The following is a 144,179-nucleotide window of genomic DNA, read 5'->3' on the forward strand; positions in this document are numbered from 1 at the left end:
ATTGGGCATGTTGGAAAGATGCTTTCCCTTGGAAAAGTAAGAGGATCCTTCACCCTGTAATGCAGCTAGGGTCCTTTGCTGAACAGTAAATTCACAGAGAGGAGGCAGGCAAACATTGATTGCGCTTAAATATTGCCAGTTTGACCTTCGGTAACTGTATAAAAATCCCTGGGGATGCCCATGACTCCCTTCGTGCTGTGTAACAGAGTGTGTTGGCTCTTTAAAGTAGGAGGCAGGTAATATGAACCTAGTTTTCACTCAGAATACAGGTACTCTACAGGTTGTTTGATGATCGCAATGCATGAGATGGGTAGGCATCCTAGCTAAGCGTGCAGGGAAAGAAGGGATGGATAGAAATCTAAAAGGTTTATAAATTCCCTTTAATCCATCTGATGGAAATTGGGAGGACTCTGCAATCTCTCTGGATAAGACAGCATGGGGAGAAATAGACTGTCTACCCTTCCACGAAAGGGAACAAAAGGAAAAGGGCAATGAGGGACCAGAAAGGACCTCTGGTTGCTGCCACAATTGCCCTCCCACAAGTTGGTGCCCCAAGCGGTTGCCCCATTTGCTTCACCCTAATTATGCCACTGTGAAGGGCTCTGACTCTTTTTGTCAAAAAAAGCCTAGGAAAAACCTGAGATGGGCTTTACAATAAGCTGGGAGGGGCCTGGCAGAGGAAGTGGTAGACCAGTAAGTTGCCCAGTGGTAGGAGATGGATGGAAGGGATGGAATTTGAGTAAATTATCTTAGCAGCAGCCAAGGAGATGGCAGCCCCAACCACACCAAAGATAATAGACCTTGCCATATCTCATCCATGTGCCTGCCATAGGGAATACTCTGGATGCTGACCTTCTTTACTACTTCTGTTTGTGAATTTTCCCATGCAGAAAAATCCTATTGTAGAAATTTGTTTCAGTGAAAGTCCAATGAAACACTGCTTCTTGCTTTCCCACCTGACAGTTTGCTGAGAAACCCAGATATCCAGGATGTGTGGCATTATGGCACCGTTGCCAAACAGTCTGTGTCGAGGCCAAGGTGACCTCAGTGCTTCCAAAGTGTGGGGCTCTATTGCAGACCTGTTATCTGGATTGCCCTTGGCTCCAAGGTTTCTGGGTTCCTGCTGAAAAGCCGGGAGCTTGACGGCTGGGGATTCTGGCAGTTTGCAGACACCTTCCTTGCCAAAAAGCCCAAACCTTAGGAGTTCATTTCAGCCAGGACTCTAAGCTCTTTGTTCCCCATTCATTCACTAGGGCTGCTGAGAGGCAGGTCTTATTCAGAGCCTTTCTCCTTGGGCTCCTAGACTCAAGCTTGATTTGAAATTTTTGTGCCATATCTTCTCGCATACCACATGCCCCAGAACATAATGCACACCTCGTTTATGAAAGGCAGAATTAAGTAAAATATGTGTTTCCAGAGTTATGGCTACATAGAGCAATGACGAAGCCAAATCTTTAGCTGATTCACCCTCCCTTTCCTGCTTAACTAAAGCTGACACCTAGCTGTTGCTAAAGACTTGTCTCCGTGGGCAGTACAACTATTAAGGGGTAGTGCCAGTAGTGCAAGTCCATTTACAGGTAAAATTGGATGATCACTTTGGAATCAGAAAATCTAGGCCCCTGACATGTGTTACATTTTAGACATGATTAACAGGTTAATCATGCCTTAAATAGTAACCCAGCCACAATGTCAAACCAATTTAAAGTATGACCATACAGTAAATGAGCCACAAAATGATTCCACATATAATGTGTAACAACTTTCTGGCTTGTACCTACCAAGCCTTAAATTGAATGTGTTGACAGCTGGGGCTGGCCCATGAGAGATCCCGGCATTCAGCTGAGTGTCAGGATCCCTCATGGAGCACCCCCAGGGTCTGGCATACAGTCCCTGGCAGAACCAATCCCTGGACCCCATCTCGGCAGCACACATGGATTTATAGGTCCCAGTGTACGGAGACCTCAGGATCAGGCTGCTGCAGCCCAATCCTAGGATCGCCCTGTCCTGGGACCTGTAAAAACCATGTGCTCCCCATCTGGGATTTTGACAATCAGCTGATTGCTGGCTGGGACCAGGAACCAGATTGAGCCTAGTTCCAGATCCTGGTTTGATCACCAGCAACCAGGATGCAATTTGCTGGTGGAGGGAGAGCCCAGGATCATAATCCCCAGTTCCTCCTGTACTGACAAGTAAGGCACAATGGGCACATCTACAGAGATGCTACTGCACAGTTGTTACTGTACATTTATCAAGCACCTGTATTGGCAAGTACTAAATAAATGCACAGTAAGTGGAGTTATTGTGCAGTAGCAGTAGCACTAGCAAACATCTTTTAGTTTCGGCTACTGTGCAGTAGTGTATTAGCACTGTCTGTGTTGTGACTGCACAGCAGTGCAGTAGCGTATTAGCACTAATCCTACTGCACAGTAGCATATTAGCACTGTCTGTGTTGTGACATGCTACTGCACAGTATTTTTTGGCTACTGTGCAGTCAGCATCTCATGTAGACTTGGCCCACTTTGGATCTAATCCCTGATCCCAAAATTGTGCATGCTGCTATTCACATGTTGCATGGCAGAAAGTGTGATTGTTGGGAATGCAAATTAGATTCTATCATGCCTTAAAATGAATGTCTGCTAGGGGCCCTAGTAAGATGAAATTTCAGGCTAACTTGCAAGACCAGTTTGGAGAGTGACTGTATAAACTACAAATCTCCAGTGAAGACCAGGCTGAACATTGTGCTTATAAAATTTTAAAACAAACCACCTTATAAATGTGCATCCCATGTGGTTTTCTTTGTTTTACATTAATGCTTTGTACCAATTAAATAATCTGGGTTGTACAAAGTACATATTAAATAACCAATATGAGAATGTAAAACCTTACAATAACGCCGTTATTTTTCCCTCAAGACAATCAGTACAGGAACAGATTGCACAAATTTTTGCATGTATATTTTAATTCATTCCAAGGCCTCAAAACACATCCCTGTACTAGCAACTAGAATCAGCAGTAAGAGGCCCCAAAGAAAGGGAAATTTCTTCTTTATAGATTTAAGTCCTGAATTCAGGAAAACATTATGATTTACCAACACTTTGAAGACAGTGTGTTAATGCTTTGCTGAACTGAGACATAAGGTGAAGTTACATGTTTTACTTAAGAGCATGCTAAGGGCACTTAAAATGCAAGTGCCTGCACATTAAAGCGTGTTAACTTATACTAAGTGCCCTCTGAACATCTCAACATTATGCCACTTCATTTCATAGACATTAGGGGCTGGAAGGGACCTTGTGAGATCATCAAGTCCAGCCCCCCTGCCATAGGCAGGAAGTCAGCTGGGACTCAGTGATCCCAGCAAGAAGAATATCCAGATGTTTTTTTGAAAGAACCCAGAGTAGGTGTTTACACTACCTCTGGGGGAAGTTTGGTCCAGACCCTGGACACACACATTAAATAATGTTTTTCTAATGTCTAGTCCAAATCAGCCTTCCTGGAATTTATGGTCATTATATCTTGCTATCCATTGAGGAGCTCTGGTGAACAGCTGTTCTTCCAGGTCCTGATGTACCCCTCTTATATAATTGTAGGCTGCCACCAAGTCCCCCCGAGCCTTCTCTTTTCCAGACTGAAGAGTCCCAAGTCCCTCAATCGCTTCTCGTACGGCTTGCCCTCCAGGCCTTGGATCATATGAGTGGCTCTCCTTTGGACTTTCTCAAGCTTTTTCACATCCCTCCTGAAGTGGGGAGGATTCAAAACTGGATGCAGTACTTCAGCTGCGGTCTCACCAGGGCCGAGTAAAGCAGAAGGATGACATCCCTGGTTTTGCTTGAGATGCATCGGTAGATGCACACCAGAGTTTGGTTTGCTTTGCCAGCCAAAGCATCACATTCATGTCTCATATTCATCTTGTGGTCTATCAGGACCCCCAAGTCTCTTTCAGTCGTGGTGCTAGTGAGCGTAGCATTGCTGAGCTTGTAAGTGTGTTGAGGGCACTTCCTACTGAGGTGCAGCACCTTACACTTCCCTTCATGGAAGGCCATCAGGTTTTGGCCAGCCCATCTTGAAAGCATGTCCAAGTCAGTCTGAATCCCTAGCCTCTCCTGCGGTGTGACCACCCTCCCCCAAAATTTGGTGTCATCTGCAAGTTTTGCCAGTTAGCATCTGACTCCTGACCCCAGATCCTTAATGAAGATGTTAAAGAGTATCAGCCCAAGTACTGAGCCCTGAGGGACTCCACTAGTCACCCTGTGACATGTTGTTTTGTTCCCATCAACTAGTACTCTTTGGGTCCAACTCTGTAGCCAGTTACCTAGCCATCAGACCATAAGATGATCAGGCCATAGATCCCCAGCTTAGCCATGACGACATCATGGGGAACTAGGTCAAAGGCTTTTTTGAAATCCAGACAGATGATATCCACAGCATCTCTCTTGTCCAGGGCTCATGTCACCTGGTCATGAAGGAGACGAGGTTGGTCAGGCAAGACCTGCCAGTCACGAAGCCATGTTGGCTGGCATTCAGAAGTTTGCCTTCCGTTAGTCTGGTGTTGATGGATTCCTTGACAATTTTCTCCAGGATTTTTCCATGGATGGACATCAGGTGAAACTTCAAGTGAAGGTTTACTCTGGTCTGTGCTACCTAGCTTGTGTAGGGTAAATTTCAGTCTCATAAAAGGAGAAATTTGTAGTCCTCCAGGCGTTCAGTCTCTACCTGCCTGCTCTCCCCTGCTCGCTAGGTCTTCCCCACACCAGGGTGAGCTCAGTCCCCTCCCAGAGCTGTCTGAGAGGGAAGTGGAGCAATGGGCCAGAGCAGGGCAGAGAAGCAGCCTCTCCTTATTCCCCCACCCACCAATACCCGACTGGGGACCCAGACCAGGGAGCTGCTGGGGGTTTGCCTTACTATTCCTGTCCCCTCCTGAAGGATCTAGGAGGGGATTAAAGAAGCCACTGATGTTTTCTGCTCCTTTTTCTCTATATTCTTGTATTATCCTCTTTACTCTAGTGTCTGAGGATCTCACAGTCACTAATTATTTTGTTTTTTAGTACCTGTGTGATACCATGGTTCTCTATGTGCTGCCACTTGGGAGCTCAAACCTGGAACCTCCAGCACCAGACAATGCTTATCCCCATTTGAACTATAATTTCTACACAGCAGAATTTAAATTTGCTGGGACCAGCCACAATACGATGGGATTCTCTAGGCCAGTCTGACCCTAGCCAAGAAGCTGGGAAACAGTTTAGCTCCATATTTGATTGAGAATAAGGAATAACCCATGGGTAAATACGACCTGATGCTTCTAGATGGAGATGTGAATGAAACTATTAATAGCCAATTGGAAATCCTCACCTCCAACAGTGGTGAGGATTTTTTTATTAGGTTTGTCATGTCAATAGATGTCTCATTTTGTGATATGTTGGTTATCTGTATGGAATATGTATCTATCTTAATTTACAGGAGGAAGCTGAAATGGCCAGAGATAGAAAATTTGTAGAGCTCAGTCTTCTAAAAAAACCCCAAAGCTCTAGTAAAAGGATTAGTGGAATATTTTAAAGAAGTGAAAAATGATTTTGAAACATTATGTACATCCTGCTGTCACTGGAATCAAGCAAGGACAAATACTTTCTTATAGGAACCAAGGGGGAAAAAAAATCTACCTTAAAACAACAACAAAAAAATTCTGTCTAGCAATTACTTGCTCTAATCACAGGCAGAGGGACAATTCTTTCATTAAATGAAAAGCATCAGAAAAGCACAGGGTAAATGCACCACTCTTGCAATCAGATATGTATGCTCTTGCACCTAAGTGAACACTATGAATTCCTCCCTATGGTTTGAATGCAGAATCAGGCTCTAAATTTATAACAAGTACAAGCAAAATAGCAAATCACCAAAACCAGGAGCCAAGAAGCTGAGAAACAGTTTGGTTCCATCTTTAATTGAGAATAGGGAAATACATGATATATTCTTAGGCTGCACAATAACATACACTTGGTGTTAGGACATATTCTATGAGAGGCTGATAATACACTATGATACCGTGTGTTACAAGTATGATGAACAGTACATCCCACACCTCTTACACAGTGCACCACAGCAAGATATTCTGTAAACTTGTACCAAATAATGAATACGTGCTTTAGGGTTAGCACTTGTCATCCTTGCTGGATTACTGGTGGCTTCTACAAATTGGACTGATAAGACACACTCTGATAATCCTCACTTTCCAAAAGTAGTGGTTGTGTCTCTTCAGAGGTTCTCCTTTTCTTACTACACCCCCGAACAATCAGTCCTGTGATCAGGGCAGCAATTATACCACCCACCACAGCTGCTCCAACTAGCCATGCCCAGATCTGACGGGCTTGCTCGAGGTAGGGCATCAAATAGTCCTGGAAGAAGTTAACTGCAAAAAAAATAAAAAGAGAGAAAAGAAAAACACCAAAAAAACAAAATGAAACACTCATATTAGGTAATTCCCAGTGTCAGTGTGTAGAGGCCAGCAGTTCTATAGTGTTTGCTACTGGAAGTCTCTGACTAATGGAAGACCTTATGTCAGTACAATTTGCTGTTATCTGAAGATCACAAAGAGTATGTCTGCACATCAGACTGCAGTGGCATGCACAAATACCTGTGTTAGCTTTGAATGAGCTGGTATATCTGCACTGATACTCACTTGGGCTCTAGAACAAGGATAGCTCTGTTTGTGTGGCACGATACTTGAGCTAATTAACACTCCATCTCATTAACTTGGGCAGAGCACTGCACTGACACAGGTATGCTGTTTTGGGTGTGGAGTTAGCTTGGGAAATGCTATATAGTGTGGCATTGCTTTGGGTAGATACAGCCAAAGTATTTTAAAATTTTTAATAAATTGGATCCTCCATCATACCTTTGAGGAAATTAAGTATGGTCTGTAATATGTAAACAAGAATGGGGGCTACCAGGAAGATTTTCAAGGAGCAGTCACTGGGGAGACAGCATTTTATTTTTATAATTTTTTTTTAAGTTGATTTCACAGACAGTCCCAGATTTCCCGATTTCTGTGAAATCTGCAAAATTGTGAATTGAGTAGACCTCTGCTCACGGTGTGCGCTTTATTTTCTGGGTGGCCCAATGTGATAATCTTAGCTTGGAAGTTCTGAGCATTCAACGCTTCAAATGAGGTCACCAAACATGTAAAATTAACTATATCATCGTGACAGAGTGGCCTGTCCCCTTAAAAGAAAGCAGCCAGCCTGGTAGAGGGACTGCAGCCTGGGTGAAGGCTCATGAGGAAGTGGCTCAATGAGAGTTAAAAACTCCAGCCAGAAGGACCAGGAAGGGAGATGTGGGAAACTGCTGGCCATGGGGAGGGCAAGACTGCTGTGGGAAGGCTGAAGCCACAAGGGGCCCCTCCCCATATCCAGGACAACAAGTTTTGTTTTATGTGCTTTATTTGTTAAAAAGTTCTGTTTGTTACTGGGGCTCTCTAAGGAATGGCTTGGGGACCAAAAGTCTAGCTGAGGAAGCAGCAACCTACTGTAATCGTGCCACAGACAGAAAACACAGGTCACAATTGTGTCTTAAACTGTGCACCCATAATGAATGGACCTAGGTACATCTTTGTGCCTCAACAGCCCATCAGGAAAATAGGGTCAATACCACTCTCTCACAGGCATATTATGAATGGTAATTAATGTATAGGAAGCACTCCAATATGGTATTGTTGAGCATCATAGAAAAGCCAGTGGGGACAATGAATAATTCCATATTTAGAGGCGAGTTTGACTAATATACAGTAAATAAGGCATGGGACCAGACAGTGAATAATGAGAAGAAAATAAAACAATGAATGGTTGTTGAATTGCTTATTCTGTGAATGGGGCAGGGGTCCTATGGAAAAAAGAAATAATGTGTGACCGTACTATTAATGACCATATCATAATGCACATGCACAAGATGACTAAATTAAAATTGCCCAGACAATTTTAATTCTCACATTTACTAACTTGTGACCACTTGACTTTGCAATCTTAATAATGCTCCTTTAATGAAGCCTTTGTTTTTGCAAGTTATATATTACATGCATGACAGAACTTCAGCTCCTTAAATTTGGAGGAGGAATTTTATCATGGAAACTCTGGGGCCACCTTAATGGCATTGAGAATGAACATTGTCACACATGGGCAGATGTAGGATTTTGAAAAGGAGGTGCACATGGTGAGGTGCATCATTCCCAGGTACCTAGGTTTTCTGTTTCCTACAGAAGAATGGAGAAAACCATGGATTTTCTGCTTTGCCAGGGGAACCTGCAGATTTCTCATTTTGCTGGAGAAACCCATGGATTTTGCATTTCTGAAAAGAGCTCTCGGCAGGCTGGCAGAGTTCCAGCCTGCAGGGGGCTGGGAGGGAACGGGATGAGGGCAGTCAGGCAGGGGGTGCCACGTGCATGTGTATGCTTACACCTGCACAGGGCCACCAGGCAGCCTGGAGAGCAGCTCCCACAGGTAAGTGGGAGGGGAAAGGGGAACAGAGGGAGGGAGTTGGATAGGGCTGGGGATCCTGCCCAGCTGGGCAATACATGGGACTTGGGGACCCAGGCCATAATGTGTGGCTGCAAGGCCCTGGCAAGGAGTGGGACAGGCCTGCAAATGGTTCATCCAGGGGGTTGTGGGAGGTGGGACTGGCTCCCCACTACTACGCACACTCCCAGGGTCCAGGGGGAACACATGCCACTCAGCTCAGCGTGCGGGGTGGGGGAAGGCATGAGCACGGGCTGCCCACTGTGGGCTGGGTCTCCGACCCTGCTGCCGTCTCCCCACGGCCTCCGCAGCCCAGTGGGTGCGACCTGGAACTGCAGGGTAGAGTGGGGCTGCATAGGAAACCTACTTGCTGTTGCGAGCTCCATGCTGCCCGGGCAATGTGTCCCCAGTGCACACAGCAGCAGTGAGGGGCACAACTATGCACTGCAGCTCCTGCTGCTGCCGCATAGGCAGGGGAACCCACACCAGAGCAGCACAGAGCTCACAGCATCAAGGAGATACCTGCACGGTCTTGCTGTTCCCTGCAGTATCAGGTTGCACCTGCTTGTCTCTGGAGGCCCAGATGGAGGGCAGCAGGGCAGGGAGCCCAAGCCTGTAGTGGGCAGCTCTTCCCATCCCCGCCCCACACAGATCTGGGGGCACAGATCCCTCCTGCCCCCCCAGGAGTGTGCGCAGGGGTGGGGAGCCACTCCCTGCCCACCTGAGCCTACAGCAGGGGAGCTGGGCTCTGCTCTGCTACAGCAGCTGCTGCCTCCTACTAGGGGCAGCGGGCTGTGGTCCCGGGTCCCTGACCCTCTTGCCCTGACATCTGGGGCTGCCCTTCAGCAGGGATGGAAGGGGGGCAGGGGCCTGGGGCAGGTAATGGGCATAAGCATGGCCAGGAGGCTGTGGGGGGGAGTGAAAGGCATGAGCATGGCCAGCATGAGCATGGCCAGGGAGTTGTGGGGGGCAGGGAAATGAGGGGCACCAGTAGGCCCAGGGGGCTATAGGAAGGAGTGAGGGGCCTCCCATTTTAATCATGGATTTTGGGGGTATTGTCAGAGAATTTGCAATTTTTTTTATCAGGGAAAACCAGGATCCATGCTCATCTCATGTAACACAGCAGTTTTCTCCAAGTGAAAATAAACTAGGAGCTTTACTCACATCCTAGGAGCCTAGGGCTGTATTATTCAGTTTGAGTCATTCTAAAACAAATATAATTGTATTGGAATGAATTAAAAACAGTCTGAAAAGCTGTGAAATAGGAGCTACATGACCGGGGCAGCTAACGGACCACAGAATTGCACAACAAAGAATGTCGATTGGTGGAACATCAAGACCATTAAAAAGGAAAGAAGGTCATTAATACTTGTGGCATGAAGAATTTAGACGGCATCAGGTAGATTTTAAGGAGCCGTGAAGTCAAGTGACTCCCTCACTGTTGCCTGAATAGAAATACTGCTGTCACTGTCAAACAGTTGGTTTTAAACTTTGTGGGGAGCAGGAATCAAGGAGGTGCGACTGCATCACACCAGCTCCCTCCCCCCTCCCCCCGGATCTGCCACTGTTGTTACAAAGGCTTCTTCCTTGCAGAATAAGATGGGTAACTTTTTAAGTCCATAAACTATGCTGCAACCATCTCCGCATCCTTCCATCCGGCAGAAAGCAGGGTAGAGCTGCACCTTGTAGATTTAACTGGATTGGAGCTGCATCTCTGATTCAGTTTGTTTATAAGAGCCATCTCTACCCTGCCTTCTGCATGACTTTTGACTAACACAGCCAAATTAGTCTTCCCACATCCCATCGGCATTGCCTGGAGGAAAACTGGCAGATCAACATTACCCCTTGGTAAAATGTAATGCGACTTTGAGACCATTCAGTGACAGATCCTTCTAGAAGGGATTATTTTATGTCTTTTCATAGCCTTAAACCAGTTAAGCATGCCTCTGCCTAGCTTCGACCTCAGCCTGCATGCTTTTTCTCTAATTAGCTAGAAGCCTACAGCCACCTCTTGGCATCTACTGCCGGTTTGCAATTTCTTTTGCTGTACAAAAGATGTTTGGCATCCCTACCATGAAGTTACCATGGCAACTCATGGGTGCCCAAGCACAGAGAACCCTAGGATGCTCTATCATCTGTAGTTCGCGGCAGTCAACCGATGACTGTTCCTGGCATTGTTAATCTGCCTGGCTATTGGAACGCTGCGAACTAGAATTGCAAAGGACTAATTACAAGTTGTAATCCACAGCAGTGTGAGGCTGGTGAGCAGTACCGCTAGCTTCTCAAGGACTGTACAACTGCTAATAATGGGGAAAGTAGCCATTTTCTGGAACCAGCTAGGAATATGCTGGGCTTTCAAATTCATTTTGTTTTATTTATGCATTTTGATTTAATAAATATAACACAACACTGCCTATGAGCTCTTAGGTGTCATTGTCATCAATTAAAATATTCTTCATCGAGAAAACCATGGCAAAACAAAACCAGTCAAGCCCTCCTCCTCACAACATGCAACAATTAGCAGCAAACAGCAGCAAAGGATCCCTCAGGTTTCTAGAGGCAAATGATACTGTCTTTGAATTCAGTTCCTAAACTGTCTCTACTGCATTCATGGAACAATGTGGACTCTCCCTGCTGGCTGCTGGTGGAAGAAGGAACACAGCAATACCCCATGACTGAACTGGCAGTCTTCCTTGCACTGCCCCGAGCGCTTTTATGTACAAAACACGTCAGGGTACTAATGGTACAACTGACCACCAATAAAGACCAGAACCACCTTTTGGCTTTTAAGAGGACTTTAGCATATATACCTATTTTTAAACATTCCTTCAATTCCATGCCAGTCTGGCATAAAACTGTTGTACAGTCAGTTCTGAACATTGCAGAAATGCAACTCTTTTGGATGGCAAAAAAAACAAACAAAACCCATTCATTTTCATTTATTCATTCACCTACACCCCACTGACATACTGGCAGTGAATTGCTATTTCCCATCACATGCTTTTCTACCCCCTAATCTAGTTAGTTATAGAACACTGGCTTCTAAAGCAAGCCTTTAGACCACAAAAATGATATCTATCTAGCTCAGCCTTGCAGAAGTTTCCTCACCCTGGGTGAGTCATTCTGTTTGTTTTTCTTGTTCTTGATGGACAACGAGAATATCTCTCTGATTTTTATTATAATCTATTATAATAGGTAAGAGTAGGCAAGGAGATTTTTGGCCACATTTTTAGTATGCTTGGTCCACTATGGGTACTGGCTAGAGATGGTCCTGTTGGGGACAGGGAATGGCAGAGCACACTGGGATTTCACTGTGCCACGGCCCAGTGCTATAAATGAAAGCTGCTCCTTGACAACTCTAATGTCTGTGAAGGCCAGGTAGAAGAGGAGGCTATGGCTTGCTTCCTGGCACCCTGGTTTCACTGTGTCCAACTCTGCTTAGATACCATGAAAATCAAAATCCGCCCCTTTGTGCATAGGATAGTTAAAAATGTTCTGAGCACTCTTCAAGGCTGACAGTTGTTAGGCTTTTATGCTTTGCTCCAATACCCTTGCAGTAGGCTCCCACTCACAGGCCTATAACTGATGGCACAAACATAAGCACAAAATGGATTGTCTTTGTGTTTAAATGAGCAAAAGTATTCCTCACTGCATCTGGAGTACCACAGAACACATTTTTATGGTTACCTATAATTAATGCCATCAGTGACATGATTGCTTTTTCTTTTTGAAGTTTTCTCATCTGTACTGCAAGAGAGCAGGTTGGGTATAGCTATATAACATCTGAGATTCTCCCAGTATGTGTTTCCTAATCTGTTCCTAGCTCCCCAAAGGGTAGTTTATTACTGTAAAATTGCTTGTAAGTATGAAGTGGGGATAACTTTTAGAAACATGTAAGTATTGTTCTTTATTAAATCACTTCAGGGTGAGATTACACATTAGAATTAGACTGTGTTAAGAGCACTTAAAATTTGAATGATCACATAGTAAGGCTTGCTAACAAGTGCTAAGTATCTTTTCATCACCTTAAATTTACACCGCTTTGAGAAAGGATTACCTTTGAGCTGTGCTACTTAGCTTGAGTTAAATTAACTTCTGGGTGTTCATCTGAGATGAAACCACCAATTTGCAGTCCTCCATTTTCCCATGAGGTAATGCTCTCAGGTGGACTAGCTATCATCCAAGACTCCATGGCCCTGGATTGACAGCTGGGAATAGTTTGGCAACAGGTGGGTGGAGATGGGGTGAATGTGAAGGGAGGGAAAAGGGGTGAAGAGGGATGGGGGGGCATGGGGAAGAGGAAAAGGGAGGTAAAGGGGTTCAGTGGGAACTGGATTTGGGGGTGTTGTGGGCAACAGAGAGCCTGGGAGCAGGCAGGGAGGGGAAGTCTCTTTAATTCACTTCCTGCCACCACCACCGCTGCTCTTGGGCTGATTGGGGTAGCAGGATAGTGATGAACAGGTGGGGGCCAACCCAGGGCACGATGGGGGCAGCAGGGTGGTTTTGGAAGTGGAGGGGGAGCATGCCCTTCCCTACTCCCTCTCCTCCCCAGCCTGTGCTTTGGTGAGACAACTGGTGAGTGGGGTAAGCATGGAGCAGCTTTGCAACCTCTAGCCTAAATCCTGCTTCCTAGCCCCCCAGTGGCAGGTCTGAGCAGTGCACATTAAGGCATTAGCTCTGATAGCGTGACTGATCACTAGCACTTGTTAACCTTAACACAGACTACCTTTCCTTAGAATTAGCACCTGTTAACTAACATATAATCTCATCCTTGAGATTATTACAAGGGTGCCACAGAGTGTCATGCAATCTTAACACGATTCACAGGATAAACACCGAGATTTCATATAGGAATTCATAGTGTGAAAAACACTCTGACCTGCTGTGGTCTTTCTGAGTTCTCTGAAACAAGAATTTCTCTATTTTTTTTCTGCAGTCAAAAAATAAGTGAAAGCTAAAAGATGGAATTTTTGAGGGGTGTCCCGAGTCTAATGAGGAGTATCCTGAGTCTAATAAGAGTAAAACACACTGTTTTATATAAATCAAATGTCAACTCACATTCTCTTTCCAAGTCCCATGTTTTTCCATATGCGTTTCCCTCCTTGTTTCAATTAACTTTATTATTCCCCTCCCACCAGCCTGAAGGAAATATAGTAACTGGGAATCTCTTTTCCTCTTCTCACCTTTTACTTTGATATTCTAATTCTTTTTTTTTCAGACATGAAATTGAGGTATTCATACTATGTCCCAAGAGGGCATCTACCATGCACTTTCAGTTTAATTACAACCTGCCATCCAAGCATTTGCATTTTATCTCATCTTGACATCCCTATGTTATCATCAGCTCTTTAGTTTAATGCTGAGTCCTTTTGTAGTCTAGTCAATAGTATGTGCTATCTCAGAGATGAGATCAGTCAGGTCTCCTTTGTCAGGATGGCATGGGCAATATGACCACTCATCCCAGCTCGCCACCCTGTGGCTGGCTCCTCAGACTGATCCAGGCTCTTGCTCCTAGTCTTCACTCTCTGTTTGATCTCCCACCTTCTTGACTTGGCTTGTTCCTACACTATGCTCTCACATTGATCTTCTGGTTGCCTGACCTAGGTCAACCTCAGGTTCTGCTCCCCTATCCTGATCTTGGCCAGTGCCTTGATTCCCTGAGTGGCCTCAGAGCTGGCTGCATACTTCCTGGAGTGACATCCTTGTGCCACTACAAGACTGTCTGGTTTCTATTGTGCTGCCTATCAGTTGGTCACCAGCTGGCTGAGGCTTTTTGAATGGAGGTCTGACTCTAGTTAGGGACTTCCCCATAGTCTCACATAAGATTAGGCTTTCTGGAGCATACTGAATACTCTCAGCTGATTAATATTTTTATAACACTGTTAATATTTCTCAGTGTGCCTGGGGCCCAGCATCATGTTCACATCACCCACTGAACCAAAGAGATTGATCCTGTTGTGTATGGTTTTCAAAACAGGACCCTGTAGTTAGGCTCTTAGGTTTATACTTAAGCACATGTCTACCTATTCAAAAGTGACTCATTCAGCATCATGTACTGAGGTCATCGAAATTCCTACAGAGATTAAAAAAGAGTTGCTGGAAAGTCAAACACATACTTAAACACGGAGTTGCCAGGTCATATTTCTGGAAAAATGTAGCTGGGCCTCAAATACAAGTGCTTACCTTACAATTTGCACTATTGTATTTTTTCAAAAGCCATCACTTGGAAAAACTTGTTACACTCTTCCAAACTTGTTCATGAACATGTAAACAAATGTTCAGTTTTGGGAAGGCAAGCAACATGGGTTGTTAGTTTATTATGCAAAGCTCCAGTCAGGAGAAAGAGAGCTGGCTCTGCCTCATTTTCTAAGCAGAGTCAATTCTAGGGGTAAAGTTGCTTCCTTAGTAATTAATTGTGGTGTGAAGAGATTGCCTGGGTGCTATTTGTAACCAACTCTGCTTCAGGACTAGTCTATGAAAGGTCATAAAGGAAAGTGCACTTAAAATATATACAGATTCTTACTTGCTTATTTCTCATCTGCGGGGAAGGCTACACACATCTGCCTCTCCTCAGAAGGACCATATAAACACACTGGATTGTGTTTGTTCATTGTCTCCTACGTGCCTTCTTGTGCTCCTTTTTAAATAACACAACTGGTCTCTTCAGGTCAACTGAATCTCTGCCATTCTCACTCAAAAGTTCTGCCTTCTCTCCTCCAATTTCCAGTTGTCCCTTCCCCACTCTATACTTCTCCTCCTTCGCCTCTAATTTCTGGACACTAATTCCTGCAGAAGGTGTCGTGTCTTCTAAAACCATGTCCTTTGATACAATCTTTACTGGTATTTTTTTTTCCTACCTTGAACGTATTAACTGTACCTATAATGCTAATGAGGAGCAGCTCTTTCATGGTATCATAGAAAAATAGGGCTGGAAGGGACCTCCAGAAGTCATCTACTCCAACCCCCTGCATGAGGCAAAACATCCTATACAATTAGGGACCTACAAAATTCAAGGCAGGAGTGGGGTATACAGTGGCTCCCTTAATCCTGCAGGTTCCCCTGTGTGTTCCCCCACTGTTAATTGGAGGAGGGGCCCTACTACTCACTGCTCCCTCCTGGTCAGCAGGGAGGCAAAAACCATGATTTAAAATACGGTGCTATTTTCACATCCTGGATAGTCAACAATGAACAGCATGGGCCCCTTGGCCAATCAGCAGTGAGCAGCAAAATCAGCACCATATTTAAAACTGTGTTTTTTGCCTCCCCACCAATCAGGAGTGAGCAGCAAGCAGTGGGGCCCCTCCGCCAATCAATGGTGGGGGAGTACACAGGGGAACCTGCAAAATTTAAGGAGTCACTGCTCAGCCCACTCCCTCTGTGAATTTGGTAGGTCCCTATATACAATCTATAATCTAAACCCTACATAAGACTACTCTCAACACTGACACAACACAGACCTAACACCCTAATCTGTCACAGGTAAAGAAGGGGAACCACAGCAGCCAATGTCCTTCTCTGAAATGTTGTCAATATATGCCTAAGAGATCTTGGGTAGAAGTCCACAGCCCTCACTACAGAAGAGGCAAACCCCACAGTCCATACCAATCTGATCATACCAATCTGATCATGGGGCAAAACTCCTCCCTGGCCCCAAATATGGTGATCAGTCTAATCCTGCCTTTGATCACCAATCTAGTTCTATTGGAATACATTGCATAGGTTGGGATAATTTAACCTACAATAGTTCTTGAGATCCTGAAGGAGGAGGACCATATGTTTCTCCCTTAATATGAACCTAACACTTCTAAATAAGAAAAAAATTGTGGTCAAAACATACGCAAAGCTTGGGAGTTTCAAAATACAAATCTACATTTTGTGGCTTTTGACCATTGTTCATTTTAAACCATTATTTCTTTCTAATACAGGATGGAAAAGACACCTGAGTGCATATTCAGCTTATATAGATTTTCTGATCAGGAATTAATTCCATTCTTAGTGCTGCTCTTCCTACAGAATTAAAGAATCACCTTAACTTACCTCTCTCTACTAACTTAATGGACACAAGGATTAGAAACACCTACATCTTTTTTTTTAAATACCAGATTATTCCTGTGTCTGAATCTTTTTATATATATAAAGTTTTGCCATGTCAGTGTATTATGCAGTATTTTCAACTCATGATAGTTATTAGTTTTAGAATGAACTCCCAGAGCCATGTGATTATAGGACTCAACTGTCCTTTAGGCCTCCTAAATTTAAATCTGAATTTAAATTTGAATTAGGTTTAAACCATTCTTATCTTATCTCCCCTGCCTGTACCTATTTATGCTGGTCAGATAAGACAGCTACAGGGTTTTGATAATCAGCTGATTATCAGCCCTGGTTCAGACAACTGCCATGGCAGGGGGTCGGATTTGATGATCTGCTCGGGTCCCTTCCAACCCTACCAACTATGAAACTATGAAACTCTAGGTTCAAAAGTTGTGGCTTTCCAGGTGAGGTCCACAATCAGATCATTGTTTGCTCAGACACTCCTGGGTGAACCAGATCCAGGACTGGTCCTGTGTGTGGGGCTGTGGCCCCTGGCTTTCAGTTTGCTGGTGCAGAGGGAGACTAGGATCAAAATCTTGAGCTCCCTTTGCACTGACAAGTAGTAATGGCACGGTTGGAATTGGATCCCAAAATCACTCTTCCTGCCATGCACATGTGGCATGGCACAAAGTACGATTGTTGGGATTAGGGATCAGATCCCATAGCGCCATTCAATGATTGTGAGCTAGAAGCCTTAAGAGACTTTCCAGCCCTCAGGATTGTGAAGAAAAGAAGTCTTGACACTGAGAAAATAAAAGAAAGAAGAGCTGTAACCACGATCATTATTTATTTTGGCTTAAAAATCTGTTTTTATTACTTTGAGGCCTGATTTCATTTTTGAATGGCTGAAATTGGTCCTGCTGATTATAATGGGTTAAGATTAAAACTTACGCTTGCCTCTACACAGTTATATTGAAATTTTTTTTATGCTTAGCAAGGACAATAATAGATTCTTTTTTCCTATGTGTGAAATTAATTAGCCATAAAAATTTGCTTGCTTGATGGCACTGACGGTATTTAAAAGAATTGAATGAACAAACTACATGCCTTCTGGGGATATTTACCAAGTCCCATAGAAGTCATGCACCCCATCAGGAAGCAAAATCTTTCAGGGGGGCAGAGTTACCCAATGTACTATATTATTGTTCAGACAAAGTGAAAAAAGCTATTAGGATAAATGTTAGTCTTGCTAAAATGTCTCTGCTGCCCTTGATATACACTTATCAGACTCCTGGCTCTCACTTGCCTTTTCTACTGAATACCACATTTACAAAAGGTTTTCCAGCAGAACTAGAAAAACGGAATATGCACGTTTTCCTGCTCTCACTTATTTACTGCTTCTCTATGAAGAAAGCTTGGTCCTATCGCAGGGGTGTAGGTTGTATGTATCTCATGCTGAAGGCTTGAGTCCTTGATTCACATGTCCCTCAACTTAGTAGAGTTCTGAGCAGCCTAATCATTCCAGTGACCTGCTTTTGTAATGGGTGGGACCAAAGTCCAGAGCACTCCTGAGCACTTCTCAACTCCGTCAAAGTTTAGATCCTTAACAGAATTTGACCTTGGTCCAGTCAAATTGAAGCCTGCCTTGTTAGTGTGCCAGATCCTTCCAGTCAATGCCATTTCTAAGAAGTAGAAAACTAATCTACTTTATGTATAAAACACTAGAACCTTTATTGGCGTTCTGTGCACTGCAAATGGTTTTGTGGTAGTTGCAGTGAATGTCACCAAGATGCACAACTCTGCAGAAACCCAGCCCAAGATCACCGAATCACACAAGTGCCACTTTGCTTTACTTTGCTTGGGCAGTGCATATGCTTTGTGCTAAGCTGTTGATACAGGGAGACATTTCATCCTTTGGTAAGTAAAAAATCTGATTTATTAAATTTGTAAATGAAAAATAGAAAAGATTGCTTTCTAACCCTGCACTTTGAAAAGTAGCCTACAACTTGAAAAATACAGGAGCTTCCTTTCTTTTTCTCATGTTATTAGCAGTAGTATGGTCTAAATAATGGATATTTTCAGGTAGAGGGAAGTGGGGTTATTGATTTAACCGAAATCCTGACTAGCATGAAACAAGTTGTATAATCCAAAATGTTTCCTCCCCACCTCCTTGGGTTAATCCTCTTTATACTTTTTTTTTTTTAATATATATATATAAATCCATTTTGAAACTAAAACAAAATGCTTTGAATTTACCAACATTTCCTCTCCTCTCCCCCCTTTTATTAAGGTAAAATTTCCACAGTTGCACTTTTGTTTTCCTCGGTAGCAGAAAGCATGGTTCTCTTCCTTACATCTCTCAAGCAGATTTTTTAAAAACTTCTTCCTGTCCCTTCAGCATCAGGACACTATCTCTTTCCTTTATCTACAGGACACTAAAAGGGGGTTTCTGATATTTATGGGGCATGTGCCTGGCAGTTGTGCCAAGAGGGTTGTTCATGCAGTTTTAAGAATAAGTTAGACGAACATTTGTATAGGATGATGTGAACAGTGATGTTCCTGCCTTTGGCAGAAGCTGGAGTAGGTCACCTCCTGAGCATCCTTCCTTCTATGAATTTGACTCAGCTTTGTGAATAGCTTCAGTACACCTAAAACTTAATTTTTGGGGGTGTACCAGAGAAATGAGGGGAAGGGGCGGAACCTTGAGCCTGATCTCTACTACTAAAGAGCCTGAAGACTGGCTTCTGCCTTGAGATATGCCTGTGCAGTTACATGGGGATAGATCCTTGGTCAGTGTACATTGGTATTGATTGATATTACACCAGCTGAGAATCTAATGGTCTTCAAAATAGACATTCAGTGAAACTTCACTCAGTTCAGCTGCATACACTGGATTTACAGATGTGTAACTGAAGGCAAAACATGGTCTTCATATCAGAACTACTTTGACAACTCTGTTGATAACAACACTTAACAAAGGATCTCAGTCCCAGCTCAGTCTCTCATAGGTAGCAATGCTCTGTAGCAATGACAGCAGATGTGTCTCTGAATATACCTATGGAGCAGACCTGAATCAGCCAGTAACATTTTTGCCTAGTTATTTGTCTATGAAATATTCCATAAGAAGACAACAGATTCAACATTGCTTGGAACATAACATTACCTGGGTCTGCTAGATATTCATAATCATAGCCCAGCTCCCTTGATGGGGTAAAGAATTCTCCATTTCTGTAGAGAGGAATAAATGGGACCATGTAATATTCACGATTGTGTCCAATGGGCGCATTGGCTGCAGGGTAAACTTCTTGGAGGGGTCTGTGTCTTCTAAGCCACTGCTCAAAAATACTGTAAAGGAAAAATGATGGGCATTATTGTGCATATTACAAATAGACAGTAATTCTCCTTGTTCAAAGCAAGTTGGAGGGTGTGTACCATCCTACCAAGGCAATAGGGTAAGCATTTTCCACTTAGTAGGTGTTCACTTACATCCATAAGTCCCCATACAAAATATAAGCTAGGGCAGAATCACAGTATGTAATGCTATACAGATACTGGTTATACTTTATAATTCAGGGACTATAATTACATTGCAATCATAGTGTAATTACACTGTGGTTGTGCTTTCTGATCAGTAATTACTACTAATTTGCTGAATGTTAACTACAGGACTGAATTAACTGTTTCATAGTTAATAGATGATGTGTTCTGTAGAATTGAAGCTCATTAGCTACTTTTGATGATGATATAGGCCCATCTGTCATTTCATTAACCATCCATTTCTGATAAGGAGGTGATAAGGTTGTAACTAGCATATTTTTAACAGCTTTTTTTTTTTCCTAAGTAATCCCCAGGCTGCCTCTGATTGTCTAAAAAATTGCTGAGTCTCACGAGAGCTTGGGGAAGGGTTACTGGTCCAAATAGGAGGTTGTTTCAGGAAGGGATTCTGAGGGGAGCACCTCATTAGAAATCATGTGATGTCAAGAGGTTGTGGTTATTATAGCTTCCCCCCTCTCTGCACACACACATACATACACATCTACACTCAAATTATGGTTCTGATTGTCTCCAAACCAAGAGTAGCTACTGAGGACTGATCTGAGCTACTGTTTGGAACTGCTTGCTCTCCTGGGAAAGCAGTTGTAGTTTGTTTGCTTTTAATATATTCAGGATGAAAGTTGTTTCTCTAATGTAGCTACAGCCAGGACATCAGTCCTGTGTGTGCAACTGAATATGATCCTAGTGCAAGCCTGGGTATTTTCAAGGCAGCCTGAGTCAGTGATAACCTGTAAGTGCTGACTGCAACCAGCACTTACAAAGGTTTGAGTTCAGCCTTTTACATATGTAACAACCACCTCCTGCTTTGCTGCCATCTCCTGCAAGATCTGCATTAAGACTGAACTATCATCTCCTAAACCAGCAGCAATGTATTCTAAAATACCTGTGCTCTGCATGCTCTGATTTTCTTGAGGAACAAGTGGCAGATGAAAACAGTGGGCAGTAATATTAGAATGCTGTAATCATGCTGCGTACTCCTCTCCTGTTGTTGAATAATAGGATTAGAGTAGTACAGTTTTGACTCTCATCAGCATTTACAAGATCAAAAAGCTTTTGCACATCAGGAACAGTGCTCATACTAGCTCTTTTCTAAGGACTGGCCTTGTAAGGACCAGTGTGCAGGCAGTCTGGCCTAGTGGGTCACCAAGCAGGGCCAGAGACAGGAGCTGCGGGGAACCCAGAGCTACCCAAACTAAGGTGGAGTTGCAGGATCAGAGTCCAATTTACAGACCAAGTCAGGACAAATTACCAAATCCAAAGGGGAAATCCAGGGGCAGAGTCCAAGTAACAGGCTGGGTCAGGATTCTGGAGTCAGGGACTGAGTTTACCAAAGCCAAGTTAGAATTTCCCAAGGCCACAGTCCATAAGTAGAGATGAGCAGGGTGAGAAATCAGAAAACCAAAAGCCATAGGATGCAGGGAGGCTTACCACAGCAGCCCTTCAAACAGAACTGTTGGCTAGCCTGCAGTCTGCTGCCAGAAGTGGATTTAAGTGGGGTGGTTGCTATGCTAAGCAGCAAATCGTGAGGCTGTAACAGGGTCAATTGGTTCATCACCTGGGGTGTGGATGCTGGTTAGAGCAGGGGTGGGCAAAATATGGCCTGTGGGCTGCATTTCAGCCTGCGAAGTCCCTAAAAAATTTAGAAAATTAATATTTATCTGCCCTTGGTTCCTGTAAAAAATGATAGGAACCAAGGGCAGTAGGACCCAGGGGAAGTCCGGTGGGCTCCCAGAACAACAGGACCCACTTAGCCCTGCCCCCCATCTGGAAGCCCCAGCAGGGGCTTCTGGCCTGGGAGCACATGGCTGCCCCAGCTGGAACTGCAGGTAAGGGGGAAGGGCAGGGGAGGACCTCAGGCAGGGAAAGAGCCCAGGGAAAAGTGTCCCAGGGAAAAGCTGAGTGCGGGCAGGAGGAAAGTGGTTCCTCACTTGCCCTGTGGCAAGCACCCTGCACTGCACAGGCAGCCCCAGGAAGGCTGCAAGCGGCTGCAGAGTGGGACTCCGGCCACAGGGCAGGCAAGGGGCCACTTTTTCCCTCCCCGTGCTCAGCACCACCTTGTAACCCAGTCCCACTGCCAGCCTAGGCCCCACACTGGCTCTGGCCTTGTCTGTCAGGGCTGTGTGTGGTGACAGCAGCTGCAGCCCCCCCCCGCTTGCTGCGCCGGGCAGTGTTTGTCACCGCTGCCTGTGGGCTGCCCAGTGCGTGAGCTGTGGCCAGGCAGCAGCAGCCTACACTGCCCAGCGCAGCAAGCAGGGCGGGGGCAGGGGGGGCTGCAGCTGCTGCCGCTGACAGGTGAGCCCGGAGCTGGCTTGGAGCCCAGGCTGGCAGCAGGGCTGGGTTACAAGCTGGTGCTGAGCATGGGGAAAAGTGGCCCCTCTCTCACCCCATGGCCAGCACCCCGTGCTGTAGCCACTTGCAGCCTGTGTGGGGCTGCCTTTGCCTGCTCCAGACAGCCCCCCATGGGCTGCAAGTGCCTGCAGCAGGGAGTGCCAGGCACGGGGTGTGTGAGGTGCCGCTTTTCCCTGTGCTCATCACCAGCTTCTTCCCTGCCAGTGAGCAGGGGGTCAGGGCTGTGCACTGCCCCCTGCCTGTACTGTGGGGCTGGGGAGCACTGGGTGTGAGTGGGCACGGGAGCCAGTGGGAACACGGGGCCCGCACCGGTGTCCTGGGGCCAGTGCTGGCAGGGCCCAGAGCAGGGCGGCAGGAGCATGAGATCCCAGCTGGCAGGGGCTCTATGGAGCCAGGCCAGCTCCCTCGCCTCCCTGCTGGTGCAGCCCAGCCTGGCTCCACAGACCCCTGCCAGCCTGTGCCCCACTTTGGGCCTCACCGGTGCTGACACTGGAACATTGGTCCCAAGACATTGGGACATTGGTTCCAAGATGATAACCAGGGGGCAGGGCACCTGTCAAGGGGCAGGACTACCCATGTGGCCCTCGACAGCCTGCCAAAACTGGGCAAGTGGCCCTCTGCCCGAAATAATTGCCCGCCCCTGGGTTAAAGCCTCTGGCTGGTTTGGCCAACTGGACAATTAATCCCAGTTAGGCTGCCTGTTAGGGCCCCTGAAAGGCATTAAATACACATTGGGCACACGTACATGAGTAGACTGCACAGTTGTTATTACACAGTCATTTAGTTATTGCTTAAGGAGGTACTAAATGACTGTGAAGTAACTGATGTTACTGTGCAGCCCCAACACTGCATGGGTCATTTCCGATGCTACTGTTCAGTAGCATTGGCATCATGGTTCATGCCCACTGACCCTACATCACCAATGCAATGAGCTATAGCAACATAGCTCATCACTACAGTGATGTAGCATCTTGTGTAGATGTCCCACTGTATGTTGCTATGTCAGGAGAGAAAAAGAAAGAGGTAACTTGCAACATGAAACATAGATATAGAAACCAATATTCAAGTTTCTCTTATAATTCAGGTCAAAACAAGGGATTGTGCTTACCCATTACACCCTCAAAGTGCTTGGGAAAGCATCTGAAAGCAAGATTAGATATGGGTGTTTTTAAAATAGTCCTAGGAAACAGCAAATTATAACCCTCCACATACAAATTTCTACTGAAAAATCAAGTTGTGCACAAATAAACATTTAAAAATTATGCTTTAACTCCAAAAGCAGAAGAAAGTATAACTGCAAAATTTACACGCACAACACTAGACACTGGTGTGCTGTATCAGCTGTGGTGGTGTTAATATAGAATCATAGAGAGTAGGGCTGGAAGGGACCTCCAAAGGTTAGTTCAGGGCAGGCAATTATTTCAGCTAGAGGGCTGCTTAGCGACTTTTGTTGAGCTGTTGAGGACCACAAGGGTAGTTCTGCCTCCTGACAGGTGCCCCACCCTGATCATTATTTTGGGACTAGAAGTCCTAACCCTAACCCCTAACATTTGCCACAGAAGTCCCTCCCCTTGCCCCCAGAAGTACTCCTTCTGGGATGGGTGTTTGCTATCTTGGAACTGGAAAAAAACCCAACAAATATACTAAAAATCAAACATCTACTATAACATATTTTAAATTTATTTAAAAAAATATTTTTGTCCTGATTTATGTATGTTTGCATAGTGTATGTGGATATATGTGTATATATAGAGAGAGATGACTGCATAATAGCTCAAAATAAAGTCTTACTTTTGTATATTGTGTGTGTGGGATTTGTGAGTTGGTGGGTGTGGGGTGTGTGGAGTTTGTGAGGGATCTTTGTATATGGCAGGGTGTGAAGTTTGTGGGTGGGTGTGGGGTTTGTGGTGGGGTATGTGGGGCTTGTGGGTATAGGTGTGGAAGTGTGGGGTTTGTGGGGGGAATGAGATTTGTGGGGGGCGTGGGTATGTGTGGGGCTTGTGCAGGGGTTTGTGAAGGGGTGTGGAAGGCTGTGGGTGGGTGTGGGAATGTGTAGGGTTTGTGGGAGCGTGTGGAGTTTGTGAGGAGATCTGTGACTGTGGGAGTATGTGAGGGGTGTGGGGTATGTGTAGGGTTTGTGGCAGGGTTTGTGGGGGGTGTCGGTTTGTGGATGGGGTCTGTGGGGGTGTGGAGTTTTTGGGGGGTGTGGGATTTGCGGGGGGTCTTGGAGTGTGTGCAGGTGAGTGTGAGGTGGCAGCAACAGCAGTAGGCAGCAGACCCTTGAGGTGCTTATGTCCCATGGCAGGTAGAGCCCTCCCAGCAATGGAAAGCTCCAGCTGAGTCCTGAAAGATACATGTGGCAGCATGGAGCTGGCCCAGTCTGCTGTTGTGTGCCTTTGAACCAGTCTGGGCTGGCTCCAACCAGCATGTGGGGCTTGCAGCACTGTAGGCAGGAGCCATACACCAGCCAGCCTGGCTCTGTGCCTCCATGTGGGACTTCAGGCACTGCAGCAGAAAGCCACAAGTGCTGGCATGGAGCCCATCCATATGACCCCCCACAGCTCCCAGTCCATACACCACAGAGGCTGGAGTGCCTGCTCAGTCCAATGGCATGTGACCTCTGAAAGTCCACCTTCTACCAGCTTTCAAAAGGCATTTGAGGGCTAGTAACAATTGTTTTTTGGAGAGGCCCCATGGGCTGGATAGAATGGCCTGGTGAGCCAAATCCAGCCCACAGGCAGTATTTTGCCTATCACTGGGTTAGTCCAACCCCCTGCCTAAGGCAGGATCATCCCTATCCAAGCCATACCATAAAATCCATAATTTAAACTTTACATAAGACTACTGTCAACCCTGACAAAACACAGACCTAACACCCTAACTTGTCACCAGTAAAGCAGGGGAACCACAACAGCCAATGTCCTTCTATGAAATGCTGTCAATATATGTTCAAGAGATCCTGTGTAGAGGGCCATATCCCATGGCACGGAGGAAGGCAAAACCCCTCACAGTCTGTACCAATCTGACCATGAGGTAAAATTTCTTCCTGACCCAAAATATGGCAATCAATCTGACCCTTAGCAGAGGGGCAAAATCCTCTAGCCCAAAACCTCCACTTTGTTCCCAGCAGAAGCATTGGCACATCCCAGTCAAACTCCCCAGCCTTGGCTGTAGCCAGCACTCAATGCCTCTAAGGAAGGATTAAAAACATCCTGACACATGTAGCAGAAAGAGGGGATGGGATGGGGGCAGCCAACAAAGCCCAGAAGCATTGGAATAGCCATAGTTGAACATGGGCAAAGTTACACCTAGGTCATCCCTAACCAATGGCTGTCCCAATTCTTCTTGAATACCTCTAGTGATTCCACAATTTCCCTAGGCAGTCTATTACACTGCCTCACTATGCTAACAGTGAAGATGCTTTTCCAGATATCCAATTTCAATTTCCTTTGCTGAAATGTCAAGCCATTAGTCCACATCCTCCCATCTGCACCAAGAGAGAAAAGGTGCTTTCCCTCTTCTTTATTACAGCCCTTCAAGTATAGAATCATAGGCTGTGTGTAGACAAAATGAGAGCCATGTGTGCATGACACTTTAAAGCAAGCAAAATGCTTTTGCACCTCTTTAATGGTGTTCGTGTTTGCATGCCTCAGCAGCATATTGCACGTTACTTCCAGCTGCTGTAGGAAATTTGGCAGTATAATGCACCTTAAATGACTTGAGGCACAGCAAACTAAAACTCCTTTGAGTAGTTTTAGTTTGCTACCCCTACAGCCACGAAGTGAAGCACCGGGCTTTGTGCAGCTCCACAGATCTGCAGGAAGCCCTGCACAGAGCCTGATAGCAGCCTGGGAAAGCAGCTTTGCCCAAGAAAAGCAGAAAGCCTGATTCCACTCTCCCCACCCCGGAGCCTGCCTGCCTGAGCTGCGTGGGGGCCCGGTGCTTCTCCCTGTGGCTGCGATGCCCCCCCGGACCACCTGAGCAACGTGCCTGTGGGCAGGTGCTGCCTGGGTGAGGAGGCCGCAGCTGCTGCAGAGGGAAGCACCAGCCCCTCCCCAGAACCCAGGGATCACTCCACCTGCCGGCAGCTCGCCCTCTGCTCCCTGCCAGAGAGGCAGGTAAGTCAGTGGGGTATGTGCACAACATGGGGGTTGAATCAGTCCTAAATTGAAGTGGTGTTTTTTAAAACCTACCGCTTCAATTTAGGCCTGTTTCATCTACCCATGCCCATAGAATTAAAGAAAATTAGAGTCGGAAGAGACTTGAGGAAGTCATCTAGTCCAACCCCCTGCTCAAAGCAGAACCAACCCCAACTAGATCATTCCAGTCAGGGCTTTGTCAAGCCGGACCTTAAACACCAAAAAGGATGGGAATTCCACCACCTCCCTAGGTAACCTGTTCCAGTGCTTCACCACCCTCCTAGTGAGAGTTTTTTCTAATATCCAAGCTAAACTTCCCTTCCTGCAACTTGATAACCTTTTTCCTTGTTCTGTCATCTGCCATCACTGAGAACAGTCCAGCTCCATCCTCTTTGGAACCACCATTCAGGGAGTTGAAGGCTGCTACCAAATCCCACCTCAGTCTTCTTTTCTGCAGACTAAATAAACCCAGTTCCCATTTTTGTTGCCCTCCACTGGACATAGGGACAGCTGCTAATGTGCCACTGATCTTCATTTCAGTTCCAGTATCTTTGCCTATGGCTTTGTAAAGCTGATGCTGTCACTGGGCACCATAATAAATTTTACATTTTAGTAACTTTGGTCCCAATTCCTACTGCTTGCATAAAAAACACTGTTGTACTACCTTCAAACTTACCAAACTCTCTAGTGCAAGTGTCTGTGTTGCAACCCTTCAGATTCTAACTCCACCACACTTCACTAGTTTATGGAGGCTCAGAGTACAGTTATTTTTTTAATGTTATTACCTAGTTCCTGAATGCTCAGTGTGAGGCACCTTATCAGAAACTCCAATTATCAGAAAGGGCTAAGCACCCTTCTTCTGAAAAAAACATCTTGTTAGGGCATCTTGGATTAAAACCCACAAATCAATATTCATCTGGAAAGCTTGTTCTAGCAAAAGTAGTTTCATAAACTGGAGCGGAGATTTTCAAAGGTACAAAAGCAGTCAGTTCGCCCCCCCTATCCTCATGTATGTTATCATGGAACTCTTCTAGAAGTTTGGAGACTCAAAATACCCAAATGTAACCTTTTCTGGTAGATATTTTCTCCAAGAAGTTATAATTTTCATTTGATTGAAAGGACTTAATGAATCAAGTATTATTTCTCTTCCTGAACTATCTGACCCTTGTTGTGTTTTGGACACAGTGTCTACTCTAGGAAGGACTTTTCAACTTCTACTCAGTTCTGACTATGAGGGTGTTTTAAACATTGGAAAACGATACTTAGAGGAATTGTGGAATCCCCCTCCTTGGATGTTTTAACAGCAAGTTAGACAAATATTTGACAGAGATGGTTTGATCTGAGATGATTCTGGTTTGAGCAGGGGGTTGGACTAGATGACCTCCTGAGGTCCCTTCCAACCCTACTTACTCATGATTCTATGACTATCAACAAGGAGGTTCAACTTTCACATTGATGCTGCTTTGTAAGCAGTTCAGATGCTCTTCTCAGGATCTTTCACTGCATCCTTTGCAACTTCCCAAGTTGCACAGAGTGGAAATGCTTTTCAGAAACAGCAAAGTTTCTATGAAGAGCCCATCTTGTATGACAGAAGGCACAGATGCCCAATAGTTCATATTTTATATCCTGAAATATAGCTTCTTATTTTGGTTGATTCTTTATTTTTATAATCTTGTAAAGAGTTTCAAGAGGCTCTTTTAAGGTAATGTTGTTTTTAACTCTCGCAGGACACTAAACGCATTCAATGCCCACTGACATAAGCATATGCAGCTAGTGGTTCCTGCTTTTTCTTTGTCATTGCTACCTTGGACATTTAGCCTTCCATATTACTTTAGTGGCATTGTTGTCCGTAACAGCTAATGAGGAAGTAGATTTTTAATTACTGGTATAATTAGCTTCAATTATGTGCAGGCACTATTGCAATGAATTCTCCATGAACCTTTGTGTCATCCACATACCACAGGTATAAAGTCACTTGCTCTTCCTGGGAGAGGTCTGTTGCTTCATCTATCATAACAGTATACCACTTCACAGAAATTTTCTCTGAAATGATCCCTCGGGATTTCAAAGGCCATGGTTTCCTTTATCCCATTTTGAATACATAAACCTGTGAATCTGTTGTGACTCTTTTTTAGCCACTTCGCAAAATATATTAGTGACATACTATGTTTTCAGTATTCTCAGTTAAGAAACCCCCAGAAAGATCTTAATGAAAATCCTGAGTATATACTTTATCTTTGCCAGACAAAGACTCACAGTGAGGCCATTAAAATGAAAAAGCTGCATATATGTCCTTATGTGGAAAGAATGATTGCATCTTTATTCAATTGCTTTGTTTGCAGGCAGAATATGATCACAGTATTTCAGTCTTTTGAAAACATCACCTGCTTTGTGATGACAAGAAACCTGGTGCCTTTCAAATTAAGGGTGATATTTTCTGAAATGTTAGACCCACAGAAACTCTTAGCAGCAAAAACTGTTTGTGGGTGATATCTTTTACTAAACCCATTATATAGTTGGGAGGCATATATGCAAGGTTTTGGGTATGAAGTATCCTTCCTCAGGTCTCTTCATTCCTGCATGGCTGTGTCTCCTGCTTTAAACTATACAGCTTATCCAATAAAAGACTTTACCCACTCTTATCCTGACCTTTCATATTTTTCTTGGACCAGCATGGCTACAACATTGCCCAACTCTACTACAGGAAATCTTAGCTTTAAGTTGAGACAGAGGTATCTATTTCAAAATGTAGATCCTCAAAACCACCCACTTAGCTGCCCCATTCAGAGCTACCTTGGGTATCTCTACATGACACTACACTGTGAAATGTATGCTTATCCCTAAAGCCCAGAGTTCCTAGAGCATGTCTCTGCATTAAACACAACACTGGCCACTTTCTTTCTCAAACTGAATGGAGGAAGAGGAAATGGGGTTGCTTGTTTTATTCAATGGATCAAAGCACTTCCACAAGGTATGGAAGAACCTCCTCAATTCCCTCTTCTGCCATTAGGAATACAGACCCACAGCTGCCACAAGAGGAAACTAATCACCAAGTGCCAATAAGTCAGTCTCAGGTGGAGAGGTACCCTTGATGCCTCCTATTGAACCTGTTTCATTTGTCATAGAGATTCACTGACCACAGAAAGAGAGAGAGAGAGAGATATTAAAACTAAGGGTGACCATGATTCATTATCCTAGTGGTTAGGACAGGGGTGGGCAATTATTTTGGGTGGAGGACTGCTTACTGAGTTTCAGCAAGCCATCCAGGGCCACATGACAGGCAGCCAGGGCCAGATATATATTAATTTCCTAAATTTATTTTACATTCATTACTCAAGGGATAAAACACAGAAGCAATCCTTGGAGCAGGAACAGACCCACCCACACCCCATGCACAAATCGGGGAGGCATGTATCCCACATGCCACTCCCAGGAGTGCATGCGGCAGCAGAGTCAGCCCCTTCCCGCCGCCCCCTGGACAAGACACCTGTGGCTCTGTTCTCCTCGCCTGGGTCCTGTGACCATGTATTCCAGCCCCCAGCCCCAAGCCCCATGAACCACTCCAACCTTACCCAACTTCCTACCTCCCTCACCTCTGGGCTTCAATCCCATCCTCCCCTGACACCAGACTCACCTGCAGGGAGCTGCTCTCCAGGCTGCCTGGTGGTTATATGCCTGCATATGTGCACACATGCACATGGTGCCTACTTCCTAACCATACTCCTTCTGCTCCCCCAGCCCCTTGCAGGCTGGGACTGCCAGCTGCAAGGGGAAACCCACCATTTCCCACATTTTTATCCTTTAAATGAGAAAATCTGGGATTTTTTCCTTAAAATAAGAAAATCCAGGTTTTACCATGCTTTTGCATGGTGAACAGAAAACCCGGATTGCAGCTTATGAGTAATGAGTGCAGAGCAGGGATGCTCAACTCCCACCCTGGGCCAGATCTAGCCCCCAGTGCTTTGTCAACTAGCTTGCAGGGTTCCCTCCAGGTCTGTGGGGAGCCCCACAGACTGTGACCTTGAGCGCTAGAACCAGCACGTAAGGCTGGATGGAGGCAGTGTGGGGGCCCAGGGGCCCAGTCCTGGCACAAAGGTCTGTGCAATTTAGATCTGGGCATGTGGGCCCAATCCTGGGGTGTGAGGTTTGATTCAGCCCATGGGCCAGCCCTGCACTGCTCATTTAGCTTGCAGGGCCAAAAGGTTAAGCACCAATGGTATAGAGCAGATTCATACACCGGAAACCATAGCAAGACACTTTAAATACTTTAAAACACCTCCAGAAGTAATTAAGCAAACTGAAGTGTTAATAGAAGGAGGTAACTGTAATTTTTCTAAACTTTAAGCAATTTCGACTTCTGTTAAACTACTTGAGACTGATTGTTTTGGTAATAAAGTATAAGGAAGGGCACAGGCCATGGGTGGTACTGCTTCCCTAGATGAGGCATATGCAATATTTACTTACAAAATGAGAATCTGAAATGAAAAGAGATTAGGTTGAAAAATAGAAACCAACTTCCAAATGGTCTAATGCAATTAGTATTCCATCATCTCCCAGCAAATGTATTTGGAAGGCATAAGATTTTATTTAAAAGGCATTGGGTAAGTTGAAAAAACGCTTAGGTCATGGACAGAGGCACTTTCATTTTAAAGCTCTCTCACATACTTTGAATGAAGTCATGCCTGACCAACTTGATTTCTTTCTATGACAAAATGACAGGCTTTGTGGATGGAGGGAGAACAGTAGATGTGGCATACCTTGACCTGGACTTTGACACTGTTTCCCATGACATTCTCATTAATAAGGAAATACAGACTAAGTGAAAGTACTGTCAAGTAGGTAATTAAGTGATTGGATCATCATGCTCAACAAGTAGTCATCAATAGCTCCACAGATATTGAGTGAGGTTCCCCAGGGTTTTGTCCTGGATACAGAATTTTTTAACATATGAATGATTTGGAGGGATTTGATAAGAGTCTTTAAATACCTGAAGGATGGTTATAAAGAGTATGAAGACAGGTTATTCTCTATGGTTGTAGGGGACTATAATAGGAGCAAAGGTATCAAATCGCAGCAGAAGAAATTTAGGCTGGATATTAGGAAGAATTTGATCACAATGTGAGGGTGATTACACATTGCAACAGTCTATCCAGAGAGGTTTTGAAATCCTTGGACATTTTCAAGAGCAAGTTAGATAAACACTTGATTGGGATGGTCTAGTCAGGAGACTGGACAAGATGACCTCCTTAGGTCCTTTCCAGACATACTTTTCTATGATTCCATGATTTTATCAAGTACAGCATGTCTGCATTTTGATTAAAAAAAGAATGTGGGAAAATTGGAAAGGATCCTGGATCAAATTGATTTAAAACAGTTGCATAGATTGCAGAGCTGTAGAAATGATTCCTAGATCATTAAAAGATGTCACATCTATCCCAAGATCCTTGCCTTCTAGATCTCAAGTAATGGAAAGTAAAGAAACTCAGTTTGTTCATGTTTTGCTTTCAGACCAGGGGTGCTGACAAAACTGGTTTTGAATAAAACAAGTATAGTAGTTCAAAGAAGTGACTTGATCGTGGCCCAAAAGAATGTACATGAGGAAACAAAAACTCTCATAGTAGAAAGATCTTTATCTAGCAGTGAAAGAGTTAATACAGTCCAGTGGTTGAAAAATCAAGCTAGAAAATAAGGTGCGCATTTTTATCATTGTGAGCAGCATCCATTGGAACAACTTCCTTAAGGACACAAGGGGTTCTTCATCACTGAATATTTTTAACCCAAGGACCTCCAAGATATCCTATAGCTATATCAGCAATAACAGGCTTGAAGCAGAAACTACTCTGTGAAGTTTTATGGCTTCTATTATACAAGTGGTCAAAAGACATGGTCATAACAGACCCTTGTTGCCTTCTTAAAACACTAATATGTATGGTAAATGTCATTCACCTCATTTTAGTGATGGAAAAACAAGGGAAGATGCCCAAGGTCAAGCAGAAGATTCAACAGGAGAGTAGTGAACAGACCCCCTAACTCAGGAGTGTGTAATGTATTGCCCGTGTCATGCTGCTCCCACCTTGGACTGGGAGGCAGGATTTCTTGGGTTTTTCCAGCTTTGCTGCTCACCCACTCTGTCACTTTTTGCAAGCTCACCAAACATCCAGATGTATCAGTATCACTAGGTGAACAAGTATTTAAATGGTGAAAGATTATATGACTTGAACCCGGTATGTTGATGCTTGCCCACTGTTGAAATGTACCTTGATTTCTGAAATAGCTTTAATGTAGTGAGGTGCTTTTACTGAGCAAATTAAACCCATCCATAAGTGGCATGCACATATCATTTTCATCTGAGTACCTACAAAATGGATTTGAATATTTTCCTTGTACCACTGTCCAATGCAGACTAGATTATACAAAATTAAAATGAAATGAGCCTTAGAAGAAAATTAATTTTAAAAGCTTAGTTTAAAGAAGTAAAGGGAAGCTACAGTGATTTTTGAGTGATCTACCAAAACAAACTGATGGATATCTATTGTTCCATGACTAATATATGCAACATAGATGATGCCTAATAAAAGGATGACTCAAGAAATGAATAAGTGTATGTTACCAATGAGAAACATCAAGAATATAGGAAGCCTCATTGCTCTATATTGCAATCATTCATATTGCAGTAGCTACTGTTGCAGTCTAACAGAACATATTATACACAATGAGAACAAGCAACGTAAAACAACAGGAGTACTGTACATAACCACATACAATATGTCTCAAAATAAAATCTGTACCTTGTTTTGAGGCAGCAGAATGAGGAAAATAAGACTTTTCTGGTGTCTTACCTGTCACAGCCTGGGCTCACCATGGCTGAATGCTGGCCACGTGGTGAAGGGGTAGAGTGTACTCTTCCGCATCACTCCCCCTCCTTTTGCTGTTCAGCTAAATGATAGAGGTGTTACCTTTTCCAGCCGTGGCTGTGAAAGAGATAGGGTAGGGGGAGCAATGCTGGCAAGTGGACTGTATCCCTCCTGCATGGGGCCAGAAGAGTATGGCTCTTGGCAGCCATTCAATACCCCCTGCCTCCATTTTACCAGAGAAATCAACTTCCTCACTTATGATGCATACCCCAATTTTGGATGGTTGATTTTTGAGGAAAGATGCATGTGGCTGCAAATAAATACAGTGTTTACTTTGTGACTGGGAAGTTTTACTTCTGACATAAGTTTCACAACAGCATAGATTGATAGGCAATGGTCCATTCGGTTGGGAATGGAACAACTGGTCTTAGAGAACTGGCAATAACTGGCAATAGAAAGTGAAATTCTTGATAAAGATTCATTCTAGGTACACAAAGAGATATAAACCAATTCGACTGGGCGGTGAATTTAACTCATGCCTACTGTGTCACCATAATGTGGTACTTCTAACCTCAATCATTCAAAATCATAAGTTAGGTTCCATGAATCGTCAAAGTGACTTGAAAAATCATGGGATTTCAATTACTTCTAAAAAAGACTTTAACATGGGATTCTTTATCTAATCATCTTTTAAGCTACCCACAAGGAACATTTTAAAGGTTTTTTTCTCTCAGTTTCTGAGGGCTAGAATAATACTTAAATAAAAGATGCCATTCCGATGAAATAGTTTCACTGGAAGAGGTGAGAGCTTAAGAAAACCACTAAATATGGTGGTTTGAAATCATGAGGCTTGACAACCCTGAGCATGCTGCAAGCAGCCAGAACATACCAGCAAATCTGATTCATTTTCATATTGACCAGTTATTTCCATTGAAAACCCCTAAGGGCTGGAACACCCATGTTTTGTTATGAAAAATGAATATTTTTTATTAAATCAATTGGATTTTCCCATTGTATTTTTCAGATAAAACCCATTTTTTATTATTATACTATTATTTATTTTAACATAAACTATATTTATGTTTGGCAGAATTCAATTTTTATTGGTAAATATTGACAAATGTCAATTTTACCTGACCCTCACAGACTGACAAAAAATATCTCCACTGTTAATAATGGAAAGGAAATGTAAGAAAAATTATGGCTGATGGTGTAGGTGCTGAGTACTTGGGGGCTCAAGGGCCCTGGCCCCCCTCAGAAAGAGTGCTGTCACCTAAAATGCGTAAAACTTTCCCCATATCCATCATCTTAGCTCCCTCCCCCCCCCCCCCAACAAAAATAAAAGTCAGCACCTATGACTGATGGAGTATGTAACGACACAGGAGAACAGTCCTATTGAACCATCCTCATTGTAGTTTGGATTGCAAGTCCCAGAAACACCAGGGGACTGGGAACAAAGAAGAGGAAGTGACAAAGCAGATGGGGGAGCAACAGGTGAGCAGAGCTGGGACTGATGCCAGCTTTGCCACTCAGCTAGTAGCAGTCCTACAGTAGTTACATTTGTCATTAATAAATTGTCTGCCTCCATACTCCTAATTACTGTCATAACCCAATGATTTTTAGTGCCTCGGCACATTGGAATTTTCCCGCCACATGGAGCTTTCTTTGCACGGTGGATTTCTCAGCTGCAGAGAGAAAACCCCGGTGCAAAAGAGCTCCCACCACACGTATGCAAATTCGTACCCCATTATTGGACAATTCTAAATTATTCCTACCTGGTGGCTAGTGATTGGTTTGCTAGCCGTATAAAAGGTCAGAGCAGTTTCCGCCCAAGCTGGAGGACTCCACAACCATCTCGTGGAGAACTCTAAGCACGCTGTGGAGCCTAGCAAACTCCGCGTGCGTCTTGGAGGAGAACTTAAAGGCCTGATCAGCCTACTCCCTGTCATCGTGGATATATTGACGTACCCCCGTGTTAAGCGCTCATGAAGTTGCATACCGATGACTCATCTCAGTTCGGTTTGAAGAGAGATCTCACCCCCGTGTGTCTGTGTGCAACTGTAATTCAAACAAGTTTTCTTCCTGCACTGCGACCATCGGCGGTGTAAGTAAAGTTTTCTTTATACAACCAATACGCTTCCGTGCCTAACTCTATTCCATCGTGCAAAATCCCCACCTGACGGTCCGAGCTCCTGGCCATAGCCTTAGACCGCCCTCGGCCGCCACAATTACATGCAATTCTGAAAATTTAAATAGATAAAAGTAAAAAAAAAAAATGCTTAAAAATAAATATCAATGTTATCTATCTAAATGACTAAAAAATACAAACTGAATTCTTCAATACTAGCTATATTGTAACTATTGGCTTATAAAAGGATATCGGTACTTATTTTCTATTCTGAATATACATCTATTCTGAATATACATCATCTTAAAATAACATACCTGATTTCATTTGTAAGGGCACACAATTTGAAATGTGTAACTATTCACTTTAGTGCATTTACTCATGATTTACAAATGTGTAAGTAAGATTAGAATAAGACCTAATGCTCTAGCACTCCTATTTAGTGATTTAAAAAAAAAAATGTCATCTGTAGAGGAGATTGGGCCAATGTGCTCCAAATTTTTATTTGGAAGTTACCACTGTTATTCTTTATAAAAGAAAAAGAAGGAATATGGAGGAGAGTTTAATCTACAGCCCAACCACTGAAATCATTCAGTAGTCACCAGTTGAGAAGTTAGCACTTGTCATTAGACGTCAGTCCCCTCATGTAATTTTTATGTTAAAGATTGAAGTGTTGCAATCAGTAGTGTAACCAAGGTGGTGGCAGTTGGGGGTGGGGGAGGATGATCAGGGCATCAGACCCAGGTGCTGCCTGCGAGAAGATGGGGGGGGGGGGGGGGGGCAAAAATAGCAGCTGCTGCCGCTGGTGGCTGGCCACACTGCCACCGCCACCGTCACTGCCAGTAGTGGAACATCTAGTACTAAACCATGTCTTGCTGCTGCCCAGACTGCAGAGCTGCCCTGTTATGACTCTGGTTGTAACTGCTGAATATGGCTGATGTTTTAAAGTGCATGCCAGTTTATGTGTTTGTATTGCAGTATTATTTTTAAATGTGGCTAAAGATACTGTGGGGGTCTCTCAGGCTGGTTGTAAATAGAGTACATAGAATGCAAAGCAAGTGTCTGATTAAAAATAAACATTGCCCCTAGTTATTGTGGAGTAACCAGCCAATGACTCCAAGATCCAATGTAAGATTTTTCTTTTAAAACCCTGAGAGTAGAGCTAGACCAAAAGTACCCAGATGAGGTACATCAGTTCACCAGAAGATCTCTCATACACAGTATTATCACCATAAACTCTGTGTTCAGTGCTTATCTCCACTTAGACTGATCAATTTTCCTTTTCTTTTACCATCTCTTCTCTATCAAGAAGGTGTTTTGTAAAGCACAGCAGACTGGTTTGGAAGGAAGGACTTTGACTTTTAACTACTTTATTCAGGGGGTTGGGGTACAAAAAGTTGGCCCCTCCAGGGTCCAGGTCCAATATACAAAGCAAAGACAAACAAATTACCATCAAACCAAGAGCAACATGTTGTACTTAACATGCTGTTATGCAGTAAGGACACTGGCCACACTGTTGTATAGACCAAAGTCCTCTATAAACAAATGATTCCTACCCTGCTCTATCCAATCATACATGTGACAGCACCTTCAACTTCCCACACAAAGAAAAAAAGCAAAAAGCAGCCTGGTGAGGGCCCAGGATGTGGCACAAGCTGGGAGTTGCAGTCCAACACCAAGCTTGCCCGGTTGTCCAAACCGGTCATGACATCAGAGCGTGTATTGAAGACGGCCATCCTCCACATGGCACAGCATTCCCTCAAGGGCCCTGTGTGCCTCAAAGGTGGGCACCACCCACCAGAGCACAGCGTGCTCAAACTCCAGCAAGCGGTGTGCCCGCACCAGGTGGCCGAAAAGCCACAGGGCATTATCTCAGCTGGTCCTGGCAAGCTGGTTGTGGTGGCTCTTGAGGACAGCCATCTTGGCCTGACCCAGTAGAAAGTTGGCCAGGTAGACAGCTCCCCACTCGGCAGTCCAGTACAGGTAGGAGTACACGTAGATGGTTTCCAAGAGGCTCCTGCCCAGTGCCCGCAGCAGTGGTTCAAGGGTGACAAAGAGTGGGCGCAGGTAGGGACAGTCGAGGAAGGCATGAAAGTGGTTCTCCTCAATGTCCCTGGGGCAGAAGAAGCAGGCTGTCCAGGCAGCTGGGTCAAAGTGGGATGCAAACATGCCAGTGGCTAGGATGCTGTGCAGCAACCGCCACTTCAGGTCACCAGTCTTCTTGGTGGTTGGCAGCTTATACAATGTGCGCCAAGCCAGGTGGGTCAGTGGGGAATCTAGTGGTCCCAGGCGCTGTCACCACAGTGTATCGGGGCAGCCTGCCAGCACCTGGGCATGGCAAATGTGAACCACCCAGGCATATAGGCTTCTATGCAACAGAAAAGCAAAGGGTCACTGTCAGGAGGCACAGAGAGTGTCAGCAGTGTGCCAGGCCTGACAGCCAGCTCACCACCATGGCTAGGGTGACTGGCCATGTGGGAAAATCCTTGCTTGGGGCATCTGCATTGTGGGAGACCTGGTATGCCTGGAGATGGTCATCGAGGGTGGCCTGGACATCATGCAGGAGATGGCCCATGCTGTGGATGGAGCGCATGCCTAGCTGGGTGGTCAGGGCCTTGGGCGAGAGCCAGGCTAACTGAGCAGGGTCAAGGAGATAGCTCAGGTGGAGGACACGTGGTTGGTTGAGACCAGCCATGAGGCTGGTGGAGTCCAGGTTTGGCACAGGCACCTCAGGGCTGGGTTGTGTACCAGAGGCTCCCTTAGTAGCTGCAGGAACTGCAGGTGCAAGGCCTGGGACTGGAGGCAGAAGGTGGCCTGCCAGGCTTGTACCATGCTGTGGTAGAAAGCCAGAAGCACTGCCCAGTTCAGGAGCATGAGGTCCAGCAGGAAGAGCTCCCGGTCGAAACCAAAGGCACCCACCCTCTGCAAGAACCAGCACACCAGTTGTTGCTAGGGTAGGCACTCCTCACTGTAGAGGAGTTGCTGAAGGGCTTGAAGGTGGAAGACAGCCACCTTGTTCGCCAGGTCGATCAGGCTCTGGCCCCCCTTGGTGACAGGTAGGTAAAGGACAGCTCATAAGAGACAGTGAGCTGTCCCATGAAAAATTCTACCAGAAGGCACTGGAACCTCTCAAGAAGGTATTGTGGTGGGTTGAGTATGGTGCACCAGTGCCACAGGGTAGCCACCACCAGCTGTTTGCGAGGAGGACATGTCCATGGTAGGAGAGGCTGGGTATGTGACAGTGCCACTGTTGTAGGTGGGCCTCCACCTCTTCCTCAAGGCCAGCCTAGTTGTGCATCATGAAGGTCAGTGGCCCCAGGAACATGCCCAGGACCTGGAGGCCCTCGCAGCACCAGGTGAGGCCCCATGGCAAATCTGGGGGGTCGCGCTGATCCACACACCAAGCAGCAGGGTATCACTCTTGGCTCAGTTGATACGGGCCAAGGAGGTGTATTCATAGGCTTGCTGGCAGTCTGTCAGGGCCAAAATATCTTCCTGGGTGTTAAGGAACATGGTCACGTTGTCTACATACACCAATAGCCAGAGTGGAGGGCCAATGGATGGGCATGTGTCCGATGGCAAGGCCACACCACTCAGGCAGTGCCACAGCGTGTGCAGTAGTGACTCAATGGCCACGGCATAGAGCATGCCCGACAGGGGCAGCCCTGACAGATGCTCCTGCATGCAGGGAATGGGGTGCAGAGCATGCCATTCACCTTGAGCAGGCTGGAGGTGTCTTGGTACAAGACCCGGAAGGCCTCAGTGAAGAGGGACCCAAAGCCAAAGGCCTCTAGGGTCTGGAAGAGGTTTGCATGGCCCACCCAATTCGAGGCCGTCCCCTAGTCCAGAAAGATGAGGCCAATGTGTAGGCTGAAGAGTTCACTGTCTGTGAGTAGGTCATGCAGCGGGAACAAGTTGTCTTGGATGGTCCTGCCTGGCATGCAGTAGCTCTGCTCAGGCCCAGTGACAGAGGCCATGATAGTGTGGAGGTGGGTTACCAGTGCTTTGGCCAGAACCTTGTAGTCCACACACTACACGGACACCGGCCACCAGTTCTTAATACAAGCAAGGTTTCCCTTCTTGGGCAGCAATGTGAGCACCGCTCAGCGGCAGCTGATTGGCAGGACTTTGTCGGCAAGACTCTCCTGGAAAATGTGCAGGAGGCAAGGACTGAGATGCCAGAAGGTCTTGTAGAACTCAGCAGGTAACCTGTTGAGTCCTGGGGCTTTGCTGGAGGCAAGGCCAGCTGTGGCAGCTACCAGCTTCACCAAAGAAAATTCCTGCTCAAGCTCACTGGCCTCTAGGGAACAGAGATGTGGCAGGCCTTCATGGAGTTCCCGCATGGCCTCAGGGCAGGACGGCTCAGCCACAAACAGATCATGATAGAAGGCGACGGTGTGCTCATGTACTTCACCTGGGTCCATGATTACCCGGCCCTCAGCGGTCTTGAGGTGATCTAAGACTTTGCTCACTGCCTGCCACCGCTCCAGGTTGAAGAAGTGGGTTGGGGTGTTGGTTTCTGCCAGCTCTTGGCAGTGGGCGTGGATCCATGTTCCATAGGTCACGCTCTCTGCCAAGTCAAACAGGCATTTTCTGCAGAATCGGAGGCTCTCACGCAGCACTGCATCACTGCCAACAGCCAGCAGGGCAGCCTCCAACTCTGCCACATCTTCCTCCAGCTCTCAGATACAGCAGCACAGTTCATTTGTGGCCAGCTAGGTGTACTGCTGACAAAAGGCCCGGATCTGTACCTTGCCCACATCCCACCATAGCCTCCAGGAGGAGTAGCTCAGTCTCGCGGTCTCCCAGCCCCTCCAAAAATGGGCAAAGCAGTCCTGAAAGTAGAATTCTTGAAGCATGCTGACGTTGAAGCACCAATAGGGCGCCCAAGTGCAGGTTCTCCCCAGCAGGCTCAGTTCACAGCAGGGCAGGCCATGATCTGACAGGCCCGAGGGAATGATGCCGCCACTGCTCAGGAGTGGCAGATGGTGCCTGGTGACATAAAGGTGGTCAAGGCAGGCCATGGTGAGACCACCAGCACTCATCCTGGCCCAGGTGTACTGGTGCATGCCAGGATGCAGGGCTCGCCAGACGTCAACTAGGCTTGCAGTCTCCAGAGCAGACTGCAGCTTGTGGCCTGAGGGAAGGTGAGGCTCAATCCCCATGTGGTTGAGCAAGGTGTCAGTGGTGCAATTAAAGTCCCCACCTATGAGGAGCAGGTCACCATGCTCACTGGTGTCATGTAAGAGGGTGACCAAGGTCTTGAAGAAAGTGACCCTCTCCTGGCCATCAGTGGATGTGCGGACTTTGACGTAGCAGGTGGTGTTGTGCTAGGGTGACACAAACAGTCAGCAGGTGGCCGGGGACAACCTCCTGCACCACCGCTGTATCATGCTGTAGTTGTGGCGATAGGAGAGTCATGACCCCAGCACTAAGGTTGGTGCCATGGCTCAGAAACAAGTGGCCTCATCAGGCAGTAAGCCACCTGGTTGACCCTGTCGGAATGTGTCTCCTGGAGGAAGGTGATGGCCAGCTGCTTCTGGTGCAGGAGCTCCAGGATGGCCTCCCATTTCACTGGATCTTGACAGCCATTGATATTAAAAGTGCCAATGGTCATAGCTGCCATGGGTGTGGGTATGGGAGAGGAAGAGCGAGGTAAGGTGTACATGGAAGAGCAAGCACCCAAGAGTAAAGCAAAATAGCAAAGACAGGTCAGAGAAGGTCTATGATGCCCAACTCTACTCCAGCGACCTCCCCACCCTCAGGCCCTACTCATCTCTCACCCACTGTGCAAGCTTCTCCAGATGGTAAGCCACCTGCCAAGTACCTAGATCCTGTTGCATAAGTTTGGCTGCAGCTCTGGCAGCCTTGACAAAGAGTTTAGGTTCTGCGCACCACTGAGTGATGCACCCTGCTACATTCTTCTGTCCTTTGGTCTGCTCCAAAAAGGCCAGGGGACTCCCACAGTCAGGGCTGACCTGGTGGGGTCTGCCAACATGGGCTGGACATTTCCAACAGAAGCATGGTAAGGTGGCACCTCAGGTGGGAGCTCACCCACAAATGCAGTGTCTACACCCTCAATGTCTAGACACATCAACCTCCTCTCATCGTCCAGGTCGAGTACTGGCTACAAGGGAGCAATCCTTGCCTTCTTTTGGGGAGAGAGGCCATCCTGCTGTCAAGGTCACTTGCAACATTCAGAAAGCTGGATCTCCATCTCTTTAGCTTCCTCATCCAATTCAGTAGGCTGGGACGTGACCAAGAGGTTAGCACACTCCTCTGCTGCCCCCTGGGTCAGGTCTCCAGAAGAGAGACATTCTGTGTAACTTTTACTGCCACCCAACTCCAGAAGCTGGGAGACAGGCAAGGGGTTGGTGACTCCTGCCATTGCCTCCCCTGTCTCCAAGTCATCCCCATCCACAGTCACGTGCAACAGGGTCACTGGTGTAACAGCTGGAATGGGGTCAGGCTCCCCTGCAGGGCCCCCCCTGGCACCGGCCGAAGAGTGTCACGGTGGGGATAGGGTGTCCTAAGAGGTTCCCTTCACCTTCCTCTCTTTGTTCTTCTTCTTCCTAGTGGCAGGTGGCACACCCTTCGTAGGGGATGGGCCGGACTGCTCCTGGCCCACCTCCCTCGGGCCAGCCACCTCAGATAAGGCTGTGGTGGAGAGCAGCCAGGAGGAGGCCTGAGCCACATCTTCTGAGAGGGCCTTGGTGCCATAGTCAGCGGCCACCCCAGCCGCCTTGGCCGGGGCAGGGGGCAAGTGGAGGCATCAGCCCCTCTACCTGGTAAGGCCACTGCACTGGCGTGGGGTGGGCACCATAGGTGGAATGGGTGGGGGAGAGGGCTGGGGAGTAGTCCCAGCCCCTCCCCTGGATGGTGCTCTCACACCAGAGACCCCATCCTCCTCAGATGGAACAGGGGTGAAAGGACGTCGGAAAGAGTTCCTGGCCTCACTGGGCAGGGCCTTTGTCCCAGAAGTGGATGCACCATCTGTTGGCACTGCTGCAGTCTCTGATATTCCAGTCGCTTTCCCCCATGGGCACTGGGCTGTTAGGTGGGAAGAGCTACCACACTGGAAACACATGGTCTCCCCCAAGGAAAAATAAATCACGAACCTCCACCCATCAAACGTGAGGTTCAAGGAACAAGGCAGAGGCTGTGGGCCCTCCTTGAGGAGCATGAAAAAAGACAGGACTTGCTTTAGCTTTGGGTCCTTGCTTCTGATCATCAGTCGGTGAAAGGGACTGGTAGGAGCCCCATAGGGCTTGAGTTTCTTGGCCAGATCCCAGTTGGTCACATTGGAAATCACCACCCTCACTGCCTGGGTGTCTAGGGGTGTGACAAAATAGTGTATGCCCACAATGTCCAGGCCCTCCATGCACACCCTGTTGACCATGTTAACACAACCCGCGTAATGTATGTTATGCTGTACCATAAGACCAGCTAGGGCACCTATGCAAACCTCAATCCCAACATAGGGAGTTGTGTGAACCCCCAAGCCATGGATAAGGGGGGGGGGGGGGTCTTGAGAGGCATCCCCATCCCAGCTGCTGGGTGTAGGAGCAGCCATTCCTGCTAGGACAGGATTAATTTCAAAAGCTAAAGCTAAGGGAATGAAAAAAAGTTGTATATATTAACTACAAAGATAAGTATCTGGGAATGCAGCCAAAAAGATGAAAATAAAAAGTTAAGTGTGTGGAAGGGAGGGGAGAGGGCGAGGGGTGGGGGGAAATGAAAGAGTCAGGGAAGGACTTATGGTGGTTAGGAATAAAGCAGAAACAGAAAAAAAAAGTGGGTTGGGATTGAGAGCACCCCTCAAAAGGCAAGATATAGAAAAAGATACCTCCCCACAAAAAAGAAAAAAAGAAAAAGAAACAGTAAGAAAAAAACTGTAAAGTAGCAACTCGCAGACAAAAAAACTGGAAGTAGAAGGGGAGGGGAGAGACAGCAGAGAAGAAGAAGAAAAAACACAGCAAAAATGCAAGAAAAAATCAGAAAGGGAAATAAACAGAAGCAAGAGACCTGTAGGCAGGTGGGAGTCAGAAAAGAAGAGAGATAGGAAGCCGGGGAGTTTTACGGTCAGGATCACCCCATGCAGCCGCAAACGAGCCTGGTCCGAAGCGTCCAAAGCGGAAGGAAGGAGTTCAGATCATACAATACTGGAGCATTGTTCTATGCAAGGAGAAAGGTTTTCAGGTAATACAGGGCAATTCACCTATCAAGGTGAATGATACTGGTAGCCAGCTGCATCCTAAAGGACCACCCTCTGGTTCTGGCATATAATCATGTCACCACCTGGACACCTGAATGCCTCCAACTTAGCTCCAACAGAGCCACAACCATAGCCATCTGGGGTCTCTGGCTATAGGTCAGTGGTTCTTAATCTTTTTAGACTAAAGGAACCCCTCCATAAGTTTAGTGAATAAAGCAGCACTCCATTTTTTAAAAATTATGTATTTATTATAGCGCTTACCTCCTTCTAGTGCAGTCAGGCCAGTGGGGAAAGGGACACAACCAGGCAGGGACTGAGCCTGAGCTTGTGCTTATCTGCTTATTTCCTCAGACTTGGCTTATTTTCTCACACATTGTGGCACCCTTCAAAGTATCTTGCAACACCTTGCAGAGAATCACTGCTCTGGGTACTCCATCAAACTTATTTGTGTTGCCCTCCTGTGCTACAAGCATCTGTTCTTCTGCTCACTGTGTCTGCATCACAGGTGTGCACTGCATTAAGGAAACCGTAGAACAGGAAGGGGAGAAAGGTGAGAGTAAGAGGAACAAGGAAAGTATGAGAGTGAATGGGGCAGTAAGAAAGAGAATGTGTGATGGGGAAAATGACTGGGGAGGGAGGGATGAGGAGGAGAATGGACAGAAGGGAATAGAGAAGTGAGCAACAGGGGAAAAATGGTATCTAAAGCATAGAAAATACTGTGTAGGGAGGAGCAATGAGCCCCATCCCATTTCCTATTCACTGGTATTGAAACTCCTGGGGTTTGTGACTTATTTTTACATAGAAAAGTGAAGTTGGACTCTTGGAGTCCTGGGATGGTTAGTTCTCAATAACTGGGTGCAATATTATCCTGTTTACATGCAAAGCAGGGTGAACTGCTAAGGTGTAGGAAAGGGAAGCAACCAGTGCCCTGAAAAAGATCCGTGTGGTGGTAATGCTAGTGTATCAAGAAAAGGAATGAATAAGTCCAATGGGTAGCATGTTCAACTTTCTGAAATCTCTTTTAACCAAGTTTCCATATAAAATATGTAAATTCATCCCTCCTCCCCTAAGAATTTCCTGGTGATTATTATTAGTTCATCCCACTTTTTATTTTCCTGTTTCTAGTATTTACTAGTAACTGGCCCTTTAAATCTGGGGGAGAAAAGTGCCTGCAACTGTAAAATGGTCCATTTGTCTCTGGCTGCAGGCTGTGACCCCCTAGCCAGTAAGTATTTAATTGTCTTTTATGTTTTCTCTTCTATTTACATTCCTGGAGCATCCTGACATAAAGATTTTTAAGGGTTTGTAACATCCTGACTTTTAAATGCAATTTGTGCTGCAGTTTGCTGCAATTTGTGTTTAGATGCAGGAGTGCTCAAACCAATAGCAATTTTCAAACAGCATTTGGCTCAATTGATCCTGGTTATTGTAAGTGAAAAATGGTACTTAGAAAGCCTGATTTTTTTTCTCCATAGGCTGTGACGACAGTTAAGTGTAACTCTTTCTGAAGGCCTAAGCATTACACCAGTGTGAATAAGATCTAAGATAGAGGAAAATCAGATTACTTTTAGCTGGCTGTGTGTGAATTTGAGCAAAAAACAAAATTCAGTTCAAGGAAGAAGAAAACCCCCAAAAGCTTTTCCGTCTAGCCTTGTTCCTAGGAACTATATCAAATTCAGCGTTTCAGTACTACCGTAGCTCTTTCTCATCGTCTGATATTGTTTTCATATTGTTGTGGCTTCTGGAGCAGATATAAGAAATGCAGGTCTCATAAGATTTCTAGCCTGTTTCTACACGCTGTTTGATATACTCTACCAGCGGTGCTTATCCTTATATTATCCAAAATAATATATCTTTATTTTAGTTTGTGAGGTGAACAGAACTGGCTGCATCTATACAAGACACTGACTGTGCAGTAGCTTATTACTACTGTGTAGTAGTGTTGCATGGCACAAAGCGTGATGCTAAAAGCCATTCAGTGATGCTACTGCGAAATAATCCCAGTACTTGTATACATGAGTACTAAATGACTTGTATACACAATTACTTGTATACACTAAATGACTTGTATACACAGTAACAACTGTGCAGGCAGCTTCTTGTGCAGACGTGGCCACTGAGAATGATATCAAGTACTTGTAAGTGTGTGTGTGTATTTGTGTGTGTGTATATGTACATACATATATATTTTGCTATAGGAATAGGTATTAAAGCCTCCCTTTTCCTGGAGGAAAAGGTGATGCCAGAGCCATGTCACACAGGACACATAGCAAATGTTAAATGCACTTAATATGCCAGCATGTTTGCATTCAACCCAGATGTGGTGAGTTAATACAGGATGGCTGCACAGAGATAATACGATCAATTGTTGTCCCACAGGCCGGGACCCACAATGCACTGGTTGGGTTTCAGCACCAAGGCCACACAGGATTCTCAAACTGGCTCCGGTGCAGTCCTGGGGCTGAGACCAAAAATCAGCTAATCATCAGTCCCAGCCTCTGTGCACCACACAGGATCCAGTTCACAGCCAGTGTAGTATGTGGGGCAGGGGCTAACGGTCCCGATGATAGCGAGCGTTACCGTGTATCTACTCAGAACATGTTCTTTTTCATTCAGCACAGAAATGCTTACTAAGTCTCCAATCAAACACATACTAAGTGTCCCCTGTGACAAGGCCCTCCTGTGTTCAGCTGAAGTGAATGTGTGACAACACCCTTGCGACAGTTGCACATCACTGGAAAGTTGTATTAAAGTTAGTACACGTTAGGGTTGTTTTACACATTCATTTGCAACAGTCCCAAACCATTGGGATATAGTGACCTATTAAACTACCGTGTTACACATTACTCTTAGATCTTACCAAGGGCACATTAAAGACTAGCGCCTGCTTGTTAAGTACCCTCTGAGAATCTCAGAGATACTTCTCTTTAGGTGAGGAGTATCTCCAGCTAGTGTTATGCAGCTGATGCTACAGTGAAGTCAGGCTGTTCTAGGAGCCCAATACCAGCATTTTGCAGTCCCCCAGTATCCCCGGATAGACCACTCCCAGCCCTCTCCCCATGTGGATGGTCTGTCTTCCCAAATTCTTCTACCCTAGAGGGACAAAAATCCAGGTTGCTGTTGGTGAGTGGGGAGCTGGGGCCAGGTGGGAATGGGAGGGGGAGGGGGGGAAGCAGGAGTCAAGGTAGCGGGCAGGGGAGCTGCTGGTAGTGTTGTGGGTGAGCTTCTGGGGGTTGTGGATGAGCAGGGAGCAGGTGTAAGTGTGTGACATTGAGCTTAATCCAGCGGGGTGGGGGGTGGTGCTTGTCTGAACTGAATGGGCAGGGGGTAGCAGGGGCCTGAGTCTGGAGCAAAAGAGCCTGTACTCCTGCTAGAGAGCTGGAGAAGTGGGCAGGCATGGAGAAGACTTGTAAGTCCTAGCCATGCCCTTGCTCACTATCCTTCTAGAGGCAAGTCAGAGCTGCACAAATTAGAGGGTGTTAAACGTTACGGTGTGACTGCTCCCAGCATGTGTTAACTTTAAAACCACCTACTATTCCTTAGAGTTAGCATGTGCTAACAGTAAAGTATAACTCAGCGCTAATAGTTGCTATGTGCAGTTAAAACTCAAGAAGATGCATGTTCCAAAAATTTAGCATGTTAAGTGCCTTTGAGAAATTGCAAAACTTTTCTTTATAAGGTGAGGGTTATCGCCTATCACAAACTCACATTTTAATACCATATTTACTCAATTCCAAGACAAGACCCTCACCACCCCAGTGACCTCAGAGTGGGGAACCCCCTCGTCTTGGGATCAAGTACAAGATGGGGGACAGGCAGTTGTGGCTCTGGCTCCAACCTGCTGCTTCTGCACCCACTGTCTCTCTTCCCACAGCTTCAGGCCCCTTCCCTCCCTACACACACCACTGCTGCCCACCACATATTCAAAACAGGCACTTAGTATCAATGGCCAGTTGGCATAAGTTAAGTATTATTCTGCTAACAAATAAAGTGATTTGAGTTCCTGTGATTAAAGCAAAGGGTGGGGTTATACAGTAGAGTTAGCAGTTGCCAATTGTAAGAAATGTGCTAAAATTAACAAATACTAGTGATCAGTTAGAGCAGTTCCCAAACTCTGACAGATTGTGCATCACCAATTTAAAAGGATACAATCTTAAATACCACCAGTGCATTTTTAGTTCAACGTTAAGTACCACCAGCAATTTTTTGTCATATAAAGTAATTATAATAAATCTGTTAACATGTACCGCTGACAGGTTGTCTTCATACCACTGGTAGTACTCATACCACAGATAGGGAATAGCCAGTTGTGGACATCGGACTTTTGCCTGTATAAGTGATCAGAAACCAGTTTATGCCTGTATAAACATGCCCAAGCATGGGCATGGCTAAGGACTGCAAGTCTGCTCCATGCCTGCCCTGCCTACCAGCTCCCTAGCCACAGATCAGAGAGGAAAGGGCCCCACTGTGTGGCTTGGATGTACTCCCCCCCACCCACACCCTGAATCACCCTGCCACCTCTCATCAGCTGCCAGATCACCACCTGCACCCCCTGCATTGCTCCCTCTGTCCCTCAGACCTGAGCCAGGTTCTTCTAGCCCATGGCTCCAAGAAGTGCCATCTGGTGTACTAGGCTACAGTAGGAGCAGCAACTGACTGAATAGCTAAATCCAAGCAGAAGTTTACCCTGCAGCTGTACTTGGAAAGGGCTAAGTTTGGCTTGGGCTTAGTTTAGTTGTGACACATTTGCTAGGGATGTCAATCACTTTTCCAAGTCTAGACAGCCATTCTCAGGCTGCTGAAAGGCAGCACCAGCTCCACTGAAGTGTAGGAAGAGATTCATGTTCTTTAATATATGTATCAGGGTGGGTTTGTTTCTCTTCCTGTTTTCAACATGGGGTAACTATTTGTTTATGTTTCAGCAATTACTCCTAACTCTCACTGGTGTTCCTGGCATCAGAATTATGTATTAATTTGCTTAAAAGCCTAATTATATATAAAAGACACTGACATTGTGCTTTCCACCAGAGGAACCATACAGCTTTGTAAATACAATGAAATGTTCATTACCAAAATTGTTAATTTATGAAACCCCCTCCAAAATGTATTTTCTCTATTTGGTTTATCAAAGCTGCAGTTTGCAGCTAGAAGAAAAAAAAATCACATGAAGTAAGAGATGGTACAAATGCCAACTGCTACAAAGTTTAATAACTAGTTTTCTCTGAAGAGAAAGATAACAAGCAGATTAAAATGGACTGCCATGGAGGTAGCTGGATTGCCTCCATGGATCACACTTCTCTGCTCTGTAATTCATTTCTTTTGAGATTGAGAGATTGTCATTATCGAGGTCCGCAAGGGCACGTAACATATAAAACACATCTAGGACAGCAGAGCGATAATTTCTTTTTGATGAATAGAAGCTACCTGCATGTGGGTGAGAAAAGTACCACATTTTCCTGTGATTTTTTACAATTTGAACAATTATGGCAGCTATTATTGCAAAGGTGCTGCAGGAAGGAAATTCAATGTCACCCTGGTTGTCTGCATCAAAGTTTGCCTTGCTCAATGGATTATGGAGGAAGTGTCTCCTACTCTCACAGTAAGTATAAAGATGAAGACTAACTAGATTTCTCCTGCCAAATACGTAAGCAAAGTAAACTTTCCTTTTAAAAATCACTCCTCGCCTGTATACTACCTAGCATATACAGCAATCTTCCTCTGTAATTGCTACAGCTGTGCTGGGATTTAGACAGGTTTTGTGCAGTAATGTTGTGGAACCTTGCTCCTGTTGAATGACTGGAACTACTCATGTGAGTAAGTGTTCACAAATGTGTGGATTTTTAAAGCTAGGAGGGACCATTACAATCCTCTAGTCAAACCTCCTGACTAACTGAGGTTATAAGATTAAACTCTGCCATTATTGCCATGATTTGTGATGAAAAGGAGGCAGTAAAGGTGCTAATTTATACCCTACTCTGGTACGGACTTTGTGTGTGCCCTTGGCCAACTTGCTTTGATCCTAAATACTCAAAATTACTTTGGTACTTTACTCCTACTCATTTTAATACCTGTAAAAATCTGACTTTCTGTCTCTTCAGCTAGGGACAGATATTCAACAAGCCTGAGCCTGAATTGATTCAATTTTTGCAGGTTAGTCTAATCTGGCTAGGCTGAACTAGTTTGTAATTGGACAGACATCCCAGAAATGCAGGCACATGTCTGCAGTGGCTCAGGCTACAAGCGGGGGGGGGGGGAGCGGGGGGGCGGGGGGGGAGGTGCTAGAGGAACCCTCCCTTCTTTTCACAGTGCTGATCTGAGGGGGGCATGGCCAGGCCCTGTCAGGACCCTCTGATTAGGAAGCCCCACCCCTTGTCCTGACCAGCTTAGCAGGGAATTGATAATACAGTGTTTATCACCCCTAACTCAGTGTTCATCACTCCATTAAGATAACAACAGAGGGACATTACCAGTTACCTGTTGATTCTGCCTTTGTCCCATCTGCCAAAGCACAGACCGTAGCCAGCATGTGGTCTGCTAGCTAATGCTGAGAGGTGCCTGTGTATGGCAGAGAGGAGGAGGAGGAACAGGGGGCAGCAGGAGAACGCCAGGCAGATGCCTGCTGTCTCTGCAGAAGCTGCAGCCAGGGAGCAGAGGGGAGGGGCCAGATCTGTTGTGGCACACAGAGCCCCACCCAGCCCAGAGAGCATGCCGGGATGCTGGGGGAGTCTGGTTTAACTTAAACCAGGAAGGGGTCTGGGACAGAAATTGCATAAACCAGTTTGACCCAAATCAGTTACATCTGATACTACATTCAACCAGGTTTATCTGAAATGGTCCAGCCATTTTCATACTGGTTTATGTGCACTGAAATGTCTGTTCTGTTACAGGTTTAAACCAGTTTCATAGAATCATAGACTCATAGAAGTAGGGTCGGAAGGGACCTTGTAGATCTTCAAGTCCGACCTGCTGCCTGGGCAGGAGGAAAACTGAGCTCAAATGACCCCAGCCAGGTAGGCATTGAGCTGCTTCTTAAAGACCCCCAGGGTAGGAGCCAGCACCACTTCCCTTGGAAGTTGGATCCAGATCCTAGCCGCCCTGACTGTGAAGTAGTTCTTACAGATGTCTAATCTAAACCTACTCTCCAACAACTTGTGGCTGTTATTCCTTGTTATACCGGGGGGCGCTAGGGGAAACAAGGTCTCCTCCCCCAAACCCTTCTGGCCCCCCCTAGTGAGTTTATAGACGGTCACCAGGTCCCCTCTCAGCCTTCTCTTGTGAAGGTTGAACAGGTTCAGGTCCTGTAGCCTCTCATTGTAGGGTCTGCCCTGCTGTCCCCAGATCATGCAGGTGGCCCTCCTCTGGACCCTCTCAATATTGTCCACATCCCCCTTGAAGTGGGGTGCCCAGAACTGGACACAGTACTCCAGCTGTGGCCTGACCAGTGTCGCGTAGAGGGGGAGGATCACCTTCTTGGCCCTACCTGAGATGCACCTGTGGATGCACGATAGGGTCTGGTTAGCCCTGCTGACCGTGACCTTGCATTGTTGGCCCATGTTGATCTTGGAGTCAATGATGACTCCAAGATCCCTTTCTGCCTCTGTGCTCTCAAGAAGGGAGTTTCCCATCTTATAAGTGTGCTGCTGGTTACTACTGCCCAAGTGCAGCACCCTGCACTTGTCCGTATTGAAACGCATCCTGTTTTTGTTAGCCCACCCTTGCAACCTATCCAGGTCTTTCTGCAGTCTTTCCCTCCCTATTAGCGTACCCACCTCACCCCAAATTTTGGTATCATCAACAAGTTTGAACAGGTTGCTTTTCACCCTGTTGTCCAAATCGCTAATAACAGTGTGGGCCCAAGGACCGAGCCCTGGGGGACTCCGCTGCCCACTTCTCCCCAGGTCGAATATGACCCGTCCACCACCACCCTCTGAGTATGACCCTTCAGCCAATTAGCAATCCATCTGACTGTGTAGGAATCAATGCCACAGTCGCCTAGTTTTTTAATGAGGATGGAGTGGGAGACAGTGTCAAAGGCCTTCCTGAAGTCTAGAAAGACTACATCCACAGCGACACCTGCATCTAGTGCTTTTATGACGTGTTCATAAAAGGCTATCAGCTTGGTCTGACATGACCTGCCCTTAATGAAACCATGCTGGTTGCCCTTGAGCATCATCCCCAATGCCGGTCCATCACAGATGTGCTCCTTGATGATCTTCTCAAAGAGTTTCCCCAGGATTGAGGTAAGACTGTTGGGGGTCACGTGATTGAGTTTCTGATCACTTAAGATGGTTTATGTGTAATGTCTGCACCTAGCCTTTGTGAAATGGAGGTCATGACCTTTTGCTCCCTCAGGGGATGTTGTGAGGTATAACAGGGAACACATTAGGTACATTAAATGGTATGAGGTGCACAGGTAATGATGAGGAGCCTCATGAGCTCCTTGTCTAGACAGATGTAATAGTCCCCAAATCTGAACCTTCAAGTATGGTTTATCTCTCAGGAGAGGTCTCTGGGAAGGCATCTTGAGGTGCAGTGTCCTCTCCCAGAGTCTCTGCAGTGTGTAGGCCAGCCCCCAAATCAGAACTATGTTGGAAAAGCACCAGCTCTACCCTCCTGGTTCAACTCAGACCACATACTCAGTTCTCTCTGAGTAACAAAATAAAGACAGTCCCTTCTAAAGTTTGCTGAGCCTGCGCTCCTTAGAACTCCTCTTCAGATGTAATCTCCTGTACAATGGGCATGTTTACATGTTCATTAATGTAATGACAGGTACTAAACTTAATATGCCATAATCTGCACTACTACGCATTAGTGCAGATGAATGCTTTTTTAGTCATGTTAATGCACATTAGACTAAATGTACTGTGCATTAGCACACTTTTTGCCCTAATGCAGAGTACAATTAGTTCAGTGCACATTTAACGTCTCTTATAGATGCACCCAGTAACTCCTTTCTACCTGCCCACAGGCAATTTAAAAGCCCATAAACAAACCCTCGCCTGGCCCAGCCTCCAATGAGATGCACTAACAGGGCATAGTTTGCTTTCTGTAATGTCCCACCTTGTAAAGTGATGCTGGGTTCTGTATCTTGGTGGCTTCCAGCACAGCAGCAGCTGGTAATAAAGCAATTTTGTTACTCATCTGGGATGTGCTAGAGCTGTGTCTTGCTGCCTCCCCGCTGCCCAGCACATTTCAGTGCGGCAAAGCCTGCAGGCAGGATGTACATTGTGCATGCTTGTCATGGTGCCCTTCTCAGCATGGGTTTTGTAATGTATGCAAGGCAGAGAGGAGCAGAACTCTGACAGGCAACTGCCACCATGAGAGCACTGTGACAAATGTAATTAATTTGCATGTGAGCTTTGAATATGGGGAAGTATGCTGTGACTGCCTTTCAGCCAGAGGTGTTTGTGTATTGAATCAGGTTTCATTATGTGTGGTTTTGACTGAGGTTTTAAAAAGATAAGTGGGTTCCAGATCACACTCCATGGAATCCTTCCTTGTTTTTATTCTGTGGGTACATCTACACATGCACTTTACTGTAGAGTTAACTAATGAGCTCTGCAGTAAAGCATTACCGTTTACACAGGGTGCAGTAAATTAATTAACTCTGCCACAAGGTAGTACTGCCAGAGACTGTCAGAGATGGTACTGTCTTACAGCACAGTTACTTACTCCACTGAAATGCATGTGTAGACAGAGACAGGGGCTCCCTGCCACTTAGCCCTGAACTTTAGCACCCTCATACCCCAGTCAGCCCCTACATTGTCTGCCACCACCATCCAGAGCCTAGGGCTGAGCCCCTGGCCTTTCTGCCAGCCAAGAGCTGCTGTACTTTGGCTCAAAGTGCTGCAGTCCTGGGTACATGTGTAGATGCTGTTGACTCTGGTGCAAACTGTGCTAGAGGTTATGGCTCCACTTTAATTGCACAAGTAGATGTACCCAGTGACTACCTAACGTCAAATACATTACCTAACTTTGAAGAAAGGGCTAGAACCCTTCCCTGGTATACCCAAGCTGCTAGAGTTGTGCTCTGTCTTACTTCCCTCTGGTCCAATGGATCTGTTCTATTCAATGTGGAACAACTTCAAGAAGGGCCATTGAAAGTGCACCCAGTTCTTTCTCTCCCTTCTCTCCCACCCCCTATAATTCAGTGGTTAGGACTTTAAGTTGGGAAGTGGGAGATGTGGATTTGAATTTTCTCAGGTCCAAGGCTCAGGGTCCTACAGCATAATTTGAGCTATCATAGAAAGGAGATGGGAGCCTATCTTGGCTAGCCAGACCTTAAAAAGAAAGGAATATCTTTCCCAACTCAGCTTTTAAAATCAGTTTGGATGCCTGCCTTCAGGTGGGGGAGGGTTCACCTCTGCTTATCTTGAAGTAGTGGGAGGTGCCTAAGCTCCAGTAAAAGGTAGAATTTAAGGGCAAAATTTAAGGACATGTAACACCCACATACACATACTTGGGTTGTATATTGTGTCCTTTTGTATTTGTGTGTTTTTATGTGGGCAAGATGGCCCCTATTGTTCTGGCCATGTACTCAGCACATGGCAAGCTGGGGCCGGTATCTGGGGAATACATAAAACCCTCTGGCTTCGTTGGACAGAGGAAGCAGAGGATGCTTCAGACAGATTGGTTGGGAGAAAGACTGAAAGGTGGCTCTCTCGGATTGGACAAGGCTTGTGTGATGTCACACTAGGTATATAAGAATGACTCACTAAGGTTCACTGTCACTCTTTCCCCTGGGACTGCTGAGAGCTACACAGCTGCATTGGGAACCAGAAAACCTGCTCCCCATGGAGGGATAAAAGATATCGCTTCTACCAAGAATTCTGACTGCTTTTGCCTGTAGACCAACATGGCTATAATCTGTATCCCTATGCCAGTAACAGCTCTCAGTGGCACCACCCTTCAGGACAACACAGTCTAGTGCAGGGAAGAGTACTAGTTCAAGGACTTGATTGTACCAGGCCTTTCTTCTGGGTACACCTAGGAGAGACTTCTTTGTGTTCATAACCTCACTAGTGCATTAATGCAGGGACTTGGAACAATCTCTTCTTAAGCCTGCCAGACATAGACAGATCAAAACCATGAGCTGACAAATCCTTGACATGCTGCAGAAAGAGTATGGGTTTATCGTAACCGTGGGTGGAGGTGCATTACTAATGGCTGCCTCCTGACTTGCCTTTGTCTAGTAGATTAATATGGCTCCAAGCTACAGTTCATGAAGTTCCAGAGAATATCGTTTGTAGCATATGTCATCATTTTTTGCCAATTTATCTGAGGAAACAACATGAGATTCGCAGTGTCTATACAGAGTGATAAATGTAATAAAACACACAGCACTTGCACAGGGACTTTTCAACATTGCGATGCTTTATAAGCTACCAAGCGATTCACATAGTAGTGCTTCAGTCCTGGCTTGACCACTGTCATTAAATGGCATATTCTTTCTGTGCCTCAGGTCCCAACCTGCATAATGTGATTAATACTTCCTTTGCCTCATCCTTTGCCTGTGTAGGTTCTTTAGATCAATGATACTCAGATCGCAGGTTCTTCAACTGATCACTTTTGGCTATTCCTAGAAAATGTTACATGGGTTTGGTTTTTTACTGCATGCACTGGGGGTGGGTGATTTTTTCAGCAATCATGAATAATGAAAACAGCTGGCTTTTAAAAAATTAAGCTGTTTTCCAAATTTTCATCCCGACATTTCCTGTGACTGATATTTGTTGTTGGAATTAATATTTTTGCACAAAATATAATTTTGGACAAACTACTGCCTTCTGGAGGGGAGGTTCGGGGGTGGGGGGAGTGGATAGGAGAAGGCACGGGGGAAGCTTCCTCTTAAAAAAAAAAAAATGAATGAGTAAAGTTCCCTGATTGTGGTTTGCTTCAGCTGTTCAAACAATGACATAGCTTACTAGTCAAAGTATCAAGTAGTATTTGCTATATGTCTTTTTTTTTCTTTTTCTTTTCCTAGTTAACTTTTCAGTTAACAGGCTGCTCTACATAGCTCACCAGATTTAATAATTCATAGGTGACAAACAAGGCTCTGCATTATTTTATCACCATGTTCTGGAAGCCCTGGAGGCTGAGAGCTGAATAGAGACCCTGATCCAGCCTGCCAGTGTTGTAGAAGGGGCTGCCTAAGTGTCCTGAGAAGACAAGAGGACAGGGCAAGGTGCAACTTGACTAGACAGAATTAGTAGAGGTTATACAGGCCTCAGAGGCTAGTATCTAGAATAGTGTCCCCTGCCCCTGACTAGGAGCATCACAAAGCACTTGCAGAAGCAGTAAAAAATTATGCTGATTTAGAATATATCAGTTTGCATCCAGCCCAGCATTTAGCCATTTGCTGCCTCAGCCCCTAGAGATAAGGCAGGATGTAGGTAGCAAATAACTACCTACTGGGCATGTCTACATATTTATTAATGTGCCGTAATTATGGCACGTCCAGTTTAGTACCTGTAATAATAGGGCTAAATCTAATGCATCGGAATTGGTGCTACTAGGCATTAGTGCAGATGAACACTTTTTGTGTGATGCTTAATGCCCTTTGGACTAATCTACTGCACATTTGCACATTAGCATGTTTCTTGCATGATGCACTAATGTGCAGTAGAATTATTCCAATGGCATTAGGCATCTCATGTAGACATACCCACATACCTATAGGCTGGGGAACACCCTTCTCAACATCACAGTGGCTGAAAGGGATCTTGGAGTCATTGTTAACTCCAGGATAAACATGAACAGCCAATGCAAGGAAGCGGTCAGTAAGGGTAACCGCACCTTGTCGTGCATCTACAGATGCATTACAAGTAGGTCCAGGGAGGTGATCCTTCCCCTCTATGCGGTGCTGGTCAGGCCACAGTTGGAGTACTGCATGTAATTCTGGGCGCTGCACTTCAAGAGGGATGTGGCTAACCTTGAGAGGGTCCAGAGGAGGGCCACTCGCATGGTCGGGGGCAGCAGGCCAGGCCCTACAAAGATACACTAAAGGGCCTGAATCTGTTCAGCCTCCACAAGTGAAGATTGAAAGGGGATCTGGTGGTCATCTATAAACTCACCAGGGGGAACCAGTGGAAAATAGGTGAGGCTTTGTTCCCCTGGGCACCACCTAGGATAACAAGGAATAACAGCCACAAATTGATAGAGAGTAGGTTCAGGCTTGATATCAGGAGGCATTACTTTATGGTTAGGGCTGCCAGGCTCTGGAATAGGCTCCCAAGAGAGGTGGTGCTCTCCCTTATCTTAGGGGGTCTCCAAGAGGAGGTTGGATAGATATCTCACTGGGGTATTATGAGCCTAGCACTTGTTCCTGCCCAGGACAAGTGGTCAGACTTGATGATCTGTTCAGGTCCCTTCTGACCTTAGAAACAATAAAACTATCAAACTGTGCGCTGCTATCCCAGGATAGCTGCTTGTCTGTCTCTTCCTTACCCTGACATAGTTTGTGTCAGTATACAACATACAGTTGTCATGTCTGTCATCAGTGGCTGAATCTGAGGGCTTCTCCTCAGATAATTGTATTATGGATGACTGACCTCTTCAGGCAGAACAGTGCCAGCTAATACCATATACCCGTAGGTCCTGTGCCTCTGTGTATATGTATGCGTGTATACATACAAACATACATAGTTTTGCCTCCTAGCACAAGAATCTAGCCTTGCATGGTACTAAACAAAATGATCATTCTGCAGCCAACAACAACATCAGTATATTGGTTGAAATTACATGAAACTGCAAGTAAGTATTGTCATTGTTTGTTTTGGGCTGTAATGTATTTTATTGTAGCACCTAAGAGCTCTAGCCATGGACCAGGGCAAGGCCCTATACAAATCAAAGCATGAATACAGCCCCTGCATCAAAGATCTTATAACCTAAGTTTAAGATGAGACAAGAGAGAGGGGCAGAATTGTGGGAGTATAAGCAAGCAATATGACAAGACAACGCTGGTTAGCCTAATAAGCAGAAGTTTCGTAGTTGATAGGGTCAGAAGAGACCTGAGTAGGTCATCAAGTCTGACCCCCTGCCACGGGTAGGAATGAATGCTGGGGTCAAATGACCCCGGCTAGGTGATTATCTAGCCTCCTTTTAAAGACCCCCAGGGTAGGAGTGAGCACCACTTCTCTTGGAAGTTGGTTCCAGATCCTAGCCGCCCTGACTGTGAAGAAGTGCCTCCTGCTGTCTTGCCTGAACCTACCCTCAATCAACTTGTGGCCGTTATTCCTAGTTAGTCCTGGTACTGCTTGGGGGAACAGGGACTCTCCCATTCCCCACTGGTCCCCCCTGGTAAGTTTGTAGACGGCCACCAGATACCCTCTCAGCCTTCTCTTGTGAAGGCTGAACAGGTTCAGGTCCCGTAGCCTCTCCTCATAGGGCCTTCCCTGCTGCCCCCTGATCATGCGGGTGGCCCTCCTCTGGACCCTCTCAATACTATCCACATCCCTCCTGAAGTGCAGCCATCAGCACTGGATGCAGTGCTCCAACTGGGGCCTGACCTATGTCGAATAGAGGGGGAGGATTACCTCCTTGGACCTGCTTGTGATGCATCTGTGGATGCATGACAAGGTGCGGTTTGCCTTACTGACCACATCCTCACATTGGCGGCCCATGTTTATTTTGGAATCAATAATGACACCAAGATCCTTTTCTGCCTCTGTGCTGATGAGAGGGGAGTTCCCCAGCCTGTAGGTATGCTGCTGGTTCTTCCTCCCCAGGTGCAGTACCCTGCACTTGTTAGTATCAAATCCCATCCTATTCTCATTCACCCATCCCTGTACCCTGTCCGGATCCAGTTGAAGCCTGTCCCGCCTTTCTAGCGTGTCCACCTCTCCCCACATCTTAGTGTCATCTGCGAATTTGAACAAGGTGCTTTTCCCCCCTTGTCTAAGTCGCTGATGAAGATGTTGAACAGTGCAGGCCTGAGGACCGAGCCCTGGGGGACTCCACTGCCCACATCCCTCCAAGTCAAAAATGACCCATCCACCACCACTTTCTGGGTGTGGCCCTCCAGCCAACTAGTGACCCATTTGACTGTGTAGGTGTCAACGCCACAGTCCCCTAGTTTTTTAATGAGAATGGGGTGAGAGACAGTGTCATAGGCCTTCCTAAAGTCCAGGAAGACTACGTCCACCGCGACACCTGCGTCCAGGGATTTTGTGACCTGATTGTAAAAGGCAACCAGGTTGGTCTGACAGAACCTGCCCCTAATGAACCCATGCTGGTTGCCCCTAAGCATAATCTCACCTGCTGGTCCCTCACAGATGTGCTCCTGAATAATTTTCTCAAAGAGCTTCCCCAGGACCGAGGTAAGACTAACGGGCCTATAGTTACCTGGGTCCTCCTTTCTCTCTTTTTTGAAAATGGAGACCACATTTGCCTTTTTTGAGTTCTCTGGCACTTCACCAGAGCACCATAAGTGCTTGTAAAGCCATGCCAGGGGTCCCACAATGACCTCCGCGAATTCCCTCAGCACCCAGGGGCAAAGATCATCTGGACCTACTGATTTAAACATGTTCAGCCCCACCAGAAGTTCCTTAACTAGGTCCTCCCTGACCCTAGGCCGGGTGGTACCTCTCCTGAGTCTGTCTGTAATCCTGGTGGTGGAGGAGATGTCCCAGTCCCTGCCCAGGAAAATGGAGGCAAAGACTTTGTTAAAGAGGTCAGCTTTGTCATCTGGTGCAACCACCACATTGCCAAGAGTGTCCTGCAGGGGCCCCACATTACCCAGTGCTTTCTTTTTACTCCCTATGTATTTAAAAAAGGACTTCTTGCTATCTTTGATCCTGGTCACTAGTCCTAGTTCTGTCTCTGCCTTAGCTTTCCTAACAGCCCCCCTACAGTCTCAGAACATCAGAGGCCTGATGAACGTTTTTGTAGGCACTATGGCAAAGGCAAGTTTTAAAGGAGGACTTGAGAGAGAACTATTTGTGGTGGTAGGAGAGGAGAGTATCTTCTTTCACATAGGAGGGGCAGCATAGGAGACAGCATGAAGGCATTTTCTTAAATATTTACACGTAGCTGGTGGAAGCTGGCATTATAGGACCATCAGAAGCGGGAGTCAGTCTTTTTATATGGAATGAGAAAGACAGTTAGGAAGGAGATAAGCCCTTTCAAGAACCCTCATGACCTATGTTGGCTGTGATGGAGACAGAGATGATAATGGACGAATGCAAAGAGAGGGGTGACATGCTCAACGCGCTGGTTTAGGGAAAAGATCTTTGTAGCATTTGATAGGATATGGCAAAATTACATTTGTTGAGGCTAGAGAGAAAGAAACTAAAGTAAACAATGTGCTTGAGAGTCTGTGTGGATGTTTATGAAAAGCCATTTTTTACAGATTCTTCCTGCATAGCAGATCTAAAACCTGAACACATAGCTTGGATATGAGGACCAAGCTTGGATGTGGGGACCAAGAGAGAGTTTTAAGATAAAGATGATATCCAGGATATGGGTCTGACTGAACAGAAGGGACTAAACAAGAATTAAGGAGAAAGGTCTGGATGAGGGGAATGAAATAAGTTTGGAGTAATGTTTTAATAAGGCTCTGACAATCAATCAGAGAGCCATTGGAAATCTAAGCATGTGTTCAAGCTCAAGGACCTTGATTTGATTCAAGTATATTAAACTCTGTTTGTGAAGTGTTTGCATTACCAGAAATGTTTAAATGAGCAGACATCTCCAATCCAAAAGGTGTTAACCAATCAGACCATGACAAAATTCAGTGAAGACTTCTTTTTGTTTCCATTTCTTGTTTCTTGAAATTTGAAGGGAATCTTTCAAAACAAAAAAAATGTGGAGGTTTTGGGTTATGAAAAAGGTTGAGATTTTCAGTTTTTCAGCCACTACCATACTCTCTTTTTTGGAGAAAAACAGGTATTTATTTATTAAATTTTTGCTTCTATTCTGACACGGGAGGAAACCCCCTCCCCAGCTTTTCAATGGATGATTTTGCTTACCTCTAACAAGCTGAGAGTGAAAAGGTCTTGGGTGTGCTATTGCTTATCTATTAATATCCCCTCACAGCTACACTAAAAGATAAAAAACAGATGCCAGTTTTATTTGAATTTGAGCCGAATTTGAGCATTTTTGTCTCAGAGCAAACCCCAGATTTTATAGAGGGATAAGTCCATTGCCCCACATTAAGTACCTGCAAAGTATCTGAATTAGCACTTTGTCATTGAACAATCCCTGCTAATTTGAGTTAATTGATATTTAAGCCTTTTGTTTGTTTGTTGTTGCTCTGGTCCTGAGTGGTGGGCAGTAAGAGTCTTGCCTAGAGCCCAGGCTGCTTGCAGCAGGCAGCCACAAGGCTGAATGCTGCTGCATCAGGGCCTGGAGCCCAGGCCCAGCTCATTGCCAGCAGTGGCTGGACAGGGGAGCATGGTGGGGAAGGGGCTGGGGCTGTGCTGCCACAACAAGGATTAGTCTCCTCAAGGCTCCCTGCTATCTGCCCCTGGCACACCAGCCATATTTCATATTAAGGTTGTGGGGGTTTTTAGCACTTGGCCCAAAAACATTGCCAAACTCTGGCCTAGAAAGTAACCTAGAGTGGGGTCCCAAAGGAAGGAATCCTGGGACTGGTCAATGGCATTTTTAAGTGCAGGCAGAAGTGCAGCTCCTGGATGTAACTTGTGGGGCTTCACAGAAAGTACCATAAGTTAGACTGATCTTCCTTACCCAACAGATATTAGCTCCAATTTGGAGCTGATCCAGGGACAGAGGCTGCAGCTCTGAATTGTCTTCCCCTAGCACCCCTGCCCCCCCCCCAGTTCCTGTTCTGTCTCAGAATTTGGAGGGGGGGGGGAGGGAGAAGGCCAGGGAAGGAGGTCCATTCTGGGGTTTCCCCAGCCATGCTGGAGTGGAGAAGTTGGGTGGATTGGTGTTCCCCACCTTGGGGGGCGGCTCCAATCCTCCCGCCCCACCCTCCAGTGCTGGCTGGGCAACCCCCAGAATGAGCTCCCTCCACTCCCTCCCGCCTCCCCCGCCAATTCTGAAAACAGCACAGGGAGCTGCGTTAGGGAATCCCTGCTTCAGGCGTGTGCAGACAGAAGTTAATGAAGGTGCTCTGCTTTGCAGCACCTTTATATGAACCCTCATTACAACCCTTCAGATTGTCACAAGCTAGGTCCCTTTTAAAGATCTCTGCAGCTATGCACTTGTGTTCGGTCATGGCTGTAGAGCACTTTCAGGGGCCAGATTGAGCAAAAACTGTCACTTCCATCTGTGCCTCTAGTTCCATTTCTTTTTTCTTTTTCAGGGCCTTGCAGGGCTGCTAGGGTATTGAATTAGAGGAAATAAGCACACTGTTAAGAGGAAGGAAGGGAGAGGGACAAATAAATCAGAGTGATGGAGGGAGGTGGTGGGGGACAGGTGTATTGCTGAAAAAGCTCTGAGGGACAGGACATGAGGGAATGATGTCAGCCCAAAGGCAAGAATTTCTATTAAAAATGGAAGGAAATCCTTTTCTGACCTCACTGTTGTTGTTGTAGTTTGTTTGTTTGTTTTTTAATTTAGGGTCTTAGGCCAAAGCAGCCAAATCAGTTCTGAACTGTATTGACTGAGCAGAGCTCAAGTGTTCAGGTCCATGTGGTGCTACCACCAGCAAGCATCCTACCTCCCAGACTCTTCAGCCTGGGGCTTCAGATATTCCCAAATCCATGGCAGATATCCTCCATGCAAGCCCCAAGCCTGAGGGCCTTGGAGTTCAAATGCCCCCTAGTATCACTTGCCCCTACTCAAAAGGCCAAAAGAGCAAGCTAGAGGGAAAGCCTGAGAGCAATCCCACATCACCATACCTTGTGTAGCCAAGATCCTCGTGTTTGGAGGCATTTGTAGACTCTCACATGGGTGCCTGCCAGCAGTGCAATGGACAGGTCTCCACCCTCTAGCCACAGCAAGTCATTCAAGGCCAAGAGGAAGGGTATCTCCCCTTTCAGGTAAGTAAAACCACCTAGGCTGAAAACCACCTCAAAGTGGCATCTCTCCTGTCTAAAGGCCTGGCTTTGGCTGCATATGCAGCTGCTCCTTGGAGCTTGAGTCCCTGGCTGGCTCCTCCCTCTTTATTCTCTTCTGCTGACTCAAGACTATATTTGAATAGTGAACAGATTAGCAATTAAGAGCACTGCTTTCCAAAGCTAAAATTCCTCAAATTGGCTGAATTTAGTACACTGTGAATGGTTTCCAAGCAGCTCCAATCAACAATTAATATCTATTTTTTTCTTGTTGCAGATTTGGTCATTGGCACTTGGCACTGACAAGAAGAGGTGAGGAACTTGATTCTGCACTGATGAGAGGGCTGCATGCTTTGAAAGAAGGGCATGATAATGAGACCCTTGCTCCCTATGAAAGATCATCCCTAGCACTTCACTTGCACCCAGCAGTAGATTTCACAGAGACTTGTGAGAGAACAGCAACCATCCTTCCCTGTGCATGGTGTGCTTCAATGTAAACTCAATTAAAATGGTCTATTGCCTTTTGGAAGTCTCTGAATGCTTCACATTTTAGTGTATTTTTCTGCACAGCATCCCTGTCAGGTAGGTGGCATTATGCTTACAGATGAGGAACAGAAGGGCAGAGACCCAGAGCTTCAGAAACATTTTTGAGGATTGACTTTTAACAGTTGCGAGGTATTTAAATATTAGGGAAGTTGAATGACGTACCCAGCATCCCACAGGGAACTGGTGAGGTAGAACTGAGCAATTAGGCACCTGAATCCTAGAGTAACCATCTGCATTGGGACACTCTCCCTCTCTGAACAATTAAAGACATTGAACTGTGCCCTGCTTTGCTGAGGGTCTGCAAGTCTACATCACAACAGAGATGTATTTGCCTGTATCATCGAGTGTGCACCCCCTCCCCTCGGTGTCAATCATCCCCTACCTCAGAGGTCTCCTGCTAGTTCCTGAGTCCTGCAGTGGATCCTGTTCTCCTATTGAAATCCTGAGGCAGAGGGGACTAGAAATAGAAGCCCACTGGCTTCAACACTGTAATTGCAATCAAAGCTCAAATGCACTCTGAGTGAAACACAAAAGTTGAGCTTCAGAAATATTTCCTCTGCAGCAGTTGCTATTGTTCTCCCCTTCTATGCTATTCTTTGTACGCCTGCCTGCTGCTCAGAAAATAAATCCTCCTCAGCCCTTCAGATTTAAAGTCTATGTAGGAGAGAATCAGCTTATTAAATGTACTGTACTTACCTATCAGTCACCTACTTATTAATTATAACTAAAAGCATGATTACTCTGTCACAGATAAGGCTGCTAAGTAACCCTAATCATACTAATGTATTTCTGTCACTTATACAAAAGGCAGCATTCTTACTGGTTTTTACATCAGTGTGTACAAAAACCCATGCACAGAGCAGCTGCAAGGTGATGGTAGCATTTCTTTTGCCATGGATAGATTGAGGTGGTATCATAGCTTTTGCAACTGTCCTCACAGTTGTGTGGTGATCTACCAGTAGGGTCTAATGACATTACTTCTGTAAAAAGAAAAAACCTTTTTTCCTTCTTCAAATGTATAAGGATTATAGTTATGGGACATTTTTTTCAGAGGTTCATAATAGCCAGGGATGTAATCCTTACACCCCCCCCCCCTCCCCCCAGGACAAAAACCACTTTAGATCTGTTCTGTGTACGGACTAAGTAGTGTGTAGGTCTTGTGCTGTGGTGAATTTCACTTTGAAAGTAATAAAACCAATGTTCATCTGTTTTTCTTTTTAAATGCCTATATGAATTTGAGGCAAGGATTTTTGTGTGTGGTATCTTTTATCGGCCTAACTGCATGGTTGGGATAGAGTTAGATAAGCTTTTGGGTAGCCAGGCTTCTTTCATAGAGATCTGAGGAAGGATACCATGAGTACATGAAAGCTTGACTAAGTCTATCCCCAGCATGCAGTGAATTCAATAAAAGATATCATTGAAAAGATACCACCCACAATAACTATTTTCTTGCATATTTCCTGGATTATCACAATTACAACATCACTTCGGTGCTACCATATACGAATTTCCCTTAGCTATGTATGCTTCCTTGTCAATGACCATTCAAATGATATGCATTTAATGGCACAAAAGTTCCTGGAAAGTGAATTTCCAATGTGTATATGCAAGTTTCATAGAAGCCAAATTTTTAGTTTTAAATGTACATCCATACTAGGAATTCTGTGCATTCAAGTTACATGGCAGAATACCACTGGGTGCATGTAATCAGTCCCACTCTAGTTGTTTTGATTTTAAATATTCTCAAAATATTTGTGGCAATGAGTTCAAAAAAGGTATATATCACTTATATATGAGCAAAATGGGGTTGGAATAAGGGCACATACTACAAAGAAAACTATTAAATGTAATGGCACATTACTGTTGTTAAATATACAAACATGGGTGGGGGGGAAGACTTAGATTTTGTCTGGTTTCTCTTAATTCTAATAGTCATAGGGTTTGTTTGTAGTAATTTTTTAACCTAACTAATATTTTATTATTTCCTGATGTAAACTGCTACAGCCTGAAGATCTATATTGCAACGCAAAGTTTGAGATTTATTCTACAGTTCCCTTGTGCTGTATGGCTGTGTGACCTACATAGAGGGAACATTTTCTTTTTCTCGTGAATAAGCTCCTTGCTAAAGGAAAGCATGAACTGACTCATTATGGCTCTAGGCAGGTAATAATTTCTGTAAGAGCTCAAAAAGGTAGTATCAGGTAACCCTGTTGCCCTGAGCAATGGCAGTGGTCTCATGGCATCCTTTCTGTTCAGTATGTAGCAGGGAGTTAGGGGGATCAGAGAGGGGTACGTGTTGCAATGACTTTGGCATACAGCCTCTTCCAATCCAGCTAGTTGACTCTGTAAGTCACTGAGCAGGGAGATACATGGGAAAAGGTCAGGGCTTGAAAAATCCACTCACTCCTGTAAGTAGGAACCTTTCCCTGGTGAGTGACATCAACTTTGGTAGAATCTGAACTTTTAATATATTTTTTTCAAATTACACTGTGTATAACAAGAGCAGATCCTTAGCTCGTACAACTCCGACCTGGTTCCATGGACTTCAGCAAAGCTCTGTCAGTTTATACCAGTAACATATAGTGAGTAGCTCAGGAGTCACCAGAACAAGCAGTGTTATCTAAAGAGCTACCAGAACCTAAAAAACCCTGTAGGGAGTTGTGGCAAATGCATTTCAACCCCCCCCAAAAAATAGACCACCTTGTTATCTGTGTGTACCATGAGAGAATGCTTGTGTTGCATTATTCAGGATTGCAGGAAAAAAACCAACCAATGTATGCCGGGGGGGGGGGGGAACCTCACCCAAAGCCCTCACTGATAAAATTTTCTGCAAAGAGCCATCAATAATTAGTGGAAGCATCAGTTGCAGCTGTGGTCTAAGTATCACTGGGCCCATCTACATGTGCATTAATGCGCTATAATTAATGTGCATTAAATCTAGTACCTCCATTATTAGCTACTAGGAGAATGCACATTAATGCACATTAACTAAAGAGCATGGTTTTTAAGTAATGCTTAATGCACATTAGGCTATTTTAATGCACATTAACTGAATAGCATGGGCACTTACACATATGTGGGGTGTCTACTCCAATGTGCTGGAAATCCAGCATGTCAGAGCATGTCAGATAAGACTTGATTAATCAAGTCTGCTGGAACACATAAATTGACATGCTCTGGGAGCCTTGCACATCACGTGTCTCAGTGGTGCAGTGCACCTCGGCACTGAGAAAATGATGGCTGTGCACTTTGAACTAAAACACGTTTAATGTGCTTTAGTTCAAAGGGCACTGCCGCCATTTTCTTAGCACGGAGGTGCACTGCGCTGCTGATACATGTGCTCCCAATGCAGCGCTGGGGCTTTCAGTTTCTGTGCCTCACTAATTGAAAGCACCCAGCACTGCATTGGGAGCATGTGTAAAAATGTCCATGTTTTCAGTGATGCTTTAATGTGAATTAAAATAGGATAGCGCACATTAAAGTGCACGTGACATACAATAGCTCATGCCTTTGTCTTTCTGGAAATTGAACTTTCTGCTATTTCTGCTGCTGCTCAGAACTTCCATGAATTCAGCAGAGAGAAGTGACCAGAAATATGGCATCCTGATTGTGGTTAGTCAGAGGTGCAGCAGAGCTGGCAAGAGTCTGGAAAATATTAGCTTGTTTTAAAATTCTTGATATTTATGATTTTTCAGTCTTTCATTTAATGGAGTCTTCTTTTCTTACTACTTGTGCTTATTTTTTAGTTATCGCAAATGATTTGCAATGCAGTAGTATAATTATTTATAGTCGTGTGTGCATATTCCAGTGGCAAATAGACTTTTCTTTACTTTTTTCTTTTTTTTTTACTGCTCTCTTGAAAATTCATTTTTTCTTGAGTGTTTTTTGTCTTCTTTTTGCTGAACCGATGGTGGGTTTGTTTGCTTGTTTGTTCTTTCTCCTATTTCTAATGCATACTTCTTCCTCTCCCTCCCTCTCACATTCCATCTCTTCCAGCAAATTGTTCTTGCAATTTTGTTTCTCATTTACATTCTGGGTGCTTATAATTTTATTTATGGGTGATGTATTAGAATTTTCTTCATGAAAGGTGAATTAAAATATATATTTGGAATATGGAAGATTTTTTCAATGTAGTCATAGCAATGTTGACATAAAGTCACATATTTTGGCCCAAACTCTTTAACACTACACATATGTGTATTTCTTATTCAGCATGGAATCATTGAATAATTTTATTTTTGGTAATACATATTAACACATTTCTTAGTTTTTAATACCACATTCAATCTAGTGAATGTTCAGACAAGCATAAAAAGGTGATATAATGTGTCATTTAAATTTACATTTTTCATGAAGTAATGGCAGAATTGACTGGTCTGTCTGAAAGTACCCTTCATTTAGGCATCAAAACAGCAGATCTGTTAGAGTATGGACACATGGAACCATTTCAAAAGGGGAACATTTCAAAAAGGAAGCAAAATGGTTAGGTGTGGAAAAGCCAGGAATGATAAAATGTAGCAAAACTGCTTCAAATGAAGATTCCAAATGAACAGCTCCAAATATACATGCATCAAAGAAAAGTAAAAGGAAGAATACCTTTATAAATACCCCGAATTAATCACTTTTACAAAGAGGAGTCACACTTACCTGTCAACAAAGGCATGATGAAGTATAAAGATGGGATCATTAGCAGATCCTTGCACTTGAGACATTGAGCCATTCATGTAGATGTGAAGTGCATTATGCAAGCTGCTTTGAGAGATGTTTGATATTGCAGTCCGTGGATCAGCAAAACCTGTATGTGAAGAGTAAATCATATAATGATATGAAGAGGTGCATATTCATTTTTCTACTACAACAGCAGATCAATATTTTATGCATATTCCACCCTAGTATAATGCTAACACTTGAAGAAAGAGCATTAGTACATTCAAAAGGCATAGCAGAGAGGAAATGAGAAGAAACCATATTAAAACTGTAACACCACTAATGCAGCATGTCACTATATGTACTGCTTAATTGAATTAAAATTGTGATTCTTTGTCCAATGTTTTCTACCCATTAAAAAACATCCTAAAATTCTACTGTTGTAAGTTTTTATTCATGGTTACTTATTCATATAGTTTCAGGTCAGTAGGACATACATATGTCAAACCATTTGAACCCTAATATACAAAAAGAAGATGTCTAACAAATGAACACTAGCTCTAACAAACCCCAAGTAGCTGGTAAAGCACTGAAATCTGAAGAAAAGTAAATGTATTACCAAAGGTGTAAAAGAGTAGTTCTGGGAATTAGTGGGTTTTTGGTCAAACCATAGGTGGTGAAAGGGGCGGGGGCAACAGTGAGGGGCCCTACTGCCTCCCCAAACATGGGGCAGCAGTAGGGCTGTAAGGCAGCCTGGCTGTGGGCTTCCAGTGGTTACAGCAGAGGTGGGGAGGGAGTGGGTCTCAGGCTGGGGCAGGCACTGCACAACCAGTGGGGTGCAGGACTGAGCCACAAGCAGCTCATCTGGGAGGGCTTGGCTCTTTCTGGCATGCACATCCCAGGAGGCATGGGGGCACATGCCTCAGATCTGCACGGTGCAGGGTGGGCTGCTGCTTGCTGTGGGCTGGTGCTGGGGTGGCACCAGGCTCTTCCCGGCAGGGCAAAGCTGAGCCAGGCTGTGCTCAAGGCATACAGCGGTGGCACTGGGAGCAGGGATATGGGGGAGGGCTACAACCACCCCAGAATTTACCATAGCCTCCACTCCCAGTGCCACTACCACCCAAGTGCAGCCCTAGCCCAGATCCTCACTGCTGGGAAGAGTGCAACACCACCCAGCCCCAGCCTGCAGCTGCAGCTGCAGCTCACCCTGCCCCATGCAGACTCGGAGGCACATGCCCCCCATGCCTCCTGGGGTGCACATAGCAGCAAGAGCCATGCCCCCCAGATGAGCTGCTTGTGGCTCAGTCCCACAGACTGCATGGGAAAGCAACAGCACCAGGGCTTAGAGGCATGGCCACAAGCCCCCTCCAGCACACTGCTGCTGCTCGCCCAAAACAGTCTGTGGCAGCTTTGCCGCTTTTGCCTCAGGAAACCATGCCAGCCAATGTCTGGCAATGCCCCCGCCCCTGCCACTGCAGCAGTAAGTCGGGAGTGCCAGGTGGACCCTGGCTCAGGTCTCTGCCGGTAGGACAGGGAGGGGGAAATTAAATCCCTCTCTGGCCAGTTCACTTGGGGCTACTGCTGGGGCTGGCCATGCTCCCACCGCTGGAGCAGCAAGCAAAGAAATGCCTAGCAGGTCAGTGCTGATGGCACAGAGTTGGGGGGGGGGGGAATAAAGCTCTTACCTACCCCCTTAGGAGGACCGGCATCTGGCCACGCCCCCTTCCCTGACCACCCTGCTTGGGCTAGGGAGCAGAGGGGCATGGCCAGATCTGCTCCAGTGGAGCAGAGAGCACAGCCCTGCCCAGGGCTGCAGAGCATGCTGGGATGCTGCGGGGTGTCTGGTTTAACTTAAACCAGGAAGGGGTCAGGGACAGAAGTTCCATAAACCAGTTTTATTTCAATCAGTTAAGTCTGATACTACATTCAAGCAGGGTTATCTCAAACTGGTTTCAGCCACTTTGAAACTGGTTTATGTGCATTGAACTTATGTTCTGTTACAGGTTTAAACCAGTTTCAGCTCACTTAAACCAGTTTATGTGTAACTTCTGTCCCTAGCCCAGAGTTTCAGGACCCTTCCTTTGATGAGTTTCATTCTGTTTTCCTAGTGCCCAGCTGTCCAGTATATCAAGACCCTTTTGAATTCTAATCCTATCTTGAAAATCTTTCAGTTTTGTGTCAAAAGAAGAAAAAAAACTTCTTTTGAGTAGGATTGGATGAATTAGGACATGTTTTCTTCCTCATATCACCTCAATTCCAATTAAATATTAGTATGAATAAGTGTGTATTATTGCTTAACTGTTATTAGCAAAAGTTCCACTTAATTGGGACACATTTCAACCAGTATCAAGGAGTTAGGCAATGTTTACTCATGTGTTTAAAAGCTGTGAAACTCTACACTGTCTTTTCAATAGGAAAAACAGACAATAAAAATTAAAGGCAGTGAAGGTCTATTGTTATTGATTTATTTCCACTGTTGTTGTGGGGTAAATTGGTAATCTTGAATTACAGTAAATCTCAATTGTCTTTGGAAGGGAAAGCTTATTGATCATGAAGAGCTAGAAATAACCATTAAGAGACAGCTCTTGTACCACTGAGGTCAATGGGAGTTTTGCCATTGATTTAAACGGGAGCAGAACCAAATGCTTCAGGGACCATGACTCTGACTCCATGGGCATGTCTACAAATGCATATTAATACGAAGCAATAAACTCCAGTGCTTCTTGCACTGGAGTTTATTGGTCTCAGATGCACATTTACACATGTACCCATGATTGAAGCTTGTTGAGCTGGATCAAAGAACCCCCAGCTGGTGCAGCATCTATCTGGAGGGTCACCTTGCCAGCCCAGAGCTGCTCCCCCCTGGCTTAATGTGCTGCAGAGGGGCTGGCTGGGGCGTGAGGGTGCTTCAGCATGGGACTAGCTGGCAGGCAGCCCTTGCACTAAAGTACCTTCATGCCCCTGCCAGCTGGGGCTGTATCTACACGTGAGCTTCTGTGGAGTTTTTTACTCTGCAGCAGGGCAGTTCTTGTATTTACAAGTACTATTGTACAGTGGAGTAAATTAGTTTACTCCAGCCTAACAGGGGCACACATGTAGATGCACAATGTTTACTGCTGGCATCTATATGAGATGTTGACTGCGCAGTAGCCCGTGATTACTGTGTAGTAGCATTGCATGGCAGGAAGCATGATGCGACGCTAGTGTGCAGTAATCATGAGCTACTGTATAGTCATCGTCACAAAAAAGCTGTTCCTTCGTGTGACTGTTCAGTAACTTTGGTCACTGAGCTGTCATTTAGTACTTGTCACCCAGCTGTCATTTAGACTGCACAGTAACGACGTGGCCACTGTGCAGCTAGTCTACTGCACGGTAAACATCTTATGTAGACGCACCCCATGGTCACTCATACCACTGTAAATCAAGGTCCATTTTCAGTGAGGTTGAATTGACTTAACTGGAGACATGCCAGCATACACTAACTGAGGATCTAGCCCCAAATTCATGGTGGCTGGAGCTGATAGTGCCAGCTATGGTTAAACTGGCCTGACACATTCTATTATCTTCTATATAATATTTCATCTTCATAAAACATTCAGCTGCATGAAGCATGTGTCGTTTAGTAAATGGTATTTAATTACATGAACTACAGGTTCCACAGTCTAGCAGAAGAGATCACAAAGCTTCATGCAACCAGTCAAGCACAGAGCTTTAAAAATTAAGTGCAAGTCAAGTAGTGTTTTCCTTCACTGCTTTCCATTTGCCACTGAATTGATTGCTCCAAGTGTATCTGCTAGATTTCAGGGAGAATTCAGAGTGTTGATAATATTATCAGCATTAATTACTGCAGTACTGGAGCAAATGCCCCATATCTCTGTATTGTTTTGGTGAATTGTTAAACATCTGTGACATCCTGTCACTTCATGTCAGTAATCTGTTTCACTGTTTTCTAATGTGGAACTGCAGTTATTAAATACAATTAATCTCACACCTTTTTTCGAGTCAAGCGTTATGGATAAGTTAAATGCTGACACTTGAAAGACCAAATGACACATTTTGTGCTGCATGCCTGTATCTCATTCACTATAATGGGAGCCGCATTCGTACATGTGGTGATGATTTTGGAAGTAAGAAGAATTCCTCACATTAGAGAATCCCACAACCAGATTTTCTTCTTTTTAAATGCATAGGAGTGTAGGTCTGGGTGGAACCTCTTGAACTATCAGAACCAGTATCCTGTATTCTCAAGCTATGATTTGTCCCAGCAATCCACAGAATTGTCCAATCCGCCTCTTCTTTGCACACACACCAAAGTCAGAAAACACTGTATTAAGAGGCACCCCATTCCCTGCCCACAGAATATGTTAAAATAAATAGATGCACAGAATATGTTAGATTAATTTGTGATCAAAGTGTCTGGGAAGAGGATCATATCCTACAGAGGAAGACAAAACAATCCATGGTCCATGCCATTCTACCTGAGGGAAAAAAATCGTCCTTCAATTCTGGCAGTCAGTTTGACCTTGAGTGTATAAGCAAGAACTTCCAGTCAGGTACCTGAAGGGGTCCTAACATGAATGCCGTGTGCCCCTGAAGGCTGGGGGGGCATGGTGAGCTCCCGCACGTGGTGGCAGCGATGTTGGCAGTGGGACCATGGCAGCAGCAAGTGGAGAGTTCCCACAGGTGGCCACGGCGCTGTCAGTGGTGGGGGGGGTGGAGGTGGCGAGTGCCGACCAGTGGTTGGCAACCACCTGCAGATGTTGCTGGCAGTGTTGGCAGCAGCCAATGGCGATTGTAGACCACTGTTTTCACAGGGGGTGCACCACCACACTCAGGGGGTGCACAGGGGGTACATGTGCATCTGCATGCACCCCCTACGTGTCACCAATGGGTCCTAAATATGGGTTAGGAGCAGCAGCACGTGCAAGCCACCTCTAGCTATGGTCAATGAGCATTGCTTAAGAGGAATGCAAAACAAAGAAGAAAAGAACTTCCTGCAGACACCTAGCAGAAGTCCAGAAGACAGGAATTATTGCACAAAATCGTAGCAATATCTTTAGAGTCATATTTTCAGCTGGTTATCAAAGTCTATGACTCTGTGTGAGTTTCAGTGATGAATCCTACATCATTTAAAGCTAATACACTAATGCTGGAATGAGAAGCTGCAACGACCACAGACCTATGGAACTACTGTCAAAGCGTCATGGTTGTCTACCTAACTTCCATAAAACTTCACTATGAGCCAGCAGTCTCTCTGTAATGTGCTTGAGAAATGACACTCCTGGGTGTGACAACAGGCTGTGATTGTACAGCCTGAACTCATCTCATCATTCTGAATTTGGCCCACCCTTGACCTGAGGAGGAGGCAAGAATGAAGTCTTTGTTAGAGCTGTCCAGAATTTTTTTGTCAGAACAATTATCTGTTGGAGGTTACAAGTAATTTTCTATGAAAAATTGTTTTGTTTTTCTATGAAAAATATTGGAAATTCATTTTTGGTGAAATTTGCAATTTGGAATTTTAAAATGTCATGTTTTATTTTCATTACCTTTTTTCTGACACTTGCATACTAGTAATTCATATGATGGCAGGTTAAGTTATGATACAACTTGTTCTGCCTTGATATGTTATGTCAGAAAATAATAATACAAAAAGAATAGAAGTAATATAAAATGACTTAGTACAAAATAAAACTTTCCACAATGGAATCTTTTTTGATTTATAATATTGGGGGAAGTTTTAGAAAAAATATTTTTATGAACTGGAATGGTTTCAAAGTGTTTCAGTTTCTCATAAAATGGAAATGTCAAGCTTCAGCGCTCTCTACTCTATAAAGTGTTGGATAAAAAGCACAGCAGCACGACCAAAGCCAGCATGTATATTGAACAAAGAGCTTTTAACCCTTATTCAGGTCTCATATGATGCTTAACAGGGAGGTTTTTATTCTATATCCTCTGTGTACAGACTTCTATATCTACTATAGTCCAGGGCATTTCCTCAGCAGAACCCATACGCACAAAATCTCTTTAAAGCTTTTGCCTGTTTCAAGAGGCACTATGCAACCTGCCAGTGACTGACTGTATTTTTTAACTCAAATGGATGGGCACTACGGGGGAAGAATGAACAATTTGTGTTCTTAGGTCCTTTAGGTTGTGGCTTTATTAAAGGTTGACCTTTGTTTTGTTTGTTTCTTTTGTGACCAGTTGGATTAGGCTACTCTTAACTAACAGAGATTTTTCTCACAGTCTTAGTAGGTTTCTTTTTTACTTGGTTAATAGAACGTAGCTTATGGAGCTAGTTACTGTATGGAATAGTGAAAATATAGCATTGGGATATTGAAAATATAGCATATAGCAAATATGCTCTAATATAGCATTTTCCAAAGAAGGGATGTTGGTGTTGTTCCTCCCATCTCATAGAAAAGGTAAGTGGAGCATGACAAAGCAAAGTAACTTGCCTAAAGTCACAATAAAAAGGATAGCAATAGAATCTTGGGCCCCTATGTCCCAGTCCCATATATGATCTATCTGACTACGTGAAGACAGGGTTCCTCTACAGCACCATTGGACTGGTATTTATCTCATGTTGGCATAAATCAAGAGTAGTTCCACTGGAGTTCATAATCTTGACCCTGCACTTCTACTCATATAAACCTGGAGTAACCCCACTGATCTTAACAGATTTACACAAATGGAAATCAGCATCTGGTCCTGTTATGCTGTAATAAATTGTTAAATATATTATACTGTTATATTTTACATACATTTAGAATCGGGCTTAAAGCACTTTGGCTCAGGGATGTCAGCAGATGTCATGAAGTTAAACGTGTATCCAGTAACACAATAGCAGTCATGACTGCTCAGTGTTATGCAGACTGGCAATTAGAGATTTGGTATCCGTACACAACTTAAAATTAATCCAGCCGGATTCTGACTGGGTGCAACAGCTTGCCAAACTCATGCACATACACATAGGGTGCATCTATATGTGCACACTTACTGTGCAGTAATTTAGGTTACTGTGGAATGCCTGAAAATTACTGTACAGTGCAGGTGCATGTCTATATGTGCATGCCTGTACCATGGCGTGCACAGTAACTATAGTGACTTATGCTGACTTGGGCATAAATTTGCTACCTGCATGATGCAGGTAGTAAATATACACTCAAGTGGTTACTGTAGTAATGCACATGTAGTTGCATTACTGTGCAGTAACACTGTGTGTATGGACTGACTTGGGAGTAACTTTACTGCCAAGTTGGTCCACATACAGCATTACTGCTCTGTAAAGCCTACACAGGTAGACACCATCTTAAAAACTGTTTACTGCGCAGTAAATGCTTATGTAGACATGCCCATAGACTTGCACAGTGATCAGCTATATCTATCATACATTAAAGGAAGAAGTTGCAGCAAAAGGCATCCAAAGTCCCATCCTTTGTGAAGCTACATGCCTACTGTGCTATATGAGAGCAGATGCTATCTCTTTCAAAAATATAAGCAGCCTCTTAGATCAAATGGACAAGGGTGAGTACAGAATCCAGCACATTAACTTGCAGAGTATAAATTGAAAGTAGATTAAATTACTGTGATGTTAACTGATATCACAGGAGAATAGGATCTAGTGACTTAGTGCTGGAGCATAATAGAGATCAGACCGATGCTTACATAGTATCCCTCAGGAATGTCAAGAAACTTGAAGCATGAAGAATCCTGTCTAATGACCTATGTGCATATACAGGGCATGCAGCATTTCTAATTAACAAACTATACACCCTTTTCTAAAAATCCAGCCTTTTATTTTGCTGATATTTATTTCTCTTAATGTTTTAACTTATGTTACAAAAAGAGAGCTTAAAAATCCCATTGAACAGAGGGAGGTAGTTAGCAATCTCTACTCTGTCTTTGCCTAACTGCTGAAGTTGACATTGAATCAGATCCATGGGTTTGAGACCAGATATGCTATAAATGCAATTATGGTATTGGCTTTATCTTTTCTCAATATTTGTTGAGTTTTTTTTATGTAATGCTAATGCTTATTTGTACCCACTATTTCTTCCCTTATACTGGAAGAATATTTTTAATGCATTAAAAATATACATGGAGATAGCAAAATAATATAAAAATAAGGTCTTTTGCTAATTAAATAAATAGCATTTTATGTGCAAGAAGATTAGGGATGTGGAGACATGTAGAAAGCCAGCAGGAAGAACTCATTGCTAGGATTTGTAGATGCATTGCATCTAACACCAAAGCATTTTTCAGAACTGTGGACAAGGATCTGCCAGAGGTTAACCTAATCTCTCTAAATTTTTTAAACATCTTGTTCTGACCATTTCAGGAGACAGCATATTGATATAGATGGACCTTTGATCTGATCCAATATGCCACTCAGGTGTTCTGAGAGAGGTACTTAACTATGGTATCTGAAGTCAGGCAAAAGGCAGGGTTACATATGCACCTGATAGACTAACTAAAGAAACTATATATAGAGCATAAGCTTTCATGAACTCAAGCTCACTTCATCAGATGTTGACCGATCCCTATGTTTTTTTTCATCAGCTCTGGAACAAATGTGCCTTCCAATTCCTTGAATTGGTTGCTTGGGAGCTCCCATCAACTGTTACGATATAACTGTTACATCTATGTGGTCCTGCAGCTATAAAAGTGAGCTAAATGCATTAACTTTTAACTCTGAATGAAAAAAGGTTGCAAAAGTTTTTTCTGCACTTGTATCAGCACAGAAGAATGTAGATGTAATAGTTGCCATGTAACAGCTTACATTGGTGCCCTATGATAATGATAAAATTGTTGTATCTGTACATACCTATCTTTAACAAAGTTGTAGCAAGATGATTGTACTTATCCTAGCAAAAAGTATGACATCATATTGTTTATCAATTCCACTCTAACAAATTGGTAAAAGGTACCTATAGTTTATACAGCTCTAGCGCTGAGAAATCTTATTCTCTATATAGAAATGTCATAGTAGAGGAAAACATGTTACCTTCCAACGTGTTTCTGAAGCTGAAATTGGCCAATTTATCCATGGACCCAGATTCGTACTGAGTCAGGCTTAAACAAAATTCAACTTCAGCTGAAGAAGGGAGCCTAGGAGTCCTTGTTTTATCATGGTTACCAGGATTTCGAAGTATAGGCCCTTCATTGGTGGCATTGCATAAAGCCCGCTGGCTGTTGTACTCTTCTGATTGGCTGCAGATTACCTGTGTAAAATATATTCTATTAGAACTGATGTCTTTGTTACAAAGATAAAATAAAAAGTGTTGTACCTTTAAGAATGGGTCCTTTGACCTGTTAAAACCAGTGCAGCAAAGGCAAATGTGGTAGGTCATGTTTAAGAAAAGATGTTGATGCTAATTTCATAATTGCAGAAATATGACATATGTTAATATGACACATGCATTTAACATACTTAATAGTGATGCATATTTAACAGGTATCCTTGTCACATGACTTGGGCAGAGATTCAGTCTTCACTTACCCCCATGCAATTTCAGTAGGCTAAATTCACCACTATGACCACAGAGCGCCCCAGTCCCAGAGACATGAATAGAGCTTTCTGTGCAAGCCATTCGTTTAGACCCTTGGTATTTCGGCAACTCTGTGACCCTTGGCAACTCTGTATTTCAGCACAGAGGGGTGATTGCAGCAACTGGCTTTAATTTGTAAGAGGTAAGTGGAAATGACTGGTTCTGTGTTTGGAATAGTTGTTTGAAGACATCTTCTCTGTGCTTGGAGCCCAAGGCTGCATCTCTTAGTTCTGACAAGTCCCTACAGCTAAGAGTTGAGAGAGCAGCACAAGTGGTCTGCAAATAAGGGAAAGAGCACCATCTTTCATCTGAAATGATCTCTGCTTTGGGTTCTGGTACACATGATGAGGGTTGCATTCTATGCTCACAGAATTGAAATGGTGAGTTTTTAATTGAAACTCACCCTTCAATTTAGGGGTTTCCGTCATTGTTATGGCAAGGATGTAGTTTAGTTTGCAACAATGCAAACTTACTTTAAACTCCCCAACCTCCTGCATGTGTACATTGTGACACCATTAAGCTGCACAAAGTGACATTTTCATCATGTGTACATGGTAATGGCATCACATGTACAAGCGCCCTATGTGCCCAAATGACACATAGCTGCGCAACTGTAAATTTTGGCCTTAAAGAAATCATTTTGCCCTTCTGGTTATGTCTATTCTGTCTCCCCTGGTTTTGACAGAGGGCATCTCTCAGGCATGCCTCATCTTACTTTTACACACCAAACCCTGGAATACACTGGCAAAGCCACTCTGGGGAAACTTCACGCATCTGGGGCATAGGACATTTAGGTTGGAGATTTGAAAGAACTTTCTATCTATGAGGATGGTCAAACATTGGGACAAGCTGCCAATACAGGCTGTGGAGTCTCCATCCTTTGAAATTTCAAGAGTAGGTTGGGCAGACACTAGGATGGGGTGGTTTAGTCAGGAATGATCCCGTCCTGAGCAGGGGGCTGAATTAGGTGATCACACGAGGTTCCTTCCAGCCCTACTCTCCTATGATTCTGTGATCCTAAAATACATCAGCGATGCAGATCTTAAAAGTGATTGGATAAGCTGTCCTATAACAGGTTTACCACTGCATTTCTGGATTTGGTAAGTGAACAGGAGCCCACAGGCAGGGAATGCTTGAGAGCCATCTTCCCTGGAAATGCTGCAGACACAGTATAGACATTGTATCTAATCTATTCTTCTCCAGCTAGTACATGAACTAGTAGCAGCACCTTACCTGACTGGGCTGTGGTGAGGGTGAGCATACTGGAGCTTGAGATATGCACCATGGCACACTGTGGGCTGGGTTTTTTTTTATAATTTATTTTTTTATAATTTGCTTTGTGACTAGTGTGTGAGGGGGTCAGAATGAATGATCTTGTGATCCCTCTGGACAATGGTTATTGGCAAATACAGGTTACTGGACTTGAGGGTCTAGAAAGCACTTTCCATTCCTATAGTCCTGTCTCCCTAAAGTGCTCTCTCTTTTTTTCTTCCAGCACCCAAATAAGCTGTCAGGATATAAGTTGTTACAGCACCTCCATTTTGCTTGCCTTCATTAAGACTGAAGGCAGGGTATGATCATCATGTTTATCTGGCATACCTTTCCTGCAGCAACATTTGCACATACTACTCTATAGATCGGGGTTGGCAACCTAGAGCCGCAGGCTTGATTCAGTCTGTGAATAGACTGGATCTGGCCTGCGGCAGCTTAGGAAATCAGCAGCATGCTCCAACCACAGCAACATAGGCCTATTGCTTTCTTGCTTCAGTGTATTCACTCTGCTGTGGCAGTGGAAGCATCCCCAGGGTCCAAGTGCCTGCTATTTTCAGGCTATTTCCTTTGCAGTAACTGTTGATTACTGGGAACCACAGGGGTGTGGCTGGCAAAGGGGGCTGGGTTGCAAGCAGTGGTCTAGGTACTAATAATTGGGATTTAGAATTTCCTGAGATCTCAGAAAAAATCCAGGCCTTTCAGAGGTAATCAAAGGTGGGATGGACTAGACAGCAGGGGCTTCTGGTGACTATGGGCATGTCTACACATACAAAAATGGTATGGTGGGTTTACTCCAGGCAGGCATCTACATGTTCAGGGATGCAGAAGCAGATTTGTTGCTCATGGCTTACCCCGGACAGCCTTGCACTAGCCCCCTGCCACTGTCAGGGGGAGCTGGAGGCTCTGGCTGCAGCAGCCTGTGGCTGATGGCCATCTCGAAAAGGCAGCCTCATGTAGTACTCCCAGGCCACCTGCTTTCCTGGCCTGAAGCAACATGTAGAGCACGGTGGCAGCACACAGTAGCTCTGTTGACTCACCCTGCCTGACGCAACATGGCTGCTCCAGCTCCAGGCACCAGAAGCAATGTCCACTGCCCCAGACTCCTGATTGCCAACCTGCTCACCCTGATGGCCTGACATGGGAACTGCCACCTGACCCAGGTCAGTCTTAGCCCTAGCAACACCCCTGCACAGTGCAGCCACCTGGCCTGGCCCATCACACTGTCCCAGGCCTCCTGACGCTGCTGCAGCCCAGGCCTCATGCTGCCACCTGGACCCCAGCAGAGATGCTAATGATGTGCTCCACAATCGGAGGCATCTATGTGCTCATGGGCCTCCAGACCCATTACCTCTGAGCCTGCTAGGCCAGCCAGGACTGGTGGCTGCATGTTGTCCAGACCACTTGGGATGATGAGCAGTGGCTGGAGCCCTTTCGCACAACCCAGGCCACCTTCCAGGACCTCCATGAGCAGCTCTGCCTGCACCTGGAGTTATGGGACACCACCATGTAGTGGCCGCTCCCCATGGACATCTGGCTGGCTATTGCCCTGGTCAAGCTGGCCACATCCACAAGCCTCTACTATGTCAGCCACCACTTCAGCATGGGCAAGGTGACCACAGGGGAGGACATCCTGGAGGTGTGCGGCATCCTCCAAGACATGCTGGGGTACATCATGCATGACCCCCCTGCAAATTTACTTGTCATTAGAGCAAATTACTGCGAGTAAGCATCTACACATGTAGATGGTGATAGTTACTGTATAGTAATTTGCTCTAATCATGAGTAAGCTGCCTGGTGTAGATGCGCCCTATGATAGTGCTCTAGCAGATCAGAATTGAGGTATGTGGTAAGCAGTGTGGAAAAAAATATGGGATCATTTTCCAGTATGTACAACCTGGAGAGAAAATTCTCAGCACAAGTTATTCCAAGAATTAGAAGGAATGAGTAAAGCCTTAAAAGAATAAATATCAGGAGCTACTACAAAAGTCCCCTGATTTGAAAAATGTAAGAAGTGACTCTTACGTATCAGGCCTAGGAGCCACTGCTCTTTCAATTAGGCAAGGTCCTTTTATTTAGGCTTTTAATCCTGTAGAATATATGAATCTGCTTGATGACAGAAAGGTCACATGCTGGTAGACAACAATAAGATCTAGTGGAGTCAGTAAATATAGGGGATGCTAAGAATATCTTCTTGACAAAATATAAAATGTAAAAAAAAAAAAAAAATGTTATTTAGGTCTTACCTAAGGAGTGAACAGGACACACAATGGGTGTGTCTACACGAGACACTTCTGTACAGTTGTTACTGTGCATATATTTACTATTTGTATTAGCAAGTACTAAATAGTACTTGTAGTAGCCTAACAATACTGTGCAGTAGAGAATTAACATTGTCTATGCTGTGATGTGCTACTGTGACATATTTTTGGCTACTACATAGTTAGTGTCTCATGTAGACATGACCAGTATATATTATCTTTAAAAAACAATTGTCATCCAAACCTGTTGACTATTCAGTCTTAATTATTACAATGCAGTCATGCATGATTGTATTTTTTTTCCCCACAGGACCCCTGACACTTTCAGGATACAAGAGGTTTCTAACACAAGCAAACAGATTTAAGGTTATGTGGTCAACTGCAAAGCAGGTATTTTCTGATTTTTTCAATTGCTTCACTTTGCAGATAAATAACATTGTTTGTAATATAGGGCAGTTGATTTTGGCTTTGGTCTTGGCATTTTATATAAAGTGTATGTATATGCACATGCATGTATACACACAATAAGCCCAGCACATAGAGGTCACCTTCATTTACATCAGCTAAAGACTGAGGAGCAGAATTAGTCTTCAGTTATTCCAATATGATATCACTAGGCCAAATTCAGTGCTACTTATGAAACTAGTCACAAGGCCATACATGTACATGGGATTTACCTTAGATTCTTACCTTCCACTTTTGCTTCTGGTGTCAAAAATAGGAAGTCCAACAAATACAATGTGTAAAAAAACCCCAATAGAAGTGAAGGCCCTGAATCTTCCAGTAAGGGACTGCATATACTGGGGACTCAAAATCAGGCTGATACACCTTTATGCTCCACATCTCAAAATGAGACATCTGGCCCTGGAGGATCCCTGATGGCAAAATACGCAGCTCTTAGACATTAGTGTTGCTGTTACCATTGTATCTAATGGTGCATTGCACCAATCATGATTTGGGCTCCATTATACAAAACTTTGTACAAATTTGTAATAAAAGTCCTTTACCCAAAGAACGTTCTATTTAAATAGACAGAATAAATAGAAAATGGGAATATTAACACCATCTTCCTCTGATTTTACTAACATGCAGAGAGATTAAAATGCCCTACCCACATTGAAAAGATGGTGGCAGTGTTAAGAATACCACCCCCATTTTTTGAGTCCCTATCCATGAACCATGAGACCATCCCTGTTTTGTTTTCAGCAAACAGCAAAACTCTGCTTTGTTTTTCAGGATCTAGCAAAGCAAGGTTCTTGTGGGTGATATCTTTTACTGGATAAACAAGATATCATCCACAAGACTTCTTGCCTTTCATATATTTCCTGGATCAACATTACTTCAATACTAGCAAAACTCCTCAGATAATTTCATCCTTGCCTGTCCCTTCCATTAATTGCAATTTGGCTTAGCAGTCTGTTAAGTTTTCTTGGGAGGCTATTGGAAAGAGAGAGATGTATTATCCTGCAATGAGCTCCAAGTAAGCAGAACCCGAGAGTTGGCTAGAATCCCAATGCAGGCAAGAAACTCTGCAGGAGACGGTTTGCACAGAGCATCCTTGAGAACCAGGATGGAGAAGGGTGAGAGGGAAACAGTCAATGAGATGCAGCGAATGCTGAAATGTAGAACATGGACATCTTCATTAGTGTTACCTCTTTTGACTGAGTGTTTAGATAAAAAAATTGGCCTCTTGCAGGTTGTTCCATTTATGAGGAGAGACTGGTGGTGGAGCCAAGGTTTTGATGCAGTTCTCTGTATTTACAAAGTCCCCATTTCCCCAATAAAGCAGTAATCAAGCAACCAAAAAATTGTTCCAAGCTCATTTTCTGATCAAAAGCAAGCTTTCACACTCTCTCTTTCTCTCTCTCTCTGTCTCAAGTGTTCTCAGGGCTACAATGTCAGTGTTTGTTTGGACTATGTCGGTGGGACCCTCTGCTTTTCTCACTTCTACAATTTGCTCTTTTTTGAGTAAAAAAGATTGATATATGCCCTACCCTCTTCCTAGACCTAATACCTACATTTGCTATATCAGTCCTCAGAATGACCTTTAGCCGGCATGTTGTTAGCTTCTGTTTGCCTGGCTACTTGGGGCTGGGATTTGCACAGAGATCCCTGCTGTTTTATCTCTTACAGAACAAAGGGGTATTTTACTGCTCGTTTAGTCTGACTGGATTGAACCCATTTTCAATTATCTATTTGTTAGTATTATAAATAGATAAAGTACCAAGTACTTCAACCTGCCTCTCGACCAAGCCGTCATTAATCGTCTGGTGATGTATCTGTATCACTTTAGAGATTAGACGATATAAGAAATTGGATGACTCTAGGTCAGTAAATTCTAATTTAAAAGAATGGAATGAAAATGGGCATCAGTTAATCTGGCTGTAATACTACACAGGGGGTGCATCTAAACAAGATGTTAACTGTACAGTAGCTTAATAACACTGCACAGTAGCGTGCCAGGCAAAAACCTGTGCTAATCCACTACTGCACAGTAGTATTAGGATAGTGTGCTGTTAACATCTGAAGAAACCCATATGCCAATGCTATTGTGCATTAGCACAAATTATTGCACATTGATTTAGTACTTGATTATCCAAGTACTAAATTTAATGTGCAGTAACTATGGTGCATTAATGAATGTGTACACACACCCAGGATGTGTTTCTTAAACGTTATGCTCTAGATCCGCGCTACTCAACCCCTTTTTAGAGTACATAAGCTTTTTAAAAATCTCTGGGATGATCTTGTGAATCATGTGTAGTTGTTGACACCTCTAACAGTGCAAATATTGCACAGCACCCTTTGGCACCCTTAAAAAGATCTCATAGCACCCCAAGGTACTGCAGGAGCCTGGGTGAGAGTCAGTGCTCTAGCCCAAACCACTTCATATATCTGATGCAATGTTACTGATTTTCTTCAGCTAACATTATTTAAGAGGTCAGGTCAGACTGACTGATCAGAATGGTTCCTTCTGACCTTAAAGTCCTGTTACCTCTCTCTCTTTTAATTCAGGACATGCCCTCTGTTAGACATCACACTATTAATGTCACTTTTGGAAAAAACCCTGCAATATCTTTATAGGTTTTCTTTGAAAAATACTTACTATTAGAACCAATCTGAGGACTTGAACTTCAGTGTGTGTAAATCGTGTAGCTCCACTGAAATTCTTCTGTGTGGCAATATTAATATAAGGAGTTTAAAGGTGAGCTGCCAGTAGATGGTGCCCAAGAACATGCAGCCTAGCTCCTGGGTTTCCTGGACCAATAAAACTGTGCGCCCTGTAAATGGGTTCCTTTGCCCAGCTCTACAACATCTGTCAACTCAATTCAGTTCAAGTTAGAAAGCAGTTTGTAAAATTTGTCAGCTTTCCTGCTGACTCGCCTTATTGCAAAGGTAGAAATCTTTGGCTTGTTTATTCTGCTGCTGGGCAGACTGACCCCTTTACCCAATAGCAGGAGAGGAGCCCTAGGCAAAATTCTGTCTTCTCTTAGGTTTTTGCAAATTGCTTATATTCTTAAATGCAACTGTTTCAATCTTTAATGCCAGCATTCCTCTTAATAATGCCTCAGTATAAAATCAATGTGAGTGGTGAGCATCTTGTGCTTATACAATCTTTGCTTTGATGTTTACGTTAAATGTGATGAATACTTTCTTTACTACTAGAGAAGCTGTCTAACTCCATTGTGATCCATATACCAAGGGGACAATAAATTAAAGTCCAAATTATATGCTCAGTGTACAGCTGAGACTCACAGTTCTTTCACTACCCCTCTCTTGTTCTCAGTGGATACTACTGTATGATGTTTCTCTATCAGATGTATATTGCTGCCTCTCCCCTCCAGGCCAGTAGCCATCGTGTTAGATGAAGGGAGCCAAGGACTCCATGTATAAAGGACAGCACCAAGGGCAAGCTAAGTGGCACTGAGTCATCACCACATGGATATATTTATATTATTCACAGGCTGGGTGGTACTATATGAAGCTGTGTGGTTGTTTGATGGAGCTATCACTGGGCACTGTAATTTTGGGTGTTAGACATAGTCTAACACACCAAACTCCCAACTTTACACTCCAAAATTTAGCTCCTCCAAGCCATCCTCTACAGCTACCTTTAAATCTGAGAAATTATTCTGGTGGGCATGTGTACAAACACTCAGATCCTGATACCACTCTCTAACATGAAAGATCTTTTATTTAGTGACTTATATCCTTATAAATCCATACCACTGTTTTATAGCTATTGCTGTTAACCTAGCAACAGTGGTCCAAACACTGCTTCCTGCTACACCAATGTAAGTGCAGAATAACTTCAATGAAACCAGTCGAATAACTTTGGGCTAACAACTGTTTAGCCAGGATGAGAATCTGGCTCCCTGTTGGCACTGTCTTTCTATGCAGTCGATCTTGCACATAGATCCTAATCTCCACAAAAGAATAGACATTGGCTCATTTCTGTATGGCATGCAGATTTTAATGTCTTTGTAACACACAATATTTTAAAATATTTTATTTTCATATTCTAAAATGTTGGCTAAGAAGGTAATAAGGGCACTAATTCTGGTGACCACCTCATTGTTAGATGCTTGCTCACACACAAAAATTAGCATAATCTTGTTAAGGTGTTTTTTTTTCTTTTTCTTTCGCAAATGAGCCCATAAAGCACATATTGCCATCAACTAACTCTGAGTTGCAAACTGAAAAGGAAACAATTTTTTGAGAGGTGGGTACCTGTGACCATATGGTGGCTGCTAAAGCTGTGTAGTGGAATGTGGGGCACATCTGATGAATTACCCAAGCCTCAGATGCTAAAGCCCATTCTCCTAAATAATTAAATAAAACCAAAAACCCTTTCAGCATTTGATGGAAGGGTTCCTCTCTCCTCTCTCTCTCCTGATTTGCATAAGATTGCATAACCTGGTATGGTATTCACAAGTGTCATTATTTAAGACAGATAAATTTGAATGTTGTACTAAAACCATTATACACAAATGTATTAATGTATAAGAAAGAGTCTAAGAAATAATAATCCTGACAGCTTGGGTAGTGACAACAGAAGCAGAAGGCAGAAGTTTCATTAAACGTGAGAAAAACGTGGACAGATCATTCACTCTATTAAGAGGTAAGAGCAGCCTGCTGAAGAAATAAGTAAAGGGGGGAGCTCAAATTTCACCATGTATTCATTGGTATCCATGTTGCCATAGCAACTTCTCAGCAGAATAAAGTATTTTCTCCTTTCTTTAGAAAAATAGATGCTGTACTACAAATAGGCACTTTGCATTTTTAAAACAAATCCATAATAACCCCTTGAGCCTGCCTCTGTGTCTGAATAGTCCCAGTGTAGCAGTCATTATATTCTATTTTGAAAGAGCATTTGGGATTTTAAAATAATAATTAAAAATACACTGTCCTTTTAAAGTAATTTTAAAACTATTTCTCTGATCCTTACTTCCATTTTGATTATCTTTTCCTTAATGGCTCCACTGTGCTCTAGCTATTCTCTCCCCCACTTCCATGTATTAGTATCTCCTTTCCTGTTTGGCTGGCAGTGCTTTGGCAATCAGCACACACTGCAGCAGATGTATGGCTGCCTTCTCGCTGAAGCTAAGACTATTGTGGTTACCTTTCAGTATTACAGAGCCGGTTTCCGATGTCTTCTTGTATCAGGTAAGTTGACTTCAGAGTTATTCCATTACAATCAGAAGTGAAATTTAGCTTAGAGGCTACTATAGGAATAACAGGCTGAGCTACACTGTCACCACATGCTCCAGAACTGGAAATGGAGTGTAAGGGGTATATCCAATAATGCATTCAAGCATGGAATCTAGAACCCAGATTGAGATGTCCCAGTTCCCTCCACACAGTCTGCAGTCATGTACCTCAGAAATGCAGTCCAAGAAAACTGCACACTGAGTAGGGAGCTGCCAAGAGCTAGCCAAGAGGAAATACTGATGTATCTGATGTGACATGGATGCGTCAGAAGTTCTGTCCTACTCCAGAGTGCCTGTTTCAGGGCTACAAGTGAGGCACATCCATTCATTTAGAAACCACAACTGAATTCCTCTCCTGTGGGCAGGTATCTTGAAAATGTATATTTGTTTTCAAGAATGATTCCAGGTTACTCTCTCCCGTAAAGAGCAGTCTGTTGAAAAAGGAGGCAGTAGTACCATATTTTGAACAATCATCACTCTGAGTATGTGCATTCGTGAAGTCATGCCTCCATAAAGGAAGAGATCCATAGGTCAAGATGCCAGAATGACATAAGGAGGAGGATGACCCTTTAGCTTTTTACTGAGGGCATTCATCTGGGAGAACTAGTCTTACATTGCAATCTCCTAGGACTATTTCTGTAGTTTCTATTAGACAGGCATTGGATAAAATCCAGAAACAACCTTGGGACAGGGACTACTTCCACATACCTAGGCAGTAGGTGTGCTGGACATTTTTCCTCCCTAGGTGCAGCACTTTGCATTTCTCCTTGTTAAATCGCATTCTATTGTTTTCTGCCCATTTGTCCAACCTGTCCAGGTCTGCCTGTAGTTGTTCCCTGCCCTCCGGTGTGTCCACTTCTCCCCAGTTTTGTATCATCCACAAACTTGGACAGAGTATACTTCACTCCTTCATCCAAGTCACTGATGATGACATTGAAGAGTATTGGTTCAAGGACCGAGCCCTGCGGGACCCCACTGCCCACACCCTTCCAGGTCGATACCGACCTATCCACCACCACTCTCTGGGTATGACCCTCTAGCCAATTTGCCACCCACCGGACTGTGTAATCATCCAAGTCACAGCCTCTTAATTTGTTCACCAGTATGGGGTGGAATACCATATCGAAGGCCTTCCTGAAGTCTAAGTAAACAATGTCTACCCCTATTCCTGTGTCCAGGTATTTTGTAACCTGGTCATAAAAAGAGACTAGATTAGTTTGGCATGATCTACCTTCTACAAACCCGTGCTGGTTTCCCCTCAGCACAATGTTTCCTGCTGGGCTCTCACATATATGAGCCTTAATAATCTTTTCAAAGTCTTTGCCAAGGATGGAGGTGAGACTGGCTGGCCTGTAGTTGCCTGGATCCACCTTCCTCCCCTTCTTGAAAACAGGGACCACGTTAGCCCTTTTCCAGTCCTCTGGGACCTGACCTGTGTGCCATGAGTGCTCAAATATTCTTGCCAGTGGCTGTGCAATGACATCAGCCAGTGCCTTCAGTACTCTCAGATGGAGCTCATCCAGGCCTGCCGACTTAAACGCATCCAGTCCTTCCAAGTGACTCAGCGTTATCTCAGGGTCAACGCTTGGTGGTCTGGTGCCCTGCTGATATCTCTCTATAATCCCATTGTGAGATTTGTTTTGCCCCTCATTTAGGAATACTGGGGCAAAGAACTCATTGAGGAGTTCAGCCTTGTCCCCCCTGTCTGTCACCAATTGCTTTTGTCCATTCAGTAGTGGTCCTATACCACCCTGGGCCTTCCTTTTACTCCCTATTTATCTGAAAAACAGGATTAGATGGATTAAACATCCATTGCTGAGAGTCTAGATCCAGATCCACCCTAGAGCTCAGCAATCATACTAGGATAGTCCTAGGCAAGCTTAAGGATAGCATTATACACAGCTAGTTGACTCCTTAGTCAAAGGGTGAGAAATTTTACAAGGCACTGACAGACATTCAGCTCCCCAGAGTAAGTTATGGCGCTTCCCAGGAAGTGCCATGAGTTACAGCGACCTTCTCCCTCTCAACCCAATGATACTTGCTGTTGGGTCCAGGGGGCTGAGGAATCAAGCTTCAGTTAGCCCTGCCCCTCCCCACCACCCAGTTCCAGTTCTGTCTTCAGAATGGGAGGGGAGAGAGCTCAGTCTGGGGTTTGCCCAGCCTGTTGTGCTGGGGGGTGGGGTAGGTGAATTGGAGCTCCCCCACCTCAGGGGGGCTCCAGTCCCACCCTCTAGTAAGGGTGGGGCAAACCCCAGATGGAAATCCCTTCCTTCCCTTCTCCCCCTCCCATCCTGAAGACAGCACTGGGGACAGTGCACACGGACAGAAGTTAATGAAGGTGCTGCATTTTGGAGTGCTTTCATCTGAATTCTCATGTATGAAGGTTCAGATTGTCGCGTGCTCAGGCACTTTTAAAGTGCTCTGTAGCCATGCTTTTCTGTAAGAGCATGGATGTAGAGTGTTTTCAAGGGGCCAATTGCACCACAAATGTAACTTCTGTCTGTGTCCTAAGTGTAGGCATGCTTAAAATTAGGCAGCAGGTGAGCAATGCTTTTTGAATTGTAATTTTAGACTTAGGAAATTGAGTCCTGCCTAAATCCTGTCTTAAACATGAAAGTCCTTTACTGCATCTAGTCCTAAGTCAAGAGAGTACTACATAGAAGGAAAATACAAGAGGAGTATCAGAGTTCAAAGTTACGTACAGAGCTAGTTTGAAAACTGGTCAACTGCAAACTTTTTCAAAAGTAGCTGAATGTCTTAAGTATTCAAATCAGATTCTCCAAAGTGATTCAAGAGGATTTTGAGAATGACATGTAGGTGCTTTCTGAAAATTTTACCCCCAGACCGAACATCTTTTAAACATCCTGCAGTTTTCCAAACTTTTGTGACGTACTCATGTAAAGACTTTGATTGGCTTCACATAAAGACTTTGATTGGCTTCACTTGCATTGTGAAAGCTTTGCATCATTTACCAAATGGCTCAATGAAAGCCACGCTGAAATGCTGACTTATAAAATCCCACTGATTTTTAAATCTGTTGTACTATCAGAGCACATTCATCATAAGGAATCTATGAGAAGCTAGATTGAATGACTGTGTCTGAGAAGATAAGCAAAGCATAACAAACCTGACTGTTTCCACTCCTGACCTCCTTAACACACAGTACCTTGTAGGAAACATGCATACTTGTGAAGAGAAAAAGAAACTTGCTAATTCCCTGTTAATACCTGTACCCTTCTATTATTGACTTGCCATCCAATCTGATAGGTATGAGAGGCCTGATTCTAGCTTCACCTACACTAATTTTACCATGGTATCATGGTATCTCTGCACTTCTTTCATTGCTCTTCATTTAAACCAGTGTGAAGCCAGAATCAGCCCCACCATATATTGTGCAGTAGCATAACTAGGGCAGGCAAAGGAAGTGCCAAACCTGGGCACTGATGTAGAGGGGCTGCCTGAATTGTGGTCTCCAGGGAGCCCCACCACAGGAGCAGCTAAATGCTACAGCAGAAACAGGCAAAGCATGCAGACACTGCACCTCAAAAGCAACAGCTGGGGGCTGTGATACCTCTGGAGTCTCTGGAGCAGATAAGATGACAACTATTCCCCTGTCCACCCCCACCTGTGTTGTCCAGTCCAACTGCAAAACTTTCTAGTTATGACTCTGCGGTGAAATACTTGCTCCACTGAACTCAATAGCAAAATTCCTATTGATTTCACTGGGGCCAGGATATCATTTCTATGCTTAAATGCCATTTTCATGTATAGACCTTTAGAAATAAGGATTAGATTCTACAGGGATCTGCTAGTCTCATTTTGTCAGAATGAACAAACTGCATTGTGTAGTAAATACCTTCCTGTTTGTGCTTGTTTTGTAGGTTGGACCAATTTTTGCACTGAAATGGTGTGCAGCTGGACTTTCACCTAAATCAGCAGAGCTACTCTGGTTTTACCCTGCAGCCAAGGAAAGATGCCATAAGCTCAAAATAAAGAGCCAGATGCTACAATCTGGGTACTTTGTGCAGGTCCAGACGATACAAAGGAAACCTGCATTTGCATTCAGCAGCTAGTTAAGTCAGTCTTTGCTTTGTGACACCACCACAACAAAAAGCTGCTGAAGCACGCTAGTGAGTCTCTCCCAGTTTGCTTAAATCATGAAAACTGGCCAGTCCTCAGGTGGCATAAATCAGTGTATCTCTATGGAGGTCAGTGGAACAAAGCCAGTTCACCCCAACTTTTTCATAGACCATAAGGACATAGTAATTGTCTACTCTAGCTTCCTTCTTAACACTGACCATGGGACTTCCTTGCATTCAATCCTGCTTCAAGTGCATTTAATAGCTTTGCTTAAACTAGAGCATTTATTTTAGAAAAGCACCCACCTCGATTACAAAATTTCCAGTGATTTTCCACAGCCCTATCTCTGTTTCTCTATCACTGATAAAAATGGGTAGAGAGAAGTAGTTAGCTATGTTAGTCAGAAGTCAGGCAGAAGGCAGGCCAGATTGGCACTTTAAGAGACTACCTTGTTCAGAGGCATAAGATTTCATAGGTGACAACCTGCTGATGAAATACAAAAGCTCATGCCTCCCTGAATGAGTTAGTCTCTAAGCTGCCCTGCCTTCTTCCTGATAAAAATATGCACTTTAACTAGTCTGCATTTCCTAGTTTTAATTTTCAAATATTGGCTTTTATTCTAACTTTATTTGCTAGATTGAAGAACCTCTATTATCAACTTTTTTCTCCCCTGTGTAGGCATTAATAGATTATGATCAAGTCGCAATTAAGCATTTAAAGTTGTGAACTCCCAAAGCACTCCATCTGAGCCCAGTAGGAAAACAGTACTTGAGCTAGGCAAAGATGGGGGAGGTTACTTGCTTTATAGATTAAATTAAACTTTGCTTGAAAAGTCAGAAATATTCAGAATACTAAATTCTTACCTCAATTTATCAGGGAGATTAAGTGTTATTTGTCCTTCAAATAAAATCACTGATGTTAACAACACAGCCAGTCCTTCTGAGTGCATTGAAAACTTTTGCATTAAAGTAGATAAGCTTAATTGGATGGTTTTAAAATTTGGACAAAAAGGGAGGAGAAAGAAAGCCTTCCAATTTGTAGCTTGCAGAGTAAATTTAGGACAACTGCATACTTTGGTTTCCATTCCTCAGATATAAACTCTTCTGTGGAATGGTTGCATGCTGGCAAGTTGCATACAAATGCCCTGCTTTCTCTCAGTTAGATGTATATATTCAGCATTACCACAAAGTTGTTTGCACACCTTGCCTTGAGTCACACTGTGCACACTAAAGGTGATTTAGGAAGAGAATGAGACACTTGGGGAAACTAGATTTCCCATTCACCAAAAATCAGTATATACATGGCATACCTCTGCATAGAGCAGCTCTCCCTCTCCCCACCACTTCCCCACCTGCCAGTCCCTACCTGCCAGGAGGAGAAAAAAGATGCTGGGCTCAGTAAATTAGGGTTGGTGGGGTGCCTGCCTCCCATATATTCATCAGTGCAGATATCGCAGCCCTCAGCATCTCGCCAGTCCCAGTAGGGGATGGTGAAGTTTTCATCACCTGTTAATTTCTGAATCTCATTTTCCCACATCAGTAAGAACAGCCGATGCCAAGGCAGAAAACCTGGAGCTTCGTGGGCAAAATCAATATCCCTCCATATGCTCGACCCACCTAGCAAGGTGTCACGAGACACATAATAATGCATCCATACAAAGAGGTCGTATACGTTGATATTGCTGAACATTGGGTTTGAGCCATTGTTCATCTGAGCATAAGTGCCAGTGGCAATGACATAGTCCTGGCTGGGAGTGCGCTTAGCCAAGTTGAGGTAGGCAAGAAACTTATTTTTCTCCCTGGCAGTTATCTGGAAGATGTTTCTTCTCACTTGCAGTCTCCTCTCATTACAGTTGGGTCCCGAGAAACCAAACTTGCATTCTCCACAGTTGAATCCCATGAAATTGGCATTGCACTGGCATGTCCTATTGTAAAACACAGAAGGCCAGTCCTCCCTGTCATCCACCCCTGAAAAGGGGAACTGTGGTCCTAGAGGAGCATGGGAGAGAAGGATGTCTTGACAGGTCCCCCGGTTGGACAACTCCCCACAGAGGGACCCATCTCCATCCCACAGCGGGCAACACTCCTTCTTCAGCAAACTTTCTGAAGTAGCACAGACTCGAGGGAACTGCGCAGAGGATGGCTGCAGGATTCCCAGCAGGAAAGTCACGGCAAAGAGAGACATCCTAGCACAGCAGCAGGCAACGTTCAGTGCTACGGTTCAGTGCATGAAGAGCTCTGTCCCCTTGTGCAGCCCAGAGAATGAAAGAAATTGTTTCCCTCCAGTGGGAAAGTTTCACTCCTGACTTTTTTACTATGCAATCTTCAATATCTTTCACCATTCCTACTCCAGACATAGAAACACACACACAGTACCCTGTTAATCTGATTATCACATGTTCTGGGTTACATCCAAGTGACTTTTCCCATCCTCCCCCTGCAGCCTCAAAATACAGAGACTTATTATAAGCTTTCATCTTCTGCTTAGCACATGATTGCTTTCCTCTGGCAATTGTAGAGGAAGTAAAACTTGGGCACAGAAACACCAGTGACAATTCTAAATCCTTATTTATTTATGCATTTAAGAAATCAGACCAAATAAAATGTGTTGACTTAAATAATCAGAGCTAATCTAGAAATGGGGAGAGTGCGGGGGGAGTGGAGGAGGAGGAACCTGGTTGATGTTTTTTTCTCATAGATTCATAGATTGTAGAGTCGGAAGGGACCCTGAAGGATCATCGTGTCCGACCCCCTGCCCCAGGCAGGAAAAGGACCGAGGTCAGATGACTCCAGCCAGGTGCCTATCTAGCCTCCTCTTGAAGACCTCCAAGTTAGGTGATAGTACCACCTCTCTTGGCAGCCCGTTCCAGATTAAAACCTGTGTCAACTGAGGTCAAATAAAGTGTGAATGTAGAGCCCAGAACAAGTTAAGGGTGTGCTTTTTGATATCATTGTGTTGGAGTGTTGAAACTGCTTCTTGTCCTTAGATAACTCACAGCAAAGTAACTTCATGGCATCCCTTGTCTGACATTAAATGTTTGGAGGTAAGTTGTCCCTTGATGCAAACTATCATTGTTCTATTGACATCAAAGGAGCTATGAGAGTTTATGCCAGAGCAAGTCTATATCTTACTCTCCTCCACTGGTAGATTGTATAATGTACATTTCATGTAGGATTGTGACCTCTAACCTCAGGGCACACACCCACAACTATTCATTGCCTCAGTTAGAAAAGGGCTATGACACTATGATCAACATCCATTGACTATGGCCCAAAACTACCCATGCTCCCATTTCTTTGTCTACAGAGACCTACACAGACTTTAACTGTGCTGTATACAGGGCACTAGAGCCCCCCACCAAGCCTGAGAAATTATTTCAGTCTCTTACTCCTTGAAACTGAGTTACTACTACTCAAGAGAATATTGTTCTAAAAGCTAAGAAATGGGAAAATTGCTCAGGGAAGTGGAGAAGTTCAGTGGCACTTGGAGCATCCTACAGCCAAAAGAAGTGAGAACTTAATTGGGAAATGTTGCCTTTTGCTGGGATCAGCAGGTCATCACATGATCACACCAAGCAGCACGAGGATCCTTAATCCTGTTGGCTTCTATGCTTCAGAAATTCAGGAGATTATCACAGGGTCTTGGGGCATTGTGTGGGGGGGAGATGGAGGGGGGCTGTGGTTCGGGTTGCTTTTTAGTTGCTTCCACCCACAGGCTGACATTAAATGTGCTGTTTTGATTATTTGCCTGTTTCTCATGGAAAGCTTGTAAAATGAGTATCATGACAGAGCTTCCCCCTGCTTAGTTTTTTTGTGTGTCAGATCCTTAGGAAATCTTTGCAGTCTATGTCTCTTTCTCTTTCTCCCATATCAATAGAGTGATGCTGGTATAAAACTGCTATGCATAACAAAAAGATTCAGGGACCATGTTTGAGGATATGTGTCCTGTTGCTTTAATCTGCCCTCAGGCAGGAGGCTGCCCAGGGATGGCTCTGGGTATAAATTTCATAGTGAAGCAGTGAGTGTTCATGCATGCATGCTTTAAGGGTAACACTGTTTTCCTTTGATGTTCCTTGTTTAGGGTCTGGTGTAAATTCAGATCCCTTTTTTCCCCTAATGTACCATAATGCTGCTTTTCTGAAACAATTAATTTACACTTGAGTATGTTGGACAGAGTTCAAGTGCCAGTGAGAAGCAAACCATTCGAACTGTGACTGAAAAGCAGTGTACATGCTTAAAGGGACTTTTGCTGTTTTCACCTTAATGATGTCCTATATTTTAATTCGGGCAATTAGCACTGGTTTGGATGATTCTGGGACCATGCCTGACCATTTCTGGACTGTGGGTTCCATTTGTCCCTGACCATAGAAATTTGCCAAGCAAGGAAATGTGTGCATGCCCTCATAGCCTGCATGACAGCAGACTTGCCCAAGTGCAATTCAGTCACTCCTGACCCAATTATGAAACACGTTCATGTCGCAGTAGCAATCAAACTCTTTATTGGCAAGGTCTTACGTGCAATAACTTTTCTAACTTCCACCTCTGCCCTCCTGAGGAATGCTTGTGCTTTATTTTAACATTCTTTCTTCCACTCTTCATCCTACACAATCATGACATGGGTTTGCTGTTTCTTGGCTGAGAACAGTCTGTAACCAGCATACTAAAATGTAGATGCTCCCACTTCCTAGAAAACGTGTGGCCCAAATCTCACATATAGTATGCCTCATTTAAAGTATTGTGTTCTGCCTTTGAGTGTTCAAATGAAGACTTGCCCATTTTAGGCTCTTGTCTAAGCTTGCAAATGGGTCAGGTACTATTAAATAAGCAATTTAAATACAGAAGTATTTAACAGAATAGTAGGGATATACATAAATGCTTTCCATGCCATGGTCTCAAGTTGCTTTTTAAAGGTAAATACGTATTAATATTCTCATTTTACAGATGGAAACAAAAAACCCCAAGGCACAGGGAGGTGATGTGACTTCCCCCAGTTCAAACACTGAAGCAGTAGCAGAATCAGGACTAGCATACAGATTTCCTGTTTTCTAGTCCCATGATATAACCTCTGTTGCCTCTCTGCTGCTCACATGTTGCTTTGACGTGATTATGCTCAAAAGCAAATTGCACAGTCAAAATTAAGTGCTGTAGAAGTTGTACAAGGGGTCACAATGACTCACAGAGATAACTCTCACTACTCACTGATCTCCAAATTGGACCAGCCTGCTCCATCCTCTTCCATGTCTTTTGAGGAGGAGAGCAGAAATATGTTTAAAAAAAGAAGTCTCTTCATTTGAAGAGGTCAAAGAAAACAATTTCAATCCTGAACTGCTGGTGGTGAAGCAGCTCTTTCCTCAGTCTGAATATTCAGAATAAAATTAATATTCTTTTTCTAAAAGCCCTTTAACCCCAGTGGAGCTTGATCATCATCTCTCTAAACCTGTTCCTAAAGTTTTTAGATGGTTCTGTGCTTTTAAAGTTTGAATTGTCTACTTTTCACCATTAAAAAAAGAATCTGGGATGACAAAAGGGTTGAATCAGTCTTACAAGATTAAATATAATTTATAAGATATCAACATACTGCTAGATAATGGTTTGGGGAAGAATGCAAAGGATGGACAGAAAAGAGAGCGTACAATGGAAAGAAGAATCACATGTTGGGGGACAGAGATGAAGATAGGACAGTGGTTCTCAATTTTTCTAGACTCAAAGCTCCCCTTCATAACTTTTCTGAGTTTAGTAGCGTCCCATTTCAAAAATGAATTTATTTCTTAAAGTGCATAAAAAATAATACATATTAGGTAACAAACCAATCCATTTTGTCAGCTGTTAACCAAGCCATGGAGAGGGTAAACAAGCGCAGTGGGCAAGAGGCATCTCCTTCACCTGACCTGCCCCAGATCTCACAGCTTTGACTTAAGGGTTTCCATGGCATTCCTGAGAGATGGGGAAATAGCGTTGCTGAGCTGCAGAGCTGGGAAAGCAAGGGAACAGGGGCCCTGCTCCTGCCTCAGCTAGTGGCCACTGCTTCAGCCCAAGCAGGCTTTTTTGTTTCCCAGGGAAATGCCACCTGGTCTTTGCCTGCCAGGCAACCCAGCTGCCACTTGAGGGTACAGCATACTGGGAGAAGGTCAGGGACCCAATCCTCTGCTGGCACTGGAGTCTGGAGTGGTGGTGCTTTGTCCCAGCTGAGCCCAGCAGGGGCAGGGGTAGGGGCAGGGGCAGGGGCAGGGGCAGGGTGTCACTTACTGCAGCCTACTCCGCTCCACCTCCTAGAGACCTAACTAGGTTTGTGCTATAGGACAGTATTTCTCAAACCCGGTGGGTACTTTCCAGCCCTCCTATGTGTCCCTTCCACCTGCCCTGGTACCATTGCCCTCCACCCCCATCTCCCATCCTCTACTCTGTTCTGTACAATTCTCTGCATGCCCACTAAATCACCCAAGCTGCCTCCTGCCAGCCTAGTGTTCCCTGATCTATGACAAGTGTAGTGGGCTTGCTGCTTTTGCCTGGTAAGCCCGGCTTGGAGAAGGACATTTTGGATTGGTGGACATTTCTACCAATCAGGTAACAGCTGAGAGGGGCTTGCCTTGCCCCTGCTCAGAGGGGGAAGGGGGATGAGGAACCCCAGGACCTGATTGAAGACTGCGCTTTGCAGGTCTGGCAGACTTCAAAGGTGGGGCCTCTGGTATAGATAAAAGCCCAGTGTGCACAGTGGGCCCCATGAGGTGTGCAGACTAGCACACAGAGAGCCAGCCCTGGGAGCAGATCAAGGCTGCTTGGGCCCATACAGTGTGCAGACCAGCACATGGAGAACCTGCCCTGGGAGCAGCTCGAGGCTGCTCAGGTTAGCCCCGGCATAAGCAGGATAACTGGACCCTGAAGTGTGGCCTGGCCAAAGAACTAAAAGAGCCCTGGAGCTTAGAGCAGGGCCCAGGAAAAGGGAGGCCTAGGCATAAGACTAGGAAAATCCAGCCAACAGCAACTAGGTTTCCCCCCCGCCGCCCGAGAGTTGGAAGAACCCTCGGTGCCCAAAGCAGACAACGCTGGTGGGGCCTCTGATTGAGCAAAGGGCTCTGAGGCCCTGATGACGGCTCCTCAAAGAAAACTGTAAGTTGCTGGTGGAATCGGGTCCCACAGGGGAGGCATTTCTGAAATAAGGCAATCCCCCTCACCCCCCCAGAGGGAAGCCCCAGGTGGAAGTTTCCCTCCCTGCTAGACCCATAGAAGGGGAAGCACCCCTTGCTAGCTGGGATCCAGGGGTAAACCACCTTATATCATTTAAAACTGCACTTCATATTTTGTATAACTGTTATCATAATGATAAATATGTTGTACAAACTTATGGAATTGGGTTAATTTGGTATAATGGGTTGTTGGCTTATCATATTGTAAATATTTATCTGTATACCTTTGGTGTTGTTAAAAGATATTGCTAAGAATATTTTTGGAAAGTTTTCTTTTGTTACCTAGTAGAATGTTTATCTCTATATATTGAATAAGAAATAATATGTATATTATAATTCAGTACATTGTAAATAGTTAAGAACATTGGTATGGAGCTGGCTCGATAGAGGAAAGAGGGACCCACGCTCAAATCACCGGTGTCCCTCTCACAGCACTGTCGCCTGCCTCATCTATCCCTTCCAATTGAGAATGGGCACACCCTTGGGTGATCCTGGGTTACACAAAGGCTGCTCTTATGACCCCCTACTACAGCCTCAAATTTCTGCAGGGAACAGCAATGCTTAGCAAGCTGCAGGAGCAGGCAGAAGGGTCTCATAGGGGGCATGTGAGTGTCTACTGGCTTTGGTATAAAGTCAGGCCCAGGGCACAAACCAGCAGGTAGAAGGGTCCTGTGGGTACCACCTTTAAGTTGGCACCTAGGGTTTGTGCACCTCTTGCTCCCCCTAAATATGCCACTGGAACCTCCCTTTAGGCCAGGCTACAGCTGGGTATCCCCTCCTAAAGCAGCCACTTCCCAGTCCAGGCCTAAATAGTATCTCCCAGAAACAGAGGCTCAGGGGCAGCAACAGCAGCACAGCACCTCAGCTGAGAACTGCTGAGATGACAGCACCAGCAGAGACATAATAAGTAAAAGGAACATTCAATGAGTATAAATAGGAGACAGGAGAGTCTGTTAAAGAGTGGGTAAGGACAGTCTGAGGTCCTCCAAACAGGACCAGACTGTGGTCGAATTACTCTTCACAGCAGAAGAACACAATTTCCCAAATGGGCTGCCTCTTAAATCTGCTTGATGCACCCACTCAGCCCTTCAGGTGAGCTAGTTAGCTTGGGGGCTGGCTAAACTGGCTTTAGCAGTCAGCAGTGCTAATTAGCCCCCGTAATGTGCTGTCCAGACTTGGCCATGCTGTTTCTCATTTGTGCAAACAAGCACAGTGAGCCTGAGGGTACCACAGTCATGGATTGTAAGTTAGTGCTGGCATAGCTTTGTTGCATGTCTACTACTCCTTATTTTTCAGTATCTGTGCCCTCTATGTATGCTGAATAACTTATTTAAAACAGTGGGGTCAATTGCAGAGTAAGCTACTACTCAGCAGTGCATTGGGCAGCAGAAAAGAAAGCAGTTTGAGCCATAAGAAGGAAAATGTAGGCAAATTTGGAATAATATTTATGCCAGCCAGAGATGACTAATGGAGCCTGGCTTTTGGTTTAAATGGAGATGAGGTAACTTGAATCAATGGAACAGAAGACTAGACTAGTAAATTCTGACTATTTTTGACCAGCAAGAGTTCCAAACTACTATGTTTACTTGTTTCTAAGACAGGGCCCCCATTTAATGTGAGGGCAAAAGTCTCTCAGTTTAAAATCAAGTACAAGGGCAGGAGTTGCTGTGGCTCGGGCTCCAGATCCTGCCTGGGGTCAGAGCTACAGCTGCAGCTCTTGCCTCTTCACCCTGTCATCTCCCCCCATGCATGTCTAGCAAGATGTGAGATGGTCAGGGTGAGGGCATATTTATACCCAGCATCAGTGTAGACCTAATAAAGGATCACCTTGAGCGACTGGACACCTTCAAGTCAGCTGGTCCTGACAGATTACACCCTAGAGTACTCAAGGAGCTGGCAGGTGCCATAGCCCAACCATTGGCAAAAATATTCAAAAACTCATGGCACTCAAGTGAAGTACCTGAAGACTGGAAGAAGGCCAGCGTGGTACCCATCTTCAAGAAAGGGCAGAAAGTAGATCCCAGGAATTACAAGCCAATCAGCTTGACCTCAATCCCTGGTAATATTCTGGAGAAAATTATCATGGCAACCCTTCTGGATAAGCTGGCTGAGGGCAACATCCTGAGGGACAGCCAGCACAGGTTTGTCACAGGTAGGTCTTGCCTGACCAATCTCATCTCCTTCTACGACCAGATGACATATCACTTGGACAAGGGAGAAGAGATTGATGTTATATATCTGGACTTCAAAAAAGCTTTTGATGTGGTGTCCCATGACCTCCTCATGGAAAAATTGGCCAACTGTGGCCTTGGCTACAACACAGTCCAATGGCTGGGAAATTGGCTCTGAGGTCAGACCCAGAGAGTAGTGGTCGAAGGTAGCAAATCATTATGGCACTCTGTGACCAATGATGTCCCCCAAGGCTCTGTCCTTGGACTAATTCTCTTTAACAACTTTAGCAACAATGTGGACACTGGTGTTACAAGTGCACTGGCTAAGTTTGCCGATGACACTAAACTTTGGAGCATAGTGTCCACACCTGAGGACAGGCTAGTGATCTAGGCTGACTTGGATAAACTTAGTAAATGGGCGGATACAAATCTGATGACATTCAGTACTGATAAATGTAAGGTACTCCACCTCAGGGAAAAAAACCTGCATCATGCTTATAGGGTTGGCAGTGCTATGCTTGCTAGCACCACTGCTGAAAGAGACTTGAGGGTCATGATTGACCACAAAGTGAACATGGGCCAGCAATGCGATGTCGCAGCTGGTAAAGCAAACAAAACTCTGGCTTGCATCCATAGATGCTTCTCACGTAAATCTCAGGTTGTCATCCTCCCGCTGTACTTGGCGTTGGTGAGGCCGCAGCTGGAGTACTGCATCCAATTCTGGGCTACACATTTCAAGAAGGATGTTGACAAGCTTGAGAGAGAGTCTAGAGGAGAGCCACATGCATAATCAGAGGGCAAGAGAATAGGCCTTACGAAGAGAGGCTGAGAGCCATGGGACTCTTCACCCTGAAAAAGCACAGGCTCACAGGGGACCTCGTGGCTGCTTATAAGTATATAAGGGGTGTACATCTGGACCTGGGAGATCGTCTGTTCACCAGAGCGCCCAAAGAAAAAACAAGGACCAATGGTCATTAACTCCTCCAAGATCATTTTAGGCTGGACATAAGAAAAAAATTCTTTACTGTCCAAGCCCCCAGGACCTGGAATAGACTCCCTCCAGAAGTGGTGCAGGCTCCTACTCCGGACTCATTCATGAAACATTTGGAAGCTTATCTAGCTGGGATCCTTTGACCCTAGCTGACTTCCTGCCCCTGGGGCAGGGGGCTGGACTTGATGATCTTTGAGGTCCCTTCCAGCCCTAACATTTATGAAATCTATGAAATCCTCTTCCCCCTCATCTTCCCCCTCCATGTAGCCTTTGCTCTTCCACCCATCCCTCTCCTTCCCACCTTACCTTTGCTCTGTGCCAGCAGGCTTCATCCACACTGCAGCCTGTGGCACTGAGCACAGCCCCGGCTCAGCCCTGTAGCAGTGTTGCCCAGCTTGACTCAGTGCCACAAGCTAGAACTGGGATGGAGTCTGCTGGCATGGAGCAAAGGGAAGGGAAAGATTGGGGGGTGCAGAGGCAGAGAGGTAGGCGTGGGGGCTGAAGCTTTGGCAGGGACGCAGAGGGCAGAGATGGCAGGGGGCATGCAGAAGCAGGGAGCATGCTTCTTGATCTCCCTAGACTACCTGCCTCCCCCCTGCAGCAATGATGGAGGTAAATTAAAGATGACCATCCAATAATTCGCTTCTAGACATGGAAAATTGAAAAAAATATATATTTTTTTCATGTATAGAATTTAATTATAAGGAGGATAGTCTGCAATTCAGGGTTGTCTTAGATTCAAGTAAGTTCAGTATTATTAAGCCACGTCTAAGACGCCCATTATTTTAACAGTATACACAATTAGGCATACTATTGGGTATCTGGTTAATTAGAATGTAATCTTAAAATTAAGTGCAACAAGAAATTAAGTCTCTGGTGAAGATCTTATTCAACTACCAATATCACTGCTACTCAGCAAGGGTCTTTGCTAAGAAGCAGATCATATATTGCCAGAAGAAATCTTTTTAGCCTTAAACAAATACCTATAGGCCTTCTGGAATAATATTGAGGAGATGAAGCTTAAGTGTACCAGTCTGAATATATGAGAGGACCACAACTCTTAGCTGAGAAGTGAGTCTGACAGTTATAAGTGATCAAGTTTTGCCTCAAGAGCTGCATAATAACCTGCAAGAGCAACTGATGACCTGATAGAGTGCACCTGCAGACACATCAATCATGATTGGAGTGATGGCCCATGCTCTAAAATTCAAGGCTGGCAGAATTGTATTAAAACCTGGGTAATGCTGTCATTGAAATAAATCCACCTACCTAGGCAGAAAAGAATGCCAGGTCTGGTTGTCATCTGAGGAGGTACAACGTATCACTTACTGCCTTCAAACCCAGGCTAAATATTGCAGGAGTCCTCTAGGATTAAAGATGTTTGAATAAAAAGTGAGTGATATATTGGGAGTTGCTGGTGCCACAGAATTGTTATGATAATCCAAAAACAGGCAGAAGAGGAGTGGATGCAGTTAGACCAATAAGAGTGTAACAGAGACAAAGGCTGTAAGGGCTGTTTTTTGTGCTATCTGGGGAGTGGAGATAGGTTAGGGTAGCTGATGACCTATTGTACATCAAAGGTAACCACAAGTCTATTCAACCTCTGTCAGATCTGTTCAGATCTAGGAAGGATAAATGTTACAGGGTTGCACTCCATTGTTTACTACACCTCAGCTTAACCCTTTACTGAAACTCAGGCCAGAATTCTGGCTTTTAGCAGTTTTCAGATAGTTTTCAGCATTCAACTTCAGGCATATTGCATATAATACCTGGATGAGTAAGTACTAATGGGGTCCTATAGATTTTCAAGGTGAGAATGCAATACAATTTTATTGCAAGACAAATATTTAATACTCACAGAAACCGTATAAAATGTATACATTCAGATATACAGCAGTATTTGGAATACTATAGGTAACATACACACAAAGTCTCTTGGGCAGTAAATCTACTGGTTTTCCTTAATTTAACTTTCCCACTTCATTGCTGTTACCTGTATTCAACTACTTAGAATCATAGAAAATTAGGGTTGGAAGGTCATCTAGTCCCCTCCCCCCCAGAAGTCATTTAGTCCAGCTGCCTGTTCAAAGCAGGACTGTCCCCAGTTAGATCATCCAAACCAAGGCTCTGTCTATTTGGGTTTAGCCAGGTCTTAAACTTTCAAGGATGGAGCTTCCACCACCTCTTTGGCTAACCTGTTCCAGTGTTTTACTACCCTCCTCTTGAGAAAATAATCTAATATTTTCCTAATATCTAACCTAAACTTCCCTTGCTGCAACTTGAGACCATTACTCCTTGTTCTGTCATCTGTCACCACTGAGAACAGTTTAGCTCCATCCTCTTTGGAACCACCTTGCAGGTAGTTGAAGGCTACTACTAAATCCCACTTCAGTCTTCTTTTCTGCAGACTAAATAAGCCCAGTTCCTTCAGCCTCTCCTCAAAAGCCATGTGCCCTAGCCACTGAACCATTTTCATTGCCCTCTGCTGGATTCTGTCCAGGTCTTCCACTTCCCCACTTACCTCAGGGCTTTGGTCTCCATCCCCTGGCAAATCTAGTTTAAAGCCATCCTCACTAGGTTAGCAAGCCTGTCTGTGAAGATGCTCTTCTCTCTCTTTGTCAAGTGGATCCTGTCTCTTCCTAGACATCCTTCTTTTTGGAGCAACATCCCATGCTTGAAGAAGCCAAAGCTATGCTGGCGACACCATCTATGCAGCCATACATTGATTCGTGGTATGCATCTGCTCCTGCCCGGGCCCTTTGAATGGAAGGATTGAGGAGAATACCACTTGAGCCCCTGCCCCTTCATCCTTCCACCCAGAGCTCTGTAGTCCCTTTCAATCTGCTCAGTGCCTCCCTTGGCAATATCATTGGTGCCCACATGGGTGAGCAGCACGGGGTAGTAGTCAGAGAGCCAGATAAATTTTGGTAATCCCTCTGTGACATCTCGGATTCTGAATTTAGGGCAAGCCGCAGACCTCCTGAGACAACAGGTCAGGTCAGCAGATGGATGCCTCCATTAAAACCTGGATAATGCCATCATTGAAATAAATCTCCCCCCCCCCCCCCTACATAGGCAGAAAAGAATCCTAAGAATGGTACAATAATTTTACAATATGTACTTATACTACTGTCCTTTAGCGTGCACACACAAATACATTCCCTGCTGATCTTCTTTCAAAGTCTTCATAGTGTGATTGTCACATGTAGCGTGTGTTATCTGGGCAGAGCTTGGGACCAATGGCAGTATCTTGGTGTGCACCAAACAGCCCAGAATCCTCTGACTGGCAGCCTGCACACTTAGCAGAACTGCAGGTTGAGTTAAGAGCTGACAAGTGAAACAGAAATCTGTAGCCTGGATCTGTAGTGACACAGGTCTGGAGACCTGATTAAGCAGATCATCCATTTTCTGGATCTCTGTAGGACATTTTCTTGTCCCCACAAGCTCAGCTGAATCAGACAAGAACATATAACTGAGATCTGCCTTCACTGAGATCTGCCCTGTTCTCTCTCTGAGACAGAATGTCAAAACAGTGAGATAATAGCTCAACTATAAGTGTCCTATACCAAGGATGTTGGCTGTAGTCATGTTGGTCTAAGGACATAAGTAAATAAAGTTCTTTGGGTAAATGTGATCTCTTTTATTAGACCAACTAAGTAGTTGGAAAAATTCTTCTTTGCAAGCTTTTGGGGACAAACACGCTTCTCCCTATGCCCAAAGAAGGGTGCTTGTGCCCCAAGTGCAATATACCATAGCTTCTAGTGGTGATTACTGCTCCAAGTCCATATGGGACACAGTAGGGGACTAACTATTACCATAATGGAGGGGATCCTTGGTAGTAATGCTAGAATAAATTGTCTGTGTCCAAAGTAATACAGAAATTGGGACTCAGCCCTCACAGTTGTCATACCTCAATATTAACATCAATCAGGTGCTAAATCCACTAGGCTGCCTTTAACTCCTATATTTATCACCTCCCTTTCTCCCTCATTCTCCCTCCTCTGGTTCTAATTAGTTTAGTTCACAGAAGGACTAGGTGTGATTCAGCAGGTGGTTTCCTCTCAGTGCAAATGTCCTATGCAGTTTCAGGAAGACCTACTGAGCATGTCTAGTAACTGCAACCCCCTTATTTCTGGTTGTGTCACGGTCCTCGTTGAGCTGTTCTTTTTTCTCTGCATGTGCATAGAGATAATACTAAAACTCATGTCTTTTCCCTGCTGCTTTTTTCCTTTCCTTTGTGCTTAAGAAAATCTAATGATACAGCATAAAGCATGTAGGTTGCATTTAGCCTGTAGAAAACCTCAGCACTTCACAGCAGCAATGAAATTTTGCAGTCAAAAATATAACATTTCCAAAATGAAAGCTAAAATCAGTTGCAATGTGTATAAACATTTCAAGACAGTTGGTAACCTCTGAAACTGAAATGATATAATCTGACCTTTGGGGTGTAATAATTGACTGAAATTGTGTGAAGCCTTGCTGTACCCAAAGCTTTAATAAACTGCATGCTAACTGAAGATATAATAAATTGTGAACATGTACATGCTTATTTCAGGCTGTGTCAGAGTGCACATAGCATTTTACTCTTCATCTGTGTGTTTCCTTTCATATGTTCCCTAAAGCTCCATGCAATGCCAGCTACTAGTTAAGAGAATGCTACAATAGTTCTACAATACATATGAGAAAAGCACATTTAAAAAGTGACTTTCTCCATAAGCTGGGTCCGAGCTCCATAAGCTGGTGCAAAGCTTCATAGCTAAGCTCTTGCAACAATCCCTGCTGCTCCTGTGTTTTAGTAGATCTAGGAGAAAATGAAGTATATATATCTATATATATATAGATATATATATAGATATATATACACAATACACGTGTGTGTGTGTGTGTGTGTGTGTGTGCTGCAGCAACACACAGATACTGATACACACACATGTCTATGCTGCAGAGGCTGCAGAAAAGGCACTTAAGAGGGAACATCATAACAGTCTTCAAATACCTGAAAAGCTGCCATAAAAAGAAGGAAAGCACCTTTTGTCTCTTGCTGCACATAATAAGATGTGCATGAATGTACTGAAGTTGCAGCAAAGTAGGTTTAGACTGGATATCAGGACTGGGGCTCCTGCCAGTGTTCCTGCTAAGACTTAAATCTGGAGGATCCTGGCTAGAGGGTCTTGCTCTTTTCTCAGGGTCAAACTGATCGGCATATTTAGGGTCAGGAAGGATTTTAACCCCATGATCAGATAGGTATGGGCTCTGGATGTTTTTGCCTTACTTTGTAGCGGGGGGCATAGCCCTCTACGCAAGACCCCTTGAGCATATATTAGCAATATTTTACAAAAAGGACATTTGTTGCTATGGTCCCCCTGCTTGTGGTAGGTTATAGCGTTATGCCTAAAGTTATGTCAGGGTTGACAGTAGTTTTCCAAAGAGTTTTGATTATGCATTTGTATAGGATGGTTTGGATAGGGATGATCCTGCCTCAGGCAGGGGGTTGGACTAGATGATCCCTAAAGGTCCTTTCTAGTCTTACTTCTCTGTGAATCTATGACTATTTCCTATGTGCCCTTGGGGGAGCAGTAACATGTTGGAGAATGAGTGCTCTTTGTATTCAGAGGCCACTACCTACAACGCTGCTGACTGCCATACAATTCTAAAAATATTTCTGTGGTATTTGGGATAAGGAACCACCAGGTTACATGGGCAAAAGCATGTGTTGGTGAAATAGTTGGGTCCTTCCTCACTCCAACTTGCTTCCTTCAGTTCAGCATATGAGAGGGGATCACATGTGTCTTCATTCTTAGATCAAAACATGGACAGTATGCAATGCAAGATGCAAGCAATTTTAATAGCTTCACTCATATCTATTAATTTAAACCTCTCTATCACATATGATAGAGAATAAATTGTTTGCCATTAGCAAAACCTTATTAACCTTCCATTACTGTCTAACAAATACTCAAAGGATCAATCTGACTAAAGACTCAGAAATATTAGATGCATTTTCTCATTTCTCCCTTCCAAATTATCATCTTAATAAAGAATCAAATCTAACTTTCTCTGTAGAAACTCACTAATTAGTCCACAGCAAAATAAATATATAAATATGACCCTGAATTTGCTTTCAGCTCTTATCCAAATGCCAAACAAAGAAGCTTGTTTCATCAGTATTAAAATTCCTCTCTCTGAAGGAAAGATTGACATGTAGCCTGGTTATGTCAGCAAACATGTGGGAAATAATAAAAAAAAATGTTTTTTATTCCAAACTAATTCTGTTCTGCTTGGTTGACATAGCCACAAGGCCCAGGATTAAATCCTGCTTCCTTAAAGCCATTGTGAGTTGGACACTGATTTCATTGGGGCAGGATTTTCCTCCCTTTCTCATATGTAAGACAGTACAAGGATGAACTACTTCTGCAGCTTCTGATACAGGAGTCCCCCGTGCATATAATTTTTCAGGGGAGCTCTAAAGAACTTCTCCAGCTACTCAGGATGCACCCTAGGTTTGTCTTTTGAAATGAAGAAAGCTGTACTGTTTTCTGCCCCCTCAGAGCAAAGATAAAAAACAAATATGATTTCATTTATATCAGAAATCATTTGAAACCTGTCCTATGTCTGAAACAAAAGATGAGAGAATCCAGAAGATATTGAAGGTAAAGAAAGTGATGAAGGTTAAGGAAGTGTTGTAGTGGATGGTCTTGGTTTTGTGGTACCTTAGTATACCTGCTTTTATAAAGAGGATTTTTTAGGGGTCTGTTGGCCTCTCTCTCAATACAAAACCAATCTCCCAAGGGACAGACATGACAGAGTAGCAAGGAGGCCTTAAAACCAATCAGTAAGAGGAGTGTGATAATGGGGCAATCAAGGTACAAATTATGGCTGTGTGAAACAACACTGTTCTGCTTCGACTTCTGTTTCGATGTTTTGACAGAACAGTGTTTCGTTTCGAGTTTCATTTTGTTTCGAAAGCACTGTTACATTTCGTTTTGTTGAAATTGTTTTGCTCTTTCGAGGCTATTTTGACGTTTCGCCCATAGGCTGTTCCGCAGCCAGCGCCCGGAAGATCAGTGCTGCTGCTGGCCTCAGCCGGCAGCATCAACCTCCTATGATCTGGCAGGCAGATTGGGGGCCTGCACCCCCCAGGGCAGTCTGGCAAAGCCCCTGGAGCCCTCCTAGGGGTGCGGGCAAGCCCTCTATCTGCCTGCCGGATGACAGGAGGCTGGTGCTGTTAGCTGGGCGCAGCCCGTGCTGGGAAGATCAGTGCTGCTGCTGGCCCCAGCCAGCAGCTCCAGCCTCCTGTCATCCAGCAGGCAGATCGAGGGCTCGTCCACACCCTGGGAGGGTTGCGGGGCTGTGCTGTACTGCTCTTGGGGGTGCGAGCCCCCAACTTGCCTGTTGGATCACAGGAGGCTGGAGCAGCCGGCTGGAGCCAGAGGCAACACTGACCTTCCTGGCACTTGGTGCGGGCTCCCAGGTGGCAGCACTGGTCTCCTGTCATCCGGGAGAGAGATCAAGGGCCCGCACCTGCAGAAGCGGTCTGGCACATCCCCCGCAGCCCTGCCAGGGATGGGGGCAGGCTCCTGATCTGCCTGCCAGATGTCAGGAGGCTGGTGCTGCCGGCTGGGACAGGCACTGAAGCCAAGTAAGCCTGGTTTCAAAACTCGAAATGTCGTGAAACTTTCAAAACATTTCGAGTGCTCTTGTTTCATTTTGAAGCTGCTTTGAAGGCTTTTGTTTCATTTTGATTTCGCTGTTTTGAGCTTGAAATGAATCAAAACAGCTTCAAAACAAAACACCAGGCGAGATTTCGCACAGCCTAGTACAATGCTCAGCTAAGCAAACATGCTCAAAAATGTCAAGTATATGACAGAAAGTCTGATTATCTTGGTAGTGACTTTTAGTTTTGCTTTACAGCTATTTACGGGAGGCACCACTTGAAGGTAGTTACTATATGCCCCAGCAAAAATGGAATGTAATAAGTACATTATAAAATCTTTATATCCTAATTCTAGGAACCTAGGTAATAAACACAAAGAGCTGGAGATATTGTTTTAAGGGAAGAACTATGATTTGGTTGCATTTTAAAGAAACCTTACTGACGGTGCAGGAATGAACCATCCAGATGCACAGGAAGACTAGCAAGTATGGCAGAAGACCAGCTTGGCTTATCAGGCAACTCTTCAGTGAGCTAAAATACAAAAAAGGAAGCTGACAAGAAGTGAAAACTTGCACAAATGACTAGGGAGGAGTATAAGAGTATTGCTTGGAACTGCAGGGATGAAATCAGGAAAGCCAAACTGTAACTGGAGTTGCAGCTAGGAAGGGATATGGAGGGATTCTAGAAGTATGTCAGCAACAAGAGGAAGATCAGGGAAAGTGTGGGTCCTTTACTAAATATGGGAGGCAAACTAGTGACAGATGATGTGGAAAAGGCTGAAGTACTCAATGCCTTTTACACTTCAGTTTTCTTGGGCAAGGTCAGCTCCTAGACTACTGTACCTAGCAGCACAGTTTGAGGAGGAGGTGAGCAGCCCTCAGTGGTGAAAGAACAGGTTAGGGACTATTTAGAAAAGCTGAAAGTGTACAAGTCCATGGAACAGGACACAATGCCCCCAAGGGTGCTAAGGAAGTTGGCCAATCTTACTGCAGAGCTGCTGTTCATTGTATTCAAAAACTTTTGGCAATTGGCAGAAGTCCCAGATGATAGGAAAAGGGCAAATATGGTGCCTATCTTTAAGAAAGAGAAGAAGGAGGATCTGGGGAACTACAGACCAGTCAGCCTCACCTCAGTCCCTGGAAAAATCATGAAGTAGGTCCTCAAGAAATCCATTTCTAAGCCCTTGGAGGTGACAAAAGTGATTAGGAACAGTCAGCATGGATTCACCAAGGGCAAATCAAGCCTGACAAACCTGATTGCCTCTATGATAAGATGACTGGCTCTGTGGATGCAGGAAGAGCAGTGGACATGATACACCTTGAATTCAGCAAGACTTTTGAGATGATCTCCCACAACACTCTCACAATCAAGCTAAGGAATTGCAGGTTGGATGAATGGACTATAAGGTGGATGGAAAACTGGCTGGAGTGTTAGGCTCAGTAATCAATGGCTTGATGTCTAGCTGGCAGCTGGTATCCAGTGGAGTTCCCCATAGTTTTTTCATTTTGTTCAATATCTTCATCAACAATCTTCAAGATGGGATGATGTGCATTCTCAGAAAGTTTGCAGATGACATAAAACTGTTGGGGGGGTGGGGAAGGATGGGGGCTGGGGCAAAATAAATATACTGGAGTGTAGGAGTGGGATTCAGAGACCTTGACAAATTGGAGGATTGGAACACAAGAAATCTCATGAGGTTCAATAAAAAGAAGTGCAGAGTCCTGCACTTAGGATAGAACAATCCCATGTACCAGTGCAGGCTGAGGACCGACAGGCTAAGTAGCAGCTCTGCAGAATAGGACCTGGGGGTTACAGTGGACAATAAGCTGTATATGAGCCAACAGTGTGCCCTTGTTGCAAAGAAGGCAAATGGCATCCTGGGCTGCATTAGTAGGAGTGTTGCCAGCAGACTGGGGAAAGTAACTCTTTCCCTCTGTTCTGCACTGGTGAGGCCGCATCTGGAGTACTGTGTCCAGTTTTGGGCTCCCACAACAGAAAGAATGTGGATAAATTGGACGGAGTCCAGTGGAGGGCTATGAAAATTGTTAGGAGGATGGGATACATGTTTTATGAGCAGAGGCTTCGGAAACTGGGCTTATTTAGTCTGGAGAAGAGCAGACTGAGGGGGATTTGATATCAGCCTTCAACTGCCTGAATCATGGTTCCAAAGAGAATGGAGCTGGACTGTTCTCAGTGGTGGAAGATGACAGGACAAGGAGCAGTTGTTTCAAGTTGCAGCAAGGGATGTTTAGGTTGGATATTAATGAAAACTTTCTCATGAGGAGGATCACAAAACACTGGAACAGGTTGCCCAGAGAAGTTTCTGACTCAACATCCCTGGAGAGTTTTAAGACCCAGCTAGACAAAGCCTTGGCTGGGATGATCTAGTTGAGGATGCTCCTGCTTTCAGCAGGGGGTTGGTCTAGATGACCTTTTGAGGTCCCTTCCAACTGTAATTTTCTATGATTCTATGAATTATGGTTGGATAAGTCACATGATCATTAAAAATCAACAGTTACAACTTGTTCCATAAAGAGAGGATACAATATAGAGGAAGTGTTGGCCCTTTTTCATCAAAGACACCACTATCTGTTAATCAGAGATGATTCAGGATCACAGGACCTCAAATACTTGTGGAATAAAATTCCATCAATCCTACTCTTATAGCTAAAAGGAGGTATTTCTAGGCCTGCTCTTTAACCAGCTCTTTGTAATATGCAGGAAGAAAAACTGCATTATCAAGGGTGACCTCAGCTGGGGAAATTTTGCTGGACATCTAATGCAGCCAGTTGCCAAAGTCCTTAGAATTTTTTAAAAGAATTGGCAATATTTTCAGACCACAGAAAGTGCTGTACCTACCATGAAAACTCAGTCCTGGGCTTCATTTTGGTGGGAAAAGAACACTTAAAAACTGACCTGAATAACTAGATACTTCTGATCATGCTTTGACTACCCTTACTGGCTTTGCTGTATCCTGTTTGTTCTGCACAAAGAAAATGTTTTACGCTTTTACAGTTCCAAACAATCTCCCAGTACTTATCATTGCCATGGTAGATTGGGGCTATAATTGTGAAGTGTAAATTGTTAAAGACCTGAAGTTGCTAAGGGGCATGGAATCATAGAATCATAGATAAAAAGGGCTGGAAGGGATTTCTGGAAGCCATCTAGTCCAACCCTCCATTTGAGGTAAGATTGTCCCTGTCCAAACCATCTGAATAAAATCCTTATATAACCTGTTACTAAAACTATAAATGAAAATACAAGGTATATTGCCCAAAGACTCCTCAACCACCCTAACCTAACATAGGTAAAGCAGGGGGACAGCTGTGGTCAGTGTCCTGTTACTTGCTGGATAGGCTATTAAAATGCCATCAAGAGATCCAAGGAAGAGGGTCATGCTCCCATCCCTCCCCACTCCCCACTACAGAGGAAGGCAAAAACTTCCAAAGTCTATAGCAGTCCATACCAGTCACCATGGGGTAAAATTCCCTCAATCCCAAATACAGTAATTGGTATAACTCAGTCAAAATCCCCCAACCAACACTCAATGCACATGAGGAAAGCAAAAAAAAAAAATCTCCTGATACCTGTAGCAACAGGTGGGAAAAAAATTTGTTCCTGGCCCCACGTGGCAATCAACAAAGCAGAGAAGCATGGGAAAAGCTAGTCACACTCTATTTTGCTCTAGAATCAGGGGACAACAAGCATAACTCCCTGTATCAAAATCTCTTGCTGGCCAGAATGCCCCTTTCTGTATCCTTTTCATAAACGTATTCCAGCTTCTTTAATCTTCTTTCATAATTAAGCTAGTTGTAGAGTTCTGCTTCAATCTCCTGCTGCTGAATACAGTTCTCTCCAATATCCACTTGCTTGAGGCTACAGAGCTCCTCTCATTTTCTCCCTGCAGAGCACTCTAGACATGATTCCTCGATAATGCCAAACCAATGCTTGTCCAACCTCTTCTTGAAAACTCCAATGATGAAGACTCCCCAAATCCCCTACACAGTCTATTCCACTGTCTCGCTATTCTAACTATGAATATATTTTCCTGATATGAAATCTAAACCTACTTTGCTGCCAGTTCAGGTCACTGGTACATGCCCTTCTCTTTGTAGCATCAGTAAAAGGTGTTCTCCCTCTTCTTTATGATAGCCTTCAGATATTTGGAGACTGCTATCATGCCTTTTCCACAAGTTGAGCTTGTCTATTTCTTTTAACCTTTCCTATGTGGCTGACCTTCCAAGCACTTTATCAGTTTTGCCTCCTATCACTGGACCCTCTCTAACTTCTCCATGTCCTTTAAGAAATATAGAGCTCAAAACAGCATATTATGTTCTAGATGAGGCCAAACCAGTGCTGAGTAAAGAGTACTAGTTAGCACTGTGTCTTGCACCTAATGCTTTTTTTTTGTCTGAAACTTCATTCATCTTTTATGCAGCTGCATCACTCTGCAGATTCATATTGGATCTGTGATCCATCAAGACTTCTAGATCCTACTTTGTAGTGCTGTCATCCATTAGTTGTCACCAGGGTGGCCAACTCTCTGTAAATTTTATGGACACCTCAGTATTAACGAGCATAAATAGGCCAGTCCATAAAATTTATTTAAAAAAGAGGTGTCTGTAGAAACACAAAGCCACTAGAGCTTGATTGAGGCTACATGATGGTAAAGAAGCTGGGTGGAATGCTGAAGCATAGACAGAACATAGAAGCATAAGCATGATCTGGTATCCAAGTAGAAATAAAGCACCCTGAAGGGAGCTCTTATCAGGGCTTTGTAACTCTCCATACCTTTCTCCAACCCCCTGCCATGTGCTGGTGCTACTACTGCATCCAATCTGCCAGTAATGCTGCTGGGTGATAGGCAGGCAGACATTAATCCTTGTTTGGAGGTCTGTTTGGGATGGGTGGGAACAGGGTCAGCAAAGGGTAGGATGAGGGAACTTAGGGGAGGGTAACATGGTGTGGGTTGCAGTTAGGAGCATCTAGGTGTACAGTACCTCTGGGGCACATCAGGGTATAAAACCATTTTTGCATTCAATCAGGGTTGTCAACCCAATATTATTTTAAAAATTGATCATCTATAAATTTTTTATTGGAAACCAACTGTTTTACTATTTTATAACAAGATGTGTGGCTTAGGGGCTGGAGTCCAGCTGCAAGGGGTTAGAGGGTAAAAGCCTACCTGCCTAGGAGCTCTGGGTCAGTTTACCTAGAGGCCCTGGAAGAAGTCAAAAACTCCCTGAGAGATGATACTGGGGAGGGAAGGAAGCTGAGAAGAAAGGCAGCACTGAAACACCGTGATGAAGACCTTGCTCTAAATAGGAGAGTTGAGAGTGGGACAGAAGGGGTGGTTCTGTTGATGTTTTTGCTATACTGTTTAGTTTGAGGTAGGAAAGAGGGAAGGCTGGCTCCTGGGTCTGGATGAGGGATTAATAGCCCACAGCATTTGGTTAGTGTTAATCCCTTGTTCTGGGTCTGGCAGAAGGGTTACATATATTGGTACATATATCAGTAAAAACATGTGTCAGTAAAACGTTTGCAGTGTGTTAGTAAAAAAAAAATTGGATTGGCAACCATGGTTTTCACTTATCTTTTCCCAAGGTGTGGCATCTTGCATGATGATTATTTTTCCCAAGGTGTAGCATCTTGTATTTGTCAGTACTGAACTTCATCCTGCTGACTCCAGATTAGCTTTCCAATCTATCGAGATCTTTCTGAATTGCACTCCTGTCTTCCAGGGTACATAACAGGGAACTCAGTGCTCCTGTTACTTGAAGAGAAGACTGCAGACAGGTGGCACTCGAAGTAAGGCACTTGACTGGAAAAGGGGGCCAGGCTTAGAGAGTATATAAGCCCAGGACCTGAGCTGGAGCAGGCAGTCTGGCCTTGGAGGAAAAAAGAACTCTGAAGCAGGAGGGCTGCAGAAAGGAAGTATCAAAACATGGTGCTATAACAATGTTGCTGTATGGTAACATGCAGATACTTTTGTATCCACTTAATTTCCTTCATCCACCCTGCTATTTATTTTGTCGAAGAAGGAGGTCAATTTTGTTATGATTTGTTCTTAATAAATCCATGCTGGTGGCTCATGATCAGCCTTTCCTCTTCTGGATGCTTGCACATGGACTTCCTTATGATATGCTCTAGTAACTTCCTGGGTATCAAAGTGAGATTTCCACTCCATAGTTCTCTGCTCCTCCTTTTCTAAAGAGGAGAAATATATTGGCTCTTATCAGGCCTTTGGTACCTCACCTGTTTCCTACAACTTTATAAATATTTTCATCAAGGGTTCAGAAATCTCCTCTACCATTTGCTTCTGTTCCCTGGAATGAAGTTCATCAGGCTTGGCTGATTTTTTCGTATTTATACCTATTCAAAGCTCTCTGAGTGTCTCTTTTGTTATATCAACCCTTGGCTTGTCCCCTTCCTTATCCCAATAATTCTTATTAGCTGTCTGGTTGTAGCTTTTTTTATTTGCAAAGTAGTTCTAGAGAAGTCCCACCTTCTTTGCATTTCCCACCCTGGCCATTTAACAATGGACCCACAGCTTCCTTGGTCTTGCTTTTCTGGTCAACATATTTATAGAAACTCTTATTTCCGTCTTTAACTTCACCCACCAGGTGAAACTCTCTTTTTTTCACCTTTGCATCTCTGATTTTGTCCCTGCAAGTTCTTGCTATTTCCTGGTATGCTTCCTTGGTGATCTGCCAATCTCTGACTGCCTGGATGTTTTCTTTTTGCAATTGAGGCATCCTAGAAGATTAATGTGAAGCTACATTGGTCCCTTGCCATTTTTCTTGTGTTTCCATTGTGTCAGAATAGTTTCTTGTTGTCTTCCAATACTGTAGTCTTTAGAAGCTCCTATCCCTCCTAGGCTCCTTTTTCCAACAGTCTGTCCTCCCATGGCACCATGCCTACTTCAGTCCTTCAGTCATTTGAAATTCACTTTTTTGAAATTCAGTGTCTTAGTTCTGATCTCATGCTGCCTCCACCTCAGAATCGTGAATTCTATCATATTGTGATTGCTTTCTCCTAAGTTTTAGGTCACCCTCTCATCCTCCACCAATTCAACCCTATTTTGAGGTCAAGATCCAAGGCTGATAATCCCCTAGTCCAATGGTGCTCAACTTTTTGGCTCCACTGGCCAGATGAGTGACCTGAAGCTGGTCCACAGGCCAGAGGAGCACTACACACCAGGATCAGGCCCTTGGGCCAGGCACTGCCCACCCTCCCACCTTGTGCACCAAAACTAGTCCCTGGGGGGCATGGCACTGCCCTCTTCCACTGGGATTGGCCCCCAGGGACCCTGGCATCACATCCTTCTACTCACGTGTGCTGGGATTGGATCCCAGGGCATCAGCACTACCCCCTTGCAACCTCTCCCACTGGAATTGGGCCTCACAGCTCTAGTACCACCCCTTCCCACTCTAAGTATGCTGGTCTTGGGCTCCAGGAGGCTTACTGCCAACCCCTCCTATCTCCAGTGTGTTGGAAATGGGATCCAGGGGGGCCTAGTGCTGTTCCTTCCTGCTGGTAGTTGGCCCTAGAGACCCAGTGCCACCCCCTCCTCCCTCCTACACAGGGTTTCAGCTCTGGTGCCTATACCATCCCAGTCTGGCCCTGCATGCTGGACCTGGCCAGTACACAGGACTCAGGGCTCTCCATGGGCCTGGAAGTTTGACAACACTGTTGCCCAACCACCAAATTTCTGGACCTGTGAGGAGCCTCAAAGGCCAGATGACACAGCATCATAGGCTGGTGGATGAGCACTCCATCTTAGTCTTATCCTCTGCTTTCAGGAACAGAAAGTTGTCCTCCACACAAGTTAGGAACTTGCTCAACGTTTTGTGTTTGACTGTATTATTCTTCCAGCAGATATTGGGAAAACTGAAGTGTTCCATCAGCATCATCTCACAACTTTTGAAAAATTTTGTCACCTTTTTGAAGAGTGCCCCATGTACCTCTTCCTCCTGACTTGGCAGTCTATAAAAAGTCCCCACCATTATATCACTACAGCACCTTTCACATTTTATCTTTACTGAAATGCATTCTTATATGTTACCTTCTTTGTCCAGAACCAGGGAACGTGTTCATATTTTTGACATATAACAAGATGCAGCATCATTTCGCCCAACCCTGCCCTTCGAAAAAAACAGTGTGAACTCCTCAGTGTTGTTTCAGTTGTAAGAAATGTCCCACCAAGGCATAGTTCGTTTTTCAGCCTGTGACTTACAGCTCATCTTATTTGTTCCCCCTACTTCTTGTATTTGTATACATACACATGTATTTTGCATTTTGACTTCTTTCTTTTTTGCATCCCTTATTGCTGTTCTATGACTCTGGCCTTTTTCCTGAGTTGAGATGCTGCTTCTGGTCCTTCTCCTACTAGATTTTTTGTTCTATTGCTGATCATCCTACCATGTGCCCACAAAGACTTGATGCCACACACATGAAAAAGGTTGTACTGTGCAAAAAACTTCCTATAGAAAAGAAGCTGTGAAAGCATTAATAAAATATAACATTGGCACATAAATAGTGAGGAAGGAAAGCAAGGGAAGTAAACTGCTGTAACTATAAGCTGCAAGTTAAAAAATGTTAGGTGAGTGATAAGGAAAGATAAAGGAATCCATGAAAAATTTATGACCAAGAGTAGGCCTAAATAAAGAAAGGAGGCATTTTAAAACATAGTAGGAAAAAAAGTATTCTTATTGTTCCATTGCTAGATATTCCTGCTCTGTATTAGAAATTAAGCCAGAAGACATATTCATTTCAAAATATCTGAAGAATAGAATAGACTAGTTTTACCAGTTAGAAGAAAATTTAAGGTAGCATGTGTTAAAATTTCAATATTTTCAAATTAACAAGCCAAGATAGCTTATACTAAGCAGTTTTAAGAGTAGTATACTATTAACCAAATAGCCTATACAGGTTTCCCTCGCTTTATGCTGGTTCTGTATGTGCAAATTCGCTCTTATGTGATGACCCTTTTCATACTAAAGCTTCATCATATGCCAGGTAAATTAAATCTCATGCAATCAGCATGGTGAAAGCCTGCAGTCAGCTGCTTTGTGCGGTGCATTGTGGGAATGATGCACAGCAAAATATAGTCTCCTGTGTGGATCTGTGCTTCTCACTCATTGTCTGCAACATGTGTTTCTGTAGTTGCCATTCCCATTATGATAGTGCCCTGTGCTTGTGTGTACTGTCTGCTGTTGGTGAGTGTCACAGGGCACTAAGGTATGCTTGCTCTTTTAAGGGGAGAAAATACCTAGAGAGAGAGGGCCCTAGGAGCCAGGTAGAAGTCCCACAGGTGCAGGTTGCTGTGGCTGCCAGCTAATGAGAGAATTATCCTGCACCTGCATCCAGTCAGCTGATTGGAAGAAGTCAGGGTCCTGGGCACATATAAGCCCCAGGGCTGGGACTAGAGGGTTTAGTTCTTTGGCAATAGCCAAGGGAGAGGAGCTCTTGTAGGGAAAGCTACTTGGAGATGTTTGACTGCCTGTTCTGCTGCTGGTAGGATTAAGGGGCTATAGGAGCTTATAAATACTTGTGGGTGGGAGGGCCATTATACTGAGAGAGAGGCTTGCCTTCTGAAAAGGGATAGTGTGTGGACCCCAGGGTTGTTGCTGTGTTGTAGCCCAGGGGCTTGTGTGTTCTGTTGTTTTTTATGCTGGTGGACCAGGCTGAGGTCAGTATTGGAGAGTAGGAGGCCTCATTGGGACACACTACTGTGTAGAGCCCCAGTGCCAGTGGGGGCACACAGACAGGGCTTGCGGAGAGCCCAGTGCCAGTGGGGGCACAGCTACAAGGACCCAGGGCCTAGTGATGACAGGAGGCTGAGCTAGATAGAGGCCTTATAAAAAGGGACAACATTTAATTACCACACATCTAGCCCATATGGCTTGGGGAGGGAGGGGTATCATAAGGCACCTCCTGAGTGTGGCACCCTGGAAGGGGTCTGACAACTCACAGGGTTTAGAGGAGTCTGTCAGGACTGTGACTGAGCAACTACTCTAGGGCAGCCTCCTGATTCATCAGTTATACCAGCAAGACGTGGCAGGAGAGATTAGTACAGGGGTGGGCAAAATACGGCCCATGGGCCAGATGAGGCCCACCAGGCCATGCTATGTGGCCCACAGGGCCCCTAAGAAATGTAGAAAATTAATATATATCTGCCCCTGGCTTCCTGTCATGTGGCCCTTGACAGCTTGCCAAAACTCAGTAAGCGGCCCTCTGCCCGATATAATTGCCCACCCTTGGTCATTAGTAGGTGCCCATAGGGTGGAACCGGCATGGTGACTGTGCCGTGGGGGCATCATGGCCATCCCTGGGGTGGCCATATCGTGACGGTGAGTACCAAAATTGCCTTGTAAAAGTGGTAGAAATGGGTGTGGGGGCCAGTACAGTCGAGGTCTTGGAACATATCCCTATTTGTTACATTGTAAAGTGGGTTCACTTTATGTGAATTCAAGTTATGCACCATTTTCCAGGAATGCATGTACACCAAGGGAAACCTGTACTAAGTTGTTTAAAGGAAAGCAAGCTCTGACATTGTGTTTTGCATTAGTAGATCCCAAATTACTTTATAAATGAAGCCTGCATTATTATCCCCATTTTATGGATCAGGGGAAAATAAGACAGAGGGAGGTGAAATGACTCACTGACAGTCATTCTCATGAGTCACTGCCAAAAATAGAACCTAGAATCTCCCTTCCATTATTTCAACCAATAGGAAATGCTGTCAAATAATGGAACAATAAATTGGAGTTCTCCATCCACAAAGAATTAGAGTAAAAATAATTCAATTAACACCATTGAAATACTTTCATGGGAGGCAGGTCTTATCAAACAAATGTACTGCTCATTTGCAAACTGGATTCCAAATTTGAAGGCACTTTTTTTAAAATTGTTGCCTGTAAGACAAAAACAAAAGGATTAATGTTTAGCCCAGGGCCAGAACCACCCTTTAAAAATGATAAAAGCATCTAAACACACAAAGTGAAAGTGTGAAATGAGAGAGAAGTGTTTAAAATTAGGTGCAAAAAGACTTGTTAAGGATTGGTTCTATGTATGTTTGGGACCATGTATTTTGCTAGACAGATTTTAAAACACCATTTAAATGTATGTCTGGGTGTCTGCTTCTAGGTTTAAATGTGAGATACAAGAGAGAAAACTAGGTAAGAGAACTTCTTAGTAGAGGCCTTGTATACACCCATGATATTTTCTCTATCAAATAATTTTAAAAAATTATTTTAACAACATTTTCTTTCTCTTACTTTTAATTTCAATACTTTGTCAAAAAAATTCAAGGCTTCCTGAGTACCTTTTTATTATAAAAAAGGGATTATTTTGACTATCAAATAATTTGTGGCTAAGTCAGTTATCACTAAGAAAATTGATGCAAAGTTATTTCAGCAAACAACATTTCCCAGCTTCTTGCAGCTGCTGTGCTAGCCTGCTGTTTGATTACACACAATACATGTCTTTTATCACTTGGGTTGCAAATATATATATCCTTTAATGAAATGGAATAAAAGAATGAATAGGGATGGAGTGGCTTTGTTCGTTATTCATCTCAAAGGCAACAACTAGAGAAAAGATGAGCTGAAGGTGATTTACTGACTGAAAAAATCATTGATAGGTAAAATGATATGCTAGGGTAATACATTATGTTATTAGGGTCATAATTATGTTTACTTGATTTCCTTGCTTTTTGTGTTTGCTTCGTCTCTCCTAGTACTTGTGTAAGGCTGCCAATGCTTTTGGTTATCTTTAAATAAACCTAAAATTTGCTTTCTAATAACTTTTTTAAACTACATTTTGTATCATAGGTCAGTATATTATGATAAACAGCAAACCTCTTCAGCTCCCCTCCCCCTAATTATTCTGGGGTGGAGGGAGGAAAGGGGAAAAGCAGGGAAGGAAAATGAGGTGATTTAGCTAACATATAAATGTCTCTCTTTCTTAACAAGTCTCCCTGAAAAGATTTTAAGATACCTTTTTCCCTCTTCACATCTTTTTAAAAGTGGATTTTATGTATCATTTGTAGGAGTGGTTTCTAAGGGCACTTGTATATATACTGTGGGTTTAGTTCTCCCTAAATTGAAATGGTGGATTTTTAATTGATAGGGTTTTAAATGTGCTGATTAAAAACCCACCGTTTCAATTTAGGGATGTCCATCACTGTGATGGAACAGTGATGGCCCCTGTCAGCTCACCCCCCCCCGCCCCGCCCTCCCCCCCCTGCTGCAGGCAGGCTCTGCAAAAATAAATAAATACATTAAAAAGTGGTGAGAGGCCCAATCCTCCCCCCTCCTGCCCCCCGTATGCTAGGAGGATACTCACCTGTTCCGCGGCCAGGGTGAGCTGCTAGCAGGCCCTGAGCTGCAGGGGGCCCTGGTCCTTCCCTCCACTAGCAGCCCACCCAGGCACTCCTGGAGGCTGCTGCCACCACAGAGGGAAGCACCAGGTCCCCCTGCAGCTTGGGGGCCACTTGGCTTGCTGACAGCACACTCCATGGGTGCAGGAGATGCAAGGAGGCTCTGCAGGAGGGGAAAAAAAGAGCAGGGCCCTTGCCTTTTTTTTTTTTTTTTCTTAGCAGAGCCTGCCCACATGAGCTGCTACTGGGCTGCACAGCTCCTGAGCTACAGGAGGGCCTGATGCTTTCCTCCATGGTGGTAGCACCCGCAAGACCACCTGGGTGGGGTGCTAGCTGTGTGGGTGCTGCCCCAGTTCAGAGGCACCACCCACCAGATCCAATGGTGCACAGGGAACTGGAAGCCCAGCCATGCTCAGGGAAGCTCAGGCTTGGTGGTCTTCCAGCACCCTGTGTGCCATCCCCACCTCCTTTCCACCACCTAGGTCTGCCTGGGAATGGACTGGCTTGCCCCTGGGGCAGTGTGGGAAGGTGGCAGGAGGGCGACTGGGTGCGCTGGCAGCTGGAGAAGGTGGCGGGGACAGTGCACAGGGTGCTGGAAACCCAGGCATGCTTAGGGAAGCTCAGGCTTGGAGGGCTTCCAGCAAACCGTGCACCGTCCCTACCACCATCTCCAGATGTATCGCTGTAATTATTTACATCACAAACTAAAATACATCAGATGTGTTATGTTGCTATGTAAAAAACTCAGTTTAATCGAAATACACTACTGCAGGAGACACTGCTATGAAATTTAATCACAATATGCTACTGCACATGTAGACTGTTATGCAATTAAACTGGCAAAAGGGGCCATCTTATCATGTGTACAAGGGTCCTTTGTCATGTGTACAAGGGCCATAAGTGCTGGACCATAAACCAAATCTGATTATTTTTCCTGTCAAGGAAGGGTAGGCCTTAGAGCTTGGGGTCAGACCTGTCTCCAGTTGTGGGGTTTTTTGGTTGGTTGGTTTGTTGGGTTTTTTTGGTGTGTGTTAGCTAGTAATCAGATTTTGCAATTGGCGTTTCTGTAGTAGAGCTCCTTTTAAGACTGTTAAAAAGCTCTGTCTCAGACTCTGGGTAGGAGTGCTGGTATACAGCCAGTGGGCTTAAAGTTTAGTTATAGTCAGAGGGCTTATGTTTTTGGTTTAAGTTTCACAAGCGGGTTGGGTTTGGGACTCTCGGGGGGAAAGCAGAGATCCCAATAATGCTTGTGTGTCTTAAGTCCTGACAGGGGCTAGGGCCTAGGGGCTCAAGTTACAGGGCAAGCTTAGTTGGAGGATTGAAGCTTGGGGAAAGTGATGCAAGTCTAGCAAGGGTGAAAGCCAGCCTGGGTCAAGGGGCCCAGCCTCGGAAGTGACAGAACCAGGGCCTGGGGCCCAAAGCCTAGAGAAGCAAGACCCAGGGCTGGGGGCTCAGCAGCCCAGGAGGGGCAGAGATCCAGGGTCAGGGGCCCAAAGATAGTAACAACTGGGTGGTTTGGAGCCCAAGAAGCCAGGCCCAGAGCAGTGGGTCTAGGCTAAAAAGACCAGCCGGAGCAGAGAGGTAAGGCCAGGGGGGCTGAGGCCCCAAAAAGGGAGTGGAGGCCTGAGGGGTTCTGGTGGTTTGGGGCAAACGGCCTGCCTAAGTGATGATGGGAAACACCTACAAGGCATGGGCATGTCTGCAGGGATGGTTTGGAGTCTATGATTAGCCCATGAGGCAAAAGGTGCTCTTGGGAGACACGTATAGGCCAAAAGGGACCACCTAATGGGCTGAGAGGGATTTGTGAGCAAGGAGGATAGGTTGCGGTTCCCTCTCAGACCCTTGGGGAAGTCTCTCTTTCCAGGTGTTAATAACAAGATCAAGGCTTGGCAGGCAAGAGCAAAGGGAGGGCACCTTAGTTTGAGCAGTTCAGGAGCCAAGTCACCACTGGTGGCCACCCCAGTGTGCTGGTTCTGCTACACCAGCCTGCAGTAATTGGTAATGATTTAGAAACAGTTGCAAGTGTAAGGGATGGCAGCAGCAGCCAGAGGCATAAGAAGAAGAGAGCAGCCCTTGGCGCACAGCAGGAAGCAGCAACAGGTGACTTGGGCACTGCAAATAAACAGTTCAGGGGCAGAGGAGTAGGAAAGAGAAGGGGAACACTGGCCCAGGGTGCAAACTGTACTAGTTATACCTCTGATTGTTTAGCTTCTGATCCTTCACTGCATTTAGAGGTTCTGGGAAAAACCTAATTATTTTCCTACTTCAGACAAGATGGCCCATCTGGTTGGGGGCCACAAGATGCAACCTCATTTCGAGGACATGAATATTTCTTGTGATATAACTGGTGATACAATTTTCAATTACATCCTCACTTTATCTCCATGAATCCTGAATTTATCATTAGCCATATGCAGGTTGCTACCATCACTTTTGAAGTTCCTCCAACATATTATATCTTACCTTACTACTTCTTTTCTGGCACAATATCCAGTGTTTAATAATTAAGGGATCACTGAACTCTGTCAGATTCAGAAGGGCCATGATTTGGATCTAATAACATCTATACTGAGCTTAACTGTGTGCTTTTCACCAATGACTCCTTTTCCTAGCGGTAACTATAAAAAAGATGGTGTTATGTCTTGTTTGCTCATATGTATTAGGTGAATTGTTTCTTTTAGTAAACATGGGCTGTTTATGATGAGCTATAATCCCATATGTTATATCAGGAGGTAAAAAGTCCTTCTGAACATCATTGGACCTGTGGGGTTCAGGGTCTTCCACAGCCAAAGGGAGCAGGCTAGGGTAGTCTCCCCTCTGCTCTCTTTGGAAACCATATGGGTCTTAGGCTCCTCTTCCGATCTTAGTGAAGTGAGCCAGCATATTTGCCTGAAATATAGAAAACCCTGTTCAAGGTGTGTGAATTATTAAATGTTAAAGGCAGATTTATTAAAGGGAATGAGTAATTATCAGGGCCTTATGTGAATTATGAAGCATTTCAGAAATAATTTGTCAATAGTACTGACTCGGTTTCAGAAGAAACACTTTCATTGCCGTTTTCTGGGAACTAGCAAAAGGCTCTATGCCAGACTAGATTTTTAGTGCCAAAAGAAGCCTAGCGGTAACCTTCATATTTTTATTTGAATAAGTTTTAAAACTTCCAATACATGAGCTCTGCTGGTATCAAAGCCTCGGTTTGAGAGGAACTGAGGCGATGAGGTTATGGAGAAAATGACCTTTCAGGCACTTTGAAACAGCAGCAGAAGCTTCCTCTCCAGAATGGGCATCAGCTGCTATCCTATAGCTTTTATACCTGCAGGCTCCTGTAGCAATACCTGCCAGTTTAATCTCTGTGACCTCGGAATAAAATAGCTGCTGTATTCCTTTGTGTGGTTTTGCTACATTTATTATTCAGAATCATGCAGACATAATAATTAAATTGTTACAACTAATATGAATATCAGTTGATAGCAATACTATTTTTCTCCGTCCATACCCTGTGTGTCCTCGGCTGTCACTGCCACTAGTGTTCATTGGTTCCAATATGACAATAAGTATGATGCTATTGAGGTTCTTGATTTATATAGCAGGTAGATGCAGCCTGATCTCTGCCTATTCAAAGGGGTGGGATGTGTGTGGGGAGGGTAGGGGGGTCTCTGTGTGTGCTGCATTTCCTGGCTGACTTGTGAATATGAGACAATACATAATAACTTAAAATGTTTTATTAGACTTTAAAGGTTTTATTGGGAGAAAAAAAGAAAATTATTTTTCTCAATGCAGATTAGAGATGACCATAATCACATAATATTTTCAGACAAAAAAATGGTTAACAACCAGACATGTTTTCCTCACTAAGTTCTCAGTCATATTTAACTTCATATTAACATGCTTTCTAACACGCAACATTTTCCTAGTATGGACAAACTCGAGGAAAAAAAAGCATGAAGATATGGTTTAGGGTAAAGATTTTATCAGTATGACTTAAAAAATGGGCCTATCAGCTATAAATGGTTAAAAAGCCATGAAAATGTTACTGTAAAGAGACAACTTTAGGTCTCTAGTCGTAGTCTCCTTCACTGGGGTTTTTCAAGAAGAGGTTGAATTGGCATCTGTCTAAACCAGGTTAGGCATAATAAATCCTTTTTCTGTGCAGTGGTTGGGACTAGATATCCCGCTCAGTCCTTTCCAACCCTCTGATTCTGTTTCTTGAATCGAATTATAAGAGAGGCATGAATTCGTAACAAGCAGGTTAGTCATCAGAAATGACATCATTAGACTACAGCACTCTACTATGTACTTAATAGAAAAAAATGTTTGTAGACATGTTAGAACAATTTGATGTGCAGTATTTTTATTGCAGCCCTTTTATATCCATCAGTCTCTAAAGCAAAACAGCCTTAATATGAGTTGAGATCTATACATTTCTGAGCTTAAGGAAAGTGAGAAGGAAAAAATAAAACTTAAAAAAATCTCTAATGATGCCTTAAAGTAGCTTTTCTCTACATTGTGGTGGGAGAAGTTTTAGGCTATTATCTTGGCATTTCCCAGACCTGGCAGCTGTCTTTTCTATAATTCTGGGAATCTCTTCTTTTTTTTACTCCCATTTTCTAGTTTTCAGTGGGTTTAAGAGAGTGGTTCTTAGTCTTAATTGTACTGGTATACCATTAAATACTATCTGCCACAAGGCTCAGGCCAGTAATATTTTGCTGATGGAAGAAAACAATTTGATGGTGAATTGTTTAACAAAATTACTTTTTTTTTTTTAATTCCCTGCTATTTGGAATGTTAGATGATTGGCAAAATTTGGCTAATCAGCTAAATGAGCTCAGTAACTTTTTTTAACACGTGACACTTTAGCCTGTTAAATGACTCTTGCATGAATTTCTTCACCCTCATTTGCATTGAATGTGAAGCTACTGCTAGAAGTTGGGCACAATATATATTCCTTGGGGAACGGATCTTCCATCTTATGGACAGTCCAGACAATAACATTGAATTAGTCTGTCCATTCAAAAAAAAAAAAAATGAGGAAATTTTACCCAGTGGGCGCATCTACATGATATGTATTACCACACAGTTGCCTAGTTTACTGTGCAGTAAGTGTGTGCATCTACACGTGTGCATGCTTACTGCACAGTAAAAACCCTTAATCACAATTAAATTTCTTACCTGTAAATGCAGGTAGTAAATTTAAGCATGATTAGTTGATGTGCAGTGACACGCATGTAGACATGACATGGGAGCAACTTTGTTCCTGGGTATGCCCAGCCGCTAGGGGTCTGGCCTGAGGCCAACCCCAGGGCTGCAGGCTAGGAGCCTCTCCTGCTCCAGGGCTGGACTGCCTCTGTGGCAGCCCTTGTCTGCAAGCTATAAAAGCCAGCTGACATTTTGTGTACTGGGTCACACAACACAGGCAGCCTCAGGGCACTACAGGCCCTGTGTCCCGCTAGCCAGGCCACAGCCTTGCTGTGCCTGCCTGCCAACACCCCAGCACTGCTGCCTGGCACTGCACTACCATGCAGCTGTCAGGGCAGTGCCATAAGAGCCAGCTGGGTACTCAAGGGTTCTGCAGGCTGCTGCAGCCCCTGGCCAGCCCTGTCAGCCCCCCAGGGCTGCTTACAGGCAGCCTCTGGGCAGCAGGGCCAGCACCACTTGCCTACAGTATGCCCCCCAGCAGCCTGCCCTGCACCTTCAGGTGCAGTGGGGCATAGCCTCTGCTGTGAGACTGCCAGTCCCATGACATGTCCCTGTGCTGCGCACTATTGGCAGCTGCACAATGGCCTAGACAGATGGCATGGGACCCAGCATGGTGTCATCCTCCCTGTGCAGGCCCAGGACCACACATGTGCACATACCCATGCCCTCCACCTGGGACCCCACCTGGAGCTAGCAAGAGACTGGTGACATCATGGTGCTCTAGGGTGAGGCTGAGTTTCTTTACCAGTTTGAGCGGGGAGGGCACTCCAATGCCCACATTTATGAGGACCTGTCAGGCCAGATGAGGGAGTGAGGGCATGACTGGTTGCCACAGCAGTGCAGTATAAAGGTCAAGGCCTTGCAGGCACAGTGGGTGGCCATGACTGACCACAATCATCTGTCCAGCCATGCCTGCGAGACCAGGCACTTTGTGTGGCAGCTGACCAATATTGTGGCCAACAGTGGCCCCAGCAGTGGCATTGTGGAGCCCCTCATCGACATCCCTGGCAGTGGCAGCTATGCAGTGGTGGTCCTGGGATGGCATGCTGTGGCCAGGCAGGCAGTTGCTGGTTGTGGGGGGAGCCAGGTGGGGCAAGACAGCCATGGGCCAGGCAGTGGTCAATACAGCGGGCCAGCAGGGTGATCATGGTGGCCAGCAGGAGCCCAAGGCATTGGTCATTGCTGCCAGGGTCGAGGCTGGAGCAGCCATAGTGCAGGGAGGCAGTGTGGCCAAGGAGAAAACTGCTGCATCCTTCCCTGCACTTGGTGCACTGCTTCTGGCATGGAAGGGGCTGGATTGAGAGCAGGCCTGGCTTTTAAAGAGGGCTGCCAGGTACTAGCACCTGCAGCCAGAGCCTGGAGCTTATCCTGGTGGCCACAGGGGCCCATTGTAGGGCTGCAAGGAACTGGGAGCAAATTTACTTCCTAAACTGTGCACATGTAGACACCTACTCAAACTCTCACTCCAGCTTAGTTTACAACAGAGTAAATGCATGTATAGATGCATCCAGTGATTCCAATATTGGTCACAATAGATTGTGGTTGAACTGCAGCCTGCCCACTTAGCTTACCATGCCTGGGAGTGGTACCCTCAGAAATGCTGTACAGCTCCAAATAGGTTACCTGCAGTGGCACAAAGGCCAAGTGAACAAAAGTCCATACACCTTGTCGCATCACAAACTATGGCCATGACAAATGTGGTATCAAATCATGCACTATGTAGTGGCTGCACCAGACATTTGCCTAAACTTTCCAGCTGCCCCAGGCCAGCGCTCTGAGGGCTTAATGGGCCTGATCCTATGCACCCTGGGAATTTCCATGTAGGACTGAGCCCCTCAAGCCCTGTGCACACCTCCCTGGATTTACCCTCTAGCAGATATGCAGTCCAGGCAATCTCAGGCCATGTCTCCCTAAGAGGGGAAAAGCTGGGATTCCCCATTTACAGAAATGAGCTGCTGGCATCTCCCAGGATGATTTGTGGAAGTGGGGAAAGTCAGTTTTCCCCCTTACAGAGGAAGACGCCCAGGATCTCCAGGAAGCAACTGGGACACATCCTGGCCCAGCAGATCTGTTCTATTTGGTGATGTCTTTTTCTAGGCAGTGAGTCAGGCAAGCGCAATGCAGACTTTGCTCAATTGCAGGCTATTGAAGTTTATTGAACTCAAGGTTAGGAGAGAGGAGAAAGCAGAAAAGGGACGATGTCCATAGCCACAGGTCACCTAGAACAGGGGCTCCCAAAGTGTGGGTGCAAGCACTTCACAATTGGTGACACTTAAGAATGCTTTCATTGCTGTATGTGCCTGTATACTTTGTCTAGGTATAAATGACTAAACAAGACTCAAGGCAATATGAATAATCTGAACATACTGACATTGACTCATGGCTACAAGGTCATTTTAGAAAGTCCACTATTATAATTCTTTTCCACTGTAAAAACTGTGTGTACCAGTTAGACTTGAGTTTCAGATGTGATCAACATGCAAATGCAGGAGAATGAAACTACTGCTTTAATATGCATATCATCTTGAAAAGCCAGCTTTTTAGTGGCTGTGGAAGTAGCCAATGAAGCTATATTTTCCTGTTTCCACGTATTATCAGCTGTCCTGCAGGTGTGGCACCACTCCTTAGTGAAAGGATACATCCCAAAATTTAGTTGACTTGCTTTATGTTACAGGAAAAGTCTTTGTGAAAAGGTGGGACCTCAGAGACTCCCACCAGAGAAATGAAGGCCAGCAGCTTGTTCTTTTTGGCCCTGTTGACTAATTTACATTGGTTGGCATTTTTGTGCCTGTCTTCAGAGTAGAAAGAGTTCAAAAGTTGCTAGTACTTAAATGTAAACAGAGGTTGACCTATGCATTTCTAGGTCCCTGTAAACCAGAGAGGACATGGTAATAACAGTTGTTTTATAACTGTAATTATATTTCCAGAAGGCCTTGGAAAAGAAAATGAGACTGCTGTTTGCAAAAGTTAGATAACCTCTGTCTCAAGGGATATTTTGAGGAGAGATGGATGGCATATCCTGAATTCTACATTACCAGGTATATCAGAAAATAGCACAACACAGACTCTTAGTAGGCCTGGAGTGTTCTTGTAGCTGTGATGATCTAAGAAATGACTGAGAGATGAGGATTTTTTCTGGTATCTTTTATTGGATTAACTGTATAGTTTGGAGAACTGTTGAACAGGCTTTCAGACAGTAAGCACTCTTAGTATCAAGCTAGACCTGAAAGAGGGCACAGAAAATCCTTGCTTCTCACACAGTGTCTTGTCCTTCATGGAGGTGCATTTAGTGAGGATATAAATAGAAATCATAGGTGGTTTTGTCTATACTGGAGTTAATAAATGTCTTGAGGCTGGAACGTGCTTATGATAGAAACCAAAAACAAATGGGATTTCTTAGAAAAAGCCCTGACTAGACTGAACTGATGTCTTCCCTTACTAATAAACCATTGCCAGAATTTATTTTTTTTTCCAAAGAGAAGTCTTTAATGATCCTTCTCCAGACCTATAATTATCCTTCTCCCAGGTTCTGATCTTTTTTGAAACAGCTTAAACAGGAGTAAGGGGGGGGGGGTTTGTTTGTTTTTGGTTTTTGTTTTTTGTTTTTTAAAGACTTGAGTAATTTAGGAAGCCTCAATTTTTCAGCAGTCAGTTCGAGACAATTTAAATGAGCAACCCACTGTTAAAAATATGGTCCCTTTTAGAGGTCTCCAGCTGGGGAAACTGCTAATATAGGCATTCGGAATCCCTAGACCCTTTTGAGAACATGGGTTCAGTTTAAATACAGCTGCAGAAGGACAGTTTCATGGGAAATTTGGAAACCATCTGTATTTTACAACAGGGCTATCCACCTCAGGCATGGCAGAGGGTTGCACATACCCTGAGACCCTCCTCATGCCCGTGGACTACCCAATCCCTTCCCAACCAAGTGGCAGTGGGGAAGGCGGCTGTTGTGGCCCATGGGCTATGGGTTAACCACATACAGCCTGTCTGTGGCCCACGGGCTGCTGGTTGGAGACTTCTGTTTTACAGGGCCGAAATCTGATCTTCACAAAACTCCCTGCACCATTATAATTATTATTGTCAAAATTATGTTCAAAATCATTAGCAAGCTTTTTTTATTAACCAGAGCGTAGTTTCCAGTTGAATGCCGTTTTTGATAAAAATATTTAGTAAAAAAATCAAACGTGATTTCAAGGAAAATACTCTACTAAGAAAGGTCAACAAAATATTGATGCTTAAAAATGTTATTGACTCTTCTTCACAAAAAAATCCCTCCGTTTTAGAAGAAAGGCCATTTCCTTCAGAAAAACATTTTATGTGAAAAGCATAAAGTTCTAATTTTCAGATAATGATATGTTTTGTGTTTCTTTCAAAACCTCTTTTGGGAGGGGAGGGATAACAGTCTGTAGCTGTTGCATGGCTCTTTTATGGAAAGCTGCAAATGCGATACCATTTTTGGAAGCTTTCAGTAGCCCATTTTCTGAATGTAAACAGTTTTCTGGATATAACAGAAACATGTAACACTTTTATGAAGTAAAGATGTGGTGGGAGACAATACATGTCTGTCTCAGAGGGTGGTCAAATGATAGATAAAACAAGGGACTCTCCTTCTTGTACTATGACTAGTATTAAAGTGTCTTTCAGGTAGAGAATCATGCACAATTATTATTTTTTCTTCTGTTTGGCCATCTTCAAAATTTAACTTGAAGAAAACTTGGTTTTCTATCTGAAAAATCACCCATATCCTGAAACTTCATTTTCCACTTCTGACAATATTTAGTTTAGCTTGTGGGACTTTGACATTTTGAAAACCAATTTAGTTCAACTAAATAAAATTCTTAAAGGAAAATTTAAAATGGTTTGTTGTAAAATAAAAACAAACAACAGATTTGTTTCTTGTCCAAACTAATTGTGTAATTTATTGTCCCTGTCTCCAGTCAGCTTAATTAAGAGCAGGTTGTCTGTCTGTTTTACTTTTTAGTCCAGGACTGTGCATACATGCCTTCCAACTTAAAAACATCCATCTATCCATCTAACTTGATTTCATTCTATGACAAGGTGACAGGGTCTGTGGGAAGGAGTGGGGAAGAGAGCAACCTATGTGATACACTTTGATTTTAGCAAGGCTTTTGACACTCTCTCTGTGTCTCATTAATAAATTCAGGAGATATGGTCTAGATGAAAATACTGCAAGCTGGATACACAACTGGTTAGATCATTGCACTCAATGGGTAGCCATCAATGGCTCAATTTCTAGCCGGGGTGGTATTAAGTGGGGGTCTCCAGGCTTCTGTCCTGGGTCTTCTATCACTTAAGACCTATATTAAGGATTGGGAAGATGGGTTCTTAGCACATTTTCCAATGAAGCCCAATGGGGTGGAGTTGAAGACACCTGGGAGGGTAGGATCCAAAATGACCTGGATGAACTGGAGAAATGGTCCAAAATCAATCAAATGAAATTCAGCAAGGAAAAGTGAAAAGTTCTGAATTTATGATGGAACAACTGCATGCACAAATACAGACTGGGGAATGATTGGCTAAGCTGCCCTACTTCAGAAAAGGACCTGGAAGTTACACTGGAGCACAAGCTGAGTGTGAGCCAAAAGTATGCTCTGGCTGAAAATATACAGCCTGGCATAAAATTGGGTTTTAATAGAAGTGTCACTTGGAAATCAAGAGAAGTAATTCTTTCCTCTATTCACCATTGATGGGGCCACTACCAAGACTACTGATGTGGTACAAATCGTTCCTATCTAACATGATTCTTAGCCATGTAGGTCTGTCCTTTCCATCACTTTTAATCTTTGGGTAAGTAAGAGAGATCTGAAGAGCTTTTAAATGTTAGCATGTATTAGTAACACAGGTAGGGACATGTTTGTAAATGGCTCAGTATTGGGCTGAATGAAATAGGACTTAATGCCATTCAAGCCAGGGGTGTCTTTTAGCCACTATCATCATCACCACTGTCACTGGCCAGTGTTAGAACAGCTTGAAAGCTGCTCTAATGTATGCCACCATAGGCCATGCTAAAAGCTACAGATGGCCAAGGCACAGAAATGCCACATCCTTTTTTTTTATCTTCCATGCTCCATATGCTGTTAACTGTTAGGGATGACAGGGGAGGAGATACAGAAGCTCTTTACTAATCAAATGTACCCCTACAAAAGAGTCATCTGCAAACAACTGAATCTAGAAGACTGAAAACTTTTCAACTAGGGGGCCAGCACAAACCAGAATTAATACAATGGGGTTGCATGCAAGAAGTCACTTGAGATCACGCTGTAATTTTTGTGCTTTACAAAAAGTGCTAAAAGTTACAGCTCAATTGAACATAATGGCCATTTAGTAGGAAGTCTTAGAGCTTTCCTGCACTGCTGGAGGCCAGGAGGCAGGGGACAACTTTGCATGGGTCCCAGTGAGCTCTGGGGGCTGCCATAGCCAAGGGGCTAGTCATAGCCAAGCAGCCTGTTTGCTGGAGGCTGCTGCAGCTGCCCGAACCCCAAGCTATCATTGACTGCCTCTCATCCCAGCCTTGCCTCCTCCCTCTGGCCAGCTGAGAGCCACAGCCTGGCCAGGGGGAAGGAAGGGAGGACAGTGTCTCTCCATGCAGTGCCTCCAGGACTGAGGAAGCCGGCACCTTGGCTGGATCCACTGCAGGAGGGAGTAGACTCTCCCCCCTGCTTGCTTCCCTGGCTCAAGGTGCACTTTGGGGGGAGAGAGATGCTTTCCCGCTGCAGCACATCCAGCTGGGCTGCAAGATCCCCTGGTCCTGGGGACATTGCAAGAAGAGACACTCCCCCCTGCCCCCTTCTTTCCCCCTAGCCAGGCTGTGACTCTCAGCTGGCCAGAGGCAGGAGATGAGAGGCTGTAACCACCAGGCCAGGGTCAGGGTGGCTGCAGCAGCCCCCAGGCCAGCCCAGTGCTTGGGCTACAGTGTAGCCCTGTACAAAGCCATATAGAAAGTGGGCAGAATCGCCTAGAAGTAATCCTCGCTGCAAACCTGTACACAGGTTCACTAAGGTGCTCTGTCCTAGAGCACCTTCATGTGATAGCTCATCAGACAATTTTCACATGATCACCCATTTTAAAAGCACTCTGCATCCATAAAAAATTATATTATGGGTGTAGAGCACTTCTGGGGTCTTCATCATATGAAAAATGTTACCTCTCTACACACCCTGGAGAACCAAGACCCTTACTTATATCTTGACAATACGCTTTTAAAACTATTGCTTTATCCTATCCATTCAACTTAAAAATGAATTATGTTTTTACTATGCCATGAACAACATGTGCTCCCAGAGGCTGGGGGGGTACGGCGACCGCCCGCAGGTGGTGGCAGCAGCTGGGGCATGGCGGCAGCGAGCAGGGACCTCCTTCAGGCGGCCATAGTGGTGTCGGTGGCAGGGGTGTAGTGAGCAGTAACCACCTGCAGGCAGTGTCGGTGGCACTTCTTTCAGGGGGTGCACTGCCAATCTCAGGGGGTGCACGTGCACCCTCATGTACCCCCTATGCATCGCCAATGTACTATGCTGTGTCTGGGTTGTGGTCAGATCGGAGGACAAATGTCTTTCATTTGAAAGCTTGTCTAACTCCATTCTAACTATATAGTTGGTCCAATAAAAGACTGATATCTAAGAAATCCTTGTTTCTTGCAAACTTTCCATATAAAATTTAGGCTTTCAAAGCATAGCTTTTACATCTTTATAGCATAAATATCACATATCATCTTCCAATGCTGTTGGAAGGTGAACACACATGCCATTGGCTGAAAAAAAAAAATTACAAGGTATAGACAAACCTCAATTTTTTTTTCATTATATCAATTGAATAATTCTTCCCAACTTTGCTGAGACTTTAATTAAAAAGTGACACTTTCGGTCTTAAAGTGTCCTGGTTTGCATTATAGATCATTTTGTTTAATATATTTGATGGTTCTTGATACCATATTGCAGACATTTTATAATCCATCTCCCTTGGTAATCTAGCAAGGTGATAACAAGAGATTAAACGTTACAATGATTAAATTCAGTAAGAGATTTTGGCTGGTTCCTACATGCGTGCCCGCACATGCACACACAGACATACCACCTAGCACCAACAAGAAATGCAGCATTAACCCAAATGGCCTGAATCCTGCAAGCACTTCAGAAAACGTTTAATTTTCTTTTCAGGCAAAGATGCTTTAGGCCAGAATATGCTTCCTAGATCCATACACAGAGGCCCCTCCCTTATTCATGCCACTCCTATGCAGAAACACTGAGGAGCGCTCTGCTCCCCACTTGGTACCTCCTCTTTGCTTCCCAGTGTTCCCTGAAGGTGGCTCTGGGGTGTAGAAGTGTGGATTAAGTTACCTGGTTATGGACAGACATTACACACAAACTGGTTTAAGTAACCAGAAACTAGTTTAAACCTGTAACAGAACAGATGTTTGTCACAGGCCAGCTGGGCACTGTGAGTATATCAATTTAGCCACTAGGCTGTTTGGTTCAGGATTGAGGAGGCAGAGTTGGGAGTAAAGCAATGGCAAATTTATTATAGCTTACACACACACAACAGTTAACAGAAAAATAAATGCGATAAGCAGATAATGCAGTATTAAAAAGCTAATAGTAAATAATAACAACAGATAGATCAATCTGTTGCAGGCCAGCTGGGCACTGCAAGGGTATCAGCCACTGGCTGTTTAAAACAACAAATAGACAGACATGGGTTGGCAACTTATCAATAGTCCTTTAATGCCAGGTGCGCACCAGGTGATTCCAGCAAAGTCAGGCGTCCTCGATCGACACTGTCAGAGGGATTACTGGGGAAGATCCCTTGATCAGGATCCAATTCTCACTCACACCGGGAGTCCGGAGTCCTGGCTTGAAACAGCAATGACCATTCTGTTCCCTCCTTCCTGCTGGTCACCTGACACACGTGCTTTTTATACCTAGTTTTATGCTAATCTGTTGGCTTTAGAGCCATTCACAGTCTTGTCCTATAGCTATTACTCTATGGGATTAAAAGGTGTTAAAAATTATTATAAAAGGTTACTACCCAAACTTGGGTTTATCCAATAAGCAAATTACAACGCAGCATCTTCAGGTTTGAAATTAACATTATTCTGCCTAAATCCAACCCCTTTAGATCTCTCTGACTATGCTTTTTTGAGATGTGCTTTCCTGGAATGTGCTGGGTAGGCCAGGCAGTTGAATCCAGTTTTTATCGTCATCAAGGCTAAACTCTGAGCAAGAAAAAACTGTTAGGTCAGCTAATTTTACAACTATAGCTTCGTTTTTGAGGCCTGGTCAGTTCTACAAACAGTTACAAATTACATTTGTGGGTTACAAAAATACAAGTTTTATTAGACAAAAATTCCAAATGCCTCTAAGAAGCACACATTTATTGCTTATTAATTTCTTTGGTTTTGGCCATCACAATGTTCAGTGCGCATAAACTAGTTTCAAAATGGCTGAAACTGGTTTGAGATAAACCTGCCTGAATGTAGTATTAGACTTAACCAATTTGGCTCAAACCAGTTTATGCAATGTCTGTCCCAGACCCCTGTGGGTGAGAAGTGATTAGCCAAATCTATAGCCTTTTAAACTGGAAGCAACAGGTTTTCAAATGTCACATGCAGATGAAAACAACTTTGAAATGGGATACTCATATGATCTTCATGCAATCATACATCTTTGGACAGATGACACCATTACTAGAGGATGATCTACCCCCGATTTTACTCTGTAGTAACTTTTATTCCACAGTAAGGATGCACAGCTGGCTTGTTCAAGTTAGAATCTTGTAGCAGGGAAATTTTGGGTGGCTCCTGGAGCTCTAAACCCCTGGGTTGTCCACCCATTAACACCTGAAAATAGTCTTAAATCCTGTGATAAGATCCAGGTGAACAAAGCCTTGTGTCCACATAGAATCTCACTCCAGTTCACTTCAATTACTGTTTCTATTGGGGTAGCCATGAGAGGCCATTGTCTGGGTTAGTGCTATGACAGGCACTGTTTGAACACAGAGTGAAAATAGGGATCACTGTACTGATGGAGAAGTCAACATAATGAAGAATGCACTGAAGAAGCTAGCCCATACACTTTAATTGGAAAGAGTGAGATCCTTACCTGATGTAAATAAGTACTGCCTCCCTGAAATCAATGTAACTGTGCTGATTTTACTGTAGCTGAGAATTGAGCTCTCAAATTTCTAATTGCATGTATGTAACTCTATTTAGCACGCACTAGTCAGCTCCATTCTCTTTTTACTCTAGTTTTTATATCGGGGTTAAAAAGAAATTCCCCTGAAATCAGTGAGCTTGCATCTGTGTAAACAAAAGTAGAAATCAGCCTGAAGTTGCACCTAAACTCCTCTACACACCTAAGTTACTGTGGACCAAGCTGAGGGGTGAATTTACAACACACTAACTACCTCTCACAAAAGTAAATATTTTGAAATTGGAGGAAATCTAACACTTAGGGTGTCCACATGGGAAGTCAGTGTGGTATAGTTGGTGCACTCTAAATTCACATCCAAGGTGTATTTGCTGTTATGTCCCTGATGTAGACAAACCTGTGTAAATGACAGTAGCATCAGGCTCATTGTGATATTTTCCAAAAGACATGTGCATCTAGCTAATATAAATGTTACTCAAACACAGAAGGATTCTGATCCACAGGACAAAGATGGAGAGGTTACTTATGTCAGCATTTTTTTATCATTTGTTTTTTGACAGTAAAATAAACCAGGGCATATAGATGGCTCTTCAGATGTAAGAAGAAGGAAAAGCAATGAATGCCATTTCATGGTTATGCTTTGGTGAACAGGAAAGCTGCACAATATTTCATGATCAGGACTTTCTAATTTTATAAATTGTCACTGACAGTTGTCATGGGAAATATAGTTGGAAAAATGGCTGGAAGCTGAAGCTAACATATTATGACTAAAATAAGGCACATGGTTTTAATGGTGGAAGTAATTTATCATTAGAGCAAGTTATTTAGAGGTATAATGGATAATGTATTGCTTGAAATCTTTAAATGAAGACTGGGTACCTTTTTTAAAAGTATGCTTAAACTCAAGCATAAGTTCTGGGCTTGATGTAGGGACCTCTAGAGTAGGGTGCCTTGGCTGGTATAATGCCACAGTCGATCTAGAATCCAGATGCTCATAATGGTTTCTTATGGCCTGAATATCTGTTAAACCATTAAAAAACTGCCCTATCTCTGTGATAGAGGCAATTTTCATCAAGTTTTGAAAAGCACTCAAAATACATATTTGATTAAAATCTATTTGAGTGCTTGTATGTCTTAATGTAAGTTGTTTCTTTTGGGTTTTAAAACCTATTCATAAAGCCTATTGTGAGCATCCCATCTGACCTCCTGCTTTGCAGAGTCCATAACACAATGTTCTTAAGAGTTTGTGCAGAGAGGAGCCTTGACATAATGTCTGGTGCTTGTGGGTGGCTCTCTAGTTGCCACTAGGTGGTGCTTCCCAGTGGCTGTACTCATTTATTGGGTTGGCATCAAAAGGACTGATTTCTGTACTGTGTGGGTGCTTATTTCAGATCTTTTATACACCTACGGTTTTATACCAAAAATAAGATGCGATCATTTGTTTCCTAGGCGACAACAGCATTGGGCATGCGTAGTGCTAACTCTATGGGTGCTCTCACTAAAATGGTAAAGTCTGTTAGCTGCCTTTCTTTTATTTCTTTAGTACTAACATATTCAACCGCCTATATTTTAGAATAAATAGCTTGATATTTGTGCCCTTTTGAGAAATGTTCTTGTATTGAAGTTCAGATCCAAGAACCCATTCTGGGCAAAAATGATTTTTTTTTTTTTTATAATAAGGGTAAGGAGAGGTTGGAAGTATGCAAGAGATCTATTCCTCTTGCTAAGCTGAGTTCCTGGAATATTGAAAAGATCTTTTAAGATGCTTTTTTTAAACAGAACAACTGAAGCTGGACCTCTGTCTGCACACCATGGCCCAGATTCAAAAAAGGGGTCTGAGTCACAGTGATGCTATATAGTGTCTTTGTTAAAATTCCAGTGTGTGCACTCATAGGTAAAATTCAAACCACCAAGTTGGGCATCGTGGGTCTCCATACCTAGAATGAAGACACTTAAGTATCTTTTGGGTTGAGGTTCACAACAGCCTATATGTTAAGCAGGGATGGTACTATTGTACTGCCAATGGGAGTACAGAAGGGGGCTGTGTTTGGGATACTGCTCCTCTCCTGGAATTTTTGCATCTGGAGTTAAGTTTTTCTGCTAACATGGTATAGGCCCTGACCCAGAGAAAGCTGAAGCCATTCAAACCTGGGCAGTGCCTCAAAATGTAAAAGAACTGTGCATCTTCTTGGGCCTAGCCTCCTATTACAGGAGGTTTGTGCCCAGTTTTTCTACCATTGCTAACCCCCTGCATAAGCTTTCCAATAAGATGAAGTTTGCCTGGACCAAGGAATACCAAAATGCTTTCATGGAGTTAAAACAGTGTTTGCTGTCAGCCCCTAATGATATACCCCAACTCACAGTTATCCTTTCAAGTTACCCTTTTTGTCACCCACTGATATAAATAAAGTGGGCATCGGAGCAGGTCGCAGGGGACCAAGAGAGGATAGTAGCTCACGCCAGCCAAAGCTTAAACAAAGTTGAACATTGATACACAACTACCTCAACCCTGAGCTTGACCAAGAGTTTGCCCGGGAACTGGCTGAGGAGGCATGCTCCAGGACCATGGTTGTCATGGGTGACTTCAATTACCCGGACATCTCGTGGGAGGATCGCTCAGCAAAATGTGAGCGGTCGCAAAGCTTACTCTCGTGTGTAGATGACCTCTACCTGACTCAAGAAGTCTATGGGCCAACGAGAGGCAAAGCACTGTTCGACCTGGTACTGGCTACTGGGGATGACCTAGTCGGTGACCTAGTGATCGATGGGAAGCTGGGTGACAGCGACCATGAGCTGATCACCTTCACCATCCGCCAAAAAGCTGGCAAGTCAGTCAGCAACACGGAAGTCCTTGACTTCAGGAAAGCTGACTTTGACAAGCTCAGGAGGCTTGTCAGTGAGGCCCTAAGGGACCATGACCACAGGGAGAGGGGAGTTCAAGAAGAGTGGTTGCTCCTCAAGGGAGCGATCCTCAATGCACAAACTAAGTCTATTCCATCTCGGAGGAAAGGCAGCAAGAGGGCACAGCAGCCCCCCTGGCTCTCCAGGGACCTAGCAGACCTCCTGAGGCTAAAAAGAAAGGCCTACAAAGGATGGAGGATGGGAGTCACCTCCAAGGAGGATTATTCTGCACTGGTCCGGTCCTGTAGGGAGCATACCAGGAAAGCCAAGGCTGCAACTGAACTCCAGCTAGCTTTGAGCATCAAGGACAATAAAAAGTCCTTTTTCAGATATGTGGGGAGCCGGAGGAAAAGCAGGGACAACATTGGACCCCTGTTGAACCAGATGAGGCAACTGACAACTGACGCCCAGGAAAAAGCCAACCTATTAAATAGGTACTTTGCGTCGGTCTTTCATCAGTCCCATGGGACGCCCATGCCCGCTACGGGACAGGGAAGTCCGGGTGAGGGTGATCCCCTGCCCTCCATTAATGCTGACTTCGTGAAGGAACATCTTGAGAAGCTGGATACCTTCAAGTCAGCCGGCCCTGACAATCTTCACCCCAGGGTACTCAAGGAGCTGGCGAGCATCATAGCCCAGCCTCTAGCGCGGATCTTTGAAAACTCTTGGTGCTCTGGTGTAGTGCCCAAAGACTGGAAGAAGGCCAATGTGGTGCCTATCTTCAAGAAAGGGAGGAAAGTGGATCCGGCTAACTATAGGCCCATCAGCCTGACTTCTATCCCGGGGAAGATCTTAGAAAAGTTTATTAAAGAGGCCATCCTTAATGGACTGGCCGACACCAACATGTTAAGGGATAGCCAGCACAGGCTTGTTGCGGGTAGGTCTTGCTTGACCAATCTCATTTCCTTCTACGACCAGGTGACCTATCACCTGGACAAGGGAGAAGAGATTGATGTCATATATCTTGACTTCAAAAAAGCCTTCGATCTGGTTTCCCATGATCACCTCTTGGAGAAACTGGCCAATTGTCGCCTTGGGTCCTCCACGATCCACTGGCTGGAAAATTGGCTCCGGGGTCGGACCCAGAGGGTAGTAATTGATGGAAGTCACTCATCGTGGTGTCCTGTGACCAGTGGGGTCCCCCAAGGCTCTGTCCTTGGACCCATACTGTTCAACATCTTCATTAATGATGCGGACACTGGAGTCAGAAGCGGACTGGCCAAGTTCGCCGATGACACCAAACTTTGGGGCAAAGCATCCACACCAGAAGACAGGCGGGTGATCCAGGCTGACCTGGACAGGCTCAGCAAGTGGGCGGACGAGAATCTGATGGTGTTCAACGCTGATAAATGCAAGGTTCTCCATTTTGGGAAGAAAAACCCGCAGCATCCTTATAGGCTCAGCAGTGCTATGTTGGCTAGCACTAAGGAAGAAAGAGACTTGGGGGTCATCATTGACCACAAGATGAACACGAGCCTGCAGTGCGATGCTGCGGCTAGTAAAGCGACCAAAACACTGGCTTGCATCCATAGGTGCTTCTCAAGCAAAACCCGGGATGTCATTCTCCCCTTGTACTTGGCCTTAGTGAGGCCGCAGCTGGAGTACTGCGTCCAGTTTTGGGCTCCACAATTCAAAAAGGATGTGGAGAAGCTTGAGGGAGTCCAGAGAAGAGCCACGCACATGATCAGAGGTTAGGGAAGCATACCCTACGATGACAGGCTGAGAGCTCTGGGGCTCTTTAGCCTGGAAAAGTGCATGCTCAGGGGTGATCTGATGGCCACCTGCAAGTTTTATCAGGGGTGACCACCAGTATCTGGGGGAACGTTTGTTCACCAGAGCGCCCCAAGGGATGACGACTAGGTTGAATGGTCATAAACTACTACAAGACCGTTTCAGGCTGGACATAAGGAAGAATTTCTTTACTGTCCGAGCCCCCAAGGTCTGGAGCTGGTTCAAGCACCTACATTGAACACCTTCAAGAGCAAACTGGATGTTTATCTTGCTGGGATCCTATGACCCCAGCTGACTTCCTGCCCTTTGGGCAGGGGGCTGGACTCGATGATCTTCCGATGTCCCTTCCAGCCCTAATGTCTATGAAAAGGAGTTGCTTCCTGTAGTGACCTTTACTAAACATTTTTGACACTTCCTCTTGGATGTGTTTCATGGTAAGAATGGAACCATAGTTCTCCATGGTGGCTGCACAATTTTCAACATCCTGAAGGGCTAGGTGATAGGAAAAGCTAGCTGAGTTCAACTACCACAGTGTGTTACTATGGGATTCGTAATCCAACACCTCATTTCCATCCACTGGACTGAGTCACTCTTATGGCCTTTTAAAATCAGAATTGGGGGAGACCCACCCAACCACTTTTAATGCAACAGCATACTGGTTCAAGTATCAACCCAGAAAGTGTACGGCTTGGGCTCGCAGCCTTTCTCAGCCAGAGGAGGTTGGAACCCACAGCTCCCATTTCCCACCAGGGAACATGCCCTCACCACCAAAGCTGTGAGTTTAGCAAGTCTGAGAACATCTTCCACCTATTTTGCTGAACCTGGGCCACTTGCCAGCCAAGAGCACAAGGTTCAGGGGGCCAGAAAGAGTCTATGCAGAGCTAAGATGAAACTAGTCAAAGATGCTCAGTTAAAAAAAAAGGCATGTACATTCCAACTGAAAAGCAAATAAAGCAGCTATATCCCTTTCTGAAAAGTGGGCCTGCATTTCAAGTTCTGAATGCTTTTTTAGTGCAAAGACTGATTTCTCAAGGGAGTGATATATAATCAAATGGGCAAATCATACAGTTAATAGATAACTACCTTTTCCTGAAAGCTCTGTTTTCTACAATATTTGGGTACCTCATAAACAATAATAGATTTATCACTCCAGAGTCCAGTGTGAAACAGGACAGTACTGGGTAGGTAATGGGCTTTCTCATTCTGTGAGAATTTTTGAGTTAAAAATACTTCTCCATCCCAAGTTGTGGAAAGGGATCAGAATCCTGGAAAGACTTTTATAACTTGAAAAAAATTGACAAACTTTCAGATAAGACCAATTGAAACATTTTATGTTGTGGATTTTTAAAACGAAGTTGCTTAAATGTTGAACTTGTAAACTATTTGTTTCATAATAAATCAATTAAAATGTCAAAATTGAGGGCTTCTTTTCATTTAGAACATTTGCAACTGTTGAAACATCCCATTTTGAAAACTTTTCTTTCAAAATGTTTTGAAATGAGAAATTTGTCAAAACAACTTCCCCTCTGCCGATTTTTTTTTTTTTTTTTTTTTAATTTGAAGATGGGGGGGGGAATAGCTAGTAGCTTTAATTAAAAAAAATCACATTAAACTTATTTTGCAATTGAATACTTAAGAGAAAAGATTAACTGACTTTGCTCAAACACACATCGTGTGTGATTTAGCTTTGTCATTGAACCCAGATCTCACAAGTTACAGATCATAGGAAAGTAAGGCTGGAAGGAACCTCACAAGGTCACATCCAGTCCAGCCCCTTGTTCAAGGCAGGATCATCCCTGACTAAACCATCCCAGCCAAGTGCCTGTCTAATCTGCTCTTAAACTTCCAAGGATGGAGATCCCACAGGCTCTCTCCATAGCCTGTGTCTCCTTGATCCATACTTGATCACCTTCATAATCAGCAAGTTGATAAATACTTTAAATAAGAGGCAAGACTTTTTACTAGATCATTTGAGCAAGCTTCAGGTATCGGGTACCGTTCCTCAGGTCTGAAGGAGATGCAGGGGAAGAATGACCTAAATATTAAAGAAGAGACTCCTTCACCTTATTGGAAAGCTTAAATGGGCCTTAAAAATGCAAACAGTCTGCTTGGAGTGACAGAGCAGGGTTGTGGCCTAGGAATGAAGAGGTATAAAGAGGAGCTGCTGTATAAAATGAAAGAAGAAAGAGGAAATGGTAATCTTGTTAGTGGCAGTAGGATACCATTCAAGAAGGTGGTAGTTATTACCTGTGAAGCTTAGAGAGAAGATTGTCAGTATCTGTAAGGCAGTAATGAACCATATGGCCACTCTCTGTATCAAGACCAGATTTTTATTGTCCAGTATAGTTATGAATGTGTTCCTAGATCTGTCTTCTGGAGATGTTTTGTAAATTCCTTTTGAGCTCAAGGTTTATGAAGTCAGAGAGGAAGTGGTTGTTCTGTGCAAAATATGCTCCTACTGGTGTTTTGTGTCTCTGTCCTTTTATATTTTTCCTGTGAAAGCTCATTCTGGTGGGTAGTTTCTATCTAGTTTCACCCACATTGTTTCCATGGAGGCATCTGGCATACAGGATGAAATGTATCACATTCTGTGATATGTACATGTAGGATCCATGAATTCTCATGGTTTTGTTGTGAGGGATGTTCGTTGTGGTGGTGCTGGAGGTGCATTGTCAGGTTTTGCAGTTGTTGAGGCAGGGTTGTCCCACTTGGAGCCTGTTGATCACAGGAGAGTTTGGTTCTGACGATGAGCTGGGCCAAATTTGGGGGTTCCTTGAAGCCAGGAGTGGAAAAAGAATTGCCACCTGGAAGAAGGATTTCTACAAAACTGTGCCATCAAACCCACACTAAACCTGTGCTACATAGATCATACTGATATTGTTTTTCACCACAAATTAAATACCCAGTGACAAAAATTTCTTTGGAATACTCCATATCAACATCAGCTTTCTGGATACCACAGTCCACATCTGGGATGACTTCCTACAAACCACAGTATACAAAATCACAGAGAA

General features: G+C 44.4%; 1 protein-coding gene across 1 annotated transcript; it reads right to left on the reverse strand.

Moving 5' to 3' along the window:
* Nucleotides 1-5,909: 5,909 nt before the first annotated feature.
* Nucleotides 5,910-93,105, reverse strand: TYR (tyrosinase). Its single transcript, XM_006276878.4, has 5 exons — nucleotides 92,156-93,105; nucleotides 76,926-77,142; nucleotides 67,922-68,069; nucleotides 19,693-19,874; nucleotides 5,910-6,400 (listed from the first exon to the last, which is right to left on the reverse strand). Exons 1-5 carry the CDS (start codon nucleotides 92,972-92,974, stop codon nucleotides 6,180-6,182), a joined length of 1,587 nt encoding a protein of 528 aa, XP_006276940.1. The 5' UTR covers nucleotides 92,975-93,105; the 3' UTR covers nucleotides 5,910-6,179.
* Between the last annotated feature and the right edge of the window lie 51,074 nt (nucleotides 93,106-144,179).

Source organism: Alligator mississippiensis, chromosome 1 (assembly GCF_030867095.1).
Source record: "Alligator mississippiensis isolate rAllMis1 chromosome 1, rAllMis1, whole genome shotgun sequence".
Lineage (NCBI taxonomy): Eukaryota > Metazoa > Chordata > Crocodylia > Alligatoridae > Alligator > Alligator mississippiensis.

Excerpts from the sequence above, each read along its gene's own strand:
- TYR (XM_006276878.4), bottom strand. The coding sequence starts at position 92,974 with ATGTCTCTCTTTGCCGTGACTTTCCTGCTGGGAATCCTGCAGCCATCC. Across the intron at positions 77,143-92,155 it reads CTTTTTTCTCCTCCTGGCAG|GTAATCTGCAGCCAATCAGA; the intron begins GTAGGGACTGGC and ends TATTTTACACAG. Across the intron at positions 68,070-76,925 it reads CTTCAGAAACACGTTGGAAG|GTTTTGCTGATCCACGGACT; the intron begins GTAACATGTTTT and ends CTTCACATACAG.